This window comes from Rana temporaria, chromosome 1, assembly GCF_905171775.1.
Source record: "Rana temporaria chromosome 1, aRanTem1.1, whole genome shotgun sequence".
NCBI lineage: Eukaryota > Metazoa > Chordata > Amphibia > Anura > Ranidae > Rana > Rana temporaria.
The window spans coordinates 539,791,110-539,935,288 of NC_053489.1; the positions used below are offsets into that span (position 1 = coordinate 539,791,110).

Below are 144,179 nucleotides of genomic sequence, written 5' to 3' on the forward strand. Positions count from 1 at the left end.
AGAAGGTCTTGTGGTTTACAAAAAGAGAAGAAACAGGTCTCATTGTTTCAGAAAGTGTGCAGATGTCTCCACCTTGAAATTGGCCTATCTTTAGCTTTGAAGAAAGGAAGATTACTGGCATCACAGTCATGTGCAGCAAGACATCAGCTTAATTAAGACATTGGTGTATACAGCACAATGCGTTTCCACCATAACCGCCTTACACGTGACTAGACATTCATGAGTAAGGCTGCCTGACTGACTAGTCATGAGTAATGTTGCTATGGCAGAAATGCGTTGACTGGTTGTGCTGTATACACCAATGTCTTAATAAAGCAGATGTCTTGCTGCAGTTGATCCCGACTCTAGTTATCTTCCTTTGTTCAGTTCTTCAGCAGACAACAATCCGTGCATGAGCACCGACCATTCAGCAGTGGATGTTTAATTAAGGAGGTAGAAGCGATGCTTTTTGTTTCCAATCTATCTATAGATTTACCTGTTTTTGTGATCCATCTAAACATTTATTGCAGCATGTCAGATGACATATATAACATACTGCAATGTAACTTTAGATTGGATCAAGTTTGGATGCTGGCATTTTTGGACTTCTAGTACTGGAGAGAAGTTGCTGCATGAACCACTTGCTACGGTTCAGCCCTAACATGTCATAAAACTTTAACATGTTAGTTTTATTAGAATTTTTTGTTTCAATATTTATAAATCTACAGCTTTTATTAAAATAATATGTGCCAATCCTGCCATGAAAGTCCTTATTTAAGTGCCTCCTGGTATGGGGTGACAATTGTCTCCCAGTTGTGCTTCTACGTTGTCACCCTGTCACGCAAATGTCCCTGATGCTAACTACAAGTGGCCAAGCTGACACACATTGTGCATCATTGTCCCTATCAGGAAGCTGATCTTGAGCAATGGTATGCAGCAGACAATGGAGTGCTGCACATAGACAGGAATTGGAAAAAAGAGGGTGGAGGAGATCAGAAGTGATGAGATGCAAAAAAGGATGAGAAAAAAGGTGAATAGTGCATTAGCAGAATAAATGTTGCCCAGTTAGGGCTAAGATCTACTTTAAAGAAAGCCTGTAAATATGGTCAAATGACCATAAAGTTAAGCCAGCCTATAACAGAAGGAAATTAATACTTTCCTACAACTCATGTAATAAAATTCTACTTTGATTATACACACAAGCTTCTAAGTCATTATAGGATGTAAGGGCAAGCAGGAGGAGATACAGCACCCAAAATGTCCCAAAAGTTGCATGATCATTACCATTCACAAGGTGTTCCTGCCATATTTTCACAAGCAGTAGTTTGTAAAACTTTAAGTGCATATGAGGTTCCTTGGACTATAAACTCTCGCTGGAAGAGCACACATACCTGTTGCCAAAACATTACCCTCTTCATTGTCAGCATTAGGTCACACACCAAAATTAGCATCTTTACTTTATCTTCTGTGTACACCACTCTAGGCACCAGATCAAATGATACATTATTGCAGTGGATTGAGAAGATAGGACTGTGTTTGTTAAATATCAGCACCACTAATTGACTGATACTGTGCCTATTAAAACATTACTATCTCAAGGGCTTCCGCAGTCCTATTGAAGCTCTCAAGCAGATGATGAATGACTAACCTGATAATTCAGCTGATTTCAACAGAACATATTTACTATAGGCCCCCATTGTAGTGAAGAGGGAGCAACATAGTATCAGTTGCATATAAGGGTATTCGACTTGGACTGTTAACGTCCCACCCCTCTAGGTCAAATTAAATAGCCTGCAGAAAGAAATCATTGTCTGACCTTAGCCTATTGTCTGCATTATCAGAGTACAAGTATTTTAAGGAATGTGACAAAGAAAGACAAGTAAAAAAGGAATCAGCATCTATATATAGTGTGATGTTTTTACGAATATAAAAAATAATCAAAATGATCTAAAATGATCTAAAAGTTTAGCATTTATCACGTGAAAAAGGCCAGTCAAGTTACATGAGGAATAGTGTAAAATTACAAACTTGAATGAAAAAAAAAAAAGAAAAAACGTTGTTTAATATGAACGTTTAGTAGAATCTATAGTCTAGAGCGGGGGTCTCCAAAATGTGGCCTGGGGGCCATATGTGGCCCTTTGCCTGCCGTTATCCAGCCCTTGGGGCACACTTCATCCCACTGATATGAAACACTATTCTGCCCTCTGACACCAAAAATGGGGTACAAATTCTCCCACCGACATCAACAATGGGGCACTATTCCTCCCCCTAATACCAAAGAGGCATGGTTTTCTCCCACTGATGCCAGCAAAGTTTTTATATTCCTGCTGACCAGTGCGGGCCTCCCTAAAGTCTGAAGGACAGTAAACTGGCCCTTTGTTTCAGACATTTTGGAGACCCCTGGTCTAGAGTTAAAAGATCAACTTTTTTATTTTTTTTGGGGGGGAAAGGAATATTTTTAAACTGATTATCATTACAAGGCTAAGAACTTTAATTGAAGGAAATCACAGCAGATGTTCTAACCCTTCCCTACTCCATTCAAGATAAAAACAAAATGTTGACTTTAATCTATGGCTATAGCAGAAAAATGCAGGATCTGGGAATTGTGAATATTGAAGAACATTAAAATGAGTATGAGTAATACAGTTCCTTTATCTAGTTAGTTAGCTATTACATGGCCAGTTACGTTTTAAAGTTAAAAGGAATATTGTAAAAAAGAAAAGCATGGAAATTTCCACAGCTTAACTTTTCTTCTGGAATACAAATTTCCTGGCTGTCAACCTGATCCTCCGGCTTCAAAACTTTACGTTACTGACATGGAACAACTTTAGACTTTTCCTAACTTTCCTTTTGAGCATACTGGTCCTGAGTCACTTATTCAGAATGCGTTAAAGCTACAGGTTTGGGACAATTTCCAAGAAAATTAACATTTTCAGGAGAAGGTCAGCAGCCCCATATTTCTTACGTGACAGGTTTAGTTTAATTTAGTAACACTGGGGAGACTCATCAAGCACAGTACTTATATTTGGTAATTACGTCTCTCTTTTCATCTCCTGACCTGCACTGAAACCATGACAATGGGGATCTTTTTGGCTGCTCTCAGCAATACCGTTTTCCTGTTTCAACAATCTTGTTTTTAAATAATAAATAAAGTTTAAATAAGGAAGCAGTTTATTTTTTTTCTGTTAAATAAGACAGCTGTAGGAGACTTGTAATGTCCAATGTAGAGAGCTTAATGTTTATTCCTTCTATGTACCATTGCAAAGATTCTACATTGTTTACCTGCCATCAACATGTTCATCACTTGTGTCCTCTCATGACCTACATCTAAATTGCTTTTTTTTTTATTTCTAGGTCATCTATAACAACCGAGGAAGATGGAAATGGAAAAGTATTATTTATTAAAGGATGCTCTGCGCATATCGGATACACATCTCTGTGGACCAGAATCGCTTGTCACTTGGTTTAAGGAAGATGAGCAGAGACCAAAATTAAGGGATTAAATCATTGGCTTGAGACTGCAATAAGACTTCAAATACCACAGTGACAGCCAGGTGCTGTGCATCCAGCTGCGTCCCAACAGACTAAAGAAAGCAAGCAATCCAATGTATAATATGTATAAAAGACTGAGAAAAGCAAAGTGTCTGATCCCCAGGAGCCTGTTTTTGAAGACAATCCTGCTATGTGTCCCACACCGCAAGGCTGCAGTCTCTGTAGTTGCATGTATCAAACTATCTCTTCATCTCACAGCCGACGTTATTTTATCTTTTAGAGAAGATTGGATATCATACAACAGCTAACTGGACTTTTTATTAGTATGGCTGCCATCAAACTATGCAAACAAGGTGTTACTGAAAAAAACCCTAAGACCTGTGGTCTCATACAAGGGCATCAGCTGTCCATTTTTTAGACCATCACCACATTGCACAGATAAAGCCTAAGTTTGGTAGATTATTTTTTATAATCAGCACAAGGGACGGTACTTACATTGAATGAGAAGTGTCCCTTGCTAGATACTGTCTTAGTTCAACTCTTACGTTCACTACGCTCTCACCCAATACCCCTGCAGTGGTGATTATCCAGCATTGAGGAGGGTTAATACGAGTTGCTGGACCCGTCATGGGCGTTTGAAAAAAAGCTGTACTATAGTTTCCAGTAGACATGTGCATTTGTTTTCATCCGAATACATTTTGGTCCAAATTTCGGGTATTTTCGTTATCGTTTTAACAAACGAAAACGAATGTGCAGAATCCAAAAGATCCGACATAAAAAATGCTTTATTTTAGTTTTCGTTGCTACAACAGTTCGATATAGATAGAAGATTCGGCATGACGCTGAAATAGCAATCTGTGTCTATCGAACCTGTGGTCGAATGTGCCTAACCTTAACTTTATTAGTCCAAGATTATTTTACCTAGAAAGAAAAGATTTGACGTTATAGAAACAGTGTTGGGGTAGACCATTCGACATGAACGACGAAGATTCGACAAAGTAGCAAAAAACATACAAATGTCGAATCTGTCATTGAAGGATTATGGTGTCTGTCGAAAGTTCTAAGAAGATTCGACAAGCAGCTAAACTGTAACACGCCGCAATCGTACATTTCCGGTCAAATTCTCGGCCCATAGGCTATAGAAGAATTTGAATGTTGGTTGACCAGTAATAATAATTTATAAATATAATTATTATTAGTGTCATACAACATTAGAATTTTTCTATAGCTTGTAGGGGGAACATTGACCGAAAATGGACGATTGCGCCGTCGTACAGTTTAGCTGCTCCGTCGAATCTTCTTAGAACATTCGACAGACACCATAAGCCTTCAATGACAGGATCGACCTTAATTCATTTGGATTTTTGGACGAATGCATTTTTTAATGAAACAAAATAAATAAAAACGAATTTCGGGAGTAACTAAATAAATATATTTTTCGTACGAAAACGAAAATTAGTAAACAAAATATTTCAGTGTGCACATGTCTAGTTTCCAGCAATGAAAAGCGCTCTTTGAATGAAAGGTCTCTCTAGAGCGCTTTTTGTTGCTGGAAGCTATATCGTTCCTTGTGTCGATTTAAAAAAATAAAAATAAACTTAGGCTTTATTATCTTGGAAATACTATGTGACATTTTTACTTTTTAGCTTTTTCATCAGATTTAAAGTAAATATGTAATGATACAAATATGGGATACATTGCTGGCTATTTATTGGCTACTAGCTACCTGGCTGTTATGCTTACCTTTTGGTTTTACTATGTTGACTCTATGACCCAAAGAAAGCACAGAATCAATTAAATAAGTCCCACCAATATGCTTGATCTTGTCAATGGTCAATTAATCAATTAGTAATGATGCCACAGGAATAAGCATGAGGGACAGTGAAATAACTTAATAAAAAGTTGACATCTGCAGCTCCCATATTTCTATCATTGCAATCCTTTTTTGCTTCCCAACGATGTTATCAGGATCACAGAAAGGGCTTACTAAAACTACATTGGACTGACCCTCATGTAACAGTTAAAGAAAGAGTTATTAATATTTAAAAGTATTTTGACATTTTGGGGTTAATTTACTTAAACTGAAGAGTGCAAAAATCTGGTGCAGCTGTGCATAGTAGCCAGTTTCTAACTTCAGCTTGTTCAACTAAGTTTTGACAAAAAAAAAAAAAACTGGAAGCGGTTTGGTTTCTTTGCACAGCTGCACCATTTTTTGAACTCTCCGGTTTGAGTAAATCAGCTCAGTTATGTTATGTATATTGTTGTGAATATTGAATCAGTGTTTAAAATTAGCTGCTAAGTATGTATTTTTTTTTTATATGGTTTATATTTTTTGTATAAGTAAAATATATCTAGCATCTCTACGTTTTTTTTGTATTCTTTCCCATAAAAGTCTATATTGTAAATATAGCAACACTGCACCAATTCCACCATATATCGGTGATGTGCCACCCTAGGTAAAAGCATCAATGGCAGTATACTGTATATTAACTCATCTAAAAAGGGACATAGGTAAGGCCAGGTTGGGGGACATGTTCCCATATAATAGGCCTGAAAAAACTCTTTCCAAAACCTTAGGAGTCAGCACTGCTTATGCAACAGTTGTTCATAAACAAAATAGGACTTAAAGCGGAGGATCACCCAAATAACATTTATACAAGACCAAATTCTTTATACTACCAGCATGTACAGTCGGCACTTTTTTTGTTTTGTTTTTAGGCTGTAATCTATTAGCTAGATTCAGAGAAATGTGCCTATCTATAGGCGGGCGTAGCGTATCTAAGATACACTATGCCGCCGTACGTTAGAGCGGCAGGTCCTGTATTCACAAAGAAGTTGCGCTCTAACTTACGGCGGCGTAGTGTAACTGGGCTGGCGTAAAGCCGCCTAATTCAAAATAGGCTGGTTGGGGGCGTGTTCTATACTAAATACTCGTGACCCCACGTATTTGACGTTTCTAAAGAACGGCGCATGCGCCGTCCGTGGATGTATCCCAGTGCGCATGCTCCAAATTACGCCACAAAGACTCATTGGTTTCGACATGAACGTAAATTACTCCCAGCCCCATTCACGGACGACTTACGCAAACGACGTAAAGCGTGAAAAATTTGATGCGGTTCTGACGTCCATACTTAACATTGGCTGCGCTAAGTTTTTGGTGGTTTATCTTTACGCCTGAAAACGCCTTACGTAAACGGCATATCTTTACTGCGACGGCCGTGCGTACGTTCGTGAATAGGCATATCTCGCTGATTTAAATATTCTAGGCATAAATCAGCGTACACGCCCCCTAGCGGCCAGCGTAAATAGGCAGATAAGCTACGACGGCGTAGGAGGTCGTATCTTGGCAACATTTAAGCGTATCTCAGTTTGAGCATACGCTTAATGTTACGACGGCGCGGATTCAGAGTTACGACGGTGTATCTACTGATCTACTTATCCGCCGGGGGAACATTTTCTGATAGACATCAATCATCTGGGCGAACGCCCAGATTACATTGCGGCTCAGCTTGGAAACGCCTACTCTCGCGGGAGAAGTACCCGGAAGCCGGATTGCAAATATAGATTATAAGGTATGTACAGCCTAAAAAAAAAAAAAAAAAGTGCCGACTGTACATGCTGGTAGTATAAAGAATTTGGTCTTATATAAATGTTATTTGGGTGAACCTCCGCTTTAAACCTCTAACTGTAGATGCCCTTGCCTGTATGCACTAATACAGGTAATACAAGGTCTGATAGGGTTCTTCTACATGCTGACTAATATTGCTCCACTACTAGCTTAAAGTGAAATGAGATCAATTGATGTGTAGTACAGGTTGAAGTGCTCCACTCCATGGCTTGATCATCAGTGGATCCCCCTCAGCTGAATACTACAAAAAGTTGCTGGAGACTGCACAGTAATGCCGCATACAGACGATCGGAAATTCCGACAACAAAACCGTGGATTTTTTTCAGACGGATGTTGGCTCAAACTTGTCTTGCATACACACGGTGGCACAAATGTTGTCGGAAATTCCGAAACGTCAAGAACACGTGACCTTCAAGTCAAACGACTGCACTATTAAAGAGAAGTTCAATACCAGTCGTGTTAGTAGAAGTTTGGTGAGAGACAATTCGCATTTTTCAGCCTCATGCTTTTCAGACCGTAACAGCGTGACAAATGTGCTATCTCCATTATGAACGCTAGTTTTACCAGACTGAGCGCTTCAGTCTCGTACATGATTCAGAGCATGCGTGGAATTTTGTGCGTCGGAATTGTCCACACACGATCGAAATTTACGAGAACGGATTTTGTTGTTGGAAAATTTGAGAACAAGCTTTCAAACTTTTGTTGTCGGAAATTCCGACAGCAAATGTCCGATGGAGCCTACACACGGTCGGAATTTCCGACAAAAAACTCCCATTGAACATTTGTTGTTGGAAATTCCGACTGTGTGTAGGCTTCATCGTCTCCATATGTGTAAAGCATAAAAAATATGGGGGTCTATAGACTCTTCACTCCTTGGACTCCATTTTCCACAACGACTTAACCCACCTTCAAACCACTGATAGCCACAGTTGTGGATATAGGTTGCAACTAAGTGGTACAAGTGGAGAAAGTGCCTCCGGCACATAAGGAGGCGATGCCAAAATATACACATTTTTACAGTAATATTGCATATGACAGAGGTCTTAAATGATCCTAACATTTGTACTTGTGTAAATCATCAAATACAGATGATAACCAAATATATAAAAAGGGTTGCAAGGCAAATCATACTCCTATTCTCAGATGATCTCCAGGTAAGAAGCCAGTGCTCTCTATGTTTCCTCGTTTTGGCCTAGCTGTACCATTCCATTCCCAAAGGTCAACATTGGAGCTGGAGGGTATGTCATCGTTGAATGGTAAAAGTAACTCAATCAGACTTCCAGGAAATGGGGCTTGAGGTTAATGGTGGATCAGAATTGTTGCATGTTTTTGGAACAAGCTTTGGGGGAGCAGAATACTCACAAGTCTGTCTGTCCGAATTTTGGTCCCTTATTTCAAAACCCTTCACCTATTCATTAGGCGGATCTGGGCAGGATACCATAATGATCATCAGACTGTTTTTCACCATGGTAATGAGGGTTTCGCCAGCTCTGATCTGTCTTGGCAGATGGCTAAAACAAAATTTTAATAAGTGCAATACAAAAAAAATGGTCAGGGGCATTTTTAATGTGGTGCATCATAAAGAAAGTCACATGGAGTAATTTTGTGTATGAAGAATTTTACTGAGTGTTCCTATTTAATTATGGTGTATGTAGCGAAAGCTGAGGGCCCTTTGATGTGTTTTTTCACACCTTAACATGCAATGTATAAGGAAGTTTTTTTTCAAAAGAATTGGTTGGCAATGCGTGAAAAAGGTCCAAAAAGCCAGACATGCCCAGTTTTTAACAACACAGTGCATGGCAGTGCGTTACCATGCATGTGGATTGAAACTGCAGTGCCCTTTGTTCAGTGATGACAAACCTTGGCACCCCACATGTTTTGGAACTACATTTACCACGTTGTGCATGTCTACACTGCAGCATGCATGAGCATCATGGGAAATGTAGTTCTAAAACTTCTGGGGTGCCAAGGTTCGCCATCACTGCCCTAGTGTGTTAGGATGGCATTCAACTTGCTAACACATGTAATGTACATCAATGTGCATTGCAGTAACATGAGCTTTAACATGCACATTACCTCAACACGCCACAATGAAAATGTCTGTGCTTGACCCCTAAAGTGTATGTAAACTTCAGTAATTAACTTCTTTAATTTGCGCTCCTTTGGTCTGTTAAATAAACATTTAAAAGCATTTTGTTATATTGGTACAAAAACATACCTGTTGATACTCCCAGAAACCTAGTGAACTGGTAACTTCCAATGCTTTTTGTAATTTTTGCAATACAATAAGTGAGAAAAACTTATATATATGCCAGACAGTAAAATATGTAAATTATATATATTATATAGCTCAATCAATCTGAATACAGTTATTTTTTTAATGCATGCGAGTCATCTACTTGTGTTCATATTTTTAATTGCAAAATGTGTATAGCGAAAGTATGCACTTATATTATAATAAATTATGTATTTTTTTTTGTTTATGGCGGCTCAGCGTTTTTCAGCTTTGTAATTTTTAGATTTAACCAATTTTAAAAAAAGCTTCAGACTGGCTTAAAAACTGAACATTTGATAAGCAATGTTATTTTTAAAACTAGTGAGGCTTGTGGAAAAATAATATAAAAAAAAGGAGACATTTCCGTTGACCAGAAATTAGGCATTTGGAAGACATTTATTTAAAAGATATGTTTATTATGCATTTTTAAACCTGAACTCCAGGCAAATCACAAAGTACACAGTTGGAATACATGTTCTTCCTGCCAAATTTTTTTTTTCTGTTAATCCAGATTTATACAACACTGCCAGACAGCAAAGCCAGGCTAGAGACTTGACTTTTATCTACTGTAGTTGAGTAATATACCCAGGGCTGCTGATAAGGCAGTACAGCCAGCCCTCCTGTATTGGGTCTGGGCCTATTAGTTAAAAAGGAGGGCTTGGGCCCCTGCTAAGCAAGAGGGCCAGCTGTACTGTCTTATTGCAGGCACTAATTCTCTTCTGCCTCCCCCAGCAGCGCTGTTGGCTTCTCCTCCTCTCCATCCCACCAGCTGCACTGCAAGGAGATTGGTTCTAGCACATGCGCCCTCTTTCCGTCTGCTGTCTGGGCCCCCCCATGTGCCCCTTTACCATGCAGAGCTGCCAACTTCCCTCCTCTCCTACTGGCAGCAGGCATACAGGGGGATGTTTCAGCATGGAGAGTGGGAAAAGAGGCTGGTAAATAAGTATTTCACTGGCCCCTTCCTTTCCTTAATGAAAACAGGGAGCGAGCGGTACCAATCACTCCTGCGTCTATCACTAAAGCATAGTTAAGTGTTTACTGTGCTTCAGTTTGTGAAAGAGCAGGAAGCCTCAGTGCGCGTCCTATTCATTCAGCTGTGGCTGAAGAGAAAGGGACTGATAAATATATGTCCTCAGTCACTTTCAGTTGGGCAAAGGGGTTGGGTTGTCAGGTAGGCTGCATGGGGTACAACAGCAGCCCTGAATACACCTAGGTCACCTTATTGTCCAAAGCCTGTGATTTGATAATGAAGGAGAATAAACAGATAAGATCACCACTCACATTCCGGGTCGTCATGGAAACAAGGATTGGTGATAAAACTTCAGTGGAGACACCTCTTTCCCATAATAACTCTTACAGGAGTGATTTTCTTTTCCTAGGAGGTAGATTTCCTCTCACTTCCTGTTGTCTCAGGGACAGAAAGCAAGATTCAATATTTCTAATGAGGATATAGACAGTAGAAGCCAAAGAATGTTATGTTATATCACTTCTACTTTCAACGCTAAACATGCTGTCACTTTCACACCTGCGAATCATGTAGTGTTTCCATATTTTTGTCCAACCCCTGCATATGTGATTGTCAGATTATATTAGATTGCAGTGTGCGTATGATGATCACTCAAATGTTGCAGAGCTTTAGTATAAAGTATAAGTATAAAAAATGTCTGTTGCTCTTGCCAGAAATTGGGTAACTTTGTCATCCCCTCCGATTATAAAATATAGCAAAACAAATGCTATTTTTCTTTTGTAAACTATATCCCCATCAACCACCATGTACCTGAGATAAACAAAGGCAGATATGTTTTTAATTTAAACATGTGACAATCATGCCTGCCTCCATCGATACAATGTAGAAGTGAGTATAGCCATGAAAAGGTGCTCACAGGATCACCAGTTGAAAAGGGGGGGGGGGGGGGATGAATGAAACCACATCGACTGAAGCTTGGTAAGCTGCAATATCGCAATTGCTTGTCTTTGAATGTACAGTGGAACCTTGGATTAGGAGCCTAATCCGTTTCAGGAGAATGCTCCTAATCCAAAGCACTCGCATATCAAAGCGAGTTTCCCATAGAAGTCAATTGAAACGAAAATAATTAGTTCTGCCTTGACTTCTATAGCATGCAATACCACATGTGGCCAGAGGTGGGGGGGCACCAGAGAGCCTCAGAAACACTTGGAAAGGCCCAGGAGGACAGCTTGGCTGAACTCGGGAAGGCTCAGGAAATTTGTATTTCTGATTTTTTCCGAGCATTTACAAATGGCTCTGCTCGGGCGCCCACCCCCCATCAAAAGCAAAACATGGTACTGCACACCGCTGTGACTTGAATCCTGCTCGTTTTACGAGACAACACTCAAAAAAAGAGTGCTTGTATTGCTCGTTAACCGCGTTACTCACAATCCAAGGTTTCACTGTACTTTAATCACTGCAGCCCCGAAAGGATTTGCCCTCCTAATGACCAGGCCATTTTTTGCAATACGGCACTGTGTTACTTTAACTGATAATTGCGCGGTTGTGCAACGATGTACCCAAATAAAAGTTGAGGTCACTTTCTCAAACTCAACTTGTCCAAAACCAAGCTCATAATATTTCCTCCTCCAAACGTCTCTTCCCCCGACTTCTCTGTCAAGAGCAATGGCACAACCATCCACTCATTCTCACATGCCAGAGTGCTAGGCGTTATCCTGGACTCTGAACTCTCCTTTCGGTCCCACATCCAATCCCTTTCCAAAGCTTGCAACATCTCTAAATGACATCCCTTACTAACCAATGAAACCACAAAGCCAGATTTACTCCCTGGTTATCTCTCCCTTAGACTACTGCAACTCCCACCTCATTAGCTTACCCTTATATAGACTATCCTCCCTTCAGTCCATCATGAATGCTGCTGCCAGACTCCTCCACCTTACAAACCGGTTAGCGTCTGCTACCCCATCTTTGCCAATCTCTCCATTGATTGCCACTCACCCAACAAATTTAATTCAAAATACTAACAATAAGTTACAAAAGGCATCCACAACTCTGCCCCCAGCTACATCACAAGCCTAGTCTCAAAATACCAACCTAATCGTCCTCTTTGTTCCTCCCAAGACCTCCTGCTCTCTAGCTCCCTCATCACCTCCTCCCATATTCGCCTCCAGGACTTCTCCTGAGCTTCTCCTATCCTCCTAGAGGGTCACTAAAGGATTTTTTTTTAGCTAAATAGCTTCCTTTACCCTACTGCAGTCCTGGTTTCATGTCCTCATTGTTCGTTTTTGCTCTGATGTTGCTGTAATTATTCTCTGTTCTGGACACTTCCTGGTTGTCTGTTTCCTGATGACCACAGTACTGGGAGATTCTAGTTTCATTTTCCAAACCATCACTGCTCTATGGCTCTGTACATGCACAGAGGCAGGATAATATGCAAAAACGAAACTAAATGCAAAAACGAAAGATGCAAAAACTAAACTACAGGTACATTATATGATTGATTTTTATCTATTTTTAATCAATTTTAAAAGGAATCAGTTAACCATTATGTCTCTATACCCTGTAAACAGTAATTTCAGCAAAAAAATTTTTTCCTTTACAACTCCTTTAAATACCCTATCCCAATCTGTCAGACGATCTCCAAATCCATCTACTTTTAGGCGATCCCTATCCTGCCTCCTTGTAACAACTGTTCTTTTATTTTCTTCATCAGCTCATCCCCCACAGTTATTACCCTTTTGTATCACTTGACCGTCCCTCTTAGATTGTAAGCTCTGATTCTTTCTGTATTGAATTGTATTGTAATTGTATGTCTGTCCGAATGTTGTAAAGGGTTGTGCAACTGTTGGCGCTATATAAATCCTGTATCATAATAATAATAATAATAATAATAATAATAATAATAATGATAATAATAATAATGATGATGTATTTTTCCCCCACAAATAGAGCTTTCTTTTGGTGGTCTTGATCACCTCGCAGTTTTATTTTTTTTCGCTGTAAACATAAGACCCGACAACTTTTAAAAAAATATATATATATGTTTTTTACTTTCTGCTATAATACATATCCCCAAAAAATTAATTGAAACAAATTTCTTCATAAATTTAGGCCAATATGTATTTTGCCTACATATTTTTGTAAAAAAAATCACAATAAGCGTATATTGATTGGTTTGCGAAAAAGTTATAGGCGTTTACAAACTACAGGATAGATTTTTGGAATGTTATTTTATTGTTTTTATCGTTTTTACTGGTAATGGCGGCGATCAGCGTTTTTTAGCAGGACTGCAACATTGCGGCGGACAAAATCTGACCCCGTGACACCAATACAGTGATCAGTAAAAAAAAAATGAACACTGGCAGGGAAAGGGCTACATGTGTTCACGGTTTGTGCTTTCTTACTGTGTGGGGGAAGTACCGACAGGAAGAACACAGATCACGTTTCCTGATTACTAGGAACAGACGATATCCATGTTCTCCCCTGTCAGAAGGGGAGAACTGACAGGCAGATCCCCATTCTGCCTCTGTGGAGCGATCGCTGGCAGAGATCGGCTCCTCCACCATGCAGTGGGCACTATTTATTGCATGAAACAACGTACAGTTATGTTGTTTCACACTATAGAGCCGTACTGCAGAAATATGTATGCGGTTGGCGGACCGTAAGTGGTTAAAGTAGAACTTAAGGCAAAACTTGTTTAGGGGTTTTGGATGGAGTGGAGAGGGATTAGAATGCTTCTCAGCTTGTATTGCCTTATGTGACCCCTTCAAGGAGATTCACCCTCTATATTTGTCTTGTTTATCATTATCACTGAAAGTGAAAGTAAAAGAAAATCTAAATTTGTCCCCAGAAAAGTTAATCTTCCAATATGGACACTAGTTCTGGTCACCAAGGAATTCCCTTAATTTAAGGCGACCAGATTTTTTAAATGGAATCCGAGGACATATTTTTTACTAGTAATGGCGACAATTTTTAGCTGTGATCACTGTATAAATGTCAATAGTCCCCCATAAAAATTCGAAAGGGTCCGATTTGTCCACCGCAATATCGCAGTCCTGATAAAAATTGCTGATCGCCGCCATTACTAGTAAAAAATAAGCATAATAAAAATGCCTAAAATCTATCCCCTATTTTGTAGATGCTATAAGTTTTGCGAAAACCACTCAATATATGCCTATTGTATTTTTTTTTACCAAAAATATGTAAAATACATATCGGCCTAAACTGATGATTTATTTTTTTATTTGGGATATTTACTATACCAAAAAAGTAAAAAATTTATTTTTTTTCAAAATTGTCGCTCTTCTTTTGCTTATAGCGCAAAAAATAAAAACCGCAGAGGTGATCAAATACCACCAAAAGAAAGCTCTATTTGTAGGAAAAAAGGGACATCAATTGTTTGGGTACAGCGTCGCACGACCGCGCAATTGTCAGTTAAAGTGACGCAGTGCCCTATCACAAAAAATGGCCTGGTCAGGAAGAGGGTAAATTCTTCCCGGGGCTGAAGTGTTTAAGGGGTAGAGATGCCATCAAATATTGAAAGCACTTTAGCTACATAGGGCCAGATTCACAGCGGAAATACGCCGGAGTATCTACTGATACTCCGGCGTATTTTCAAATTTGCCACGTCGTATCTTTATTTGTAATTCACAAAAAAGATACGATGGCTTTTGGCTAAGATCCGACAGGCTTACGGCTTTGTACGCCTTCAGATCTTATGGATTCAATACTTCGGCCGCCGCTGGGTGGAGTTTGAGTCGTTTTCCAGCGTCGGGTATGCAAATTAGCTTTTATGGCGATCCACGAAGGTACGCGCATTAGTTACGTCGTCGCTAGTCGGTTTTTCCCGTCGCAAAGTTAGGCCTGCTTTTTCATGGCTTAACTTTAGACGGGCCATGTTAAAGTATGGCTGTCGTTCCCGCGTCGAATTTCAAATTTTTTTTTTTCGCGTAAGAAGTCCAGGTATACGTGAGTACGTCGCCATTCAAAACATTACGTCGGGCGACGTCATTTCGCACAATGCACGTCGGGAAATTTTCACACGGAGCATGCGCAGAACGTTCGGCGCGGGAACGCGACAAATTTAAATGGTACACGCCCCATTTGAATTAGGCGGGCTTGCGCCGGACGGCTTTACGTTACACCGCCGTAAGTTTACACGCAAGTGCTTGGTGAATCGTTACGATACGTTACGCCGCCGCAGTTCTTTATGAATCTGGCCCTTACTTTCTAGATCAGTACCTCAAAGAACTGAAAAACACGACAGACATCTAGAACATTTTCATAACAATAACGGCATAAATAAAAAAATGCTTTCAATTGTACAGTATATATAGCAAACCAAAAGGAAAAATATGAGAACTTCATTGTGATTACATACACTTTAAGACCCATATGAAGTATAAGTAAAATTCACACTCATCGGCACATTTTCTAGGCAATTTATTTATTATGTTTGTACATTTAAGTATTGTATAAAGGATAAACCAAATGTACAAAATGTGCAACTAATGCATTTTATTATTCATCATCTTATTTCAAATAGACAGTTTACTCTGGGATAGAACTCTAGAAGACTATGGATTTGTTTATCCATAGTAGTAAAAGAGAAACACTTCACTAGCAGCAATAAAGTTCTTTTTTCAAAAAGAAAAGAAGTCTGCTACTGCTGTATCTCCCCGACATCAGGTTTAAACATGCAGTTTGTGTAGCCGTCCACACTTGGATTATACATCAAGATGACCGTTAGATAGGTAAAAGGGAGGTTATTAGCAGGCGCGGGAATTTGGAGAGGATAGCCACATTTTGTGGAGGACTAAAAAACAAATCCATGATTGTATACCTTTTTTGAATTCTCATTTGAAACCCAAATGTTTTTGCCAGAATAATCAAAAGATACCCTTAAAACATTACTGGGCCATCTATGGGCGCCTGAAATAATACCGGTGTGGGTGACATCTTACATGTAAATAAAATGGCATATTTGAGTGATACGAGGGAGTTGTTGCCCCGGAGAAAGGGGTTTATGTTATAATTTCAGTGTAGATAAGAAAATGAAGGCTGAAATTTGCAGACTGGCATAGGCAAGAGACAGATTTTAGAAATCTATCCAATTAATTGAAAGCAATAAATACACACGGTGGCTTCAGTTTTTCTATAGAAGATTAAAAAGGTCAACACTTGAATGGTTAGCATGCAGTCAAACACAACGCAACAGAGCAGCACCATTCTTTCTCAGTAGATAAGCCACTATGCAAAGATTTTCCGCACTTGATAAGTCGCTGCCAATAGTGAGATGTAGTCATTTCTTTTTAATCTGCGGTATTTGAATTGAGGCTCAGATTTGTCAAATAGACATAAGGTCTTTTTTTATTTGTAGACTGTAGATTCCTGGCTGTACTCACCACTCTTGATAAGGGGAATGTGGAGTACAGAGATTGAAATACTTGCTGAAGAATAGTCACAAGTGAATTTCTAGCATTCTGGAAATGCTCTTTGATTAATTATTATTGCAGGTCATTCATTCATAAGTAACAAGTGCGCTGCTCATGAATTTTGTGACCAGCCTTAGCATTCCTAATTCACTCAAGGTGGTGCATGCTTGGTATAGCAGTAGTAGATCTGTTAGTCGTAAAAAAAAAAATCTGTATTCATTTATTGAGGAAGATTATCAACCTCAACTAGTCCAACTACACAAAAAACACATATATAAATCTAAAAACCCAATTAAAAGAAACTAGGGAACAATATGCTCACAATTTTATGAATGTAAGTATATAATTATAAAAGTAAATTGGTTACAGCAAACAAACTAAAAGAACTAGAACATAAAACAGTTAATGCTTCTTGGGATAGTTCTATTACAGTTTATACCTGATATAGTCTGGACTAATTAGAATATTCACAAAACCTATATATGCATAGCCCAAATGTTTATTTTATTTTTGTATAGTGTATGGTAGGGTTAACACCAGTTGGTTTACTCTGTCTTTCATTTGGGGAGATTTCCTATTTACTTCCTGTACTGAAGCCTTATTTCAGGTATGTTTTTTTCTTTTTCTTTGGACCATTGCAAGTATGCATATGCCATAACTGCCCATTTCTGTGAATGAAGAGAAAGACTAAGTTGCTGCTACTACAGTGATCTGACGTTTTCTGGGTCCAGTGAAGATCGGCCTTCCTACTACATTGAAAACACATGAGGCCGCCTGCATGGCATGGCTGCCATTTATAGAACGCCTTAAATTTGTATTTTTTAAGGCATTCTCTGATTGGTCAAAGTGGAGATTATAACCTCACCCATCCCACCTCTCCACCTTGTCCAATCAACCAGAAACCATGTCCATGCTTTGAGAAAATGCAAAGCGCCCTCCGAATGACACCTGTGTCAAGCAAGCGATCACCTGTGGTTACTATGCAGCAGGACAGCTGCTCAGCATAAGAACCAGAGACAACAAAGATCCCTGTAGAAGCAGCAGCTAAGGGGATTCTCCGCTTCCACAGAAATCAGCCAGGTAGGAAATATGCAAATTTAATAGGTCTAAGCCTCTTAGATAGTTGTCACAAGTGTCCTTATAAAATTTACCCAGATCTCTTGATCCAGTAAGAGCTTAAAAATGTGGTATTCAGTCACTATAACAACCAAGAGGTGTAACCCTACCCAGTGGAGACTGGTTTGCAACCCATCTCTACTGTATACAAAACAACTTCTGGCTTACATACAATTTAAGGGCCCATTCACATTAGCTGGTGGGACAACACTGCCCAGTGCAGTCCTAGTGCAAGAACAAGGCAATTTGATTTTTCATGTTATCAGTTCACATCAACACGCTGAAAAAAAAAAGGGAGGACATGTTGCACTTTTGCACAGCAAAGCGCATTCTGACACACTGGAACCCATTATAACACACTGCTGTGCATAACCAGAACACTGTAATCTCTGTCAGTGGCAGAAACCAATAGGCTCAGTGGAAACCAGGAACCAGACAAAATATTCTTCCATTCGTTTGCTTCTTAGGAGTCTTTAGGCAGCTGTTTTTGTTTTTGTTTTGGGGGGTCAGTCAAATTGACAGTGTGGCTGGCAGGAGTGGTTGGCAAAAACTAAATTTTAGAAATAATTTTTTTTATTTTATTTTAGGGACAGTGGCTGTAAGCTGTTCATACCCTTGCAGATAAGACAGTCCCTTAGTCATACCCTTGCAGATAAGACAGTCCCTTAGTACCTATTCCCAGCTGAGGGAAGCATGTTCAGCAGAAGATTTGGTCATCCAGCACTATGGACAGACCACAAACTTCTATAACCACATCTAACTTCCCCAGCCTTTGAATACTGCTGCAAATTGGGGCCAGTACTGAAATGAGCCATAAGTACAGAAATAAAAGTTTCCTTTTTCCAGTCACATGTTTGCACTTTACCTATACAGCAAATGCATCTCAATATTCACAGTGTAGAGAGCAGTTTTGTGTGCTCTATAAGTTGAAAATATGTATTTGTTCAGAAAGATGACAATAATACTGTGAAATATTTTTGACACCCACCAATACAAAATTATTTAAGTACATTTACAGAATTACATGCCATTCACATAAGCATGAGATATGTTTACCAGCAAGAAAGTCACTAAACTGTAAAACCCAGAGCAGCAGAAAATAAGTCCATCATTTGTGATCTTGAATATCAACTTCATGAGACTCAGTAGGACACTGAAAAAAAAATCCTCAGTCTGTTTTGATTCATTGCTGTGATGCCTGTGCAATGCGTAGCTCTTCCATCACGGAGAGTAGCAGCCTACAAACATGTTCACTATGACGCTGAAGAGCAACTATTTCTTCACCTTGTTTTTCAATCACTTCTTCTAAATCTGTTTGGTACCTATAAAATATAAAAAAAAAAGCTGCCATGTTAGGACATTGTACATGAAAACACGATGTGTAAATAAAATGAAATATGTCTCATACCGATACACAGCCATTTAATTTGCTAAAAAAAAGTGACCCCAACTACTTTATATGGAATATACCCATAATGAAAGGATCAGTAATTGGCCGAAGGATCAGACACATTAGAATCAACAGCAGAATAATACAAACCAGATTATGAAAGTTGCACAAACATGGACTCTTCACAGCAATGTCTCTGTAGTTCAATCAGGGCAACATTGTTGCTATTGAGTCTTACAGAGACTATGCTATGCAGCTAAGCCGAGAACCACTACTTCAATAAAACAAGAGAACACAGCTACTTGCGCCTATCCTTATAAACATCCTCCCTCTCATTGAAGTTCAGGCTAGCTCTGATAACACAGGTAAACTGCTGAAGGGATCCCAGGGTGGGGGGCACCTGGAACTGCAGTAATATGGTAGCTAGTCCTCCCTAGAGTAGCTGCATTTTCCAGATAAGCTGCCCACCTACTGATTCTGAGAGTGGAGGGGCACTTACCTGGCTGCAGATCACTTGTCAAGCTACCTCTGATTTATGTTAGCCTCTTTGCACTGCTGTGGAAGAGGAGCTGAGGAACTTCTCTTCCTGGGTGTGTCCAGGAAGCAGGGAGCTGTGGGAAAGGGAGTTAAAGGGGGCTGCACCTGCAACGGAGTTAGGTGAGTGAATGGGCGCTACGCTACAATATGTTTCTGGCACAGACAGTAACAAACTAAAAAGGAATCCCCCAAAGTGCAGGCTACTAATCTACTTTTAGACAGTTGTCACCATAACAGTTGCCCTCATTGGGGTTCCTGCTCTGGGACCATACTGGGACACTTGTTAAAAGGGAACCTAACAAAACCAACATACAGAAGATGCCTTTTTTTTTTTTTTTTTTTTTTTTTAAGGTTCAAATTCTTAAGCCTTGTACACAAGACCGGCAGGAAAACTGCTGAAACAAAAAAACAAAGGAGAACCAGCTCTCTTTTCCCCGCCGGAATTCCCAGTGGTTTTTAACCCGGCAGTTTTCCTATGGAGCATACACACGGCCGGGATTCCCAACCAAAGCTCTCATGGCAGTTTTCCTGTCGGGAAACCCGGTCGTGTGTAGGGGGAAAAGGTTACCAAGCAAGTTCTCCGTTTTCCCTTTCGGGTTTCTCGGCAGACTTTTTACCGCCGGGAATCCTGTACGTGTGTACGAGGCTTTAGAATTATCTTTGCTTTGTTCCGATAACTGGTGCAAGTATGCGTGTATCATGTGTCAAGACACCAACCAAAGCACCTGCTTAACCAGGTCAGTGGATCACCAAATAGTATAAAGGAATAAAAAGGACATTGGGCTTGTACCTTCATGCAAGCTTCCATATTATGATCTTGATAGGTTAGTTTTAAAGAAAGCTGAATGACAAGATTCTTCAAGATGAGGATGTGGTATTTAATTTCTCCATTTATTCATTACATCTTATTTAGTTCATAAAGCATTTTATCCTTCACAATCCCTTTATGTGACAAATGAATATGGCAGTAAACCACATTCTTTAGGCAATGCCTTGTAACTACATTCCCCAGATGCTGTGACCATGCTTTCTTTAACAGTGGATACACTTTCCTGTTAAAACATCTAGGTGGTTGGGTGTCTACCTAGATCAGATCAGCCAGTGCTCCCCTGCCTACTGTATACCAAGCTCATCACTTCAAATCTGCAGCCAGTGGCATGATCTGAAGCCTGTACAGGTTTATTCTGAAAAAATAAAACTTCCTTGAATATAAAACATAGCACTGTACCTTTTCGTTTTTTCTAACATGCTGAAATACGATTCTTCCCATGGTGTTGATATATTACTTAATGTATATATTATGTCATGATATTTACTGTTCAGGTCTGCAAGACCAATTAGAATAAACTAATGATCTCTAGAATGGCGTGTAGTAGAAAATTGTGACACTAATGGCCACAAGATATTTATGTTAAGCTTTAATTTTAAACTGGAACACTTGAGAACCTATTTTTCACATGCAAACAACGTATCCAACCAACAGAATTACACCTCTATGGAAAATTGCTTTCTGCAGAAATCTCTCAGAACAACAGTTAAAAATATTTTAACAAGACTGGTTGGTCAACGAAGGCATCTAAAAAAATAGAGAATCAATGGGTTTTAAATTTCAGAAGGAATTGTTCACATAAAACTGTATAACCATGGACAGGAGAAGGAGAGAATTAATCAACTGTATTTTAAAGATAACAAATAGTTTCAGGTTCAGCCATACTATAAACAGTACAGAAGAACATTACTTTGAAATATCATATCTAAAGCAAACATTAGATGCCCAGTGGCCTAATTTGGAAAATCTCTGACAGCAAAAGCAATGATATCTAATGTTGCATATGATTATTACTAGGTCCAAGCCTAGCTAAAGCATTATATACTGTAACAACATCCATGTCTAGTCATATGTTGCTGGATATGGAATCCATTTTTGCAAATCTAGAAGTTAAAAAATGACTGAAGCCAGCCTAGTTGTAAACCATAAAACACAAAAAAAAGTAAACCGTCTTATGCTAGGTACACACGATCTGAAAATCAGCTGGTTCAGCAGGAACCAACTGATATTTCGCTGGTGTGTACAGCTGCCTGTCCCAGAGAAGCGAGTGTCACGACTAGCTTCTATCGAACAGGCATGGTGGAGAACCAGCATTCTATTAATGCTGGCAGCCAATGGCTGTGGGCACTGATCAGTATGTCCCACTGTCAAAATAAAATAGCACAGCGGGGGAGATTGCCGCATCAACATCGCTTGTGTTGGTATTGCAATCTGTCAGTTTTTCAATCAACCTGCTGGGTTGAAAAAGAAAACAACAAACAAAAAAATCCCACAGGAGTGAATGTACTAGGCTTTTGGCTAAGTATTTACATGATATTCATTGCCCAATTTGGCCTATAATGATTGCATGTTGCAGAAGCACACTGTACAGGTATCCCTGGTCAACCAATTATATTCCCAGGTGACTGCTATGGTTTCCTCAAAATAAGGCTGATGACAGGTGTATCTGCAAGTTTGTTAGGGTGAATAAAAATGTAATATACGTACAGAAACATTTTTTTTTTTGCAAGCAAGATTCTACAGAGGTCCAATTTTTGATCCATAATTTCATCACCACAGCAGGTTCAAGCTATAGAAAAGTTTGTGAAGCCGCTTACCTGAATCCAATCCCTGGTAAGGGGTCGGGTGCACAATCATGTTTCCTTTGTTGCTCAATAATATCTGCATCAAGTTTCCTTCTATTAAACTTGCATATATGCACTACAAAAAAGCAGAAAGTCAAAATATTAAAATTACAGTGTATATGCCAGGACCTCAGCACTAGTATATTTTAGAAATGTAATTATTAATGCAAAGAATCTGTTTGCATTAGGAAGGGTTAAAGTATAACTAAGGGCAAAACTTTGCTTTTAAGTTTTGGATAAATTCAAGAGGGATAAGAACACTTGTCCGTTTTTTTTTTTTATGCAGTCTGTGCCCCATTAGAGAGATTCAGCCACTCGATTTGTCCTGTTTACCTATATCGTTAAAAGTTAAAGTAAAAGAAAACCCCAAATTTGAGGTTGTCCCTAGAAAAGGGAATAGGAGATGAACTCTTCCAATGGGGATACTAGTTCTGGTGACCTGGGGATCCCCAGAGAATTCCCCTAATTTGCAGGTATTTCTTCTCACTTCCTGCTTGGCTATAGGACAGAAAGTGAAGGTAAATCTCCATAATGGGACACTTGCTCTATCCAAAATGATAAAAAAAACATTGGGCCAGATCCACGAACGACTTACGCAAACAATGTAAAATTTTTAAAATTTGACGCGGGAACGACGTCCATACTTAACATAGGATACGCCTCATATAGCAGGGGTAACTATACGCCGAAAAAAGCCTTACGGAAACAACGTAAAAAAATGCGCCGGCCGGACGTACGTACGTTCATGGATCGCCGTATCTAGCTAATTTGCATACTCAACGCGGAAATCGACGGAAACGTCACCTAGCGGCCAGCGTAAATATGCACCTTAGATCCGACGGCGTACTAAGACGTACGCCAGTCGGATCTAGCCCAGCTTCAGGCGTATCTTGTTTTGTGGATACAAAACAAAGATACGCCGGAGCAAACTAGAAGTTACGCGGCGTATCAATAGATACGCCAGCGTAAACGCTTCGTGGATCTGACCCATTGCCTATAGTTCTACTTTAAGCTGGCCATACATGGCTCAGTTTTTTTGGTTCAGCTAGAGAGCTGAACAAAAAAAAACTGAACAGATTCCACCATCCACACATTTGAGGTAATGTGGGAACCCTCCCAGCTGTGCAATTGTATTCTGAAAGTTGGACCCCAACGCCAGAACACACTGATCAGCTGCAAGAATATCTGCTCCAGTGTGGTTCCTGTCCTTGAAAACGTACCAGCTGAAGCACTGCATGGCACCTTTTAGCCTGACTGTGAATAGCCCTTTGAACGCTTAGGGGGTACCTGATGTTCATAGGACAATTCTGCAGAGGAGGGCATGGAGGTGGTTGAGGAGGAGGGGGTAGAGCTCACAGGTCTGGCATCACCACCAGCTGTATGGAGACGTGGGGCACAACAAGCTGCAGCACCGAGCCCTGTCCTGCATCCTTTCGAGTTGCAAGTAGTGTTACCCAGTGTGCTGCAACATAATATATCATAGCTGTCCATGCTTGCTGGACCACGTGTTAGCAGTAAGGTGGATTTTACGGCTGACTGCCTTGCCCAACTATGCCAGAACATTCCCTTCCATGTGATGGTAGAGAGATATAATGACCTTACGTGAAAAGTAGTAGCGACTGGGAACCTGCCATTGTAGTACAGAACATTGTGTGAATTCACAGAAGGGGGCAGAATCCACCAGGCTGAAAGGCAGAAGTTGGAGAGCCAACAGCTTTGACAAGCTTGCATTTAGACGCTGGGCATGTGGGTGGCAGGGACAGTATTTTTTTCCCGTTGCAGCAGATGGGGCAGAGAAATTTGACGGCTAAAGTTTACAGCTGGTGGTGTGCTGCTGGCAGATGTGCCGCTAGGATCTGGGACAACCTGCGATATACCATCATCTCTGTCAGTGGAGGCTGCGGAGAGGTAATGCAGGGGCAGATGAAGTGGGTAAGGAGGAGGAGGAGGAGGAGGAGGAGGAGGAGGAGGAGGAGGGACAGATTTGTGCCCCTTTTGAGTGGCTTTTAGGTGCTCTTGCCAAGGGGCTGAGTGGTTGGACGTTAAATACCTTGTTAAGCATGTGGTACCCATATGGCTGGTGTTTTTGCCACGTTTGATGTGCCTGAGACACAGTTTGCAGATAACAGGGCAATCTGCTGCAGATGTGCTCAAATGGCCAAGACAGCTGAACTTTGGGGAGTGGACCGGGAGATAACAGGTGCATAATGTGATAGAATAGGATGGCTGCTCTCCTCTCTCTTTCTTGATGTCGGAATCCTTGGGGTTGTGACCCCTCACATTCAGTTTCTTCCTCTGCTCTATCTGGCACCCAAGTCGCATCAGTAACCTCATCATTAAGGATGATGTCCGGCGTGTTCGCACACCCCATGTGCAGAGCGAGCCAAGAAGTCGGCACTGCGCTGCACTAATCACAGGCAGTGAGACATTGTCCCGATGCGCTGCTGCAGAGATCGGGAAATGTCTCACTGCCTGCGATTAGTGCAGCGCAGTGCGGACTTCCTGGCGTCTTACTCATCATCATCATTACCACTGGAGACAACTTGGCAATACGCTACGGCCGGGGGAACATGAATGTCAATTTGTCTACCAGTGTTCTCCCCTCTCTAGGCTCATGTTCCTGTCATCCTCAACCTCAGAACCAACATCTGAATCCAGTAATGGCTGGGCATCATCAAAGAGCAAGAGGCAGGTTTATCCACTCTGGCAACTACAGGGGACTGTACACTTTTCTCTGCTTGTGTGACAGAAGATGAGGAGGCTGAGGAAGGTTTAGTAAGCCAGTCCACCACCTCCTCTGCATACTGTGGCTGGATAGCACGAGCAAACTCACTAAACAGAGGAAATGATGCTCTGCCTGAGAACGGACCACCACGTCCACCTTTGCCTGTGGACACATTTGTTGCTGGCCCCCTTACAGTGCCAAGGGAACATCTGACTCTCGTTGTCCTCCCAGACATTGGGAGGTGATTATAAGCAAATGTAAAGAAGTGGAAATCTGTACGTAGATGCACTTTAATCAATGTAAAGTGGTGTTTGGTGCACTTTAAATTTAAATACTCACACTACACAGACACACTTCACAGGTACACTATAATATACTGCAATATAATGCGCCAAACGTACAGCGACAAAAAGAACTATATGGAATAAACTTGCAGTAACGCACACAGAAGTAAATGGCGTTAAACTTGCAGTAACGCACACAGAACCGAGGATGAGCTCCGGTGTGTTCGCACACCCCACGTGCAGAGTCCGCCAGGAAGTTGGCACTGCACTGCGCTAATCACAGGCAGTGAGACATTTCCCGATCTCTGCAGCCGGGCATCGGGACAATGTCTCACTGCCTGTGATTAGCGCAGTGCTGAATTCCTGGCGGGGTCTGCACGTGGGGTGTGCGAACACGCCAGAGCTCAACCTTACACAGAACTATATGTTAAACTGGCAGTAATGCACACAGAAGTAATTGGCGTTAAACTGGCAGTAATGCAATTAAATAAGACGGTGTTCAACCATCACTACACTGACACTATCTAAACTGTCCCTACTCTAGCTATACACTAATGTCAAGATTACCGACACTGTCTCACTACACAAACTATCTAAACTGTCCCTACTCTACATTAATGTGTGTATGAATGACACTACAGTGAAACTATCTGAGCTGTCCCTACTCTAGCTGCAAAGTATGCAAAGCTTAATGATGGTCCTCCTCACTAGCACACTAATAGCCCTGTTCTTTCTCTCTCCACGCCAAAATCACGCTGAAAATGGCTGCCATTGAAAGAATACTTTTATACTGTGGGGCGGGAATGAGCCATGATTGGATAAAGTCACAATGACAGCAACCAATCATGACTCTGACAGTGCTCTGTGCCCCGATTGGCTGAAGCTTTTACTGATTCAGCCAATCAGGGCTTGCAATGCACTGTTCAGCGGCGCAATGCATGGAACCCGAACCCGTTTGTTTGCCGTATACAACAAAAGTTCGGCCCAAACTGTTTGCCCATCCCTAAAAAATATTATATATTTGTCAATATGTAATCATATAACATGTATATACTGTTGAAAGCAGACAAACACGTTTGATTTTGGTTTATTAGGATTGCTCATCTAAACCTATAAGGACAACAGTCTTAACACTGCACTGCCCCATGTATGGTACTCATATATGATGTCCCATCAAGTCCTTTCTGTCCTTTGTGAAGACCATACAGCTCTCAACTATTGTTCTTACAGACCACCTGCTTGTTTGGGAACAGAGTATATGACTCAAACCATGCAACTGACAATGACTCTCCCAAAGAAGCAAACGAATATCAAACAGCAGGTTGTAAAGTAATTACACTGGCCAATGTCAGAACAGTTGCTGGTGGTCCTTCCCACCTCCTCTATTGTAAGCTACATTTTAGAGCAGAAGTGTTTGCTTCTTTAAGTGTATCCATGAAACCAATATGAGCAGCAGCCATAAAGTCAACTCACACAGACCACATCCGAAGGAAAAAAGAAAAATACGATTATCTTGCCTAATTAGGAAATGTTTTCTGCCAAGTAAATGTGTGTTCAAGCCAGATGTGATGATTAAAGGCATTGATTTGTTGAAATCACAAAATGTGTAAACCTTCAAAAAACAAAAATGTATGTAATAAAAGGTGAACTTTAAAAATCTGTAGATGAGAACTAAACTTTTTCTTAGTTTTAATATGTGAAAAAATTATGGTTTGGTTTGTCAACCTAATCTTACAAGGAGAAAAAAGCAGAAAACCTCAAGTTGCAGTCAAAAGAGAAAGCATGGCTATAAAATAAAGCATTTATATAGGGACCATGGAAAAAAAAGCAGTGTTGAATCCTTTTTTTTACATATAATGCCAAGTAAGAAAAGCATCTAGTGGTGGTTCTGATGGTAATTTCTGAAAAGTTGTGCTGTCCAGTCATATAGCAGGGCCCTCCTATTCCTTCTGTGTTGAACTGTATTGTAATTATACTGTTCCCCTCTATAGTGTAAAGTGCTGCGTAAACTGTTGGCGATACATAAATCCTAAAGAATAGAATACTCCAGTTTTTTTATCCCAACTAAATCTTCTATAAGGAAAAATGATCAACTTTGCAAATAGTCTGTATTAAATCTCATTCACCTATAGTGGTACTTGCTCATGTCAGCCATTGTACCTTAAGAAAAAACGTAAAAATACTTTTAACCATCTGTTAATGCATACGGCAAATTCTTGTGCTTCTTGTACAACACTTATTGAGTTAAAGTGTATGTCAGGTTAAACATTTTTCAGTTTCAACCCCTTGGCTATCGAAATGGTCACCAGAAAAGTATGGGGAAAGAAAATACCAATACAACGAGCGACAGACCAAATGGTAAAGATTCTAAATAGATTTATTGATCTTCATTTAGGAAAAAAGGGGACCTTTATCTAACAGAGTCCTGGATAGCAGTAAAAACTGGACAAGTTTTCAATCATTTTCCATTCCATCCAAATAAAATAAATAAATAAAAACACACACACACTTTAATATACTGCCCATTATTTTTGAACCACACCACAGCTCTAAAAATTGGATAATTTAAAGTTTCCTCATAACCCCCAACCTCCAACATGAAGTGGTGTTTACTGCTGCAATCTAATTCCTTCTGAAGGACCACATCTGTTCAAACAGTCTATCTAGAGATGTTCAAAGTTGTTGGCAAGAAAAAGAAAAAAATATTCGCTTTGCTCTTGCTAACAAATTCTACCAAAAATCCATGATGGAATCTGAAATCCCTAAAAGTCCTTAAAAGTAAATCTTATACAAAAAGAAATGAAAATTTAGTATCTGCTGGTGGTGTAGCACTAATCGTGCATACGTAAGCTACCAAAAACCTTTAAAAAGAGACTGGCAAACCAGAGGCTCTGCCAAGCAAAGGATCACTTAAATGGAGTTACGCTAATACAAAGAATGGTTTCTACCAAGCGTGAGTTAGCCAGCGTCTGGCATTCTAAGGGTGAACTAGGTCCAAGTGTCACTAAACTTATAAGTGTGATTTTAATAAAACCCACTTTATTAGCAATGAAATCTTACAATATACGGCAGGCATACTTTTTGTGCATTTCTATTTTAGGCTACAAGTGGTTTCAATGAACGCAGCTTGCTCTTTTTAAGCACGCATCACACACATTTTTAATTCAATTTGTCTCAATGGGAAAGCACCTGAAATGCATGGCAAATACAGCACACATATTTCAGATGTATTGGAAATGTGTTCACAATTGCTATTAAAATGTATTGATGATGACCTTGCTAATAAAAAAAATTTTACAAAAAAAAAAAAAGAGCAAGCTTACAAAGATTTCAAACACATTTTTAAATGCAGACAGCTCATGTCTAGTTTAACCAAAACACATTTTGGATTTCACGGGGGGGAAGCTTTTGTCTTCATCAGCTTGCAATGTCTGTGGACACAGGGGCTTACCATGGAAATAATAAAGATATTTGGCAAATACCGAGGCCCATTTATCATGCGGATGTTCGCTGCATTAAGTCCAAATGTAGCTTTTCAATAGATTCCTAAGAGCTTTTGTATTATTCTTTTGCTGTGATAGGAGTAATAGAGTTGTCTGAGGCTGTCCACAGACAAGTGCTCCCCTTTTCCACCTCCCTTAGTCCAAAACAAGCAAATTCTCCCAATGCAGATGTGTATGACGAAAATCCTTTGAAAGAAACTGGCAGTCACCTTCTACATAAAAGAACTATTGCCTTGAGGTACCTTATAACTGGCAGATAACAGACTGATGACCAGGAAGAATACTTTGTCCTCATATAATTCTTAGAATCTAAGCACAGTTTTAAAGATCATTTTATTAAAAGCAAAATAAAATGTTCCTTGGGAACAACTTGTTTGTTAAATTGCCTTGAGTAACCTTGCATCTCAGAGAAACAGAAAAGACACATTGATAAACTAATTAACAGACAAGCCAAAGTATAGAAGCAGAAAAGTATGCACAGGGGACACTCTATGGATATTGCATTGGCATGCAAGCTTATTGGTACCCAGAGACAATAAAGGACAGCAGTTTTCAGCTAGATTAATAGAGAATGGAATTGATTTACTAAAGACAAATAGACTGTTCACTTGTTCCTCTGGACCAAAGTGAATGTGCTGAAATTTCACTTCAAAAAGAATACCCAATCGCAGGGGCGTACCTAGAGCATTTGGCACCCGGGGCGGATCCAATATCTGGCACCCCCCCCCCCCCCCCCGTTAAAATGTAAAAACACCCCACTGTGCCCCCTGCATACCTCTGCATCCTTCAATATCTTTTTGTTACTACTGTGTACCCCTCTCCACAACTGCACCTCTGGACCACTTTACATTGCACAGCACCCCGCACCTCTGGACCACTTTACATTGCACAGCACCCTGCATCACTGGACCCCTTTACATTACACAGCACCCTGCACCTCTGGACCTCTGGACCTCTTTACATTACACAGCCCCCTGCATCACTGGACCCCTTTAAAATTACACAGTACCCTGCATCACTGGACCCCTTTAAAATTACACAGCACCCTGCATCACTGGACCCCTTTACATCTCACAGCCCCCTTCACCTCTGGACCCTTTTACATTACACAGCACCCTGCACCTCTGGGCCCCTTTACATTACACAACACCCTGCACCTCTTTACATTACACAGCCCCTGCACCACTGGACCCCTTTACATCACAAAGCCCCCTGCACCTCTGGACCCCTTTACATTACACAGTACCCTGCATCACTGGACCCCTTTACATCTCATAGCACCCTGCATCTCTGGACCCTTTTACATTGCACAGCTCCCTGCATCACTAGACCCCTTTTACATTACACAGCCGCCTGCACCTCTGCACCCCTTTACATCACATAGCCCCCTGCACCTCTGGACCCTTTTACACTACACAGCCCTCTGCACCCCTTTACATTACACAGCACCCTGCATCACTGCACCCCTTTTACATTACACAGCCACCTGCACCTCTGGACCCCTGCATGTTACACAGACCCCCCTTCAGTGCAGACACCCCCTCAGTGCAGACACTCCCCCCTCAGTGCAACCCCCCCTCAGTGCAAACACCCCCCCCTTAGTACAAACCTCCCCCTCTGTGCAAACCCCCCTTAGTGAAAACCCCCTCAGTGCAAACACCCCCTTAGTACATCCCCCCACCCCTTCAGTGAAATCCCCCCAGGTGCAAACACCCCCCCTCCCCATTCAGTACCTCAGATCATCGCAGGCAGCGCCACGGCACATGGACAGAAGGTCCCCTCGGCCCCTCCCCCTCTGTACACACAGAGAGGAGGGGGCTGTGCCTGTGTGCCGACTGCCGACCACCACTAACAGCCCGTGGCTGTGAGAGGAGGGGATGGATGGTGCTGCGGTGTCACCCCGCAACCCCCCTTCTTTTGTACCGCAGCGCTCGGCGCTCCGATTCCGCGGCGCTCATCGCTGCAGTCGCGGGGGGAGACGCCCCCCCCCCCCCCCCACATGTCAGCTTTTATTTTTTTTAAATCGGGATGGTGTCACCCCTCTAGCGGGTGTCACCCGGGGCGGACCGCACCCCCCGCACCCCCCTAGGAACGCCTCTGCCCAATCGCGTGAAAGGGGGAAAAAACAATTTGTTTGCCCATGATTTGATGATTGAAGTCAGCAGAGATTGACCTCATTCACCAAGCTTTAGGGAAAATTCCCTTTTAAAGTGCAACTTCCCTTACAAACTGAGCAATCTATTTGCCTTTAATAAACCAACTCCAATGCATGCCTGGATAAATTGCCAATGCATGGCTCTCATAGGGAATAGTCTATTTGGCAGGTTCCATACCCACCTCTTACTGTTGTTATTCCCTCAATATTCCTTTGATATCAGGGAGCTTGATCCAATTGCTTTTGGAAAGTTAGGCATAGGATGCTGTTACATGTATCACCATTAATTGTTTTTTTGGCAGCGGTATATGCATTACAGAACATCAGTGTCAAACTTCCGTGAACTGTAGCAGTTAAATATGAAAAATGTAACCCAGCCAATCTGCCCAATCTCCTACTAAGAACAATCTGAGCTGAGTGCCTGCAAGGATTTAAGGCTTAGTTCACACTAAGGCTCGATTCACACCTATGCATGTTGCTTTTGAGCGTTTTTGCAATGCTTTTTGCGGTGCTTGCTGCGTTTGACGTGCGATTTGCGTTTTTTTTTTTTTTTTAGCTAGTAATTTTTATTTTTTTACACTTCCTTTACCAACCAGCTATAAACAGGTTAAAAAAAACGCAAAATGCAAATCGCGGCAAAATCGCGGCACTTGCGTTTTTGATGCAGGTCCATTGAATTCTATTGCATGCAAAACGCTGCTTTTTGCAGGAAAAAAAGTCCCTGACCCTTTCCAAAAACGGAGGCACAAAAAAGCATTGATGTGAACATGTTACATAGGAAACCATGTTAAAAAAATTCCCTGCATTTCTGCAAAATGCATCAAAAAAAGCATTAGTGTGAATGGAGCCTGAGTGAGTCAGAGCAACTTTAGTAGTGCTAATGAAGACAGCTCTCATTGAATTAAATGGGATTTCACATATCAGGCGACTTGGGGGTCTCACAAATTGGATCCAAAGTCACGACAGTGTGAACAGAGCCATCATTCTCACTAGCCACCTATAGTGCATCTGAAAATCTGGACGTGTTTGACGCAAAAAAAAAAAAAAAACACTTTCCTAAAATCTAAACAGCAGCCAAAGATATAAAATATTTTTTTTACAAAAAGGACCCCTTAGCTTTACAAAACGGAATTAGGCCTACATACGAATAGTTGGAATGTTTCCCAAGGGTAAATGTCAATTCCAATGGTTTATTCCAATTATAATTATTGATCTGGTTAACTTCTCCATTTACTTTTATCTTATTTCACAAAAGGTGAACATAATTCTTGTTGGTAGATTTTCACTGGTCTATAAAAAGGAGAACTTGCACTGAAGAAGGACCACTTCCTTATAGTAGAGCAATTTATATTTTGCCACTTTCCTAGCCTGCATCTTTTTACTATTTATTACAGTTCACTTCAATATTGCCACTTCCATGTCAACTTTTATAAACTGGAGGAAAACCAGGCAAGATTTGCAGGTAGAATTGAGCAAACGGGTGGAAAAAAAAAAAAAAAAAGATTCTTAACAGGCCATATGCTATCTTGAATCTACTGTTTAATTCTTAGTATGCTGTATAGCTCAGCACAAAATAGGCTTGATCTGGACTACTTATCTTGAAGCAGATAAAAAAAAACTAGTTTTAAAAGCCCATTTCACTGAAGCACAGCAAGAACTGGGGAGGAAGACTCAACTTCAAACACAATATATAACAAAAGCCAACTACTTAGTAAGAGGTTTGTCCTTTTAAATAGAGAAGGACATGGATCGGCCATGGAAATAAATAAGGGAAGATCACTTCTCCTTTTAAACACCAGGGATGTATGAAAGGTAAAAGTAATGAGCCTTTGATGTCAGGCAGCCCATAGAATTCAAACCATGGCTTTGCCTCAGTTGGTTTTCACTTGCAAAACAACATAATACAACCTTCAAAGTTCAAAAACCAAAACACAATCAGCTAAAAGAGACATCAAAGTAATCCAAAAGGGAATTTAAAACAAACAAATAAACAAAATTGACTGGAACAATGAGGGTCATGAACACAACAAAGATGAGCTACTATTTAAGCTTGATGTAGGAAAAGATCTTAAATTAGTGATCACTTTGCCAGCGGATTCTGCTGTCCAACCTGAAGGTAACAGGATCCTTGGAGAAGTATTTCCCTATATGGTTATGGTCAAATGTCTGTAGGCCTTTCTTTAAAATCTTAGTCAAATCCACTAGAGAAAAAAAAACATGTTGCATTGGCTTGGATTTTCCCAGCTGCATGCTACCATTTTACCCGATAAAAAAAAAAAAATGCAGTCATCTCCATAGTCTAGTATAAATGATATATAAGAGCATTTAACATTCGCATACATTACATGTCACCAGGCCCAGACTGGGACAAAAATAAGCCCAGGCATTTTGGATTGAGCAGCCCATGACAGGTTAACCGGTCCCTGCCGCACTCTCCACCCCAACAGATCCCCTGAGAGAGGGGAGGTGGGAACCCAGCAGAGGTGTGGGGGAGGGGTGAGGTGGGACCAGGAAAGAGCATGGGGGGTTGGAGAGCACAGGGAAGAACCTTGAAAACATGGAGTGGGCAAAAGCACAGAGGAGAGGCAGAGAACACAGGGAGGAAGTGGAGAGCACTGGAGGGAGCGGCAGAGAGCACTGGGGGGAGTGGCAGAGAGCATGGGTGAGGTGAAGAGCATTGGGGGTGGCAGAGAGCATGGGTGAGATGGAGAGCACTGGGGGCAGCATAGAGAATGGGTGGTGTGAAGAGCCAAGGGGGGCAGCAGAAAAAAGCAGCAGTAGGGGGGCAGCTGTGTATAGAACAATCATTCTATCCATCTTCCTCCTGCAGTCCCAGAATGCCTTCTTCACTACCTCTTGCAGGCATTCCAATACTGCAGGAGGAAGATGGAAAGAATGATTCTTCTATAGGCAGCCGCCCCCACTGCTCCTCCTATCCAGGTTACAGGGGGTCTGCACTCAGGTTTTCTGTCATCCCTGGCAGTTCTCGACAGAACACCAGTGTCTGCTCTGGCTCCTCCTCCTTCACAGTCACATCCCCCGGCTCCAACGGCTGATACGGCCGTGAAAAGGCCGAAGGCGTCTCCTCTAGCTCCTCCGCGCAGCGCCGATGGCTAAATGGCCAATCTGGGGCTGCCCTATGGCCAATCCGGGCCTGCCTGCCACCACTTAATGTCCATTGCCATACTAGCTGTATGCTTATGAATAAACTGAAATAATCCATACATGTGATGCCTTACATAAGAAGCCATTTTAGGGGGGGGGGGGTGCACAGCAGACACTGGTTGCCCCTGTGGAAACAATAGCAATTGACTGGGTAAATCCATCTAGGCCAATTGGCTTCTACACCAAACTTGGTGTTTAACATAATACTGGATATTATTACAATCTCGGTGGTCATCTATATGAAATCAGAAATAGCATAAAAAGTGCAATATTTGACAACATAAGGATTTACTAAAGACAAACAGACTGTTCACTTTGCAAAGGAATTTGCCCTAGAATTTAGTGAACAGAGGTGAAGTTCTGCTGTCTTCCAACATCCAATCATGTGCAAGCAAAACATTTAGTTATTTCCTTGCACATGATTGGTTATGTGAACAGCCTTTTTGCCTTTAGCAAATCAACCCCATGACGTAATTCGAAATATACAAAACTCTGAAGTTCTGGAAATAACTGCAGTACCACAAAGCCTAATGCCGCGTACACACGATCATTTTTCGGAATGAAAAAAATGAAGTTTTTCGGCATTTAGAAAAAACGTTTTTTTTTTCCAACTTCATCATTAAAACGATGTTGCCCACACACGATTGTTTTAAAAAAATGCTCTAGCAAAGTGCGGTGACGTACAACGGCACTATAAAAGGGGAAGTTCCATGCGGAGGGCGCCCTTGGGGCTGCTTTAGCCGATTTCCTGTTAGTAAAAGATGATTCGCGCTTTTCTGTCTGTTACAGCGTGATGAATGTGCTTACTCCATTACGAATGGTAGTTTTACCAGAATGAGCGCTCACGTCTCATAACTTGCTTCTGAGCATGCACAGGTTTTTAACGTCGTTTTAGCCCACACACGATCAATTTTTTACAACCCAAAAAACTACATGGTTTAAAACGTTGTTAAAAAATGCAATATGTTCGAAAAAAAACGTTTTTCAGAACCCAAAAAATGATGTGAAGCCCACACACGATAATTTTAAATGATATTTTTTTTAAACGTTGTTTTTAAAAAAAAATGATGCCGAAAAATGATCGTGTGTACGCGGCATAAAAGTTTGTAGATTAAAATGGCTTGTGGTGTTGAAAATGTTATCTAGTTTGGAAACTAGTATCCTATTAGTGTTGGGAAACCAAACTGAGGCTCTCTACCCTTGAGAAATCTGTCACGTAACTAAACAAAGAAAAAAAAAATCACCACAATAATTAAAACTTTTTTACCTCTATTGTCTATGGGCCACTAGATGACTATCATGAAGCTAGAAGGCTCAATACTCACACACACACATACACAAAACGGTCCCAAGGGTAGCCCACAGCACTCTATGCGTGAAATAAATGTCCAGGTGCTCACCCATAAAGAAATCAATATAGATCTAAAACATAAAAACAGTGTTTTTGATCTTCCTCCTCTGCAAGACCCGTGAGTTCCTCTAAACCAGTTCTGGATTTACACTTACCGACCACTTTATTAGGTACACCTATTCAATGCATTTAGGCATCTAGGTGTGGTAAAAGTGACTTTCTGAAGTTCAATCCGAGCATCAGAAAAGGGGAAGAAGGGGGATTTAAGTGACTTTGAACGTTGCATGGTTATGGTCTCCCTCTCCCTTCCTCTTCCCCTCTCTCTCTCCCATCCCCCCCAAAAAAGTGTCGCGAGATAAACGCACACAGACAGGAGCACTTGTTATTAGGACACAGAGGGGTTTATATAAAGCTTTAACAGTTTTGAGAGCAGCAGGAGTGGGGGGGGGGTTTGAATGGCTATTAAACGTAACCATCCTCACCTGTGATCTGTTTTTTTGTAATTAGTGTGCGTGTATAAAAGGTCAATGAGTTTCTGGCAGACCCTTGCATCATTCATCCAGTGCTGCACTGACGTTTCTGGATTCTAAGTCATTGGGAAAGCAAAAGAATTGTCAAAGGATCTGCAGGAGGAGGTAGTTGAACTCTATAAAATATGAAAGGGTTATAAAAAGATATTTAAGGAATTGAGAATGCCAATCAGCAGTGTTAAAACTCCAATCAAGAAGAGCAAAATGAGGGGTTCTGTTGAAACCAAACCACGGTAAGGTAGACCAACTAAAATTTCAGCCACAACTGCCAGGAAAATAGTTTGGGATGCAAAGAAAAACCCATAAATAACTTCAGGCAAAGTACTGAACTCTCTGAAAACATGTGGTGTGGTCGTTTCAAGATGCACAATAAGGAGGCACTTGAAGAAAGGTGGTCTGCATGGTCCAGTCGCCAGAAGAAAGTCATTACTACACAAATTCCACAAAGTATCCCGCTTACAATACGCCAAACAGCACAGAGACAAGCATCAAAACTTCTGGCACAAAGTCATTTGGAGTGACGAGACCAAAATTTTGCTTTTTGGCCACAAGTATAAACGCTACATTTGGAAAGGAGTCAACAAGGCCTATGATGAAAGGTACACCAAGCCTACTGTGAAACATGGAGGTGGATCGCTGATGTTTTGGGGATGTGTGAGCTACAAAAAGGCACAGGAAATTTGGTCAAAATTTATGGCAAGATGAAGGTTCTGGAGTGGCCATCTCAGTCTCCTGACCTCAATATCATTGAACCACTCTGGGGAGATCTCAAAAACGTGCAGTTCATGCAAGGCAGCCCAAGAATTTACAGGAACTGGAGGCTCTTTGCCAACAGTAATGATGGCCAGCTTTACCATCCGAGAAGAGCTTCATCCACAAATACCACAAAATACTTCAAGCTGTCATTGATATTAAAGAGGGCAATACACAGTATTAAGAACTAGGATATGTAAACTTATGATCAGGGTCATTTGTGTATTTTTTGTTGTCATTATGATAAAAAAAAAAAAAAAAAAAAGAAGAGTAAACACAGTTGATTGATAATAAATGGGCAAACATGAGTGAAAGATGAGTTTTTGTGTCATCATTCATATTCTCAGAAAAATGGCCAAGAAATCAAATTCTGACAGGGAATGTAAATGTTATGAGCACAATTGATTTGTTTTTATAATATATATATATATATATATATATATATATATATATATATATATTTTTTTTACACATACATACATACATACACACATACTTCTCATAAAATTAGAATATCAAAAAGTTTAATTTATTTCAGCAATTCAAAAAGTGAAACTTATATTATACAGATTCATTACACACAGAGTGATATATTTCAAGCTTTTGTGTTTTTTTTTTTACTTTTGATGAATATGGCTTACAGCTAGTAAAAACCCCAAATTCTGTATCTCAGAAAATTAAATTATTACATAAGACCAATAAAAAAAAGTATTTTTAATACAGAAATGTTGGCTTAGTGAAAACGATGTAAATGTACAGTATAATATGTACTCAATACTTGGTCGGACTCCTTTTGCTTGAATTACTGCATCAAATCGGCATGGAGGTGATCAGTCTGTGGCACTGCTGAGGTATTATGGATGCCCAGGTTTCTTTTATAATGGCTTTCAGCTCTTCTGCATTGTTGGCTCTGGTGTCTTTCATCTTGCTCTTCACAATACCCCACACATTCTCTATGGGGTTTAGGTCAGGCGAGTTTGCTGGCCATTGGCCAATCAAGCACAGTGACACCATGATCATCAAACCAGGGAATGGTACCTTTGGCAGTGTAGACAGGTGACAAGTCCTGCTGGAAAATGAAGTATCTCCATAAAAGCTTGTCCTCCAAAAACTGGGACCTTGATCTCCAACTGAAATGTAAGATTTTCCACAGTCCGTGATGATTTGTCATCTGCTGGTGTTGGTCCACTGGGTTTTTTTCATGTCCAAAATCAGCACAGCCCTCTACAAGGAAATTCTAGAGCACTTCATGCTTACCTCTGCTGACCAGCTTTATGGAGATGTCAATTTCATTTTCCAGCAGGACTTGGCACCTGTCCACACTGCCAAAAGTATCAATACCTTGTTTAAATGACCATGGATCACCATTCATAATTGGCCAGCAAACTCGCTTACCTAAACCCCCATAGAGAATCTGTGGGGTATTGTCAAGAGGAAGATGAAAGACGCCAGAACCAACCATGCAGACAAGCTGAAGGCCACTATCAAAGCAACCTGGGCTTCCATAAAACCTCAGCAGTGCCACAGGCTGATCACCGCCATGCCGCATTGATGCAGCAATTCAAGGAGTCCCGACCAAGTGCATACCATACTGTACAATTACATCGTTTTTAGTAAGCCAAAATTTCTGTAATAAAAATCCTTTTTTATTGGTCTTATGTAATATAAAACATTTCTGAGAAACAGAATTTGGGGTTTTTACTAGCTGTAAGTCATATTCATCAAAAAGTAAAAAAAATGGAAATTCTTGAAATATATCACTCTGTAATCGCCTTCATGCCATGCCGCATTGATGCAGTAATTCATGCATAAAAAGCGCCAACCAAGTATTGGAGTGCATACTATTCTGTACATAGACATACATTTCAGTAAGCCAACATTTCTGTATTGTATACCCGCTTGGTCATTTTCACCTACAGGTAAGCCTATAATAAGGCTTACCTGTAGGTAAAAGTAGGATTTTAAATAACATACTACCTGTAAAATCCTTTTCTTGGAGTACACCATGGGACACAGAGCCTTAATCATTACACAGTGGGTTTTATGTGTCACCAGAGGTGATTGGACACTGGCACAACCAATGAGAACAAGTTCCCCTCCATATAACCCCTCCCATACAGGAAGTACCTTCGCTTTTGTAGCAAAGCAGTAAGGATTCCATAGAAGGGGGGACCTCTGTGTCCCGTGGTATACTCAAAGAAAAGGATTTTACAGGTAAGGGGTTATTAAAAATCCTACTTTCTTTATCATACACCAAGGGACACAGAGCCTTAATCATTACAAAGTGTGACGTCCCAGAGCAATGCTCAATATGAAGGGTGGGATACACAGATCAATCAGGCCGCTAACGGACAAGAAGCCCTAGACCGCTGCCTGCAGCACACTATGCCCAAAAGCAGAATCCCCATGTCCTCTTACATCTATTTTATAGAATTTGGTAAATGTATGGACTAAAGACCAAGTTGCAGCTTTACAGATCTGAGCCAATGAAGCCTGGTGATGCACTGCTCATGAAGCACTTATTGCCCTGGTCGAGTGCGCCTTAACAGGAAAAGGAGGAACCAAATTTCTTAAACCATAAGCTTGAACAATTACTTGTCAAAGCCACCTAGCAATAGTGTATTTCGATGCTGGCTGGTCCTTCTTGGGACCATCTGGCACAATGAACAAAACATCTGTTTTATGTAATGTATCTGAGCCGTTGCTTTCCACGGTTCAGGAAAAAAAGGAAGGCAAAACAATGTCTTGATTTAAATGAAACGCTGACACCACCTTTAGAAGAAAGGTAGGATGAGGGCATAGAACAATTTTGTCTTTGTGACAAATTTAAAAAGGCTCTTTACAAGAAAGAGCTGCTAACTCCGATACTCTTCTAGCAGAAGAGATAGGAAACAAAAAGGCCAATTTCCTGCTCAAAAGCATCACAAGGAATATGGCGGATAGGTTCAAAAGGTTGCATTTGCAAGACTGATAATACCAAGTTCAAATCCCTGGGACACAAGGGTGACTTGACAGGCGGATTTATCCGCAGTACCCTCTGAATACATGCACCTTCCCGACTCTGTAGTAGATTAGTCTGGAAGCTGGCTTTTTAGCATTAATGAGTGTAGAAAGAACTGGATTCGAGAGTCCTTGTTTCTTAAAAATGTGGGTCTCAGTAGCCAGACCGTCAAATTTAGCTTCTGTAAGGAAGGGTGGAACACTGGACCCTGTGATAGCAGGTCGTGATGTAGTGGAAGCATTCAAGGTCTACCTACCGCCATCTTTATGATCTCTGCATACCAAGACCTCCTTGGCCAATTTGGGGCCACTAGGAGTACTGGTGTTCCCTCCTTCTTGATCCTGCCCAGCAATTTCTGTAAGAGAGGAATCGGGGGGAATGCACAGATCAGTGAAAACTTATTTCAAGGAATTGTCAGAGCATCCGTTCCGTAGGCCAGCGGATCTCTCGTCCTGGACACAAAGTTGTCCAACTTTCTGTTGAGCCTGGAAGCCAGCAGGTCTACATCCAAAGTCCCCCCCATCTCTGGTAAATTGCCTGAAAGACATTGTGGTGGAAAGACCACTCTCCTAGTGACAATTGCTGGCGACTTAGATAGTCCGCTTGCCAGTTTTCTACCCCTGGAATGAAGATTGCGGAAAGACAAGGAACATGTTTTTCTGCCCATATCAAAATCCGATTCACCTCTTTCTGAGCATTCCAGCTCCGGGTGCCTCCTTGGTGACCGATATAAGCTACTGCAGTAGCATTGTCAGATTGAATCCGAATCGGGTGGCCCTGTAACCTGTGTGTCCAGGTTCTGAGGGCTAAGTATACTGCCCGAATTTCCAGTATATCGATGGGCAGGCTCTCCTCGGTTTTGGCCCAGGTAGTCGACACTTCCTTCCAGGTGACTGGGAGAAAGGACCTTCCTTTACGCAAGTTTTTGGTCTTTAACCACCAACTGAAGCTTTGGCGCACCTGTGGAGACAGGTGCATGGGTAAATCCAGAGCTTGGCTTTTCCTGTTCTAGGCAGCCAGAATGCCGCCCTACAGTAGTCTCAATTGAAACTGGGTGTAAGGAACAGCCTTGAAGGAGACCACCATCTTCCCCAATAGCCTCATGCAAAGGCGAATTGATGGTCCCTTCTTCATCCTGACATTTTAAAGATCAATTCTCTTAGGGACTTGATATTTGGCTCTGGCAGGAATACCCTGCTTTGGGCTGTGTCTATGATCATGCCCAAATACACTACCCTTCTTAGGGCTTGTAGAGAGGATTTCTGTGGGTTTATTATCCATCCTAAATGCTCCAGGTATCTTACTGTATTGATCACTGCGTGATCTAATCCCGCCACTGACTTATCCATCACAAGTAGATAGTCTAGATAGGCTGTCACTGTTATGCCCTGTGCTCTCAAGTTTGCCAACAGTGGGGCCAGAACTTTTGTAAATACCCGGGGGGCAGTGGCCAAACCAAAAGGTAGAGCCACAAACTGAAAGTGCCGATGCGCTACCGCGCACCTTAGGAACTTTTGGTGAGTGGGATAAATAGGCACATGTAAACCGGTGTCCTTGATGTCTATAGACGCCAAATACTACCCGCATTGTAGGGTGGCGACCACAGACCGAATGGTTACCATTCGAAAATGGCAAATGTTCACTGGTTTAGATCCTTTAGGTCCAGAATGGGTCTCTTGTCTCCATTTGGCTTTGAAACCACAGAGGTTTGAATAAAACCCTGCACCTTGCTCTTTTAGGGGGACTTCCTAGATTACCCCGAGACAGCAAATAATCAAAACTTCAGAAGAAAGAATTTCTCTTGGATCTTTGCAGACCCGTGAACTTTTGAACAGATAGGGTGGGCTGTCTCGAAATTCCAGCTTGTACCCCAGGGATACAGCAGAAACCACCCATTTGTCCTGGATCTCTGTCTGCCAAGCTGCTGAAAACTGCTGAAGCCGCTGCCCCCCCCCCCACTTGGCCGAGCGGAGGCACCCGTTCATGAGGAAGATTTGGGGCTTTGCTTGTTAGCTCTTTGCCCCCACTACTTCCTGTTCTTCTGGGCCTGGCCCTGGTATTTAGCCTTTGCGGCTGTCTGAGAATGCCGTCACCACTGCCTGGAGTCAGATGTTTAAGGAGCTGGGGGGAGAGAACGCCTAAAACAAGGACGCTTGTCTTTCGTTTTCTCCGGTAATAGAGTAGTCTTGCCGCTTGATATCTTTTGCATATACTTTTCCAAATCATCCCCAAAGAGGCATTCACCATGGAAGGGAAAGCTGGTCAAAAGCTTTTTACATGGGGCTTCCGCTGACCAGTGCTTCGGCCAAAGAATTCTGCGCATGTACACCAGCTGGAGCGTAAGGCGAGATGCTTGTTGAATAGAATCCCTGATGGCATCTACTGTGAAACATAAGGCCCTGGGCAGATTCTCCCAAAATGTTATCTGCTCCAGAGGCAGGTCTTTCAGCTCCTGTTTCACCTGATCCTTTAAGACCTGACACATGCCCACTGCCGCCACGGCAGGTTGGGTCACTGTGCCCACCAGAAGAAAGGAAGACTTCAGGAAAGATTCCAACTTTTTCTCAGATACCTGGGCATTGTCCACCGGACAGGTTAAGCTTTTATTTACTCAAGAAATAGCCGCATCCACTGAAGGCAGACTCCACTCCACTTCTCATCCATGAGATAAAGAACTTTAAACTTCCTAGGAGAAGAAAAAACGATGCTTCCAGTCTGCGTAAATCAGATTCTTCAATAAAAGGAAGAACCGGAAAGGAACATGCAGCCTGTGGGGATTTTAATGAACCCAGGGAGGAGACCGGTGAGTCAGTTAACTCCGAAGATGGTAACTTACAGTAAATGCAGAGCGTATTGTTTCAGTATAATATTGCATTTGCAATTTTAGAACCTGGGAAGCAGAGAAGCAGAAAAAGGTTCTTCTGAAATCCTAGATCCTTCTGACTCCTCATCCTTATCCTCTGATGGTGCTATGTCCTCCTCATCCTCAGACCTTTCTGAAGGGAGACCTGAAGTAACAGAAGGAGCTTTGCTTCACTTGTCCTTTTGCGAGGACTTTGCGATTAACAAAGCGATTCTTCCTTCTAAACTGTTAAGGGCTACTGCCAAAGAGTCCTCAGTGACATAAGCAGGCCCAGACACTATAGGAGAGGCTGTTGCTCCTGATGGAGTCAATGGCTCATCCTGTACAGGTGCGTCATAAATGACCATAGAGGAAAGTACCAAGCAGGCCCAGCTAGAGGCTCTCGCTTTTTGTCTCTTTTAGTCCCTGTATTTTTCCTTTGGGAAGACATATTACCAAGCAACAAAGCCAAGGTACTATAAACTGCATAAACTCCTTCGCTAGTTAAGCCTTTTACATACAGTATGCAACTAAATCACACAATTTCATGCCCAGTTGGTGTCCTTCTCTAGGAGGTGCCCAGATAACCAACCACATTTTACGTGCCATTGTAAGTCACTGTGTCCCAGATCAGGGGAGAGCTGCAGGTTTTAGAGGCTTTTATGTGCTTCTGCCTGCTTGAAATGCCGTGGGATGATGTGTACGTGCACGCTGGCAACCCGCTCCTACCTCCTTGCCCCCATAAAGCGCGCCCCGTGCGACCTAGGGGGGTATGGGGGTCTCCTGAGAGGAATAAGGAACTCCTGCATCATGGCAGTGAGGAAAGGACCTGATCGCTCCATGGCAGAGCTCTGCAGGGGATAGTGTGCTGTCTGAAACCGACCTGACACTGTCTGGAGCTTGGTGAGTAAAACTCAACTCCCTCTAGTGGTGGTAATAGAGAAGACACCCACTCACAAGGAAAAAGTCTTTAAGGTATATACTTAATACGTTTTTCCTGCTTACCTTATCCCCACCACCAGTTTGCTGAAAATCAGACAAAAAAACAATCTTCACGCATCACGGCGGGCATGTGTGCCAACCTTCAGGGATATGGGTTCCTACTTAAAGGATGCCTCTTCCCTGGGCCTTGTAAAAGACTCTGCCAGGACTTTTAGCGTTTGTAAAAAAGCGAACGTGCTGGACCCAAGAGCCCAGTCCTCCAAAGAGAGACATTATAGGCGACACCTCGTGCGCGAGGCCCATATACCATCCAATTGTTGCGTAATAATTTAAGCGTCCTGGATGGACCCGAAGTATAGCTCTTTTGCCTCAGGGGCCTCTATGGCAGAGCTTCCTTCAGCACTATCCTAATCGCGTCCAATCTTAGACACTGGCGAAAAAACTAAAAGGTACTTCCTGTATGGGAGGGGTTATATGGAGGGGGAACTAGTTCTCATTGGTTGCGCCAGTGTCCAATCAACTTTGGTGACCCATACAACCCACTATGTAATGATTAAGGTTCTATGTCCTGTGGTGTACGATAAATGAATATCTTCTAAACCTGCACGGTTTAGGAGATATTTACACTGCATGCAGCCGCTAACGTCAGCATGCATGCACTCTGAAGGTCGTGCCGGAAATTTGGAACGGAGAACTCACGCATGTGTGCGGGAGTGATGTCATTGCGGCTCCGGCCACTCTCAGTGCCGGAGCAAGCGAACCTGAACCCGGAAGAAACGGCGAGGGAACAGCTCCCTCAGCGGTGACCGGGTGCACTGCAGGCTCTTTGTTCTAAGGTAAGGTTTTTTTGTTTGTGGTTTGTTTGCGATTTACTACTGCTTTAAAAATCTTTTTTTTTTTTATTGGGCTTATGGAATATTCAAATTTTCTGAGATACTGAATTTGGAGTTTTCACTAGCTGTAAGCCGTAATCAAAATTAAATGATGATTGAAATACATCACTCTGTGTGTAATGCATCTCTATATAAAATATAGGAGTTTCACTCTTTGAATTGAATTACTGAAATAAATTAACTTTTTGACGATATTAAAATTTTATGAGATGCAGCTGTACACACACACACACACACACACACACACACACACACACACACACACACACACACACACACACACAGTGTCAGTCACAATCCAGGACACAAAAAATATTTTGAAATCTTCAGGGATTAAACCAAAAAGTATTTGGAAGATCACACAAAACATATGTATAATGAAGCATTCACCAGTTGATGCAAACATATTGTTTAGCTGATAAGAGCTGGCTTTCCCTCTCCTTATGTACAAATCGCGAAACGCAAACACAGCTACATAACCCGTAGGCTAGGACAGGACAAAGCTGCTTACTTCCACAACAACACACAGTCAATTTCAGATAAGAAGATTCCAGCACATTTGGATTTCCGATCTAGAATATAAAAGGAAGATTAAGCAATGTTTGTCAAACAGTGAAAAAAAAAATGGTATGCACAAAAGCCACATGGCGGTACTGTGTAATGAATTCACACAGGGAAAGTAAGATGAATACTGCAGCTGCAATGGCTAGATCGATGTAGGCTGAAGACCAAACACTTGCAACTTACAACAGGGCCATTCTAAACTGCCTCAAGTTACACATTTTTTATGGCCCCCTCATTTACTAGTAGATAATCATATAGGAAGAAAAGTACTGGAATTTACTACCCTGCAATAAATTACATGCTAACTCCTTCCAAATTAGTGAAGAATTTTAATATTTATTTATGGTACACAAAAACTTAGGATTGCCTAAATGACAGTTATTTTTCCCCTTTTTTTGTTTTTTTGAAACCGGTCCACCAATTCTCAGAACAGTTTACAATTAGTGTTAGTGGTCCACATGGTAATGGGTTGAATGACAACTTTCAGAAAGACCACACACAAAGCAATTTTTTGTGAGTTTCAACCAGCTTTCCATCTAAAAACCAACAAAGGAATCAAGGCAGCCTAGTACCAGCAGTTTCAATTGTTTCATGACTTGCTGGTAGCAAGTGCCAACATTTCTTTGCAACATTTCCAGCGAAGAACACAAGGCAGGAACTTTTCAATGGTTCGCCTGTAAATAATGAGACCATCAATGATGCTGTGGGTGAAACAGAGAAGCTCTGTATGTGCCAACAACTCATTTGCAGAAAATCTGTAAAACCTCTTTCCTGACAGACACATTGGGATACCATTACCAATCCCTTTCTTAAAGTGGAGGTTCACCCGGAACCAACATTTAACCTTAGATTCCTGCTCATTTTGTCTAGGGGAATCGGCTAGTTGTTTTAAAATCGAAGCTGTACTTACCGTTGTAGAGAGCGATCTTCTCCGCCGCTTCTGGGTATGGGCTGCGGGACTGGGCGTTCCTATTTTGATTGACAGTCTTCCGACAGGCTTCTGACTGGCGCATCCATCGCGTCACGATTTTACGAAAGTAGCCGAACGTCGGTGCGCAGGCACAGTATAGAGCCGCACCGACGTTCGGCTTCTTTCGGCTACTCGTGACGCGATGGATGCGACCGTCGGAAGCCTGTCAGAAGACTGTCAATCAAAGTAGGAACGCCCACTCCCGAAGACCATACCCGGAAGCGGCGGAGAAGATCGCTCTCTACAACGACAAGTACAGCTTCGATTTTAAAACAACTAGCCGATTCCCCTAGACAAAATGAGCATCAATCTAAGGGTAACAATTTTTTATGGGTTAACTCCCGCTTTAAGATTCTGGTTAAACAGTGACCAGTTAGGTTCAGTAAAGTTTAAGCCACTGACCTAAAACAAAATATGCATATCTGTAAACTCAGAAATCCTTATTTACAATGCTTGGGCCAAACTAAGGTGATGAATATTTTCCCATCATACTCTTCCTTTGTTAACCACTTGCTCGCTGGGCACATATACCCCCTTCCTGCCCAGGCGAAATTTCAGCTTTCGGCACTGTCACGCTTTGAATGACAATTGCGCGGTTGTGCGACGTGGCTCTCAAACAAAATTGGTGTCCTTTTTTTCCCACAAATAGAGCTTTCTTTTGGTGGTATTTGATCACCTCTGAGGTTTTTATTTTTTGCGCTATAAACAAAAATAGAGCGACAATTTTGAAAAAAAAAACACTATGGGCCAGATTCACAAAGAGATACGACGGTGTATCTACAGATACACCATCGTATCTCTGACTTACACTGGTCCTATCTATGCGCCTGATTCATAGAATCAGTTACGCATACATAGGGCTTAGATCCGACAGTGTTACAATGTGTTACACTGTCGGATCTTATTTTCGATTTAAAAATGGCGCCGGGGGCGTTCCCGTTGATTTACCTTGAATAATATGTAAATCAGCGAGATACGCAAATTCATGAACGTACGCGGACCCGACGCAGTCTTCTTACGACGTTTCCGTAGCGGCTTTCCCGTCGTATACTTACCCCTGCTTTTATCAGGCACAGCCAATGTTAAGTATAGCCGGCGTTCCCGCGTCGAATTTGAATTTTCTAACGTCGTTTGCGTACGCCGATTCACAAACATGCGCGTCGCAAGTCACGCTCACGTCGAAACCACTGACGTCCTAGTGACGTCAGTAAGAGCAATGCACGCCGGGAAATTCCCCGGACGGCGCATGAGCATTTAAATCGGCGCGGGAACGCGCCTGATTTAAATAGTACACTCCCCCTAGCCGCGGAATTTGAATTCCGCCGGGGGATTTAGGATCCGCTGCCGCAAGTTTGGAGGTAAGTGGTTTGTGAATTAGTCACTTGCCTCTCAAACTTGCGGGAGCGGATCTTAAATCACGTAGATCGAGCGGATCTATAGATCCGCTGATCTACGTGAATCTGGCCCAATATTTTTTAGTTTTTGCTATAATAAATATCCAATAAAAAAAAAAAAAAAAAAAAATCAGTTTAGTCCGATACGTATTCTTCTACGTATTTTTGGTAAAAAAAAAAAAAAAATATCACAATAAAGCGTATAGTGATAGGTTTGCGCAAAAGTTCAGATTTTCCTCCTCTATCAGGTTTGAAAACAATTGGGGGGGAAGGGTATTAGGCAATCTGAGCGGAAGCTGCTCCCCCCCCTCGCTCTAAACCAGGGATCCTCAAACTACGGCCCTCCAGGTGTTGTGGAACTACACATCCCATGAGGCATTGTAAAACTCTGACATTCACAGACATGACTAGGCATGATGGGAATTGTAGTTCCTGAACAACTGGAGGGCCGTAGTTTGAAGACCCATGCTCTAAACAATGGGGAAACCATTCACAAGGTGCAGCTTGCCAATGCACAGTGGGCAACTGCCTGCGGAGCCACAGCTGGCTGCCCACAGTTAACCTGTTGGCGCCAAGGATCAGAGAAGGGTGAAAAAAAAAGGCCCAGGTGCGGACGCCACTGAAACCCCAGACAACATTTTTGAAGAGATGACTGAAGAAGATTGTCTGAAGATGTCAGAGAAGCTAGTAGACCAGACTGTGTGACTGCACAGAGAAGACCAAAAACGCATGTAGGTGAAAATATAATAATTTATTAAGATAAGTGAACAAACACACAACCAATAAACAGTGACCCAAAAATAACTATAGACAATGGCCGTGATTCAGAAAGGACTTAATTACGACGTATCTCCAGATACGCCATCGTAAGTCCAAATGTGCGCCGTCGTATCTAGACGCGTATTCTTGAAACTAGATCCGCCTGAAATTTGCCAAGATACGACCGACATAAGTCTCCTACGCCGTCGTATCTTGGGTGCATATTTACACTGGCCGCAGAGGGCACTTCCGTAGATTTACGCGTCGAATATGCAAATGACCTAGATACGCCGATTGACGAACGTACTTGCGCCCGTCGCATTAAGCTACGCCGTTTACGTAAGGCAAACGTCTGGCGTAAGTTTACCCCTCAAAGCAGGGGTAAGTCATGTTAAGGTATGGATGTCGGAAACGTCGGAACAGCGTCGTATTTTACGTTGTTTGCGTAAGTCGTACGTGAATGGGGCTGGGCGTAGGTTACGTTCACGTCGAAAGCATTGTGCCGACGTATCTTAGGCCCCGTACACACGGGCGGATAATCCGCTGAAAACGGTCCGCCGGACCGTTTTCAGCGGACATGTCCGCCCGGAGATTTCTGTCTGATGGTTGTACACACCATCAGACAGAAATCCGCGCGTAAACAATACGCGGGGCGTGGCCGCGCTGTCGCCGCGACGATGACGCGGCGACGTGGGCGGCCCTGGAAGTTCAAAGCTTCCACGCATGTGTCGAATCAGTACGACGCATGCGAGGGATGGCGGAAGGTCGGACGTGTCCGGTGAGTCTGTACAGACGACCGAACACGTCCGACGGACAGGTTTCCAGCGGATAGATTTCTTAGCATGCCAAGAAATTTTTATCCGCTTGAAAACCGGTCGGCTGGACAAATGTCCGCCGAAAAATGTCCGCTAGGCCGTACACACGACCGGATTTGTCTGCTGAAACTGATCCGTGGATAAATCCCAGCGGACAGATCCGGTCGTGTGTACGGGGCCTTAGGGAGTATTTGCGACGTGATTCTGAGCATGCGCCGTTCGATCGGCCATGCATTTACATGGGGTCACGCTTCATTATAATACAACACGCCCACTGCCTTGCTACTTTGAATTACGCAGGCTTACGCCGGCCCATTTATGTTACGCCGGCGTACATATGGGAGCAAGTGCTTTGTGAATACAGTACTTGCCTCTCTATGTTACGTCGGCGTAGCGCATATGAGATGCGCGACGCCCGCTCAAAGATACGCCAATGTATCTGAATCCCGGCCAATACCGTGTTTCCCCGAAAATAAGACCGGGTCTTATATTAATTTTGGCTACAAAAATCACACTAGGGCTTATTTTCAGGGGATGTCTTATTTATTTACGGTATGTACAATCTACATTTATTCAAATATAGTCATGTCATCATGACAATCTTGGAGTGGTTGTAACCCCAAAAAGAAAAAATATATATCCCGATCCTTTAAAGCATGATAGCCAGCACAGTGACCCGCCGTAGCTCTTCTCCACTCTGAGCACTGCAGAGGAAGGGACCGCTGACGTTGGGGAGGAGAAGATCTCCAGCCGGTCACGTGACCGCCCAGCGGCACTGTAAGTAAGGTATTTTCCAAAACAAAGTTACAAAAAGGAGACACACTGCACATTCTATAATCTTTTTACAAAACGGATTACATGTTTTTACGACGACTTTAACTAGGGTTTATTTTCGGGGTAGGGTTTATATTGCAGCCATCCCCAAAATTGACGCTAGGTCTTATTTTTGGGGTAGGGCTTATTTTCAGGGAAACAGGGTATGTACAAAAATGGGAGATACCAGATTCGCAGTAAAAGCCATACACAAGGGGATATCATCAGGTGAGTAAGGATGGAAAACCAACAGGAACAGGGAGAAGACAAATGGAAAAGCGGCAGAGTAGGGATCCAAAGTAATAAAGGTAACAGGAGGACAGGTATCTGTGGTAATCAGGGGGCAGGAGGGACAGGAACAGGATGGGCTCGGGATAGGGATCAGGTCGGATCGGGTCAGGTAAGATGCAGGCTCAAAGTCAGGATAGCAGGCTCAAGGTCAGGGAGATGGATACCAAGGCGAGCTGTGCTTGCACTCGCCTGGTATAAATGGGAATGTCAGTAATTAGCTTCAAGTCACACCTGAGCGCAGAAAGAGCAGTGCGCTCCACACTGCCAGGATCCATCCGCTGGTGGAGACGAGTACAGCGTCCCAAAGATGATATAACACCAGCAGGGAGAAGTTCTCCAGACAGTTCCAAACTGCCAGGAGACACCTGCTGGTGGACCACAGTACTGCAAGCCAAATAATAATAAATATTACCAGCGGATGGAACCTTTCCTGACAGAAGGTTATCATAGTGGTTGCAGCCTGACAAAAAAAAAATGTTTTTAAAAAAAAATGTTTGTCTTTGGCCATTTGTGATTCTCTGATCCAGGTTTATCAACATCTAATCTCACAAAATAAAAAAGCTATTTAATTCACTTTTAACCACTTGCTTACTGGGCACATATACCCCCTTCCCGTCCAGGCGAAATGTCAGCTTTCAGCACTGTCACGCTTTGAATGACAATTGCGCAGTCGTGCGACATGGCTCCCAAACAATATACTAACTATAAAATATGCACCGATTACTGTATAAATGTGACTGGCAGGGAAGGGGTTAACACTAGGGGGCGATCAAGGGGTTAAATGTGTTCCCTGCTAGGTGATTCTTACTGTGGGGGGAGGGGACTGACTGGGGGAGGTGACCAATGGTTGTCCCTATATCCACGTCCCTGGCTCTGTGACTGCTGATTGCAGGTGCCCGGCGGACATCGCGGCCACCAGGCACGCGCATCAGCACCTGAGTGACGCAGCGGGCACGCACGCCCCCCAGCGGCGGGAGGCCAGAGGCCGTATATTGACGGCCTCCCAACATTGTAGAGCCACCTTGTGGCCGTCAATAGCCGATGGCTGGATAGGAAGTGGTTAATATTCAAAGCAAGCTACCTCATCTATTAATGTCTCTGATTTATTTTGTTGAAAAATCACTTTAAAAAAAGACAGCCTTCTTAGCATTTCTGGCCGTGGCCATCTTGACTAACTGAAGATAATTAATTTTTTTACTTCATGGAATCCATCTGCCCTTAGCACAGGTATACAAACAAGAGGGTGCGCCTAGCTGAGACCATTCTTTCCTTAAGACTCCTGGGTGAATGACATAATTTGCCTAGGCCTAGAAACCAGGAAGTAATTGTAGAAATATAAAAAAATAAAACGTTTAAGGCTTGGTTCACAACTAAACCGGCCACGGATCGCACAGCAACGCTATCCATCCTTGTTCTCCATTAAAGGGACGAATCAGGGCAGGATCTTTAGCTGAATTTGGGCCTGAAACAGGGGGCAAAGATGCACAGCGTTTCTCTGCAGCCGCCCTGGAGACATGTGAACCGGCTCTAGAGAGAGCCAGTCACATTCTCCTGCTATGTGAATTGGATGCGGGGGGAAACCCACATTCCAAATCTCACAGGTGTGAACCCAGCCTAAAACCAGTAAATATGATATATTTTTCCAATTGTGAGGCCCCGTACACACGTCCGAGAAACTCGACGGGCAAAACACATCGTTCCTTGTGAAGCCGCCTGGGATCTCGGCGAGCCAAGTTTCCTCATTCAACATGTTCTCTATTTGGCTCGACGAGTTCCTCGTCGGTTTCCTCGGCCAAAAGTGTACACACGACCGGGTTTCTTGGCAGAATACGGCTCTGATCGAGTTTCTGGCTGAATTCTGCCAAGAAACTCGGTCGTGTGTACGGGGCATGAGAGTGAAGTGCCACTTAAAATTTTAACAAAACTCAATTTTAGGCCAGGTAGGCCATCAAAACCCAATAATATGAACCTATTGGGCCAGATTCTTGTAGGAGCGCGTAACTTTGTGCGGGCGTAACGTATCTGATTTACGTTACGCCTCCGCAACTTAGACGGGCAAATGCAGTATTCTCAAAGCACTTGCTCTGTAAGTTGCGGCGGCGTAGCGTAAATCGGCCGGCGTAAGCCCGCCTAATTCAAATGTGGGACAAGGGGGCGTGTTTTATGTTAATGTTCTGTGACCCGACGTGATTGACGTTTTTCACGAACGGCACATACGCCGTCCGTGGAAATCTCCCAGTGTGCATTGCTCCTAATACGCCGCAAGGACGTATTGGTTTTGACGTGAACGTAAATTCCGTCCAGCCCCATTCACAGACAAGTTACGCAAACGACGTAAAATTTTAAAATTTTCGAAGCGGGAACGACGGCCATACTTAACATTGGTACGCCGCACTTACGCCACCATATAGCAGGGGTAACTTTACGCTGGGAAAAGCCTAGCATAAACGGCGTAACTGTTCTGCGTCGGCCCTGCGTACGTTCGTGAATTCGCGGATGTAGCCGATTTACATATTTCGACGCGTAAATCAGCGTACACGCCCCTAGCGGCCAGCGTAAATATGCAGTTACGATCCGACGGCGTAAGAGACTTACGCCTGTCGGATCTAAGGGAAATCTATGCGTAACTGATTCTAAGAATCAGGCGCATAGATACGACGGCGCAACTCAGAAATACGACGGCGTATCTGGAGATACGCCATCGTATCTCTTTTGAGAATCTGGCCCATAGTATTTAAATATTCACATAAAAGTGTTCGAAGTCTTTCTGGGATTAATAAGGAATCGTATGAGGGCTGCAATAAATACATTTGCTTCTCCTGGTTGCTACTAGTGATGGTAAAATAACCAAAGCCTAGGCTTTTGGTCACATGATTTTTGTGAAAGGAGAGGTTCAGCCAATCTGGACTTCAGACTCTGGGCTCCAATCCTTCTGTTAACAGAGATTACACAACTAAACCCTTAGCATTCTGGTCATGCCAGCAGCACTGAATCAGCATAATCTCCAAGACAGCCAAGTAATTTGAAGCTAGTGACACATGCATTAAATGTTGGCAGATTTATGCTGAAGCCACTGAAATACACTCCATTGGTGACCCTGATGGCAACACAGAGATTGACAAGTGTCACTTTTTCAATCAACTCTTGTTGAAGAAGCCATGTAGAAAACTTCAAGGAGAAGAGAACCTGTATACAATCAAATAAAGGCACTTCTTGGGTATTCCGATAGCCGACAGTACTGACTGTCAGTATACAATAACCCGCAGTGGGAGATCTATTTGCGCTACTAGCATAGATGGAGGAATCGATTAGGGATATGGCCATATACATGTATGGCGAGCTTAAGCAATTGTTATTTCTTTATATACTTCAGATTTGAAGTACAGGACTGCTTTAAGGAATCATTAAAGTGCCAGGGAATCCCTGTGAGACATCTAGTTAGCAGATATGCACATGCATGCAAAAATTCTCAAAACCTACATGCACAATTTCTGTTTAAAGGATGCTTATGCTGTCTTCTGTGCTGACGGATCTTCAGCTGTTCCCTGTGTCCTGCATTTATCCTGTACGATTCCTGTGTTGCTGACCCAGCTTGCTCCTGACTGGATCTTGGATTCTGCTTCTGAGCTGTCGTTCATTCCTGTACCGGCTCCGTTCCCAATGTCAGCTTTGCTCATTATGTGGGATCTCGCTGCCTGCCTGTTGATGACCCTGGCTATCCTTGCGACTATGCTCTGATCGCAGATCCTGGCTTCCTATCCTGCTCAACTGCCCCTTTAACCTAGGCTATACTTCTGAACTTTACTACTGTTCCTGACCAATTGGTTCGCCAGTCTCCTTGGTATTGCATCTCCTGCTGCAAGTTCTCCCATCAACATCTGCAGGCACTCGTGTCCCTCAGTACCCTCTGTTCCACCTTCAGTGCAGGCAGGGCATCATTTCAGTCTCCTATCAGGCAGGGCTGGCCCTACCATGGGACCCGATGGTACCATTGTACCAGGTAGCACTTTCAGGGAGGGCAGCAAATTGCCGCCCGCACGCCATCCCATTCCACCAGCTCCGCTCTCCACTCCACTGTGGGGCTAATTTCCGCCTGACCGCTCCTCCCGTTACGCTCTCCACTCCACTGTGGGGTTAATTGCATGAATAGAGCCATAACAGGTCCTTTTATTATATTCCTATACATGTAAACAACCACAACAGGTCCTCTTTATACTCCTATATACATGTATAGAGCCATGATAGGTCCACTTTAGTTATCATGATATAAAATAATGGATATGGGGGCATTTTAGTGGGCACAATTTGGGGGGGGGGGCAGCATTTCATTCTTGGTACCAGGCAGCACAATGTCTTGGGCCGGCACTGCTATCAGGTATGTAACAAACTACTGTTTCTATATAAGTTAAATACCTGGTAAACTACACAGTGAAAGAAGCAACTTTTCCACTCCACTAAACAGCAGAAGTAATGAAGTACATTTATATGGAGACCTTATGGTTCACGCCACCTGACTGTTTTAGAACGATACTCTTGCTTGGATAGAATTACCCAGAAAACATACAAAAAAAAAAGTCAACTGGTACTAGGCAAACACATGAAAAAAAACATCCCCTTTTCATCTCCTAGATATTAGCCTGACTAAAGTGTTTGATCTAGGCTCTGAAAATATCCTTTGATCTTCCTAATTGCTGAAATGGCTGGAAAAATAATTAGCAAATATTGCAAGAAGGCAGTCATTGAATATGATTGTAGTGAATATTGAACTCTCCTTTACTTTCAAAGAGATAAACAAGCTTTTCCTGCCAATATACAGTATGTGTAAAAAATTATCAATGAGAAAAATATAAAAATGAAATACACCAAATATATGGTCACATGGATAAATGCATACATTCTCATAACTACTACAGGTAAAATGATGTGCAACTACATAGCAACATCTTAGGCTGAACAGTGTTCATCCTGGTACCCGCTACATTGTAAAGGGAATTAGAGGCTACTATGTAGCTGTATGATGCTTAGTCTGGTTGCTGATACATTGTGAAAGGTATTGTTTTCCATGCATACATTTGTGCTTGACAGGTTTCTAGTAACTCCCACAAAAAAAAAAAAAGAGACCGCCTCACATACAAACGTAAGAATTCTCCCTTTAACGCAATGTAAGGACTCCATCTTGCTATGTAAGCAATCTTTCACTATCTTACTTCGAACAAATGAAGGCACACTCAAATCATACAAAATCATTGCTACAAATATAACTAGGCAAGTATTAAATACATACTTTATACATTAAGATTCTTTTGTTTTATAGCAAATATTTACCTTTTGTCTGTGGATATTTGCTCTCCATGTTTAGTACTTTTGGCTATAATCTTATTATTTTTCATTTTTAATAAGAATACAAAATAACATTCAACACTTCTAAAATTGGATACTGAGAACATTTAGAGAAAAAAAAAAAAGACAAAAATCATACCAGAAACACCTCTCCACCTTCCTATATTTTATCAACTCTACGTTGTTTCTATTATATCACTTTAAAGGGGTGGTTCCCCCTAAAACAAATTTCTAACAATACATTCGTAAGACTGCTTACACTGCGGGTAGGCTGGCTTTTGTTTTGTTTTTTTAGTACATTCCTCGATATCGCCGTTTCGTCCCTTGGCGGTGGGCGTTCCCAGTTGATTGAGGTTCCTCCGACAGGCGCATACTGCGCGTCACGACTTTCCGACAGAAGCCGAACGTCTTCGCGCAGGCGCCGTATAGAGTCGGCTCTATACGGCGCCTGCGCAGCGACGTTCGGCTTCTTTCGGAAAGTCGTGACGTCACGTATGTGCCCGTCGGAGGAACGTCAATCAACTAGGAACGCCCACCGCCAAGGGACGAAACGGCGATATCGAGGTATGTACTAAAAAAACAAAACAAAAGCCAGCCTACCCGCAGTGTAAGAAGTCTTACGAATGTATTGTTAGAAATTTGTTTTAGGGGGAACCACCGCTTTAAGATTTAAAGCATCCCATTAGGGGTGTCGGGGAGGTGGAAATGTTCTATACATCTATCCTTTTAGTGGATTCAAATTCGATCTGGTATATGCGATGTATTAATTATTATATTGAGTGGTATTAAGAGGTTTGTGAATTCCTTGATATATGAAAAAACATTTTTTTTTTTTAGCCATATATTATTACTTTAGATAATTTCATTCTTTATCCTTATTTACATGATACTAAGCCTACAGGCTTGCTGGGTGTAGAAGGAGGATAATAGAAGAGGTATATTTGATGTGAATTTATCTTATTAACTGTATTTATATATGTCATTGATATGTATTCCACTATTTTTATTTATTTTTTTAAAAAAAAAATTGTATCTTATTTTATTGAAAATAAACTTAAAACTTGAATGAAAAAAAAAAAAAAAAAAAGATTTAAAGCATAGCATACTATAGGTGTTTTTCATATATCTCACCCCTGTGGAATAGTATGGCCCGGATTCACAAACAGCGGCGCATATTTATGCCGCCGTAGCGTATCTTCTTTACGCTACGCCGACGCAGCACAGAGAGGCAAGCACTGGATTCACAAAGCCAGTGCTACCAAATCTGCGCTGGGTTTCCTAGGCGTAAGCCGGCGTATGTGGAAGTGGGCGTGAGCCATGCAAATGAGGCGTGACCCCATGCAAATGATGGGCTAAGTCTCAGACAGATACGTATAATGAGCGGCGAATGCGCCGTCCCGTGGACGCATCCCAGTGCGCATGCTCAGAATCATGTCTGATCTACTCCCTAAAATACGACGGATCATTGCCTACGGCATGAACGTAACCTACGCCTAGTCATATTCACGTCCTACGTAAACTACGTAAAATACGTCGGCTTGTGTTCCCTGGTGCAGCCATTTGCATGGATGCTGCGTAGTTACACCTCCTTTATGGGGCATAACTTTACGCCAGACGTATGACTTTACACGCACTGCGTCGGACGGACGGACGTTCGTGAATCGGCGTATCTCCCTCATTTGCATATGTGAATAGAAAATCAATGGGTGCGCCAAATACATCCAGCGTAAATATGCGCCCACTCTAAGCCGGTGTAGGCAAGTTACGTCGGTCGGATAAAGCCTATTTTCAGGCGTATCTTAGTTTTGTGGGCACGGCGCACAGATACGACGGCGCATATTTGCAATTACGCGGCGTATCTCGAGATACGTTGGTGCAAGTGCTTTGTGAATCCGGGCCTATATGTCTAAATCCATTGCTTTTTTGTCTACATTTGCATTACTATCGTTTCTATCCATGACCCTACATATATCTTGGGCATAGGATACCCACCCTACCAATCTCTCTACACAAATAACCATATCCTAACTTTAGAAGTCCTACTAGCCAACACATATCCATGCATTCAACTCAACTTCAACACACAAATAAAAACAAAGAATGCTTAGTACTTTTGCACAATTGTGTGCTCACACAGTTTTGGACCTACTGCAAAAGGTCCATAATTCTTATATTATTTATGCATATGTAGCAGGTACTTCTCCAGACTCATCTAATAGGGGACAGCTGTCTGCTGCAGCAGCGTGGGCTTTTTACCCCCCTTTCTCTCTTCACACACAGACACTCAGAACTGCTTGTTTGGAAACTCCCTATTGGAAGAGCCAATCATGAGACAGCAGCAATGGACTGTGGGTTAGGAGATAAAAAGCCAGAGGAACTAGGCCAGAGCCTCTTTTTACCTGCACCTAATCAGGAGAGCATCTGCACTCTATGTGTGTGTGGAATCACAGCCTGCAACTCCAGCCCAGAGGAACAGATTGTTTATGCAGCTCCAGCCCAGAGGAACAATCTGTTCCTCTGTCCTGGAGCTGCATAAACAGACTGTCCATGCTAAAGAAGGACACCCTGCAACAGATCAAGGACTGAATGCCACTGCGACACACCTGCATCTCAGATCGATCGATCACTCAGGGGAGGACCGCTGACTGTGTACAGGATTTGGTGAGGGGGCTTTGCCCAGGAACCTTTAATGCTTTTCATAGAATACCACATCCGAATATTGTCCACAGAGCTCCTACATTGCTGGTGAAGATAATAAAAACGCAAAACTTTGCTTTCAGGACATTGCTGCGGTTGCTCTTAAAGAGGATGCATCACGGGTATTGATATAATTTCACTTGGTGTGTACTAGAGGTATCGTAGGCCGGCCTGGGGTTTCCCTTTAGCCACAGCATCCCACACAAACCACAAGTTGTTGGAGAGTCTATTTAATCTGTACATATTGTTACCTATTGTTTTCATGTTTGCATAGTGTTCCTGATTGTTTTCTTTAAACTGTTTCAACCAAGTCCTGGGTACTAACACAGGTCTTGGCTGACTAATGTTAACCAGAATTTTACTTTTCTTCAAGTAAACTACAAAACAGAACTGAGTTATTCCATTAATCACATTGCTAGGTATGCCAGAGGGGCTGGGACAGTTCATTGGGGTTGAAAGGCAGAGTAACGGACTGGGCAAACAAAAGTAGCTCCCTCTGGGGTTTTTTACACATATGATGCCAAAGATTTTTTATAATTATACAAAGCAATTGGTATAAATAACTGCATCAAGTAAAAAAGATAAACAAGGATTGTTTAACTTTGTTGGAAAAATGTATCCCAAATCCAAAGGTTTGTCCCATGTCCATGAAGTATTTTTCTCTAAATAGTGTACATGTATGTCCTGGGCAGACAAATAATCTGTTTGCTTAGAATCTAGGAGCCAGCTAAAAAAGTTAGGAGCCAGAAAACGCGCCCCCCTGTCCCGACGAGCTTGCACGCAGAAGCGAACGCATACGTGAGTAGCGCCCGCATATGTAAACGGTAATCAAACCACACGTGAGGTATTGCCGCGATCGTTCGAGCGAGAGCAGAAATTCTAGCTCTAGACCTCCTCTGTAACTCAAAACATGCAACCTGTAGATTTTTTTAAACGTTGCCTATGGAAATTTTAAAGGGTAAAAGTTTGTTGCCTTTCCACGAGCGGACGCAATTTTGAAGCGTGACATGTTGGGTATCAATTTACTCGGCGTAACATCATCTTTCACAATAAAAAAAAATTGGGATAACTTTACTGTTGTCTTATTTTTTTATTTTAAAAAAAAAGTGTATTTTTCCCCAAAAAAGTGTGCTTGTAAGACCGCCGCGCAAATACGGCGTAACAGAAAGTATTGCAACGATCACCATTTTATTCTCTAGAGTGTTAGAATAATTATATATATATATATATATATATATATATATATATATATATATATATATATATATATATATATATATATATATATATATATATTATATTGTTTGGGGGGTTCTACTTAGAGGGAAGGAGATGGCAGTGAAAATAATGAAAGATTACACATTAGAAAGCTGTTTAACTTGTAATGCCAATGGCCACCACCAGATGCCGCCAGCTCATAGAAGGTCTCAGCTCACAGAAGGAAGAGCTTGGGACTTCATGAGGCCGCGACTTCATAAGGCCGCAAAGTCGCGGCCTCAATTACCGGCCGCCGCGGGCGCCAGGTCACAATTTCTGGTTGCAATTGCAACCTGGCGCCCGGATTTTGTCGACCCCTTTGTTGACGGAGTATACCAGATTACCAACCAATACAAAAACCAATGGAAATGTTTCCATATATAGCAGTTAAATCTATATTGGGCATGTTCCTTTCATGGAAAAGTAAAATGTCCCAGGAAAATATCATCTAAATTTTCTACATTTGATGCTTCAACCACTGTATTTCAGAAGTGTTTTAGAGGTCTGGCATTGTCTGCAATCTGGAAAAAAATACCTAAACAATTGGCAACTAAGATCTGGTAAAAGAGACAGTGAAACCTTTATACTTAAGAGTGAAGAAAATATCAGATGTAGAACAGAGGGGTTTTATTAAATGGACATTATAGCATTGCACTGGATCTGTCATCATACTGTACGTAGCAGTCTTGCTTTTGGGCCTTTTAAATAAGCCTGAGGGAAACATGCGTGGCAATCTTGCTTTGGGGCTTTTTAAAAAAGCCTGAGGGACACATACTTGGCAAGTAATAGAAGAAATCTATATCTCTACAGATAACACGCCTAAGAGGGCCAAAAACGACATCAAAGAGAACCTGCAGTCAGAAGGGAGGAAACACTTTTCATTCCTGGGATGGTCAAGAATGCTGAGGCCTACTGGAAGAGATAAAGCCTCCGGAACAGAAGCCACAAAGTTGGAATGTGTCTAAATTAAAATAATAGGGTATCACTTATATACTGGCCAGCTCTACCAAGAGTATCTATACTTTGGGAGATTCTTTAAATTGTGTAATGCCATCTTAGTAAAAGTACAAATGACTTGGACGGCCTTTTAAAGGCCCCTGATGGATATACATTCCACCAGCATTCTTGCATGGCACGCTCCTGGATATTTTGAGTTCTGAGCAAACACAGACACTTTAATGATCTACTTTCAATTGTTAACACTTCCTATCCCCCTCCCCCACCAACTCTTCGAACACAAAAAGGCAATCTCAATAGCATAAAAAGGGCAGATGTTACAAAGCAAGTTCACAATTGTAACAATCTACAAACATCATCTGGGCTAAGGGCACATTGCATCCGCATCCTGTAGTATTGCATTGGCTTCAGAAGGAAAATGTAGTCTGGTTTTTGTGGTGTTGCATAAGAGATGGTACAAAGTTTACTGCATCACAGTAAACTGATATCACAATTTTCAAATGATTTAGTGCGATGGGCCATGTCTACAAAATTTATTTAGCACACTTTTCTACGTTTCAACAAGTGCTACCTGGCACGCAAAGCAGACAGAAGTATTACGATCATTCAAAAGACTCAATACATTCAGGCATTTGGCAAAGCACTGGCTGCATGCAGTTCATCTTTGTTATTCCCAAAAGCTCCCCCACTAAGTAAATGGTCAGAGACCTCCATAGCATGGGAATGATGCATGAGGTGCTGGATTAGGGTGACCATGTGTCCCGGATTGGCCGGGACAGTCCCGCATTTTGCAGGTCTGTCCCGGGCACCTTCATTCCAGGACAATACAGTGTCCCGGAATGAAACTGACACAGCCACCCCCCAAGCCAAACGAATGCTCCCAAAAAAGGCTGCCACATCACGGCTTTACTCACTGACAGTACTTGTCCCGGCCGGGAATGCCTGGAGGAGCACAGTCCCCGCCCCCTGCTTGTGATTGGAGAAATCATAAATCCCGCCTCTTGTGTTCAATCACTGTGCTGTGATTCGGGATTTTTTGGGAAGGGGGGTGTCCCTGAATGGTTGTTTGGAAATGTGGTCACCCTATGCTGGATGCACTTCTGATAAAATGTCAGGTTACTGATGCTATGTAGATTTGCGAAATATGGTTGTTGGTATGTGTGTGAGCCTGCCCTTGGACTAAAAGAACAGTAGAATGCTTAACAAACATGCAAGCTTGCCTCTATGAGAACAGAAGGGAGGAAGCGGTAGAAAGATGGAGATACAGCATGTCATCTTAGGCACTAGCTTATATTACTGTAGATCAGGGGTGCCCAACCTTTTGAAGCGTGAGGGCCACTTAAGCGACTTGGTAACAGGTGAGCGGAGCGGGTGGATGGCAGGTCCGTGTCTGCTCTGTATATGCAGAGCGGACACAGCCCACTACTCCTTTTTTTTTTTTTTTTGCGGATTGAAGGAAGGACACAAGTCGGTTTACATCTGCCACTCCGTAGAGGTGAATGAAGGGTCTAATTGGGTCGGACTGACTGTGTGAAAGGGGCCCAAGGCTGCTTTCACACAGATGCTCTGAAGTCTATGGCTCAGTGCAGGTACCCACAGGTAAACTGCTCTGCACCTGCTTATCAGTTTGAAAGCAGCCCAGTAACCACTGCAGAACAGATATTCCCATATATACACTGTGATTTTAGTAATAAAACTGACCTTTAATTTGTTTTCTATTCTATTCCATCCCAGGAAAGGAGGTGGCGGGCCACATCAGAGAGCTCCGCGGGCCACATGTGGCCCCTGGGCCACTGGTTGGGCACCCCTGCTGTAGATGAATAACAGCAATCTGCCCTAGTCTGCATGAATAAGCTATGCAGGTGGGAAGAGGAGTCAAAACCAGGCACCTGTGGCATCAATTTATCAATTATCAGTTGCCAGCGTATTATAGAATTAGCTTTTGTGCTCTCAAGCAGGGCCACCAGTACACCTGCAAGGGGCCCGGATGGCATCTCCCCCTTTTATTTTTTCAATTTTTTTTTTGCAGTGGCAGCCCCCCCCCCCCCCCCCCCCTGCTTCTCGATTTGCGGCGGCCCTCCATTATCAAATTCACAGCGCCCCCCCGCTTCTCAACTTGCGCCACCCCCCCCGCTTCTCAACTTGCGACATTCCCCCCGCTTCTGAATTTGCGGCGGTAGCACCCCCCAGTTCTATGCTCCAGGGGGGCAATGCCTGAAGCTGTGTAAGGGGCCCCAAAATTCCTGATGGCAGCCCTGCTCTCAAGCAATGTTTTTCTACAATCCACCATGCCAACCAATCATATTCTAAAAAAGTTAAAAAAATAAAAAAAAGGGGGGGGGGGGAGTTCTCGGTACCCTGTTGGTAGATACCAACATATGAAATAATCATCTAAAACCAAATGGATGAAAAAATCCACTACATACATTGTGCATGGTTGTGTCGTGTAGCTATAAATAAGATGAGAAGCATTCCTAGGCCTCCCGTGTTCTCACCTGTATACATTAGCAGGAATATCACAGTCAGGATCAGCTCCAGGATCAGCACACTCCAGATAAGGTAGAGATAGAGGTTGTTGTCATTCAAGAAATCCTTGGAAGAGATAATCAGGAGGACAGCCGCATTGCCTAACAGAAAAGAACAAAGATAAACAGGAGAAGACTGTACAATTAATGCTTCTGGGGAAAATACTGTACATAGAGACAAACAGCAGAACAACTTATTTCAAAAAGAAATTGCATCTCCCAATTCACAGCTATGCAATGTGCCAGCATTACTATGCATTTTGACTTCCGGGGGTCCCAATTGAAAACATGTCTATTTAGCGAGTGTCTACTATGAATGTCACGTTAAAATACATTTTCGAAGAGACTTTCACATTTTACTTTCCCGGCATCCCAGATTTTCTTAGGCCCCATGTACACTGCTGCTGCTAAAAACGGACGTTCAGAGACAGTTGGACGCTTTTTTTCAACTGCCCCTGAACTTAATGTTATCTTATGTGTACATGTACACAGGGTTGTTTATAGTCGTTTCTATGCAGTTGCGTTTAGAGGCTTTCTTTGGAAAGCAAAAAAGCAAAAAGAAATTACAGTAAATCCTTGGTTTATGAGCATCATTTGTTCCAGAAACATGCTTGTAATCCAAAGCACTTGTATATCAAAGCATTTTTCTTTTTACAGGGCATAAGAGAGAAGAGAGGCACCTCTAAGTGTAGCAATACGACACATAAGAGTAAAGACACCCATAGAGGGTGCGAATCTTGGCAGGTTCAGCAGGAATAAGCCAAGATTCGACCCATTTATGGGCAGGCTCAATGTACCAAAGTTAAATGTCCGATCAACTTGGGTACAACCAGCCTGCCAGCTTCCCCCGCCAAGAGAGCATAATGGCCGTGGTTGCAGGAAAGAAATTTGAAAGGTAAGCCATACATTGTGTTCTGTTCTGCCAACAGAACACAATGATAACATGCAAAAAATCCTACAGAATGACTGTACTGAAATCGATTAATGAATAGACTTCAGTACAACCAGTCTGCCCATAGACTAATCAAATTTAGGCTGGTCCTGCTGAACCGGCTGAGATTCCACCAATGGCAGGATTAAAGGGTCACTAAAGGAAAACATTTTTTTAGCTAAATAGCTTCCTTTACCTTACTGCATTCCTGGTTTCATGTCCTCATTGTTCGTTTTTGCTTTGATGTTGCTGTAATTTCTCTCTGTTCTGGACACTTTCTGGTTGTCTGTTTCCTGATCACCACAGTACTGGGAGATTTCTCACTGTGGTGACTAATCAAGGAGGTGTGTCTAAAACCCCTCAGCACCAATCCAGTTTCGTTTTGCAAAACCTTCACTGCCCTCTCTAGCTCTGTACATCAGAGAACCAGGAAACAACAGCAAAAACGAAACTAAACTGTGGGTACATTATATGATTGGTTTTATCTATTTGTAATCATTTTTAAAAGGAATCAGTTAACTATTATGTCTCTATACCCTGTAAACAGTAATTTCAGCAAAAAAATATTTTTTCCTTTAGTGACCCTTTAGTAAGTCACAACAATAGACAATCACAGTCTGCTTAAACAAATAACACACAAAGAATTAAATGTTACCATGTTTTTATTGAACACACCATGTAAACATTCACAGTGCAGGTGGAAAAAGTATGTGAACCCCTAGACTAATGACATCTCCAAGAGCTAATTAGAGTGAGGTGTCAGCCAACTGGAGTCCAATCAATGAGATGGGAGGTGTTGGTTACAGCTGCCCTGCCCTATAAAAAACACACACCAGTTCTGGGTTTGCTTTTCACAAGAAGCATTGCCTGATGTGAATGATGCCTCGCACAAAAGAGCTCTCAGAAGACCTACGATTAAGAATTGTTTACTTGCATGAAGCTGGAAAGGGTTATAAAAGTATCTCCAAAAGCCTTGCTGTTCATCAGTCCACGGTAAGACAAATTGTCTATAAATGGAGAAAGTTCAGCACTGCTGCTACTCTCCCTATGAGTGGCTGTCCTGTAAGGGTGACTGCAAGAGCACAGCACAGACTGCTCAATAAGGTGAAGAAGAATCCTAGAGTGTCAGCTAAAGACTTACAAAAGTCTCTGGTATATGCCAACATCCCTGTTAGCTAATGTATGATACGTAAAACACTAAACAAGAATGGATTTCATGGGAGGATACCACAGAGGAAGCCACCACTGTCCAAGAAAAAAAACATTGCTGCACGTTTACAGTTTGCACAAGAGCACCTGGATGTTCCACAGCAGTACTGGCAAAATATTCTGTGGACAGATGAAACCAAAGTTGAGTTGTTTTGGAAGAAACACTCAACACTATTAGCTGGATTCAGTAAGAGTTAGGCCGGCGTATCAGTAGATACGCCGACCTAACTCGGAATTTGCGCTGTCCTAAGTTTAAGTGTATTCTCAAACAGAGATACACTTAAACCTATCTAAGATACGACGGCTTGCGCCGTCCTATCTTAGGGTGCAATATTTAGGCTGGCCGCTAGGTGGCGCTCCCATTGCGTTCGGCGTAGAATATGTAAATCACTAGATACGCCTATTCACGAACGTTTGTCGGCCCGTCGCACTAAAGATACGCCGTTTGCTTAAGAGATGGGCCGCCTAAAGATAAACTTGCCCCCTAGGTGGCGTAGCCAATGTTAAGTATGGCCGTGGTTCCCGCGTCGAAATTTGAAAATTTTACGTTGTTTGTGTAAGTCGTCCGTGAAAAGCCTGGACGTAATTTACGTCCACGTCGAAACCAATAATGCCTGTACTTAGCCGCAATGCACACTGGTATATGTACAGGGACGGCGCATGCGCCGCTCTTAAAAAACGTCAATCACGTCAGGTCACACTTCATATACATAAAACACGCCCCCCACATCCTCATTTGAACTAGGCACGCTTACGCCGGCCCCATTTACACTACACCGCCGTAACTTTGCAGGCAAGTACTTTGTGAATACAGTACTTGCCTTGCAAACTTACGGTGGCGTAGTGTAAATGCCATACGCTACGCCGCCGCAAGTATGCGCCCGCCATCCTGAATCCAGCTATATGTGTGGAAAAAAAGAGACACAGCACACCAACATCAAAACATCATCCCAACTGTGAAGTATGGTGGTGGAGGCATCATGGTTTGGGGCTGCTTTGCTGCATCAGGGCCTAAACGGATTGCCATCAAAGGAAAAATGAATTCCCAAGTTTATCAAGACATTTTGCAGAAGAACTTAAGGCCATCTGTCCACCAGCTGAAGCTCAACAGAAGATGGGTGTTGCAACAGGACAACAACTCAAAGCATAGACGTAAATCAACAACAGAATGGCTTAAACAGAAGAAAATATGCCTTCTGGAGAGTCCTGACCTCAATCCGATTGAGATGCTGTGGCATGACCTCAAGAAAACGATACACACCAGACATCCCAAGAATATTGCTGAACTGAAAAAGTTCTGTAAAGAGGAATGGTCAAGAATTACTCCTGACCGTTGTGCACGTCTGATCTGCAACTACAGGAAACGTTTGGTTGAAGTTATGCTGCCAAAAGGAGGTTCAACCAGTTATTAAATCCATGGGTGCACATACTTTTTCCACCTGCACTGTGAATGTTTACATGGTGTGTTCAATAAAAACATGGTAACATTTAATTCTTTGTGTGTTATTAGTTTAAGCAGACTGTGAGTGTCTATTGTTGTGACTTGGATGAAGATCAGATCACATTTTATGACCAATTTGTGCAGAAATCCATATCATTTATTGCAACTGTATGTATCGAAGTTCAGGCAGTCCCTATTTATTCGGCCAAATTTAATCCATGTATGGCCGGCTTAAAGGCAGTCATTCAATGCTTGAATTTTGCTAAATTCATGCTTGCATGTCTGTAATTGCCCTGTCGGCACCACTTGTTTAACAGACTTTTGCTAAAGGAGGTCTATTGGAAAATTGTTGGCCAAACAGTGCCTGTATCCAATCCAAGTCTTATTATCAGAGAGAGGACAGATTTTGCTGGAGGTGTGGCGGTGCGCTGGGATGGCGCAACAGTGCTGCTGGAAAGCCCCACGTACTTGATCCGGCAACTGGAATGTTTCCTGTAGGCAGGCATTCTTCCTGGACTGACCCCACTTGCCAGGGACTTTTCCCTGCAGTATTTGCTTTCCCTAACAAGCAGGGTCTCTGTCCCTGACCCACAACTTACTCCTGGCATGCCTGAACAATGCAGACACCTTGTTATGTAAAGTTCCCACACCAGGGTGGTTGCCAAAAGGTCACCGGAAGTTGCAGAGTTCAATCAGACCGCTGATACCTTTGAGACACTGATGTAGTCCATGATGGGACATTTTCCTTATTATACTCCACTCTATCTGTATAATGGCACAGTGCCACCTACTGGACAGAGGTAAATTGCACCTGCCTACATTTAGCCCGGGTTCACACTTAAATCAACACAGACAACACATGTGTTTCGCACCCGCACTGTGGTGCCGATCCCATGCAAGTTCAGCCATACAGTTGTATGGATGGATTCGCAGGAACATAGGGACTTTTTTCTCCACACTGCATGGGTGTTCTTACAAGTGCGATCTGATTCCTGTGTGAGTTCACAGTTTGCACTGTTATCTGTGAACCGATCTGGGGGTGTCAATAACATTGTATTGACACCCGCAGCGTTTCACAGAAGGCAGTGCGAACTGCTTGCGGGAGAGATGAGATGCGGGAACTGGCGCTGTAATCACGCTGGTTCCCACATTGCATATGTGTGACCCTACGCTAAGGCTGAGCAAAAGAAATCTATACATGTATGGCCAACTTAATCAGAAGAGAAGCAAGCTTGTGTGTATTGAGCCAAATGGGTAGCACTCAGAAGTAAGCCGTTTTAGATCTCTCCATAAAAGGAGGAGGACCTGTCACACACCATTCATATTACAAGGGATGTTTACATTCATTGTAATAGGAATAAAAGTGAGAAAAATTTCAAGACAAAGTGTAAAAAAAAAAATGAAAGTAAAATAAACAATATTTTTATTTTTTTAAAGCGCACCCGTCCCCGCATTTTTGCGCACAGAATCGAAGGCATACGCAAGTCTCACCCACATATGTAAACATCGTTCAAATCACACATGTGAGGCATTTCCGCAATGCGTTAGAGCAAGAGCAACAATTCTAGCCCAAGGCCTTCTCTGTAACTCTAAACTGGTAACCTATAAAAAAAGCATTGCCTATGGAGATTTTTAAGTACCAAAGTTTGGCGCCATTCCATGAGTGTGCGCAATTTTAAAGCGTGACATGCTAGGTATCTATTTACTCGGCATAACATCATATTACACATTAAACAAAAAAACTGGGCTAACTTTACCGTTTTTTTTTTAATTCATTAAAAAGTTTTTTGTTTTTTTTTGTTTCTTGAAAGCGTGTTTTAAAAATTTACAAAATTCCTGCGCAAATACCATGTGAAGTAAAACATTGCAATGACCTTCATTTTATTCCCTAGAGTCTCTGTTAAAAAAACACATATAGGCCCGGATTCACAAAGCACTTGCGTCGACGTATCTCCAGATACGCCGCGTAAGTGCAAATATGCGCCGTCTTATCTGTGCGCCGTACCCACAAACTAAGATACGCCTAAAAACATGCTAAATCCCGCCGACGTAACTTGCCTATGCCGGCGTAGGGTGGGCGCACATTTACGCTGGCCGCATGGTGGCGCTGCCATTGATTAGCCATTCAAATATGCAAATGAGGAAAATACAGCGATTCACGAACCTGCGCCCGCCCAACGCAGGCTACAAGAGGTGCGCGTAAGTTGTACGTCCGGCGTAAAGTTAAGCCCCATAAAGGAGGTGTAACTCAGCAGCAGACATGTAAAGGTCTGCATCAGGGAACAGAAGCCGGCGGTTTTTACGTAGTTTACGTTGGACGTGTGTCTGGATGGGCGTAGATTACGTTCATGGCGTAGGCAGTGATCCGGCGTATCTTAGGTAGTTGTTCCGACGTGGTTAGGAGAATGCGCACGGGGATGCGTCCACGACACGACGCATGCGCAGTTCGTTCAATGTACTTGTCTGGCTCTCAAACCATCATTTGCATGGGGTCACACCTCATTTGCATGGGTTTGCATGGCTCACACCCACTTCCACCTACGCCGATTTGCGCCTTCGAAACCCAGCGCAGTTTAGGCAGCATTGGCTTTGTGAATTCCATGCTTGCCTCTCTGCGCTGCGTCGGCGTAGCGTACACGAGATACGCTACAGCGGCATAAATGTGCGCCGCTGTCTGTGAATCCGGGCCATAGAATGTTTGGAGGTTCAAAATAACGGTCTAGCAAAAAAAATGATTTAATATGTCCTGGTGACATATCACTGGGATTGGAAGAGAGGCGATATCTCCCCAACAGGACCAAATGGAAGTAAAAACTGTCAAATTTGAATCATTCTTCAAACTGGGATTTTTTTTTAAATCTGCCTGGAAATATATCAGAATTCAATACATATGCAAGTTATGCAGAGAATGTAATTTTAGGTGTGTGTGTTGAGAATCGAGGAATACGTTATTACAAGGGTAGGCTCTGGTATGCCCACTACTGTGGTCCTCTGTACCAATAGACTGCTGTTGGCTAAGCAAAAGAAAGTGTTGGACAGCCCATGTGTGGTCAGTATTTGGATTCGACATTGGGATCCAGATGTCCCATACACTCTTTTTTCCTAATTAAACGGTTCCAACTGTGCGGAGGTAGCCTGCATCCTCCACATATTTGCATTGGCTGGCTTGTACGGAACATCACTTCTCTCTGCCATAATAACAAGGAATTGTTATGCTAATATATGGATCAGTAAAAAACAAAAGGAGACATTTTAGGACTGCAGATGAGATTGTTTTTCTAGGTTTTACATTTGTTAAGCTGAAAATGCAAGGAAAAAAATATACATGGAGAAGTGTTACGTTGGTACACACTGGACACTCTTATGGTAATCAGACCACTTAATTGAAAAAAGGACTTCTGTATACCGACAAGGATAGTGGACATCTGGAAACACAGAAGAGCCCAATTTTGGGGTTAGGGGGGTAGTGATTACATACAGTGGGTCTACGCTTACCAATATCTTGCAAAGGGTTTATATTTTTTGGTTCTTTAGGCTTACATTGTGCATGCGCATTGGAAAACGACATTATTGTTGCAAGGAAGGTTTCTATAACATAATGCAGCTTTCCAATGCGCATTCACAATGTAAGCCATGACTCTACAAGTGTAGCACTGTAGCATGTGAACACTTTCTGCCTCATGGCTAGGAAAAAGAAGATCATTTTCATCGGCTTATATTTTGCCTTCACTAGTTCCTCTCGCATTGTCCTACGTAATAATAAAACAAACGCAAAAGGCGCTGGCATATACAAAGAAAGCTGCTGGCAGAAACAGTCAGACACACTAAACAAAATTCTGCCGTACTAAAAATAATACAAACCACATTTTTGCTGCAGCTCCCCCCAGAGCCCCTCTTAATATCCTGCGCCCGACCCGTTCTAGCGATGGGCATGAGCACAGCGGCCTCAGCCGCTGTCTCGCTCATCATTGGACAGATTGATAGCAGCTGCTGTCAATCAAATCCAGTGACACAAGAACGGGCCCCCCAGTCTCACTGTGAATGGACGCACAGGTGCCCCCAGGGAAAGTGGCTCGCTGAGGGGGCACCCGATGGAAAGAAGGAACGTCGACAGGGCACCCCAGAAGAGGAGGATCAGGGCTGCTCTGCTTATTTTGGCGCAAGATACCATAAATACACTGCTCTGTGCAAAACCCTTGCACAGAGCAGCCAAATAAAAACATGTTTGTTATTTTTATGGGGGGAGGGGGGGGTCGAACCTTTACAACCCCTTTAATAAACTGAAAAACTTAAAGAGGAGTGTCGGAAAGCTTCTATATTCACCACGTGGGCCATCCCCAGTAGTTTGATGGACTCTTAACTGAATCTATGGACTCTATTATGGAGTCAGATAGGTGTAACACTACCCCAGAAGGAGCTGCTGGTTTAGATTTTGGGAAATGCACGTTACCTCTAAGGCCCCGTACACACGACCGAACATGTCTGCTGAAACTGGTCCGCGGACCAGCTTCAGCAGACATGTTCGGTCGTGTGTAGGCCCGAGCGGACAGGATTCCAGCGTACATTTGCCCGCCGGGCCTTTTTCCAGCGGGCAAATATTTCTGAACATGTTTTAAAACATGCCCGCTGGAATCCTGCCCGTCGGACATGTTCGGTCGTCTGTACAGACCTACCGTACATGTCCGAGCGGCCACCATCCCTCGCATGCGTCGAATGACTTTGACGCATGCGTGGAAGCATTGAACTGGCAGGGCCGCGCACATCGTCGCGGCGACGGCGCGGCCGCGTATCGAGTACACGCGGATTTCTGTATGATAGTGTGTACAGCCATCATACAGAAATCCCCGGGCAGACATGTACGCTGAAAACGGTCCGGCGGACCGTTTTTCATCGTACATGTTTGCCCGTCTGTACAAGGCCTTAGTTCGTTGTCCAGGGGAGGATGTCTGTAGTAATTGGAATATCCACACAAGATGTAAAACCTTCAACTGTAGGCTTTATTTTCACTGCGTAAAACTTGCGAGAGAAGTAGAGAGTATAGAGAGAAGGGGGAAGGTTCAGGTACGCGGTACAGAATGCACAACAGCATTCAAGGCTACAATATTCACCACTTTTTTTCGTTTTTTTTTATTCTGCACTGACTGTCTTTGAACTTGCCCCAGCCCGTGTTCAAATCCAATCTGGGGACAAAACCGGGGACAGACTTGGTTCGGGGACAGTGTCCTCAATCCAGGGACTGTCCCCGGAAACCGGGGATGTCTGGTCACCCTAAATTTACAAGCTTGAGCTAAGGGAAGTTGGAGGAGAGCACTAACTGCTGGGGGAGATGGGATTAGGTAAGTGAAATGGTTGTTTCGGGGCTCCTAGAATTAAACAAGCATTTAACCCTTGCAGAAAGGGGGCAACACACCTGCAAAGGAGCATGTTTCCTTTCCTAGGAGCTAGGCTTTAAAAAATAAAATCAAAAAAGAGAAACAAAAAAAAAGTTATACAAATACAAGGAGAGAAGTGAAATCCCAATGTTTGGACTTGCCTGAAAACAAAAAGGTGAAACCCTGGAGGTATCACCATCTCCTACTAGGAAGATTGCACCAGTTTGGATTCTGGGACCTCACTGACAGATAAGAAGAGTAATATAACAAAACTTCTCATTCAAAAGTAGTAGATACATGGGTAACATTCCAGGGCATCAGACATGCAACTGTAAAGAAAAACATTCCTGGCAATGAAAGCACCCACATACGCTCAGAGTCATAATAAGAAAGCAGGATCAATTACAGGCCGGCTCTGGATTTCCTCCACAGCCTCATTTTCTGCATGACACTCTTTCCACACAGAAATCTAGGTAATAAAACAAAAAGACGGAGCCACTAAATTAGCAAGAAGGAAAATTTTCCAGAACCTGATTCTGAAAGATTGCACCGCTCATTGTAAGTGAAATTTACACTTTTTTTTATTTTCCTGTAGAAGCAATTCATCATTCATAAGAAAAAATAAATAAATTATTGCAACTGCAGAGGAAAAGTAAGGCGTGGATATTACGGCATTCTAAAATCACCGTACTCTTTGAACAAGATGCAGTCACCCATCCAGAACAAAACTTTTCCCTGTTCATTATACTGTTTTTTTTTATGTTAAATTGGACATTAGATTTAGTCTGTGTCCTGGATTCATCTACGCTGCTTGATATAAAGTGCACCTGCCACAAGGAAACTTTGTAGCACGCTATTACGGGCTTTTCTTTTTGAGGATCTAGTTTTCTGCAATGTTTATTTAGATACATTTTTAATAGAGAAGTGCGATGTAAATCTTATTAGTAACCCTAAAATTTTTACCTTGGATTGTATTTATAATTTTTCATTGTATATCGTCAGCTCCAAGAAGACTGGGGCTGGGTGAAGATGGATGCGTCCTCCCACGCGGACAACGCTGGCTTCTTTTGCAGGTAATGCAATGCGATGCATACTAGCACATTATGCCTTTTTCTTCCTCTTTAATGCTCCTAAACCAGGGGTGTCCAAACTTTTTTCAAAGAGGGCCAGATTTGATGAAGTGAACATGCGTGAGGGCCGAATATTTTGCCTGACATTCTTTGAACCATTAAAATTCGGTCCAAGTGTGTTCGTCCAAGCACTAATACAATGCCCAACAAGAATTCTCTTGCCTTTGTGGCTGTGTGTGGTGAAGAGATGAGCTTGAGGCGTGCTATTTGGATATACTGTATATATTTCTTTTGTGGCCCCAAGGAATCCCAGAGCGCTGCTTAGGACTAAGGATGAGCTTGGGCGTGTTATTTGGATATGCCGTATTTATCGGCGTATAACACGCATGGGCTTACCATTGCCATGAATGCAGTCTTACCATTGCAACCAATGCAGCCTCACATGTGCCATTAATGCAGCATTACCATTGACATCAGTGCAGCCTGATCGATTCCAATCTGCAGCCTCGGAGGGCAGAGGGAGGGGGCGGGACGAGTTGCCGACAGATTACAAACAGGAGAATCTCTTGTTTACTCTGTTGCCTCTTCAAAACAAAGTCCCACCTCCTATGATAGACAGAACAGTTGTCCAATGGCATCCCAGGAGACGGGACTTCCAATACAGACGCTGCCGAGTAAACAGGAGATTCTCTTCGTGTAATCTGATGGCGCTCGTCCTGCCCCCTCCAAGCCAGAGCCCATAAATACAGTATATATCTTTTGTCGCCCTGGGGGCCACAAACAATATATATATCCAAATCCCCAGGGGGGCCATATTAAATCAATAGGGGGCCGCATTTGGCCCGCGGGCCGGACTTTGGACATGCCTGTCCTAAACCACTTGAGTTCTGGAAGATTGTGCTACGTTAACTGGTAATTGTGCAGTAATACAACACTGTACCCAAATGAAATTTATATATTTTTTTCACACAAAACTTTGCTTTTTGGTGTTATTTGATCACCACGGGTTTTTTTTATTTTTTGCCAAATAAAAAATAAATAAAAAAAAAAGAAGACGGAAAAAAAATAAAAAAAATAATGTCTGTTTACTTTCAGCTATACAGTAGAACATAAAAAAATTATATAAAAAATTATATAAATAATTATATATATATATATATATATATATATATATATATATATATATATATATATATATATATATATATATATATATATATATATATATATATATATATATATATATATATATATTATATATATATATATCTTCATAAAATTTGAGCCAAAATTAATTCATCTACGGGTCTTTGATTAATAAAAATCCCAATATTTTTTGGCCGATTGGTTTCCATGAAAGTTACAGAGCCTGCAAACTATGGTATATAGTCTGATTTTTGATTGACAGCCTTCCGACCGTCGCATACAGCGCGTCACGAGTTGCCGAAAGAAGCCGAACGTCGGTGCGGCTCTATACGGCGCCTGCGCACCGATGTTCGGCAACTCGTGACGCGCTGTATGCGACGGTCGGAAGGCTGTCAATCAAATAGGAACGCCCAGTCCCGCAGTCCATACCCGGAAGCGGCAGAGAACATCTCTCTCCAAAACGGTAAGTACTGCATTGATTTAAAAAAAAAAAAAAAAAAACACCCGATTGTGCTTTCCGTAATTAGCCTCAATCTAATGTTAAAAATTTGTTTTTCGGGTGAACCCCCGCTTTAATGTAGGCTAAAGTTTTATAGCAAAAAAAACTTGCCACCCCACACACATTTTCAAGTCCTGCACCATAAAGGCTCACTTCTCAGTGCTGCTGGGAAGTGTACAATAATGGCTACTAGCTGCCATAGGCAAACAAATGATTTTCTGACCTTGCTTACCTTAAGTACCTTTTACATTTTAAATAGGGTAGATACATTTGCACCAAATATAGATGTGTACAATGTTATTTTTGGAGAGACGTGAAGAAATAAAACAAATGTGTAACTAGAAATCATATGGGGCACCTGACGTGCACAAAGGCACCTGTTCAGTATTAAAAAATATGTTTTGGCATTAGTTGGGGTCTAAACCCTCCCCTACAGCACACCATTAGCAAGCCAGCGATTCCTGCCAGGGATGCCAGACCTTGTGGATTCTCTAAAGCAGGGGTGGGCAATTATTTTTTCGATGGGGCCACACGAGAAACTAAAAATATTTTGGAGGGCCGGGCCAAAAGGCTAAACTCAATACTGCATAAAATCAATTGTATTTCTTTATAAAAAGCAGTAAATATCATTGTTGGACAACTGGTACAAGTACTTGTTATAGACATGGCACAGGAGGGGGACAGAGGCTGGGGACATGGCACAGGAGGGGGACAGAGGCTGGGGACATGGCACAGGAGGGGGACAGAGGCTGGGGACATGACACAGGAGGGGGACAGAGGCTGGGGACATGACACAGGAGGGGGACAGAGGCTGGGGACATGACACAGGAGGGGACAGAGGCTGGGGACATGACACAGGAGGGGGACAGAGGCTGGGGACATGACACAGGAGGGGGACAGAGGCTGGGGACATGACACAGGAGGGGGACAGAGGCTGGGGACATGGCACAGAGGCTGCAAATAAATTATCATATCACTTCTTCACATCATCAGTATGCTGTGTCTTCCTCCTGTGCCCCTTTCACCTCTCCATAGATCTGACCTGTGGAGAGGTGAAAGGGGCACAGGAGGAGGACACAGCATACTGATGATGTCTAGGTAGGATAGCACTTCACACTCTGCTGCTGGACTGAGGAGGACTCACCAGACAAGGCCAGGGCAGTGGCACTGAGGGCATGCAGCAGGCGTCGCGAGGAGTCCTACTCCAACGAAGAGAGGAGACCAGGGTCCACTCCAGGTCCGGGCACCAGCATGGCGGCTGGCCGACTGCTACAGTCAGTCAGTCGGGCGGGCAGAGCAGGCAGGCAGGCGCACTGGTCGGTCTCCGTCTGCCTTCACTCAGTCCACTCCGTCACAGTGGGGGTGCGTCTGCATTGTGTCCACTACATCTGCTGCTGTGTGCTATCCCGCCGGTGCCGCTCTCCACAGAGTCCACACATTCTACGATGTTCCTCAGTTTCCCCGCGCTGCTCTTTTGAATAGGCTGGCAGCAGTGTTGTTAGCGCGAAAATGCGCTTTGATAATTGGCTGCGCGGCGGGTGGTGGTGGGCTGGACGGTCAGAGAGGGCGAGGCTATGCATAATGTAGGAGGACTAGACGCTGCCTGCGCTGCGGCTCACATTCGGATCTTTTTACGGGCACATTTCCCTTATTACGGACTTTTACGAACAGGGAAAAAGTGCCTTTTATTTACGTACTGTCCGTAATTCTACGGACGGTTGGCAACACTGCCCGGGGGCCGGATTAAAAGGTCCGCCGGGCCGTATACGGCCCGCGGGCCGTAGTTTGCCCAGGTCTGCTCTAAAGAAACACAATGCTCTCCAAAAAGGAGATAGAAATCTCTGGGTGTCACCAAAGCAGGAAGTGAAGGGGAACTTGCAATAGGGACACAGAAAGCACTAAAAATCTAACAAAGGACCTAACCCTTCTGCACTCTATCCAAAAAGAAGAAGTTTCATATTATTACACTACCAACTGCCACTGACACGAGTCAGTTTTATATCTTGAAAAAACACTATGAGCTGAGATATTCAACCTATGGACTGCAGTATTCCCTCACTGCCATTGCATTGCTGAAGTTTCAGAAAATCTTCCAGGGTTCTAGTGATAAAAGCTTTGTTACCCAGGACCTGCAAAAATGCGGCCACTCCTCTTATGGCTGATAGTACATAAGATTTTACTATTCGGATCAATAACTTTAAATTATAAACTTTGTTTTTTTTCTTACTCCTTTTACATGCCATCAGAGCTCTGTAAGGATATGAATATATATATAAATGATTGCATTATACCCCAAACAGTCTGCATTAATATGAATACAATGCATTATTTCAATAAGAACTACCAACAACCTGGTAAGAAAACCTCATCAACATGGGATGGCAAGACATGAACTGCTCACACTGTGTACCTGCAGTGCCCCCTTGTGGTAATGTTTGAATGTTATCACCGCAAAACACCAAATCTTATTCCATCTCTACTGTTACACATTTTACTTGTATAGAAAAAAAAGGATCACAAGCAAAAAAGGTCTAAACATTGAAATAATTTTATAAAAAATAAAAATGTGACAAAAACGAATATGCAAAGGCTTTAAGTAGCACTAAATGCTCTACGTTTTTAAAATAAATGCATTCCAACAAAATAAACACAATCTTCAGTGCTTTTTCTGTGTGTTTTATGTGTGCAGCAACACTACAGTCTTTACTGGTCGCTGGATCCCGGTCTCGCAACCTCACTTTCCTGAACTTTGGAGGTAGGTGCAAGTTACCTTTATTTTTACTCCTACCTCAATTTTAGAGCCAGAAAGAAGAGAACAGCAGTGAAGGGTATTTCTACTCTCCCCTTCTGGAGAGGTTCTCTATCTAGCAGGCCTCAGAGTAGAATATGGAGATAAAAAAAGAACCTGGAAGCCGAACAGGAATAACTGAACTATGCGAGTACTTACACCCCTCCTACCACATGTTTGGCCGGCACTAAAGTTCCATTATTTGAGAATAACTTTACCAGTAATATAGACTGTTCTGCTTCATTGAAACAAGTACTGTATTTATTGGCGGAGAACACTCACTTTTTTACCCTGAAAATAGAGGGTAAACTGTGCCTGCGTGTTATACGCAAGGGGGCTATGGAAAGTTTTTTTCATGAAACTTCCCTCTTAAAGTTAGGGTGCGTGTTATACGCCGATAAATACGGTAAATGAGTTTATTGCAACAAAGAGCCTTTGTGTGATGACCTAACAGAGCTGGGGTCTCCAAACTTTTAAAACAAAGGAAGGTTCATAAAGACATGGATGAGAGAGTTTGGGGTGGAGAAACTTGACTGGCATGCACAGAGTCCTGACCTCAACCCCATGAATTACAGGAGCAGACTGCGAGCCAGGCATTCTCGTCCACATAAGTGCCTGACCCCACAAATGCGCTTCTGGAAGAATAGTCAAACATTCCCATAGACACACTCTTAAACCTTGTAGACAGCCTTCCCAGCTTTTCCCACAGTTGGAGCAGTTGAAGCAGCAAAGGGAGGGTCAACTCAATATTGAACTCTACAGACTAAGACTGGGATGCCATTAAAGTTCATGTGCGTGCATGGGGGTCCGCTCCATAGGGCAAAGGGGGGCAATTGACCCCCCTGGAAAATCGAGAAGGTGTTGAAGAGTCTCGCGGCTGGGGGCTGTCTGAGCAGTCCCGGGCCGGATGTCACACAGACACAGCGAGCAGAGTGAAGCCGCCACCCCCTCCAGTGTTTATGTGTACACAGGTGGAGGGAACCTGCTGTGCCCATGCCGTGCTGATGGCTGATCTGAGGTACTGAATGGGATGAGGGGGGGTCCATCTGTGCTGAGGGGGGGGGTTTGTGCTGAATGGGGGGGTTTGTGCAGAATGGGGGGGTCTGTGCTGAGGGGGGGTCCATCTGTGCTGAAGGGGGGTCTGTACATTCTCTAGGCTATATTTATATGGGCATGGAGTGAAGCTGAATTATCTCAAGAGCAATTTCACACTGCCAGCTGGCCGCGTTATCGGTAAAGCGCCGCTTTACCATTGTTTTAGCTGCGCTATTTGGCCGCTAGTAGGGTGCTTTTAACCCCTGCTAGCGTTTGAAGAAAGGGTTAAATGCGACTGTATCGCCACTGCGGAAGCGCCCCCCCCTGAAAAAATTTCAGCGGACGCCCATGTATGCATGTAAAGGCATATGCCCCAATACTTTTGGTAATATAGTGTATGTGAATCAGCTCCATAGAGAAGGCTGTCGGTTCACATGTCATGCGAATCAGATGCGGGTTCAAAAACGCATATATGTGAACGGAACGCTAAGACCTAAGTCAACCTTGCACGCCCTGCTACCTACTATTTCTTTTTGGCATTCTAATTGAAACATCTGCTGTAATAAAGATATTTTGGTACAATACCTGTAGAGTTTATCGTTAGTGGAATTATCGTTAGAGTGTTTGTGGATCGGTATAGTTCAAGATATCCCCGGCCCTTCGCTTTCATGTGATGGTACTGGAGAAATCGCTCAAAGACCAGGTGCAGCAACCATAGTGTGACTTTACAGATGATGACAATTGTATTCAGTTCAAAGGGTTTTGTGTATTGCATGCATTTATCATCTTCACCGTGAAGCAAGCAAAAATAACCAGAGACAAGAGTCAAAGTTACGAAGGCAACCTGTGGGAAGCAGAAGAAATCAGGATGTTAAATAACAAACATAATATTTCTCTCCTAAAACAGACATCCAGAACAAGCTGCCTGAAAGTTGAAGTACAAGGTGCAGAAACTTTTATTGGTTAAATTTTTCCCAATTTTGAACAGCTCAGCTGAAGGATGCGGAGAGTGTACACATTGCGCTAATCATCTCTTTGAATTCAGTCACATGTGTATGAACGTTAGAGGCTCACATCACCTATACCAGTAAAAGGACTTTTTATAGCAGAGAGAATATCTACATGTCCCTGGACACCACAGTATTACTCCACACCACGCCCCATTCATAAAATGCAGGCAACAAGCATTTAACCACTTCCATACAGGGCACTTATACACCTTCCCGCCCAGACCAATTTTTAGCTTTCAGCGCTGTTGCATTTTGAATGACAATTGCGCGGTCATGCTACACTGTACCCAAACTAAATTTTTATCATTTTGTACCCACAAATAGAGATTTCTTTTGGTGGTATTTGATCACCTCTGGGATATTTATTTTCTGCAACAAAAAATAAAAAAATTACCGAAAATTTAGAAAAAAAAATGTTTTTTTTGTTTCCGTTATAAAACATTGTAAATAAGTAAATTTTCTCCTTCACTGATGGGCACTGATGGTACTGCACTGACGGGCACTGATAAGGCGGCACTGATGGGCACCGATGAGGTGGCACTAATGTGGTGGCATTGATGGGCACTAATATGCGGCACTGATGAGCAGCACGGATAGGCGGCATGGATGGGCTTGGATAGGCGGCACGGATGGGCACGGATAGGCGGCACGGATAGGCAGCACGGACGGGCACGGATAGGCGGCACGGACGGGCATGGATAGGCGGCACGGACGGGCATGGATAGGCGGCATGGATGGGCACGGATAGGCGGCACGGATGGGCACTGATAGGCGGCACGGATGGGCATAGATGGGCAGTATTGTATGTATTGTACTAATGGATGCCAATCAGTGCCAAACAATGCCTGCCAATCAGTGATGCCCATTGTGGGCACTGATTGGCATCCATTGCGGCACTGATTGGCATCCATTTTTTGTGTCCTCCTCATCCCTGGTGGTCTAGGGTGGCATCCTTTTTATTTATTTATTTTTTTATCCCTGGTGGTCTATATGGCCATCCCTGGTGGTCCAGTGGGCATCCCTAGTGGTGAACAACCTTCATACTCAGCAAGATGTAATAGGAGCGTAGCATGAGGGTCCCGAGGTTGGTGGAAAACACAGCAGCTACCAAAAATATGTAGTATCCCTTATTTTTACCATCTCCCGAAGGTACATAAGTCAAGAAAAACAAAGCAGCCTTCACATCTAAGAATTGGTAAAATGTTAAATAATAAAATGTTAGCTTTTGGGTTTAAATAATGTTTTAAAGCTGAACTGAACCTAAAAAAAATGTATTTCCACTTTTGCAGTCCAATTGGAGAAAATCCCAGAGCCAGGGGAATTGGTTCCTGATCATAAAATCACAAAACCCTAAATGTGAGATCCAAAGTAAACAGCCCCTCTCCAGACAGAACCCTCTATCTACTATATGGAAAGTTTGCTGTCTGCCCCATAACAGTTTTACTACTTTGCTACTCATGGCTAGTGTTTGGTTGAAGCCATTTATTATCAATCAACTGTGTTTACTCTTTTTAAAATCATAATCACAACAGAAACTTCCCAAATGACCCTGATCAAAAGTTTACACACCCTGGTGATTTTTGGCCTGATAACATGCACGCAAGTTGACACAAAGGGGTTTGAATGGCTATTAAAAAGGTAACCATCCTCACCTGTGATCTGTTTGCTTGCAATTAGTGTGCGTGTATAAAAGGTAAATGAGTTTCTGGACTCCTGACATACCCCTGCATCTTTCATCCAGTGCTGCACTGACGTTTCTGGATTCTGAGTCATGGAGAAAGCAAAAGAAGTGTCAAAGGATCTGCGGGAAAAGGTAGTTGAACTGTATAAAATAGGAAAGTGATATAAAAAAATATCCAAGAAATTGAGAATGCCAATCAGCAGTGTTCAAACTAATCAAGAAGTGCAAAATTAGGGGTTTGGTTGAAACAAACCATGGTCAGGTAGACCAACTAAAATTTCAGCCACAACTGCCAGGAAAATTGTTGGGGATGCAAAGAAAAACCCACAAATAACTTCAGGTGAAATACAGGACTCTCTGAAAGTGTGTGGTGTGGCTGTTTCAAGATGCACAATAAGGAGGCAGAAGAAAGTCATTACTACGCAAATACCACAAAGTACAATATGCCAAACAGCACAGAGACAAGACTCAAACCTTCTGGCACAAAATCATTTGGAGTGATGAGACCAAAATTGAGTTTTTTGGTCACAACCATAAACGCTACATTTAGAGAGGAGTCAACAAGGCTTATGATGAAAGGTACATCATTCCTACTGTGAAACACGGAGGTGGATCGCTGATGTTTTGGGGATGTGTGAGCTACAAAAGGTACAGGATGATTTCAGTATGTTATCAAAAAAATACTGGGGGAACATTTGCATTCATCAGCCAGGAAGCTGCACATGGGACATACTTGGAAATTCCAACATGACAATTATCCAAAGCACAAGGCCAAGTCGAACTGTCATTGGCTACAGCAGAATAAAGTGAAAGTTCTGGAGTGGCCATCTCAGTCTCCTGACCCCAATATCATTGAGTCCCTCTGGGGAGATCTCAAATGTGCAGTTCATGCAAGACGGCTCAAGAATTTACAGGAACTGGAGGCTCTTTGCCAAGAGGAATGGGCAGCTTTACCATCTGAGAAGATAAGGAGCCTCATCCACAAATACCACCAAAGACTTCAAGCTGTCATTAATGTTAAAGGGGGCAATACACAGTATTCCGAACTGGGGTATGTAAACTTTTGATCAGGGTCACTTGGGTAGTTTCTGTTATGATTGTGATTTAAAAAGAGTAAAGAACACAGTTGATTGATAATAAATGGCTTCAGCCAAACACAAACCATGAGTGAAAAAGTTTGTGTTATCATTCATATTCTCAGGAAAATGGGCAAGAAATCCAATTCTGCCAGGGTATGTAAACTTTTGAGCACAAATTATATATTTTTTTATTTTTATTTTTTTATTATACACACACACACGCTCTTCTGGGTAAGGGGCATGCATGTGTGATGCCGGCGCCATGCTCCCACTGCGATTATACACAGCGCGAGCCGATCAGGGATTTATTTTTTATCAAAAATATGTAGCAGAATACATATTTGACACAAATTTTATTAGACATGTTTTATAGTAAGAAAAAAAAAAAGGGTTTTATTTATTTTTTTAAAAATGTACGTCTTTTCGTTTATAGCGCAAATAAATAAAAAATGCACAGAGCTGATCAAATACCACCAAAAATAAAGCTTTATTTGTGGGGAAAAACAAAAAAGACAGTGCTGTATTACAAAAAAATGGCCTGGTCATAAAGGGGGGTTGTGTTTATTAAAAGTCAGCAGGTACAAAAAGTGTAGCTGCTGACCAGGTGCGGACTGACCCATCAGCCCGCGAGGCCCAGGGCCATTAGGGGGCCCCACGAGAGGCTTTGCAACACATGCAGTCTAGCATGGAAAGCAGCGGTAATGAGCTCTCACAGCGTGCTGCTCCCCGCTGGTCACTCCTTCCCTCTCATCCACCCCAGTTGCTTGTACATGACATCACCTGGGGAGGATGAGAAGATAGGAGGTGCCAACGGAGAGCAGCATGCTCTTATTACAGACATCGGGTAAGGCTATGCACTTTTTTTTATTACACAGGAGTCTAGAGACAGGCAGCCAGTACAGATGTAGGGGCCCTCGCCCCAACAGGACCGCAGGAGGTCAAATGAGACTCTCCTGGTAGCTCTGTCCTGATTAATTTGTGGTGAATTCCATAGCAAGTTCCAGTAACTGGCTGGTCTGAAGGGGGAGCGCTAGCGTGGGTACCCAGGACACCTTCCCTGCATCTCTTGCCTGGGCTTCCATAATCCACAATCGCCATGCACAGCACACAGAGGCATGATGGGGGGGGGGGGGCGGAGAGGATTTGTGCTGGGGGGGTATTTCAAGCCCTCACCCAAAGCACTGCCCAACACAAATCCTCTTAAACCCCCACCCCCAAATAAAAGATGCCATCTGCCACAAAGGACCTGTGTCCCCCCCCCCCCCCCCCCCACGGTGCCCCACAGCATCCCTCTCTGTTGTCCCCCTTCCCCCGCATTCAACACTAGCATGCTGCAACTGCATGCATTGCACACAGTTGCAAGGTGTGTTGCAAGGTGTGGCCAATGGGTGAATTTGGTGCGATGGCCAGTGGGCAGGCCCTGGGGAATGTTGGTGTAAGGGGCCCCAAAATATCTGCTGGCTGCCCTGAGACACACAGTGCTGAGTCTAAAGAATCCCAGTGCTGGGACACTGCAGCAGCATTGTACGCTGCTGTGTGCCCTGTGTTCTGCTTTGTGGCATGCCATGTATCCTACTGTGTGCCCCATGCCGTGTGATGTGTCCCATGCTCTGCACCGCCTGATGTGTCCTGTGCCCCATGCCCTGTGATATGCTCTGCTGTATACCCCGATGTGCCCTGTGGTGTGCCCCACTATGTGGCCCATGTCATGCTGTGTACTGCCTAATGTGCCCCATGCCCTGTGATGTGCCCCATGCTCTACTGTGTACCCCGTAAGGTGCGTTACCGTGTGCCCTGGCATGTGCACTACTGTGTGCCCCATGATGTGACCTACTATGTGCCCCACTGTGTACCTCCTGGTGTGCCCTACTGTGTGACCCATGCCCTGTGTTGTGCCCGGCTGTGTGTCCCACTGTGCGCCCCATGCCCAGCTGTGTGCCATGTGATGTGCATTACTGTGTGCGTCATGATTTGCCCTGCGCCTTACCGTCTGCCCAGTGATGAGCCCATAACATGCCCTGCTTTGCCGATCCCCTGTAATGTGCACTGGTGTGCGCCCCATAATGTGCCCTGCTGCTCCCCATTTAGTGTCCCCTCCTGACCCCCTGTGCTCTGACCTGCTGACCCCTATACTTTGCCATGCTTCCGCCCAGTTCTGCCCTGCTGCCCCGTGTACTGTGGAATTTTATTTTATACATTTTGTAAAATATTGCACTTTAATGTAAGTTTCTTTTTCTTAACTTATTATTTATGTTGAACAATGTGTTGAGAAATTCTGTTACAAAACGCATGTAATGTGGACACTGCAATATATAGGTGGGGCTTTGTGCAGGTGTGGCTTGAAAGCGGCGGGGGCACAGGGGGGCCCCCCCCCATGATCTTCTATTGCCCAGGGGCCACATTAGTTGCCCCTGCTGCTGACTTAATAAACATACTCACCTGTCCCACAGTCCAGCGATAATAATAATAATAATAATAATAATAATAAATTATATATAAAAACACACACACACACACACACACACACATATATAAATACCCATTTTTTGCAGGTAAAAAAAAAAAAAAAAAAGAAGGATGTTGGGACTTGTAGTTCATTCATACACAGAGCTCTGTGTATGAATGACGTAGCCATGCTGTTTTCAAAAAGTGACAACTAGTATGGGGAACTTATCCCCATACTGCTGCCACAGGGTATATGAGCATAATGTTTAATAATAATGTTTACACTTATATAGCGCCAATTACAGCGATGCCGCTGTGTCTAAGCGCTGAATCAGGCAGTGGCTGCAGCAGTGGGAACATGTTCCATCCTAAAAATGGGTAACATGTTCCCAAAGGTGAACTTATCCTTTAATGTTTTTTGTAGTCTGAATAAAAGTTAAATCTTGATAATGAAGAGATTTGATGTGGTCTATCTCCCCCTAAGGTAGCCTTTCCCAACCTTTTTAACAAGGAGGAATCTTTGAAATAACTTCAGTTTCAGGGAACCTTTGGTAATTACTACTATGGGCCAGATTCACGTAGATCAGCGGATCTATAGATCCGCTCGATCTACGTGATTTAAGATCCGCTCCCGCAAGTTTGAGAGGAAAGTGGCTAATTCACAAACCACTTGCCTCCAAACTTGCGGCGGCGGATCCTAAATCCCCCGGCGGAATTCAAATTCCGCGGCTAGGGGGAGTGTACTATTTAAATCAGGCGCGTTCCCGCGCCGATTTAAATGCGCATGCGCCGTCCGGGGAATTTCCCGGCGTGCATTGCTCCCACTGACGTCACTAGGACGTCAGCGGTTTCGACGTGAGCGTGACTTGCGACGCGCGTGTTTGTGAATCGGCGTACGCAAACGACGTTAGAAAATTTAAATTCGACGCGGCAACGCCGGCTATACTTAACATTGGCTGCGCCTGATAAAAGCAGGGGTAAGTATACGACGGGAAAGCCGCTACGGAAACGTCGTAAGAAGACTGCGTCGGGTCCGCGTACGTTCGTGACTTTGCGTATCTCGCTGATTTACATATTATTCAGTGTAAATCAGCGGGAACGCCCCCGGCGCCATTTTTAAATGGAAAAAAAGATCCGACAGTGTAACACAGTGTAACACTGTCAGATCTTAGCCCTATCTATGCGTATCTGATTCTATGAATCAGGCGCATAGATAGGACCAGTGTAAGTCAGAGATACGATGGTGTATCTGTAGATACACCGTCGTATCTCTTTGTGAATCTGGCCCTATATTTATAGGTCTACCACTCACATTACATTGTTGCGATGGTGACTGGGAAGAATCCCCCCTTACAGATAGAGAAAAAGATCCTTGGCATCAGTGGTGGTTTATTTGAGAGGTAGGAATTGTTCATTGCCCAAGGAACCTCTAGCAAGCCTTAAAAGAACCCTAGGGTTCCATGTAACCATCGTTGACAAATGCTGCCCTAGGAGAATATGTAATGAAAATAAAAATGTATCTTTTGAAGTTTTAACCCCAACAACAAGAAATATATACTTTTTATATTTTCTTTGATCAGAGAACCAAAAGATATGTACTGTAAAATAAAAGCATCTTACTATGCAATATAGCATTTAAAAGGTTTGTAGTCATTGAAGATCACTTTGTGGATGGGGGAACCCTTCCCTCTGAGTTGTTGTATTCTGAGAGCCGGCAACGTGGATGGAGCGGGAAGAATCCAACATGGCGGTTGTACAGAAGTTGATCTGTAGATCAACTTCTGTACAAACTCCCTTGCCCATATTTAATCAAATTTGGCCAGTCCCTGCTGAACCAGACACATTTTGACCCATGTATAGCAGACTTAACACTAGCAATATTTTGAACTTTTTTTGTGGCAATTTCTTACCTGCTCTTTAACAAACATATACCTCATAGATTTCAAATGGATGCAATATCATAGGCAACCACTAGGTGTCCTGGTGGGTTGCCGACAATATAAAGAAGTGATAATAAGAATAAAATATAGTGATAGTTAAACAGATGAGTGTCACCAGGTTTCTCCAGTGTGCGATAATAACTTTAGTGACTTATATAATACAGTTTGCAAAAAAAATATTAATATTGTGTCCAAGATTCAATAATGTCATGGGTGGGAAATGTCCAATATGTTCCCATCAGGCAATGTCCAAAGATACATATGATTCCATATATCGACTAGGATCTTCCTCCACCAACAAAGGTCACTCACGGAATTTACTTGACCCCATTAAGGGAGTCATATACAGTGGATTGATGCAGACAAACCCTTGATGTGCGTCCCCATGATTCAGCAAAGGAACCTCCAATGGCAGATAAGATCAAACCGTCACCAGTTCTCCAGGCATCAGTAAAAGAAGGAGCTGGTGACGGTTTGATCTTATCTGCCATTGGAGGTTCCTTTGCTGAATCGTGGGGACGCACATCAAGGGTTTGTCTGCATCAATCTGGGGGTCATGTAAATTCCGTGAGTAGTTTGACCGGTGTTGGTGGAGGAAGATCCTGGTCACTATATTGGTGGATATATGTAATCATATCTATCTTTGGACATTTCTCGCTCGCTCGCTCTCATTTTGCAGGCATGGATTGCGGTGTAGGCAGAAAAGGTTAAATGCTAGCTGTCCTTGGTGGACTACTGATCCCGGCCAGTCGTCTTCAGGCCCTGCCAGTCTTCCTGGCTGCAGCTGACCGACTACACTGCCCATCGCATCACAGTCTCTTCCGCTTGCTCTACAGCCATCTCAGACTGCACACTATAAGTCCGCTCCAGCATGCCTCCCAGCTCTTTCCACTTCCGAGCTCCAGGCCCAAGGTCACCCACCCCCCACACTGGGGAGCTTCCTCAAAGGCCATGACAGCTAGCGCTTCATCTCCAAGTTCGTCCGCCCGACAACTCCTCCCCATCTGGGCTGATCCTGTGTATATCAAGGGGGCCTTCACCCTGCCAATCTAACTTGGGGATTGGTCAGGGCTCCCTGAGACACCTCAGACAGCTCCACCTCTCTTCCCCTCCCTCCTTCCAGACACCTCTAGAAACAAAAGGAAGGTAACCGAAAGATGCCATCTGAGATACCCTGCCCACTCTGAGCCACTCACTGCCCACACAAATCAAAACAAACAGGCCTAGCTTACAGCCTGATTAAATTTGCCGTTACTGACAAAAATCCTACTACTAACACCTACCTAAAGTAGAGGATTGTACACATAAAATTGCACTAATTTGCAATCTATGAGGTATACGTTTGTTAAAGAGGGTGCGTGGTCCACTTAAATTTTCTCTTTCACAATTACGTTTCTCAACTTCACAATGGAAAGCCCCCAATATCACAATTATTAATATACACACACACACACACACACACACACACACACACACACACACATTAGCTCAGGTAAGGGAATAGTTAGCGTATTCCCACATTTTACATTATAAATTTCTTACCTGCACCAGTAGCAGAACAATGCTCACGCAGACAGTGCGGATTGGGATAAATATACGTCGGATGTCAGCCTCGAGTTTCTGATTGGGTAAAAGAGGGGCATCTAGGAGGCAATCAAGGTCTGCACTCTGTGTAAGCTCTCCAGAACTCTGCAAAAGAACAAGCACATATCTATATTATTATACATAGTATTTATTACAGGTACAGTATATATGTATTGACAATTAACACAGCACTTTACAGCTTGTACATTATTTATATCAGCCCTGCCCCCAAGAAACTTACATTGCAAGGTCTTCTAGAGATACACATGTAGGGTAAAGCCAGGGTGTAGTTTACTGGCAGGCTTTGCACAAGGAGAGGCTTTATAAGTTTAGGGGGATATAGATCCCAGTTCAACGGGAGTTCAGGAGAGGTCTTGGGGACTAAAAGGACTATGCAGTGGACCAGTGTCTCCCTATATGCCCCTCTTGGGGGGAATGCATTAGTAATTTCCCCATGGAAAGTGGAGCAAGATATTTGCAACACCAGAATGGGGGATACTTATTCCACCATTAGAAGAACGTACCCAATGACTGTTTCTCCGTTTAAGTAAACAGTTTGAGCATCAAGAGCATGGTGTAGACATTACTTTTTACCTATCTAAGTGGGCATGTCTCCTGGAATGAAACCGGTTGTGAGGCTTTGAGGGAGTACAGATGCCGATTGCAGGAATTGTTAAAGGAATATGTATGAGGCCAGGCCAGCTAAAGTAAAGGAGAACCCCCCCATTCTGGTAAAGGTTGGAAGTGCCACTCAAACTTACGGCAGGAGGATAGAGGGGGCCCTGGCGCTTTAGTAACCCACCAAGCCAAGAAAACCGAGGCAGGAAGGATTTACCTTGTTTTCCTGAAAAGAAGGCCTACCCCACAAATAAGACCTACTGTAATTCGTGGAGGGCTGAAATATAAGCCCTAGTTTAAGGTGGTTGTGGGATCCTGGAGTGCACTGTATTGCAGTATTGTATGGTGTGGACTGTGTTGCGCGTTTCTGTGATCTATTTGTGCCAGGTACAATGACCTCTTGCTGCTCGCCTCTTCTCTTCTGCCAGCGGGGGGATCTCGGGCCCCCTCCCTCTGCAGTGCTCGGAGGGGGGAGGAGTGCTCCAGTGGGCCATGGGAGCGGCGCTGTAAGAGGGTGTTTGGGGCGGGAGGAGTGCAGAGACATGCACATTTTTTATTGTGCATTATGGAGTTTTACAACCACTTTTACTTAGTTCCACCAGCCACTGGGAATTCCTGACAGGCAGGAAGGGAGATGGGGAGAAAAGATAGCACAAGACAAGTTCTACCCCGAAAATAAGCCCTACTGAGTCTTTTGTTGCCAAAATTAATATAAGACCCGGGCTTATTTTTGGGGAAACACGGCAAGTGTGGCTCCATGCTTCCCTAGGACACAGCAGAGCTCCAACTGCAGCTTACTTAGATATGCAGAATGACCTTTGTGATATAACACACATGTGGGAGGGTGCCGTGTGGTGCAGCGGTAGTAACTCACACACAGTCCAGTAGTAATAGAAAGAACTTGTATTGCAGTAACAATATAACAGTTCACAAACGCCCTGCAGAAGGCAGCCCCACCGGGAACACTCACAGGTGATTTGCAGAGTGTAGCAGTGCAGATCTCAGCCAAACTGACAGTGTCTGACTTTAGGGGTGGTCCGAGCCCAAGCAGGGAGGTTTACAGGAGAAGTGGATGATCAGTTGTTTTTTTCCCTAGTCTTAAATAAAAACTTTGCCTGACCCAAGATGGCTGCTAAAGTCACATGGGTTGTCAGCGTCTAACCAGATCCTTACCCCAGTGATCCAGGAAACCATAAAGGAATCATGTTCCTCTCGACTTCCTCTCCCGTCTGCACTGCTGCTTCGTTTGAGCGCCACCAGCAGTGGAGAAAACAGACTGCACCTGCCTACACTCATTCCAAGGTAAATACAGATACGAGCCAATTAATCTGCCAACATGCATAGCTCCCAACTGTTCCTGATTTCAAGAGACTGTCCCCTATTCGGAACAATGTCACTCTTTCCTCCTCATTTTGGTCCTATCTATATAGTTGTATATAAAAATGCATTTTTTTTTTTTTTATCTTTCAAAAAGTGTTCCCAGTGCTAAACCTTACATCCATTTTCTAAATTGCTGCATTTGTAAATTTCCAATAATAAAGGAATAGTAGTGGTTAAAAATGCACTTTAACTAATCATTTTTTTGTATAATTCCTCTTTAAGGGGGGGTGTGGCGGGGGTCCCATGACTGCATACTTTTGCCAATAGGCGTCCCTCGTTCCCATCTCAAAAAGTTGGAAGTTATGAGCAGGTCTTTGAAATGTGGGGAGGAAACAGAAGAACCAAGCGGAAACCCATACAAACACAGGGAGAACATGCAAACTCCATGCAGTTAAGAGTTCCGATTGGGATTCTACCCAATAACCCCAGTACTGTAAGTCAGGAGTGCCAACCACTAAGTCAGTGTATTGAGATTATTCAGCCAATTTAATAAGGCCCCGCTCACACGGGGCAATTAACTGCACGCCCCATGCAGGGCCATCTTTTACCAGCACAGGGATTAACAGACCACCTCAGTCACTTTGGGAGATGAAACCTTGAAATGCAATAAAGAATAAAACATAGCTAGTTGGTTAGGACTTAACTTGATTATATCTTCTCCAATTCCTCACAGTAATCTGAGGAACACTTGTTTTAGCTCAAAATGCTTGTTTTCTTTCACATACAGTTAACCTGACGTATCAAAAAGTCACATCTAAGATGATTCTTCTGGGGGCCAGTCATAAGACTGGGGGTTTAAGGTCCTGTTGACACTAATGCGATTTCTCCTGCATCTGCCGTCACGCTGCTATGCACAACAGTAGAAATCACATTATTCACACTGTAATGGAAATCGTTTGTATGGGCCAGCTTGGCCCAAACTAACCATTTAAACTGAATCTAAAAAGGCACAACCCTACTTGTAAATGCTTAGTGGAGGGCCGCTCCAAGCGCCCACGATATGGCTCTCCATACTTGCCAACTGTCCCAAATTTCCCGGGACATTCCCAGGATTTAAAATCCTTTTTCCCGATTTTATCGGAAAATCATTTTTTTCCTAGTTTTTCGCTCCCGCTAGAGGTCCCCGCCATTTTTAAGACGACCAGAAGAACACGGGTGGCTACAACAGAAATTAAGCTGCGGCGCCACCCAACCCCCGTCCGTCTGTGACCTGTTATGGAAAGGGGCGGGGTGGGCGGCACCACAGCTTAATTTCTATTGTAGCCACGTGGCTGTCTCCACCCCTATTTTGTTCCCCCTCGGGGAACTCTTAAAGGTGGCGGAGACACCGTTATACCCGATTTAAGGAGGGACTCCACTGGAGGAACGCCTGATGCAAGGAGGGACTCAGCTGGGGGCACCAGAGGGCATGCGACTTGCTCAGGGATCCCACTGATCCTATATATATATATATATATATATATATATATATATATATATATATATATATATATATATATATATATATATATATATATATATATCACACACATACATATACATACACACATATACATACACACACACACACACATACACATATACATACACACATACATACTCTCTCCCTTTTCTGTCCACAAACACATGCCCCCCCCCCCAAATTATAATAAGACTCCGCCCACAGCCATAAATATGTCCCTATAATTTTTTTTACAATGTTGTCAACTATGGCTCGTGTGGACCCACTTCAAAGCAGGGTGCAGGAGTCGATGCTTAATCTGATACAGTAGGAATATATATACACACAAGGAGAAGGATGCACACCTCAAAACCGCTCAAGGTGCGAGAGAGATGAAAGGCGTCCTGGGGGGCGTGGCTTTGGGGATTTGCCAAGGTTGAGGCAGCCTTTTAACACTCTAGCACCTTTGAAGGTTTTGAGGAGTGTGGCGTTCTTGTATATTCCTGAGCTCTCACTGGTGCAAACAACTACCTGATCAAACTAACGCTGCATTCACACCTTCACGTTTCCAGGACGCATGCAGAAATGCAGTTTTGCATGCATTTTAAAAAAATGCATTGCACTTGTGGTGCCATTAATTGTTCTTGGCACCCAAAATGTGGTCAACAGACATGCGTTTTGCTGCGCATTTTAACACACGACAAACGTGCAGAAAAAACATTGACGCTCCATGCATGAAAGGTTCCAGAGTTTCTTTGGAGTATTTGTCGCCCATAGGGCAGCTCATTCAAGTGAATGGGCTGCCCTTTTCACAACACACAACGTCCCGAAAGCCATGCCTAAAAGAAGCAAAGTTCATGATTCACTTGGAATTTATATTAAAGATAAGCAAGCCCAGCACTCATGAGCATACACTAAAAAACAAACAAAAAATGTAAGTATAAATCAAAAGCTAATCTTTTTTTTCCTGTTTTGACAATGTGAGAAATGTTTTTTTTTTTTTAGTTTGTTTTTGTTCTTTTGTCCTATGTGTCCCATTCAAGAGAGTTCCCTTCATTTCCCTACTTGTAAGCACATCAGGAAGCAAGAGGGAAATCTACAAAGGGAGAGAAAATTTCACCATCTGAAATTTCCCATACATTCCGAATCTGGTGGTGACATCAAAATTTTAGATTTCCCTCACAATTAGCCCCAGCAACAGTGCTCACCAAGACGAATAGAGAGACAGCGAATTTACACAGCAGGGATAGCAAAAGAAAAAAATATTAATAATAATGCTCTCTTCTGACATTTAAAAACAATTCTGAAGAACAAGGATAATTAGGTGGTCTACATTCTTACCACTAGAGGGCGGCACTACACCATTTGTATACATATAAAAAAAAGGGAAACTGTCACTGCAGACTAGCAGAGATTTCCATGCAGGTAATTTTTTGGATGTCAATGACATGAAGATCTTATAGTAAGCCATTTGTAAGACACAGAAAATTAACTCCTTCACACCATAGGCATTGGGCTACGCTAGGCGGCCACACCCAACACACAGGGGGTTATTTACGAAAGGCAAATCCACTTTGCACTACAAGTGCACTTGGAAGTGCAGTCGCTGTAGATCTGAGGGGGACATGCAAGGAAAATAAAAAACAGCATTTTTGCTTGCATGGTTGGATGATAAAGTCAGCAGAGCTTCCCTACATTTCAGAGCTTCCCCTCAGATTTACAGCGACAACACTTCCAAGTGCACTCGTAGTGCAAAGTGGATTTGCCTTTAGTAAATCAACCCCACAGACAAGGCAATTTGCCTTATTTCCTATTGGTTCAGGTCAAATCCCTGTGCTGCAGTGGTGTGCACTGGAAAAATAAAAGTAGAACATGTTGGCCCGGGTGTTGCGGGGTTGTATCTATGCGACTGATTCATAGAATCAGTTACGCATAGATTTCCCTAAGATCCGACCGGCGTAAGTGTCTTACACCGTCGTATCTCAGGCTGCATATTTACGCTGGCCACTAGGTGGCGCTTCCGTAGATTTACGCAAGAAATATGGGCCCCAGGGAGGTCAGGATTGGAATTGGGTCTTGTAATGACCTGGGGGGAGTGGTGGCGGGGAAACTCATGCTATTTTTTTCAATGATTTTTATCCATATTGCAGGGACCAAACATTACATTAAAGCAGCAAGCACTTTTTTCTGAGAGTAATCTCATGTTGTGCAGGGACATTTCTAAACACGTGCCACTACTATAGACACCCAGCAGGTACGATATTTAAAGGAATTTTTGATTTTATTTTTTTTCCACTTTAAGCATCATTAAAATCGCTGCTCCAGAAAAAAACTAGTGTTTTTAAAACTTTTTTTCCCATTGATACATGTTCCCTGGGGCAAGACCCGGGTTCTCAAAGACGTTTTCCAACAATAACTTGAATATTGGGCTTTAAAATGAGCACTTTTGAATTCGAACGTTCGAGTCCCATAGACTTCAATGGGGTTCCAAATGTTCGCGCCAACGATCGGTCCGTTCGAAAGTTCTGGTGCGAACCGAACGTGGGTATGTTCGGCTCATCCCTAATGCTGAGATAGCCCCAAACCTCAAAGACTCAGAGGAATGTTGATACTTACCCATATTTGGGGTCGATCACCCTAAGAAGCCAGGACAGATTAGAGTGGTGTTCGATTCCAGCACCAAGCATGAGGGTGTCTATTACCCTGACCTGAACAACAGACTATTAGGAGTACTTCTCCGCTTTCGCAAAGATTCAGTCGCATTCATGGCAGACATACAACAAAAGTCCTATTGCTTTCTTGTTAAAGAACACCAAAACTTTCTGAGGTTTCTCTGGTTCGGGGACAACAACCCCTCTGGAGACATCACAGAATACCGCATGAGGGTGCACATATTTGGCAACAGTCCTTCCCCTGCAGTTGCTATATATGGCCTCAGACACTCTGCTAGAGTGGGAGAGTCAGATGTCAGACAATTTGTGGACAAGGATTTCTATGTAGACGATTGCTTGAAATCACAACCCACAAATGAAGCCGCAATCAGTCTCCTCAAAAGAACTCAAGCAATGCTTGCTTGTTCCAATTTAAGGCTGCATTCACACCTAGGCGTTTTCACGCCAGACGCCCGCCGCTATTACAGCCTGCAATACGGTGGAGGGGTGATTTTACATTGTCGGCTATGGAGATGGTTCACATCTCCACCCCGAACGCCTGAAGCTCAAAACAAGTCCCGGACCCTTTTTTTTGGGCGGCTTCGGCGTTCGGGCATAGCCGACAATGTTAAAATCACCACTCCAGCAAAAAACAAGGCTAAAAACAAATCAAATCGCGGGACAAAACGCCTATTTTATGTCGCCGCAAATCACCTACGCAAAGGTGTGAATGCAGCCTTAGACTCCACAAGATTGCTTCCAACAGTAGAGAAGTTTTAGAAGCCTTTCCTGTCCAAGATCATTCTAACAAATTAAAAGGACTTAGATCCAGGCACAGACTCACTTCCCATGCAACGCAGCCTTGGTTTGCTTTGGGACTTAAGATCTGACACCTTTACTTTTCAAGTAAACACAGAAGAAAAACCCTTTACCCGTAGAGGTATCCTGTGTCTACCATAAACAGCCTGTATGATCTTTTAGGCTTCTCAGCACGTCACCATCGAGGGTAAGGCACTACTTAGAGACTTAACCTGTGAGTCATTAGATTGGGACCACCCTCTCCCCGCCGACAGGAAAAACCTATGTCTAGAGTGGAAGGACTCACTAACAGCTCTATCCAACCTTAATATTCCACGCCCGTATGCTGACGTTCAGATGCAAAGACTTTGTGTGTTTTCAGATGCTTCTGTTAAAGCAATTGCTGCTAGCTTACCTGAAAACCATAGACACCAATGGACAATGCCACATAGGGTTTGTAATGGGGAAAGCAAAACTTGCACCACTTCCTGAACACACCATACCCAGGCTGGAACTTTGTGCTGCAGTATTGGCTACAGAGCTAGCTGAACTAATTGCAACAGAGACAAACCTAGAAATTCGAAAAGCAGAGTCAATGGACACTTTAAAATTCATTAATGCTCTTAGATGTTTCATTGCAATCAGAGGCCCAGTGAAACTCATTCGCTCTGACAGAGGGTCTAACTTTGTAGGAGCAGTAAAAGAACTTCAAATTCCTTCTAACTTGGATGTTCTCAGAGTAGAAAGATACTTGAGTGAACAAGACTACATGTGAATCTTCAACCCACCTCACTCTTCTCACATGGGAAGTGTTTGGGAGAGAATAATAGGTATAGCCCGCAGTATTCTTGACTCCATCTTCCTACGAATGTTTAGTGACATTTATGGCAGAGGTTACAGCTATCATTAACGCCAGACCTTTGACATCAATTTCAAGTTACTCTGAAGATCCAGTGGTCCTCACACCTGCCATGTTACTCCTGCAAAAGACTAGTTTGGTCCAGCTGGAGAGTTTTGCGAGAAGGACCTTTACAAACGTCAATGGAGACAAGTACAAACCCCTGCCAATACCTTCTGGAGTCGGTGGAGGGAACAATATCTAACTACTCTACAAGTAAGGAGAAAGTGGCACACTGAAAAACCTAACCTTAAACCTGGTGATGTTGTGCTCATGAAAGATTGCCAGACACTACAGAATATGTGGCCTTTAGGTCTGGTCACCAAAGTACTGCCAAGCAAGGATAACCGTGTCCGTAAGGTCGAGGTCAAGATCTTCCTACAGAATGAGGCTAAAAGTATTTTTAAGACCAGTGACCGAACTTGTTCTGTTGCTTTCTACGGAGGACTCGGTTAGTGACGTCACTTGATGTCAGGCGGGGAGTGTTCTGTCCACCAGACTTATATTCTGATTATCTGTGTTGTGAAAATAACTTGTAAAGTTTGTAATTTACATAAGACAATCATATGTGGAGTGCGGGCTCCATCTAGTGTTCTTTTTTGGTATTGATCAGTTCATTTAATTACTGTGTGTGTAGTTAGGGAGTTGTTACTAAGCAGGGAATTCTGGGTAGAATCTTCACAGGAAGTGAACAGCCACCATGCTCTGAGAAGACACTGCAGGGAGCAGGACATGTCTTGCTCAATCTATCGCCATCACCCCTTAGAGAACTTAAAAAGTATGTTTTTACTATCACATCTTGCATTGTATATTGTTGTTTCTGCTATGTATGCAATAGAGTACTTATTTCTGTTATTTTGTAGTTTCATCTAGCTTGTTCTGACAAACTGAGATCAAAGAAATATGGTATCTAAATTTTATGGGGTAAGAAGGTTTAGCTGAATGTCCTCGAGACAGAATAATATTGGCTATAAGTTACTTTGGTAATTTATTGCATTTGTTTGCACCAAAATGAATGTTAGTGTATTGGTTACTGAAAATAGGCTTGTAAACCCTCATGGTTTTTCATAAAAAAACCTTCTGTAGTGCTGAACGCCGTCTTCCTCTGGCCGGGAACGAGCATACCAACTCTAGTTAGTGTCTCATGTCGTGTCGTGTCCTGATTGCAGAGATCGATAGCAGCGGGAGCCAATGACTGTGCTGCTGTCAATCAAACCAATGACATGGGGGGCGAGGCTGAATCTTGCTTTGTGTGCGAATACACGCAACAGCAGGAGTCGGGATCGTGCCCACCAAGGAGAGCGCTTCTCCGTGACCACCCGATGCTGGGAGAAGCTACCAGCGCCGCCGGGGGACCCCAGAAGAGGTAGATCAGACCACATACTGCACAGTGGGGGCAAGTATACCATGTTTGTTATTAAAAAAAACACACACACACACACACACACACAAAGGGTTTACAACCCCTTTAAACTGTTTCGCTATCTTGTGACATGGAGATTTGGAATAACCACCATTTTATTCTCCAGCATCTGTGCTTTCAGAAAATATATACTGTTTGAGGGTTTTAATTACTCTTCAGATCTAAAACGATTTGCAAAGTTGCAAATGCAAAATGGCTCTGGCAGTGAAAGGTTAAATGGCCTTTGGTCCACTTAAACTATCTGCACTGCATGCATCTACCCTATTTATAATGTACCTTTCTTGCTGCTTCTTGAATTTTTACCCAGTAGTCATTAGATCACCAGTCATTTGAGGGTCAGCTCTGACATGAGGAAGTAAAGCCCTACCTCTACCCAGAGGGTCATCTCCATACCGAGACACCGTGCAGAAAAAGGAAAAAGAAATAAGCTACAGGAAGTCTACAAACAATACTGGCGACTAGAAGAGAGGAGTTCAGGCACATTCTAATTGGGATCCAAACCCACAAGGAACCACACTGCAATACAGGCGATAGCTTCCTGGCAGGTTTGCACACGTGGGTTGGATCCTAGTCCAAAATGCCCAAGCGCATCATTAGTCTTTGATCCTCTACCTGTCTTTTTTTCTAGGAACTTCCAAAGTTGAGGTCCTCTTTAAGAACAAAGTATAGCCACTCCACCCCTGGATCCCCTGGGCCCCAATAATTCTACCACTGCTTTACTTACTTTAGTTACTAAGTGAACAGACTAAAATTATGAATTATCTCAGACCTGAGGAGAGCTTTGCATAATCTTGTTACAACTGCCCAATCCAGGACTGACCGCTTAAACTAGTTTTCAAGAACGAGCAATTAGTGATAAAGTGCCTAAGCTGGAAATATGCCAGGCTGCAAACATCAGATTTTTTTCCATATTAAAATGCTGTTAGCTGTTTAACTATACATAGCATTGTATATATAATTCACTTAAGAATCACATTTTTGTATACCTAATCATTTAAACCATCAGATACTGATTAACCACTTAAGACCCGGACCATTATGTAGATTAAGGACCTTGCCCCTTTTTGCGATTCGGCACTGCATCGATTTAAGTGACAATTGCGACATGGCTCCCGAACAAAATTGGTGTCCTTTTTTTTCCCACAAATAGAGCTTTCTTTTGGTGGTATTTGATCACCTCTGCGGTTTTTATTTTTTGCGCTATAAACAAAAATAGAGCGACAATTTTGAAAAAAATTCAATATGTTTTACTTTTTGCTATAATAAATATCCCCCAAAAATAAAATTTAGTTTAGGCCGATACGTATTCTTCTACCTATTTTTGGTAAATAAAAAAAAAAAAAAAAAAAATCGCAATAAGCGTTTATCGATTGGTTTGCGCAAAATTTATAGCGTTTACAAAATAGGGGATAGTTTTATTGCATTTTTATTAATAATAATTTTTTTACTACTAATGGCGGCGATCAGCTATTTTTTTCATGACTGTGACATTATGGCGGACACATCGGACAATTTTGACACATTTTTGTCACAGCAAAAAATGCTATAAAAATGCATTGGGGTAGATTCAGAGAGCAATTACGCCTGCGTATCAATAGATACGCAGGCGTATTTGCTAAGTAGCGCCGGCGTATCTACTTTCTGTATTCAGAAAGCTAGATACGTCGACTGTAGTCTAAGATACGACTGGCATAAGTCTCTTATGCCGTCGTATCTTAGGGTGCATTCTGCCGCTGGCCGCTAGGTGGCGCACCCGTAGTTGTCAGCGTAGAGTATGCAAATTGCATACTTACGCCGATTCACAAACGTATGTGCGGCCGGCGCTCGTTTTTTACGTCGTTTTCGCCATAAGGCTGCTCCTGCTATTAGGAGGCGCAGCCAATGTTAAGTATGGACGTCGTTCCCGCGTTGCGATTTAAAAATTTTACGTTGTTTGCGTAAGTCGTCCGTGAATGGCGCTGGACGCCATTTACGTTCACGTCGATACCAATGACGTCCTTGCGACGTCAATTACCGCAATGCACGTCGGGAAATTTTAGGGACGGCGCATTCGCAGTACGTTCGGCGCGGGAACGCGCCTAATTTAAATGTTGTTACAACGGTCATAGATTGAAGCGATTATCGTGTTTTGCCGATGGTGTTGGACTTCTGCTGTATTGTCTTTCAAGGCCTGATTTTATACTCCACTTGTGAGTACAATGATTTATTTTTAACAATTTTAATAAAACTCATATCAGTATCACACTAGGTCGGTGCGCCCTCCGCTCTCTCTTTTTTCTTTCATAACCATAGAAGGTCAGTGACAGCAGGCAGCATTTCCAGCTGGTTTGTTGACACTCCGCTGCCTGCCGGTGGCTGTCATTTGGCTGAAAAAGCAGAGGGGGGAATTATTTTTCCACAGCACTGAATGTACATTGACGGAGGACGTGATTGACGTTGGATTTGCATCAGGGTCCATTATTAACAAAAAATGGCGACTTTTTCAACAGTGTGTAGCGCCTGGCTACTTTCATAGCAGGTGCTCTTGTAAATTTAGAAGGGGGTCAGAGAGTTAATTGACTCTGACCAGGTTTATTTGGCTAAATTTAAGGCCTCTGTTCCAGCTCTGGTTGTACCTGCCTGGGGACTTCAGGTACCCCCGGGCGGTAGGTGGCAGCAGTAGAATCAGGGTCGTGTGGATATTTCTCCCCAGCAGCCAATCAGGAGGGCTGATCGCCTCGCTGTGCATGCTGGGGAGGGGTATTTAGGTGGCAGACGCCATTGGTTCGGCGTTGTCGCCACCCTGCTGCCTTCTACCTGGGCGGTCGTCCCACAACTCCTGTGTGTGGCCCTCCTGGCCGGGGTGCGTGTGTGTGTGTCTGTGTGTGTTGCAGTCTTCCTGGCTCCGGGACCACATTGGTCCGGAGCCCTGATCTGCCTCGTGGACTCGGTAGGCAGACTGAGTCTACAATTGGCAAGTGGTCCTGTGCTGTGCGTCCAAAATGGAGGAAGCGATCGATGGAGAACCTGTCTGGGGAACACCGAGCATGAGGCTGGCATTACAGGAGAGGCCTATCTGCTCATCGAAGGACACTTTATATCTGAGAGGCTGGACAATGGTCGCCTATCAGTTTCCTGACGTAACTAAAGCTGTTAGAAGGAGATCTGGGTTCTGAATCCAGCTGAGAAGGATTTTGGACCGAGATTATCTCCACCTTTGGGAGGGTCTGTGGCAGAGACTCCAACCTAAAGTTTCCGAGTGACACTCTGGCTGCTAGGCTGGTGAGAGAGGCCTATCCAGGTGCACTATACCCACTCTGGCTAGAGTGGCGAAGAAGTTTGTCTTTGGGAGCAGGACTATTTCCAGTACCAGTTAACCCTGAATCTGCCATTTCCATTTCTTCTATCCCTTCACCTATTTCTACTTTCATAGTTTTTACCCGGCTGGGTAATAAAAGCACAGAAAAGACACCTGTTGTGTGGACATTGACTTTATTATAGCTCTCATCCAGTACCCTAGACGGCGAGGATACAGAGGTAACGTGGCACCCAAATCAAACCAGTAGCTCCTTCGGGGGTAGTGCTACAAGTGTAATTTATGGGGGCTTGTGGTCTGATATGGTTTAAGGGGGCGGGCAATGCTTGTAAGCAACAGGCTTGACTCGCAATAGTACAAAAATGAACGCAAATGTTTACATACAAATAGTAAAAAAAAAAAAAAATATCGGGGTTACTTACCAGTAACATCCCTTTTCCAGGAGTCTTTCAGGACAGCCACCGTAGAGAGACACAGGCTCCCCTCTTAGGAAACACCGCCTTCCAATTACAGATTTAAACCTCATCCTCCCTCCAGCTCCTCAGTTTTTCCAGAGTACCTCCGGCCAGTTGGGGAGACACAAGAACACGTCATAACAACCAACACTTCATCTTACCTGACGGCCTCGTATGATGAGTTTTCAGAGTTATCCACGAAAAAATGGTGGGTACCAGTGCTGTCCTGAAAGACTCCTGGAAGGGATGTTACCGGTAAGTAACCCCGATTTTCCCTGTTCGTCTTTCAGGACAGCCACCGTAGAGAGAATAAGCGAGCACATTAACTTAGGGCGGAACTACTGCTTGTAGTACTTTACGCCCAAAGGCCTGATCTTTGGCTGAAAGCAGGTCCAGTCTGTAGTGTTTCACGAACGTGGAGAAACTGGACCACATTGCAGCCTTGCAAATCTGCTCCGGGGAAGCACCAGCCCACTCTGCTTGAGAAGCCGCCACTGCCCTGGTGGAGTGTGCCCTGATACCCTCTTGATACATAGGCCTGAATAATAGCTGATCTTAACCACCTGGCCATTGTGTGTTTAGAGGCTCTAGACCCCTCCCTGGACCCCGAAAATAAAACAAAAAAGGAGTCAGACTTTCTGAACTGGCTTGTGCTACTTAAGTACTGAAGGACGCACCTCCTAACGTCCAAGTTATGAAAGCTGCGTTCCTGTTCCCTCACAGGATTCGAGCAGAATGTAGGCAAAGTAATTTCTTGGCTTCTATGAAAATTAGAAGATACCTTTGGCAAGAAGGCCCGATCTGTTTTGAAGACCACACAATCTGAAAAAAAATGAAAAAATGGTGCCCTAATAGAAAGGGCTTCGAGTTCACTCACTCTTCTAGCTGTGGTGATCGCGACTAGGAACACAGTCTTGAGTGCGATCACCTTTAATGTACAGGATTTTTTCAGAAGTGAATCCATCCTTCTGTCCATGGGGTCTGAAAGCACCCCCATGTCTTCAAACGCCAGGTCAGTGTGTCTGGACACCTGCGAGAAAGCAGCATCCAGTTTTGGACGCTAAGGCCCCGTACACACGGTCGGACAAAACCGATGAGAATGGTCTGACGGACCGTTTTCATCGGTTTACCGCTCAAGTGGCCGTACGGCCTTATGTGTGTACACACCATCGGTTCAAAATCCGATCGGGTCAGAACGCGGTGACGTAAAACACACGACGTGCTGAATAAAACGAAGTTCAATGCTTCCAAGCATGCGTCGACTTGATCCTGAGCATGCGCGGGTTTTGAACCAATGCTTTTCTGTACTAACCATCGGTTTGGTCCGATGGGGCAGCGGTCCATCGGTTCGGTTTCGAAGCATGTTTTAAAATTTTGGACCGAAGGAAAACAGACCGATAGCCTATACACACGGTCGGTTTGGTCCGATGAAAATGAACTTCGGTTCATTCTCATCGCTTTTGTCCGACCGTGTGTACGGGGCCTTATTCCAAACCAGAGCTTCCTCCTCTGAAAAGGAAAACCTTTGTTTCAATGCGTTTGAAAAGAAAGGTTTTCTCTCCGGATCTTGCCATTCCTTTTTGATGGCACTGATCAAGACCTCATGGACCGGGAAAACTTTTCTCTTTTGTTCCCCCAGGCCCGTGTACATCCGATCATGGAGCGACAGTGACTTCTTCTCTTCTGGTATCCCCAAAGTAGTGTGGATTGCTCCTGGGAGATCCTCCACCTCTTCAAAAGAAAGCTTGTAGCCAAAGATTCTGGAGGACTCCCCCTCCGTCCCTTTTCCCTCCGACTCCCCCTGGGAGCTAGAAGCGGCACTGTCTGGCTCTTCCTCAGCGTCCTCTCTGAAGTCCCCTGGCTTCTCCCCGCTCACGGAGGGAACTACCACAGGACTAGGTGGAACAACCTGTTGCGCTGGTGAAGGGCTGCTCTGAGGCAATTTAAAACTAGCAAAAAGATCTTTAAAAGATTGAAAGGTGCTAGAAAGCTCTTTCATGGATGTTGCTAGATCAGAACCCTGCTCTGCATTCCTCTCTCCAATTAGCCCCTCACTGCACCGTTTGCAAAGCGCTTTGTTCCAGTTTTCCCCCAAGGAAATCCTACAAGAGGGACATTTCTTCTTGGAACTGTGGGACGATTTCTCTGTGGCTTTCTGTAGAAAAACACAGACAAGAGCAGAGGGTAGCCATGAGTGAGAGCCCACCAGCGCTGTAACAGACAACCACCAGGAGTGCCCCCCCAGGACCAACCACCACCAGTGTCCCAGATACACATCCCTAACCCCCCGACCACTAGGAGAAAGATCACCAGTGAAGCTGTCAAAAAAATAGTAAGGGAACACCACCCTAGGGTTCCCCTTACCTTAGAGTGGCTGGTGCTGTTGTCATCCAGAGGTGCGCGCGAAGTCTCCACTTCCGACATCTCCCCTGAGGATTTGTGGTCACAACGCCAAATAGTGCCGTCTCTACGGCTGCAAGTGAAGGCCGCACCAGCCCAGCGTTTGGTCCTATTTCATCTGCCGCGTCTGGGACCGAGAGACGCGTATCCGGCGGAAGTGCCCGCCCCTCCCGGAACTGAAGTCACTCGTCGTCCGGTCCGGCCCCAGCTTCTTGGCCGACTGTTTACACAGGGAGTCCCGACACGCCAACTGAGATCATCTCTCTATGTAATTTGCTGGACTCAACTGGGAAGAGATTGCTGTACTAACATGTACCTTGTTAACCACTTCCGGACCAGCTCACGCCAATATACGTTGGCACTTTGAGACCTGCCATAATCCTGGTATCCTCTTCTTTAGTGAGCGATCCGGTTTCCAATTATAGTGGTCTCTGCGGCCCCTCCCGCCGCGCTCCGGTCCCCTCTGCCGTTTACTAGAGCCGCCGGTAGCAGCGGAGGTGATCGGATTCTGCTCCTCCTCTTAAAAGGGCCATTTTTTTTAAATTACAAAAATTATATATTTTTTTTTATTGCATTTTAGTGCAAATATGAGATCTGAAGTCTTTTTGATCTCAGATCTCATATATAAGAGGTCCTGTCATGCTTTTTTTCTATTACAAGGAATGTTTACATTCCTTGTAATAGGAATAAAAGTGTTTTTTTTTTTTTTCCTTTTTAAAGAACAGTGCAAAAAAAAACAAGAAAACATTTTTTTTTCCTTAAACATGCCCCATCCCTCTAAGCTTGCGAACGCATACGTGAGTAGTGCCCACATATGAAAACAGTGTTGAAACCACACGTGAGGTATCGCCGTGATCATTAGAGCCAGAGCAATAATTCTTGCCCTAGACCTCCTCTGTAATGCAAACTGTAGAATTTTTTAAATGTCGCCTATGGAGATTTTTAAGGGTAAAAGTTTGTCGCCAATCCACGAGCGGGCGCAATTTTGAAGTGTGACATGTTGGGTATCCATTTACTCGGCATAACATTATCTTTCACAATTTTTAAAATAATTGGGCCAACTTTACTGTTGTCTTATTTTTTAATTCAAAAAAGTAAATTTTTTCCCCAGAAAAGTGCACTTGTAAGACCGCTGCGCAAATACGGTATGACAGAAAGTATTGTAACGACCGCCATTTTATTCTCTAGGGTGTTAGAAAAAAATGTATAATGTTTGGGGGTTTTGAAGTAATTTTCTAGGAAAAAAAATAATAATTTTAACTTGTAAACAACAAATCTCAGAAAGAGGCTCGGTCCTTATGTGGTTAATACAGCGGCTCTGAGCTGACAGTTTTTCTTTGTTCGATTGATAAAGAAAAACAAAAAACTAAAAATGTAAACCGCTGGTGGTAAAAAAATAAATAAAAATCCTGCAAGGCAATGTCACAATATGCATCACATACTAGCACATTATAAAAAAACTTACCTTAGAACGAAGCATTCCAGCGCCGCAATGTCAGTGCTGAGGCGACTGACATCTTCACCCAGTCTTTCTTCCGGGTTAGTGGCCCCCGACTTCATAAGTAACCAGGGGCACGATCGTGACACTCACGCGCATGCGCGCAGGAGGCGCCGTTTCCGGTACGGCCTCCGAAGTTCCTGCACTCTAAGCTGGGCCTTCAGAACTTGTGCGCCGCTGATGCCGGTGTAAGTTTAGGAGCAGAGCCGGCCCTACCATGGGACCCAATGGGACCCATGGTACCAGGCGGCATATTGGAGGGAGCGGCAATCCGGCCGGCAGAATTTGAAAGTCTCACTCACAGTCACTAACATACGAGCACCGCGGAGAGCCGTGCTGACCGCGGCGACTGGCGCCTAGCAACCAGAGAGACCCAGTGAGTGATTACATCAGGAGGAGCAGAGGAGGAGCCGAGGAGGTTGCGACCGCCCCAGCATTCACAGCGCGCCACTCCTCCGCGCCAAATTGCTCCGCACGAGTTGACTGCACCTGCTCCGTGATTGGATGATCCATCCTGATCCTTCTCGAGTCCTGACTGTGCTGCCTGTGGACGTGGACCGGACGACGCCGACCAGACTGTCTGACTGACAGTGTGAGCCAGCGGCCAGCCTCTAAGACAGTGAGTGACAGTGGGGCCTGGGCAGGGCAGCTCTTACTTATTGCTCATGGAATCCATGAGCAATAAGAGCTGCCCTGCCCAGGCCCCAGCACATGCCACATTGCCACACAGCTGAGCTACTGAACTGTAAGTTTAGTTACCTTTTCTTTAGGAATCAGTCATGATGCACAGTACCATCCATGACATGGATGGTACTGTGCATCATGACTGACTCCTAAAGAAAAGGTAACTAAACTTACAGTTCAGTAGCTGTGGCATGTGCTGGGCCGGGGCCTGGGCAGCTGTGCACTGCCTGTCTGTCTGTAAACTAGTATTCATTTGTTTGTCCAGTGGCCGGCGACTGGTGCTCAAAATGTTTTTTTTGGGGGGGGCGCAAACGAAAAAAAAAAAAAAAGATTGCAGCCTCACTGTGCTCATCATATGCAGCCACTGGGCCCATCAATTGTCACCACTGTGCCATGCCATCAAACGCAGCCACTGTGCCATCAAACGCAGCCACTGTGCCATCAATTGTCACCACTGTGCCATCAATTGTCACCACTGTGCCATGCCATCAAACGCAGCCACTGTGCCATCAATTGTCACCACTGTGCCATGCCATCAAACGCAGCCACTGTGCCATCAATTGTCACCACTGTGCCATCAATTGTCACCACTGTGCCATACCATTAAACGCAGCCACTGTGCCATCAATTGTCACCACTGTGCCATACCATTAAACGCAGCCACTGTGCCATCAATTGTCACCACTGTGCCATGCCAAACGCAGCCACTGTGCCATCAATTGTCACCACTGTGCCATAAATTGTCACCACTGTGCCATACCATTAAATGCAACCACTGTGTCATCAATTGTCACCACTGTGCCATACCATTAAACGCAGCCACTGTGCCATCAAACACAGCCACTGTGCCATCAATTGTCACCACTGTGCCATCAATTGTCACCACTGTGCTATACCATTAAACGCAACCACTGTGCCATCAATTGTCACCACTGTGCCATACCATTAAACGCAGACATGGTGCCATCAATTGTCACCACTGTGCCATGCCATCAAAACGCAGCCACTGTGCCATGCCAAACGCAGCCACTATGCCATCAATTGACACCACTGGGCCAATTGTTGCCACTGTGCCCTTTAATTGTCGCCACTGCGCCCATTGTTGACACTGTGCCAAGTGTGGGGGGGGGGGGGGCAGCATTTCATTCTTGGTCCCAGGCATCACCATGTCTTGGGCCGGCACTGTTTAGGAGATATTCACAGTACCTACAGATAAGCCTTATTTTAGGCTTACCTGTAGATACAAGTAATAAAAGTTTACAACCACTTTAACATTTGACCACACTGTGCACAGTATGAATCATAAAACCTGGGAGACTTTTTTTATACCTCTTGAAAACTCCTTGTGCATGTTTAAAATTTGAACTGCACTGGGTGAAATAAAACTGCTCTCCCTAACCAATGTCACATTTTTATTGATGTTGATAAGACAGGAAGTAGGTTTGTCACCTAACTGGTATTTCACAGTAATGTTTATTATGAGACCTTGTACATATGGGCTTCATCTTGCCTGTAAGCAGTGTTTGCAAGCTTTTACAAAACTTTCAGCCAGGTTTAGGTTAGGGTCACACCTATGCATTTTGTTGTGCTGTTTCAGTCTTGCAGAAAAGCACTACAGCCCATTTAACTTGATTTCCTATGAGTCACATTCACATCTGTGCGTTTTCTACCAATGTGTTTTTTGGAAGGAGTCAGGGACTTTTTGGCCCTGTAGCAGGTTGCGTTTTTGGTGTCAAAGATTCCAATGGAAACACGTCAAACATGCAGCACTTGCGTTTTTTATGCGTTTCTGCTGTGTTATTGCTAGTTTTTCACGCATGACAACAGACCCCTCCCAAAAATGCAAAATGCATTAGAAACGCAGGTTAAAAAAAAAAAAAAATGATTTGGGCAGCCGAGCCCGTTGTAGTGCCTCCGCCCTAGGATGACCATATTTTCAAACTACCATTCAGTGACACCCTCCCTTCCCAAAAATCAGCTTATGCTGTAACGAATCACAGCACAGTGGCCCAGATTCAAAAAGCAATTGCGTCTGCGTAACCATAGTTACGCAGCGCAATTGCTTACTTGCGCCGGTGTTTCGAATGCTCCTGATTCAGGAACCTCGTTACGCCGACTGCAGCCTAAGATATGACTAGCATAAGGCTCTTATGCCAGTCATATCGTAGGCTGCATTCTTACGATGGCCGCTAGGGGGCGTTCCCGTAGTGGTCAGCGTATAGTATGCAAATTGCATACTAACGCCGATTCACAACCCTACGCGAGCCCTGCGTATGCAGTTTACGTTGTTTGCGTACGTCGGTTTTTGCGTAAGGCTGGCCCTGCTAATAGCAGGGGCAGCCAATGCTACGTATACCCGTCGTTCCCGCGTCGCGTTTTTGAAAAATTACGTTGTTTGCGTAAGTGAATCGTGAATGGCGCTGGACGCCATTCACGTTCACTTTGAATGAAAAGGACGTCCTTGCGACGTCATTTACCGCATTGCACGTCGGGAAAGTTTCCCGACGGAGCATGCGCACTACGCTCGGCGCGGGAACGCGCCTAATTTAAATGATCCACGCCCCCTACGGGATCATTTAAATTACGCGCCCTTCCGCCGGGCATTTTTCAGGAGCGCTCCGTGAATCAAGCGTAGCGCAGGAAATTTACGGAGGCGCAGTGTTAAAACGGTACACTGCGCCTCCGTAAGAAATGGGCAAGTCGTACCTGAATCTGGGCCAGTGATTGGACACAAGAGGCAGGATTTACGATTTCTCCAATCACAAGCAGAGGGCAGGATTGTGCTTCTCCAGGCATTCCCGGCCAGGACAAGTACTGTCAGTGAGTAAAGCGGTGATGTGGTGCCCTTTTTTGGGGGCATCAGATTGACCCGGGGGTAGCTGTGTCAGTTTCATTCCGGGACACTGTATTTTCCTGAAATGAATGTGCCCGGGACAGACCTGCAAAATGCGAGACTGTCCCGGGCAATCCGGAACACGTGGTCACCCTACTCCGCCCAGGCAGCCTAAGTGTGGTGTACAAGAGCTGAATGGCTGTGTGCTGCTGTACTCGCGTTCAGTGTGGTGCTCTTATAAATACGAGTACAGCAGAAGGGCATATGTAGAAAATAGAATGCGACATACATGACTACAACAGCACACAACTATTCATGTCTATGGCAGATTGTATGCTCTCTTGGCATAGGAAATAATGACAGTCATTATGTGCAAAAGCCCTAAAGCTGCTCGATCCATTCTACACTCAAGTAAAGGTGGCAACCCTTTCTTGGGTCCTGGGTTTACATTGTGCCCTGAGGAGCCGAGGACATCTTCAAACTTTTTCAGGATGGTGCAGGACTGGAGATTAATTAAAGTCTGTCCATTCACTGATCTCACTTGTGTAGTATGAACCTGGAATCGCTATTTTTTTAGCACTTCTGGGTCCACAGCTGTTAAAAACCTAGCTATAGAGCTAGGTAAACAAGCAGGTCAGGGACTATATGTTAGGGCAAGGGAGATATTAGGGGTCCAATAATGCCCCTGATGTCGGCAAAGAGAACCTGCACTTTGCCATTTCATAGGGGGCTTATAATTTTGTTTTAGAGCTGCACGATTCTGGATAAAATGAGAATTACAATTTTTTTTTTGCTTAGAATAAAGTTCACGATTCTCATGGCGTAACATCATCTTTCACATTATACAAAAAAAAAAAATTGGGCTCACTTTACTGTATATTTTTTCCCAAAAAATTCTGTTTGAAAGGCCACTGCACAAATACTGTGCGACATAAAATATTGCAAGAAACGAAAATATATATATGTTTGCAAAAAATAAATACTGATTATAACCTGTAAGCAACAAGTGTCAGAAAAAGGCTTATAGCTAGATTCAGAGAGAGTTAGGCCGGTGTATCAGTAGATACGCTGACCTAACTCAGAATCTGCGCCGTCCTAAGTTTAAGTGTATTCTCAAACTGAGATACACTTAAACCTAGCTAAGATACGACAGCCTGCGCCGTCGAATCTTAGGGTGCAATATTTAGGCTGGCCGATAGGTGGCACTTCCGTTGAGTTCGGCGTAGAATATGTAAATGACTAGATACGCCTAATCACGAACGTACGTGCGCCCGTCGGAGTAAAGATACGCCGTTTACGTAAGGCGTTTTCAGGCGTAAAGTTATTCCACCAAATAGCTGGACTAGTCAATGTTAAGTATGGCCGTCGTTCCCCCGTCAAAATTTTAAAATTTTACGTCGTTTGCGTAAGTCGTCCGTGAATAGGGCGTTCACGACGAAACCAATACATGCTTGCGGCGTACTTTGACGCAATGCACACTGGGATATGTACACGGATGGCGCATGCCGTTCGTAAAAAGCGTCAATCACGTCAGGTCACCCTCCCCCATTAACATAAACACGCCCCCTCAGCCTAATTTGAATTAGGCGCGCTTACGCGGCCCCATTTACGCTACGCCGCAAGTTAGGAGGCAAGTACTTTGTGAATACAGTACTTGCCTCTCTGACTTAAGGCGGCGTAGCGTACGCTACGCCGCCTTAAAGTTGCGACAATCTACCTGAATCCAGCTATTAGTCTTTAAAGCGGAGTTCCACCCACTTTTACAAGGTGGTCTTAAACTAAAGATCACCCCTCGTTTTTGGATATCTATTTTTTTTATTTCTTTTTTAACTTACCTTTTTAGAAAGAATAAATTGACTTCCGTCCTAGCCCAGCCGTGTTGCAGTACGTCACGTCCTCTTTTGCAGCAAGCCCCCATTCTTCTCCCCCAGCCTTCTAGGTCTTGTGTGTCCCAGAAGACGAGCTGGCCATTCACAAAGCGCCGCGCGACTCGTGCATGCGCAGTATGAAACCGGCTGTGAACCCTGAAGGCTCCACTGCCGGTTTCCCTTAGTTGGAATGGCGGCGCCTGCACCCGAGCCAGTGTATGAATCGGCCTGGGGGAGACATCGCAGGCTCCCTGGACAGGCAAGTGTCCTTATTAAAAGACAGCAGCTACAGTACTTGTAATTTTGCAGCTGAAACACAGCTTTAAGCTGTTAAACTGCCCTCATTTACAGACCAATGTTCATTTCATTGATCTAAAAGAACTAAATGTTACAATGTTTCTCTTCTCCATCTCTCAGCGCTAACCAATGTTAATAAACATTTGCCAGCTTTTTTTACAGCTCTAGTTTACATCGAATTGTGGAAATGCCTGAATAAAATCATGGGGGGGGGGGGATTGGGTAGAATCGAGATCATGATTTTTTTAATGACTAATCGTGCAGCTCTATTTTTTTTTTTATTGATTAATGCATTGATCATTAACCCAGAGATCCTCAAACTACGGCCCTCCAGCTGTTGCGGAACTACACATCCCATGAGGCATTGTAAACCTCTGACATTCACAGACATGACTAGGCATGATAGGAATTGTAGTTTCTGTACAACTGGAGGGCTGTAGTTTGAAGATCCCTGTTTTAACCACTTGCTGACCAGCTGCCATTATACAGTGCTAAGTCGGCACGTTCCAGCAAATCGCCACACCCGTCGGCTCCTTTAACAGTCATAGCAGGCACCATAGCAGGGTCCCGATGTCTGCCCATGATCACGGGCAGAAGAGCCAGAACGGGCATGTGTGTGTGTGTGTGTGAACACACAGATCCCTGTTCTGTCAGGAGAGGGGAGACAGAGCTGATCTAGCGATTAGGAACGGCAATATGTCTCCTCCTTCCTGAGAGAACACATGTAACCCCTTGATCGCCCCCTAGTGTTAACCCCTTCCCCACCAGTGACATTTAGACCCCTTCCAAACGGGGACGGATCCATCAGAGACGTCCGCCAGCTCAGCGGGAGACCTCTCTGTAGATCTCCGCTAAGCCGGCGGATGACAGGTCCCTCTCTGCTCACTGAGTGGGGAGGGGCTTGTCAAGCCCCGCTGCTTGTCTATGGAGAGATCGGACGAAAACGGACAGCATGTCCGTTTTCATCAGATCTCACCCGATCCGATCCGCTAGGATTGATGGAGACGTATCACCTTTCCGTCTGATTTTAGCGGATCTAATCAGATGTCAACAGACATGGTCAACGCTGACATCCGATGCTCCATAGACAAGCATGGAGCTCCCGTTCAGGTCCGCCGAATAAACTGACAGGCGGACCTGAACGCGTGAAAGGGGCCTTACACAGTAATCAGTGCATTTTTATAGCACCGATTGCTGTATAAATATGTCAATGGTCCCAAAAATGTTTCAAAATGTCCGATCTGTCCGCCGCAATGTCGCAGTCCCGCTAAAAAATGCAGATCGCCGCCATTACTAGTAAAAAATATTATTATTAAAAATGCCATAAATCTATTGCCCATTTTGTAGACGCCATAACTTTTGCGCAAACCAATCAATATACGCTTATTGCAATTTTTTTCACCACAAATATGTAGATGAATACATATTGGCCTAAACTGATAGACATTTTTAGGGGGATATTTATTATAGCAAAAAAATATATAATATATAATATATATATATATATATATATATATATATATATATATATATATATATATATATATATATATATATATATATATATATATATATATATATATATATATATATTTATTTTTTCAAAATTGTCGCTCTTCTAATAGGAAATCAAAATACTGCAAACTGGGGCAGAATTTTTTTTTTTCCCCCCCAAACATTTTTCATTGGTCTCAATGTTAGATTGATTACTATGTAAAGTAAAAATAAATTTCACCAATGGACACCCAAACTTCAATAAAAATCTAACAAGGTTCTGAGCCTTCCCCTCTCTATCCAACACGTGAAAGGAACGTCTTGGCTGGGTTGGACTTTGGCAGGGTGAGGAGTTACACTGCAGGAGTAGAACCAAGTGACAAGACCTCTCCCTTCTCATTATCTCAGTTAGCATTTAGGATTACTAAGAAGAATGTGATGGCGATGAATTGGGGAGGAGACGTCAGTAAACAAAGAACACTTCGAATACACTATAGTAGATAACTAGATCTGCTTGGTTTCGGCACCCTGCCTAGTGTTGTTCTTAAAATAACAAGACCTGGTAAACTGGGAAGGTGGATAATGAAGTGGCCATAGTACCTCTACATTTGAAAATTAAGGGCCAGATCCACAAAAGGGATACGCCGGCGTATCTACTGATACGCCGTCGTATCCCTGTTTCCATCTATGCGACTGATTCACAGAATCAGTTACGCATAGATATTCCTAAGATCTGGCAGGTGTAATGGTTTTACACTGTCGGATCTTAGGATGCAGTACCTCGGCCGCCGCTGGGGGCATTTCTCGTCGAAATTCCGCGTCGGGTATGCAAATTAGCACTTACGGAGATCCACAAAGCGGTTTCCCTTCGTGAAGTCTCCGTAAGTTGTTAGTTTGCAAACGCAAAATTAGGGCTACTTTTACAAAGTGGAAAGTTAGTACACCATGTAAAAGTATACCCTTCTTTCCCGCGACGCTGTCAAATTTTTTTTTTTATTTTTTTTTTTCCCGCCGCATCTCTTTTTTTCCCGACGCAACTTTTTTTACCCGGCGCGATTCACAAAACTCGGCGTAACGTAATTTTGCGTAACGTAATTTTGCGCAAAGCGCGTCGGGAGCATGCGCAGTACGTCCGGCGCGGGAGCGCGCCTAATTTAAATGGGACTCGCCCCATTAGATTGGGCACGCCTTGCGCCGGACAGATTTAAGTTACACAGCCGAAAATTTCTAGGTAAGTGCTTTGTGGATCGGGCACTTAGGTAGAAATTTTGCGGCAGTGTAACTTAAATAGCAACATTTAAGTTAAGCCTGCTGGCTGTGGATCTGGCCCTAAGTCTGTGTTTCATCAGATTCGGCGACCTGTCAGAATTTGTAAGGGAAGTGACGTTTTGTCGCCACCACCTTGCTACACCCTGCACAAGGATAAGGATACAGTGAGAAGGTAGCAAGCGGACATATTGCTACACCCACCCAAATCTGGCATTTCACACTTATTTTAATCACAAAACTGAGCTTATGTAGTGACATTTAGGGCCAGATCCACAAAGAAGTTACGTCGGCGTATTTATTGATACACCGCGTAACTTCTAGGATGCCCCGTCGTATCTTTGTTTTGTATCCACAAGAATGGGGGCTAGATCCGACTGACGTACGTCTTAGTACGCCGTCGGATCTTGGGTGCATATTTACGCTGGCCGCTAGGTGGCGCTTCCGTTGATTTCCGCGTAGAGTATGCAAATTAGCTAGATACGCCGATTCTCAGAACGTACGTCCGGCCGGCGCATTTTTTTTACGCCGTTTACGTAAGGCTTTTTTCGGCGTAATGTTACCCCTGGGTCTATGAGTCGTACGCAATGTTAAGTATGGACGTCGGGCCAGCGTCTAATTTTCCGTCGTGTACGTCGTTTGCGTAAAACGTTCGCGAATAGGGCTTTGCGTAAATTACGTTCACGTCGAAAGCATTGACTTTTTGCGATGTGATTTCGAGCATGCGCACTGGGATACCCCCACGGACGGCGCATGCGCCGTTAAAAAAAAACGTAATTTACGTGGGGTCAAGTTGAATCAACATAAAACACTCCCACATCTTTGTCATTTCCGCGCCCTTACGCCGACACATTTACGCTACGCCGCCGTAACTTTAGACTCAAGTGCTTTGTGAATACAGCACTTGCCTCTCAAAGTAGTGGCGGCTATGCGGAAACTACGATACGCTACGCCTGCTTAAAATTACGCCGATCTATGTGGATCTGGCCCTTAGTGTTTTTAAATCCGTCTGACTGTTTTGTAGTTAAAATTGAAAAAGTAGCGACAAGCCTGCTGATCTCACAGAACAACGCCGATTTTACAATTCAACATCAAAACAATTGGATTTCCAAATACTTTATTTTTAACTATATAATCTGTTTAGTGGTAAAAATAAGTGAAATGCCAGACACTGGTGGGTGTATCAAGATGTCCGCTTGCCACCTTCTCACTGTGGACGAGTGCAGGGTGTAGCAAGATGGTGGCAATGGAATGTCAATTCTGTTTCAAAATCTGATGGGTCGCCTGATCTGACAAAACACCGGCCATAAAGGAACTGAAATTCCGCAGGGACTGGGCAAATTTTGATCTGCGTATAGGCAGGGAGGTTGTACAGAAATCAATCTACCAATCAAAGTCTATACAACCAATCTGTGGTTGAATCTTCCATGGTGCTGCATTCTATAACATGTAACGCTAATCAGTGTATTTTGATGGCGGGGGAAGTCCTTCAGCTGTCGCTCCTCTGCGAGAAGGATTCTCCAATCCACGTCAGGTGTTATCCTTCTTCAACCCACTGCTAAAAAAATAAATACAAAAATCTATGACCTATCTATGGGCGGCCTTAAGCCAGCCATAAATGGATCAGCTGGTTCAGCAAGCACCAGCCAAAATTTCATCCATCTATGGGCAGGCTGGTTGTACTGAAGTCGACACATCAATCGACTTTAGTACAATCACCCTGTCAGATTTCTTGCCTTCAGAACACAATAGCACTGTGGGAGGGATTGAGTGATTTTCTTTCCTGCAACAAAAAAAAATCACATCTATGGCTCGCCCTAATATATATATATATATATATATATATATATATATATATATATATATATATATATATATATATATACACACATATATACATATACACACACACACACAATTTTTTTTTTTTTTTTAACTATATATTTTTTTTTTTTATTATTATTTATTTTTTTCCAACTGGTGACCCTGTAAAGGCTGTTTTACCCTCCCCAACCTTTGCAAACCAAAACCATATTTAATGAATTGGTATAGTTGGAGAGTCTTGAATTGGCTTCTTTTTAACTCAATTAGCTAGATTCAGAGAGAGTTAGGTCAGTAGATACGCCGACCTAACTCAGAATCTGCGCCGTCCTAAGTTTAAGTGTATTCTCAAACGGAGATACACTTAAACCTAGCTAAGATACGACAGCCTGCGCCGTCGTATCTTAGGGTGCAATATTTAGGCTGGCCGCTAGGTGGCGCTTCCGTTGTGTTTGGCCTAGAATATGTAAATGACTAGATACGCCTATTCACGAACGTACGTGCGCCCGTCGCAGTAAAGATACGACATTTACGTAAGGCGTTTTCAGGCGTAAAGTTATTCCATCAAATAGCTGGACTAGTCAATGTTAAGTATGGCCGTCGTTCCCGCGTCAAAATTTGAAAATTTTACGTCGTTTGCGTAAGTCGTCCGTGAATGGGGCTGGACGTAATTTACATTCAAGTCAAAACCAATACGTCCTTGCGGCGTACTTTGGCGCAATGCACACTGGGATATGTACACGGACGGCGCATGCACCGTTCGTAAAAAAACGTCAATCATGTCAGGTCACCCTCCATTAACATAAAACACGCCCCCTCAGCCTAATTTGAATTAGGCCCGCTTATGCCGGCCACATTTACGCTACGCCGCCGTAAGTTAGGAGGCAAGTACTTTGTGAATACAGTACTTGCCTCTCTGACTTAAGGCGGCGTTGCGTAAATACGATACGCCGCCTTAAAGTTGCGGCAAGATACCTGAATCCAGCTAAATGTTTGTATCCCTGTTGGACATCAATGGGAAAGGAAGGGAGGGGTTAAATTATCCCTAATGGGAAGACAAATAAAAAAACACTTAGCTAAAGTTGCACTTTAAATGGGTGATCTCAACTAGTATTGCCCAGATTAACATTAGTCACATACATCAGACTGCCAACCTGGTATAAATTTTGTGCCAGACGGCAAGTTTATGATGCATAAGTATATCAATAATACATTCTGTTGCTACAAAAATCAAGTAAACACATTCGAACAGAGGCTTTCTATGGGCTTTATTTTCACCACAATGTCGTGAACACTTGTGTTGTGATTGTCTGCATTTTATCACAAAACACAACTGTAGCCCACGTTCACATTGGGCCGATCTGACATATCAAATCGCAGCCCATTGCCAGCAATAGCACCTTCCAAATCGGTGTGATGCCGACTTTGCGGCGTATCACCAATTCCCAAAAGTCGTTTCTGCGCTATTTTTGGCGACTTCGGGGGTAATATCAATAGCAATCTTTGCATGAACCCGCACTGATTTCTGTCAAATTGTCCCCAAAGTAGGACTAAAACGGCGGTTTGAAATCGTGCGCGTTAAGCTGAACTTGCGCGATTTTAAACCCGCCCTCAGCGTGTACGTGGGCCAACTAAAATTAAGGATATAACAATAAAATTGTTAGTATTTTGCTCCTTTTAGTGACATGTCCCTTCACAATCGTGACATGAAAACACACATCAATACGCATAATAAAACGCAACCCAAAGCGCCTGAGAATGCATATCGATGCACATGTGTCTTTGAAGCTTTGCATTTTTATGTGCAGAATGGTGTGAAGGGACTTTTAAAGCAATGGATCACAAATGTGAATTAATAAACCTGAACCTTTATTCGTTACATTGTAGCTGCATGCAATTCAGCCTTCTCTGCTTATACACAGCCATCATGTGACAAGCACAGTCATGTGATCACAACAATAGCCTCTGGTACAGACAGACACTATTTCCTAGGCATGCACACTACAAGCTGTGTCCAGCATTAACACACATCTCCATAAATTATCAATTAGAGCTGAATCTGCACTGCCCAGAGGATCATAGCAACAAAAAGTAAACTGTACATAAGCTTCCGTATACATAATAAACAGATTACAGCCTACGTGCCGTACAGCACTCATAGAAGAGAAGCTCTGCAGGCAGTATTAGGCAAAGCATGGGACTAAACACAGCACCGTCATGTCTCACTCCACAACCTCCATTACCTACATCAAGCAACTGCCTGCGGCTCGTCTCCATCCTTGTGCTGGGCTCACAATGACTCTCATTAGGCTGGCTGAGGGTTACAAGTAGTTGTAACCCTCCCCTTCCTTGTAATGTGTGTATTTCCTGTCCCCTACCAGCTCTTCCTTCACAGCAGATCAGCAGACACTGACAGGCTGTGGAGGAAAGCTAGATGAAGTCCTTTCAGTTCATGAAGCCATTGTGTAACACCCTGAGCTCTGCTGAAACTCCCACAAGAGCTTGTTAGTAGAACTGCATTTTAGATAAAGAAGGAATGTCCCTTTTAGAGAGCAATAGCAACCCAGCTAACGGATGTGCAACTGCAAACTAGCTCATACACCATATTCCTTGATCTGCATTGTTTTCAACGTGACCTGTTCACAACATACATTATTATTATAATACAGGATTTATATAGCGCCAGCAGTTTGCGCAGCGCTTTACAACATCGGGGAATACAGTACAATTACAATGCAGGAGGAATCAAAGGGCTCTGCTCGTTAGAGCTTACAATCTAGAAGGGAGGATGAAGTGGAACAAAGGGTACTAGCTTTGGGGGATGATCTGATGGACAAGATGAAAATACAGTTGTTAGGTGTGGGTAGTAGATAAACGCTAATAGAGTAGGAGATAAACGAACAGATTGGGGAAAGGAGTTCCATAGGCTTGGAGAGGCTCTGAAAAAGTCCTGGAGGTGAGCGTTGGAGGAGGTGATGAGGCGTGGGAGGAGGTGATGAGAGAGCTAGAGAGCAGGAGGTCTTGCGACATGTGCAGTGAATTGCGTTGCATAAAAATACTGCATATGGTGCAAAAAGCTGAATATGTTTTAATTTTCTGACACTTTAATAAAGTAAAAAAGAAAACCAGTTGTAGCAGCACATTGTACACAACGTACACCAGTGTGCACATGGACTAGCATGCATGCATGAATGAACCCTTAAATAGGAGCTCCAGTGACATGTGCTGTGCTTTGTGAATGGGCCAGCTGCAGGGAAAGGAGGGGGGCAAACTTCACTAGGTACTAACTCCCCCCTCCCTCCCAAAAGGTGCCAAATGTGGCAGCGGGGGGGGGGGGCAGACAAGCAGAGCTTCCCCTTTAGGGTGGAGCTCCGCTTTAAAGAGGAGGTAGACAAACAGAGCTTCCCTTTTGGGTGGAGCTCCCCTTTAAAGTGGAACTGAAGTACTGCTTTCAAAAACTGCGAGCAGACAGACTTGTTATTGCAGAGGAGTCGTGCAATGCCTCTTCTGCAATAAAATAAACCTACCTACCTGCCTGCGCAGCTTAGTTTACATCTGTGTGGTGGGGTGACGTCATTCAGTGCCGGCCAATGAAAATGGCCGCAGCTAAGCACATTGAAGTAGCTGGGTAGAAAATGTTGGCGCCAGTGAAGAGAGTTGAAAGATAAGTTAATATTGCAGAGTATGCATATATGCCTAAATTACTGCACCGAAACGTAATTATTATTATTAATTTTTTTTCAGAGTGGTTTATACAATTACCTATATGCAGCTGTGCGCATTGTCACATGATAACATTGCACATGTGTTCAGATTTGTTAATCCACTCAGTGGCGTCACTAGGGTTGGTGTCACCAGGTGCGAAAAAAAATTGTGTCACCAACTATAGTCCCCCCCCCACATTACAGAACCCCCTCCCTCAGTACAGACCCCCACACTAAGTACAGACCCCCCTCCATCAATATAGACACCCCTCCCTCAGTATAAACCTCCCCCTCAATACAGACACCCCCACCTCAGTGCAGACAACCCATCAGTACAGACACCCCCACCTCAGTGCAGATACCCCATCAGTACAGACAACCCCACCTCAGTGCAGACCCCCCATCAGTACAGACACCCCCACCTCAGTGCAGACCCCCCATCAGTACAGACACCCCCACCTCAGTGCAGACCCCCCAACTTGTTTGGTTCAGTGATATTAGAACAATGCATTGTGGGCCTTGAAGTACAGGAAGATAAAGACTCCATTGCCTTGGGTGTTTAACAGACTACGATGCCCACAGTGCTACCCAAAGTGCATTGCATCATGCACAGCCTTCTGGGAGAAGCTACTTAAAGGAAGGGGAGGCTTGCATCTAGCCTCTTGGGACGGCAACTTCTAGCAAGCCTGTGCTGAGGCCTGCTTCAAGGGCGCCTAGGCCTAAGAAGCCTGGGCCTACAGTCGCCAGCACGGATCACCTATCCTGAGGGGGATCCTTGACGCAGTGTTCAGTCTACATTCCACGGCAACCAGCGTCGCCTGTCCACCAGCACTTTGCAACGGCTGTGCGGAGGACCAGAGACTGCCAGTTGCGGAGAGGCCAAGAACCGGGGCACTACAGATGGAGCGTACCAGAGCGGCGAGGCCTCATTGGGTGAGAAGGGCACCTGCTCCACGATATATAATAACTGTATCGCAGGAAGGTGGAACTAATAGATTCACTATTGTTGTTTGGATGTTAACACACCACGTGCAGGGATACATTGCATGCGGCAGTGACTTTGCATTAAAGGAATTGGCACCTGTGTCGCCAATATGCAATATTTACTTTGAATGTTCGTTTTTCATTTTTCTTCATACCTGTTGGATTACAAATTGTTAACGTGCACCAACTAAAGCTAGCGAAGACTTCAGTTAACCGGAAGGAACGATTACAGGATTCAGTCTGATTAACTGAGCTAACACAGTAGGACACGTGTCTGAGAATTACCCGCTAGGGGGAGCCAAAGAGCATATAGACTCATATACACAGTATAATTTATTCTATACTCATTTGTACAGTATTGTTGTTCCTGAGAGCTGGGTGAGGCCTAGTGGAGAGGTACTCCAGTCCTGGTGATACTGCATTGGGGAGATCCCTCTAGGGTGACCACATTTCCAAACTGCCATTCAGGGACACACCCCGTCTTTCACCTTCCCCAAAAAAAGATGAGGGGGGGGGGGGTGGCGGGGGTAAATGTAGTCTCGGGGTTGATGGGGAATTTGCCGGGTGAATGTGCCACTTGCCACCATATGCAGTTGCGCTCGCCACCCATAGCCTGCCATCAGATGCAGTGCTGCTGTCACTCCCCCTCTGCATGAGCCACGTGCGTAGAAGGAAAGGAGTGACATCACTATCTGGAGAGTGAAAATCACACCAGTCCCTGCTGCTTGCCGCTGGGTGCTGGAGAAGGTGCAGAGGTGGGTGGGGACAGCATCGCTGCACTAGGCACAAGCCTTGGTCCCGGTCTCACTGTCTGAGAGTAAATTGTCACTGGTTGCAAGATGCCAGGCAGAACCAGTTCCGGAAATGTAGTTATTAGTTAGTAGGGGGTGGCTGTGTCCTCTATTTCATTCCGGGACATTGTATTGTCCCAGAATGAGGGTGCCCGGGAACCGGGACAGACATGTCAATTGCGGGACAGTCCCGGGCAATCCGGGACACGTGGGCACCCTAGATCCCTCCACTGTGTTCTTACACAGGTCTGACTTTGGTTTATTTTTATTAAACTTGTTCCTTAATCTTTTGCCATTGACTCTTACAGGGCCCTGTAAGAAATCAACTGTCGTTTGTTTAACTCTGTTTTATTCTTTATCTACCAAGTAATCACTTCTTGGTTGAACTGCATTTTGTGTGGAGCCTTATCTATTGCCACTTGGACCGGTGGTCAGTACAAGGTAATAACATTTAACTGTATCTTTATTACTGTATGATATCATTGTGGTTCCCAACACCCAGTGGGTTCCACAATCGTTTTGTTGTCCAGCGCTTTTAAGCGCATTGTGGATCATACAGTTTCCAGTATTGTTTTGCTGCCCATATACAGTGACTTGACCACCTCTGGCCACTTACAACCCTCATCAGTATAGACTGGCTGGGTTTGTGTGTATGTGGAGCCTTGCTTTGCTTGGGGCCTAGTTGTTTACCAAGAAGCAGGGCAACATGTGTTATTAACCACTTAACCCCCGGACCATATTGCTGGTCAAAGACCAGAGCACTTTTTGCGATTCGGCACTGCGTCACTTTAACTGACAATTGTGCGGTCGTGCAACGTGGCTCCCAAACAAAATATTCCCCACAAATAGAGCTTTCTTTTGGTGGTATTTGATCACCTCTGCAGTTTTTAGTTTTTGCGCTATAAACAAAAATAGAGCGACAATTTTGAAAACAATTAATATTTTTTACTTTTTGTTATAATAAATATCCCCAAAAATATATATTAAAAAAATTATGTTTTTCCTCAGTTTAGGCCGATACGTATTCTTCTACATATTTTTCGTAAAAAAAAATTGCAATAAGCGTTTATTGATTGGTTTGCGCAATAGTTATAGCGTTTACAAAATAGGGGGTATTTTTATGTCATTTTTATTAATATTTATTTTTTACTAGTAATGGCGGCGATCAGCGATTTTTTTTTTTTTTTCCGGTACTGCGACATTATGGCGGACACTTTTGACAAATTTTTGGGACTATTGGCATTTTTATAGCGATCAGTGCTATAAAAATGCATTGGATTACTATAAAAATGCCACTGCATTAAACCGCCATAAAACGACGGCGGCTGGTCGGCAACCAGTTAAAGACATTTAGATGATAGTCATGCTGCAGTGAGTGAAATCGTTTCATACCCCCTTACTATTTTAGGGGGTAATCACCAGTATCCTTGAAAGGTGCTAACACCTGTAACTGGATTTAGGGATTCCTTTTTCTATAGGGTTGTCCTCAAAGGTTGTCATCTTATATCAAATTCAGTCTGTGCACAAGTAATGGAGCAATCTGCTTACAGAAGCTCTATTTGCGCTCCGGCACTTTTTTTTGGCAGAGTCTAGTGTAGTGCCCTGCTCCTGTTCAGAGCCGGATTAACAAGGGGGCTGATGGAGCTGCAGCTCCAGGCCCCTTTCTCAAGATAGGCCCATTTGCCCAAAAAAAAAAAAAAAAAATTCAGAAAAAAAAAAGATCGACTTTGGGGGGTTGTAGCTCGACAAACCAGAGGTCACAGAAACCCCACATTTGGGGGGTAGGCATGGGAAGACCTACCCCACAACTGGTCAAAATATGGGACGGCTATCATTTATGGTTCCGAAGATATGGGCCTGCTTGCACAGCCTGTCAGAAGCTACATTCAGAGCGGCCAATATAAATACAAGCTGACACACTGCAGCAGACTGATAGGATCACAGGCCCATATTCTCGTAGATCGGCGCATATTTAGTGAGGCGGAGCGGATCTCCGATGCGCACCGCCGGCTTAACTTGGCGAGAGCCGAACCATATTCCCGAACCACCTGCGTCCTACGCTGCGCTCGCGTAACTTAAATGTGTTGGCGTAAGTAGGCGCAAGTGACGGTAGGAGGGATGTGGGCGTGAAGCATTATAATGATCCGTGACCCCATGCAAATGATGTCCAGACCGAACGGCGGACGTGCCCCGCCTTCTGCGCATGCGCACAATGACAATAGGCGTAAATCCATGCTGAGTTGGGCCGGCCCAGTGTATAAAAGCTTCAAGCATCCGCCCAGCTAGTGCAAAGTGACTCCCTTGGATTTCATTATTGGAGTTTACACTTTGCTGCTGCTATGCCAGGGCCAAGGAAAGACCGCCGCAAAAAAAACTACAGCCCTGCTGAGAGGGAAGTTATTGTTGCAGCAATGGAGCGCTTTGATGCCAGGCTCCATGGTTCTGAGAGTGGCAACACTAGCAAAGTAAAAAAGGACGAAATTTTACGAAAAGTGACGGCACAGGTCAATGCCCTTGGCCATGAGGTGAGGACCCCCCAGGACATCATTAAAAAAATGAATGACCTGCGGGGGGTGGTCAGAAATAAAATGGCCACCATTGCCAAACATGCCAGGGGCACTGGAGGTGGGCCACCCTGTCCGATCCGGCTGACAGAGGAGGAGGAAGTTATAGCCAGATGCCTGCGGAGGGAGCAGGTGGAGGGCCTGGAGGGCCATGACTCCAGTGAGCCGCCCATGAGGACAGGTAAGTGTGTTTTATCTTCTATCTGGTGTGTAGCATGTTTGGGGGGGGACATGTGACAAGTGTGTGGGTCCACCAACATGTGAATTTTTTGTGTCATCCACAGATGTGCAGGAGGGAGCTGGGCCGTCTTCTGCTGGCAGTGTCCGTCCAACACCGTCCCCCCAGCAGCCTGCTTCTGTGGCTGACCCCCTGGGAAGCCTACAGGCTTTGTTGGAGGGGAGTGGGCAGTCCTCCGCACAGGAGGTGGTTGAGGAGGATATTGCCCATGAGGAGTTGGTGGGCAATGAAGAGGAGGTGGTCCAGAGTGAGCAGGATGTCATTTTATTTCTTGAGGACTCCAGCCCCTCAGGGTCTTCCATCACCCTCTCCAGCCCCTCCCATCCCATGCCCCTCACCACCAGCCCCTCACGGCCCTCCCCTATTCAAGGGCCCCAGGCACTCCTGTCCCCAGGAAGGCCACCCATAAGACCAGGGGTGTGGCAGGAGTCCTGCAGGAAAAGCTGGCCAGGCAGCAGGACCAGCAGAGCCGCCATATGGGGGACATTTTGGAGGAGTTGAGGCGGCTCAATAATAGCCTGTCCTCCCCTGGAGCAGTGCCCGATGCTCTGCAGGATGTGGCAGGCCCAGACTGCATGCCAGGAGGCCCTGCTCACACGTATAGCAGTGGCTCTAGAGGGCAGCCAGCCAGCCAGGGAGGCACCTGGGGATGCTCCTCCACCTGATGCCCCACCCCCCCCAAATGAGGCTCCCCCAGGCAAGTGAGGGCCAGGAACCTGGGCACCAGGCGCAGTCCGCGCTGGGGCCAGTGATTTTTTTATGGCTTCTTTATGCTCTAAGTAAGAGCTTTTTTATTTTATTTTATTTATGCTCTAAGTAAGAGCTTTTTTATTTTATTTTATTTATGCTCTAAGTAAGAGCTTTTTTATTTTATTTTATTTTATTTATGCTCTAAGTAAGAGCTTTTTTATTTTATTTTATTTATGCTCTAAGTTAGAGCTTTTTTTTTGGTGTGCTGCACAAAGTAGTGCATAGCACAGTGTGAATGCTGTGTGAATGTGGGGGGGGGGGGTGACACTCCTGCCAGTAAGGGGTGTCACCCTCGGTCGCTGGGGATAAGTTCTCCCCAGGTCCGTGTGAAAGGTGTATGAATGGACAGCAACATCATTGGAGCCTTGACGCAGCGTCGCTGCTCCTTAGTACCGTGCGGTGTACTTCAGTCTAATCCAATGGGATGTGCATGTGGGGTGTGTGTGCTAGGGACCACAGTGGTGTACATGCGTGCATTCTCATTGTTCAATGTTTTATGTGTATTTTTAACGTTCAAAAATTCGTTCCACTAGACATCTCCTGATTGCTGATCCCTCAGAAGACGGGGTACCCTCGGTTAGGGGGGTAATGTCTGGTTGGGGGGTCAGGTCATCACGTAGCTCAATCTCTATGCCCTTTCTCACTGCAAAGTTGTGCAGCACGCAACATGCAGCGATGATCTGGCACACGAAGTTTGGGGAATACAGCAGGGTACCCCCAGTCTTATCCAGGCATCGGAAACGGGACTTCAGGATGCCAAATGTGCGCTCCACCACTGCACGGGTGCGTATGTGTGCAGCATTGTAGTTTTCCTCTCCTGGGGTTTGTGGGTTCCGGAATGGGGTCATCATGTGAGGTCCCAGGGCATATGCAGAGTCACCTGAAAGGGAAAAGACAGGAGGATGTTAGTCATGCATGTGCCCTTCGTGATGTCTGCATCATGGGGGGGGACAGTCATACCTGGCACCCATGTCACTCACCAACCAGCCAGCTGTCCCCATACACGTTCGCTTCAAATTGTCTTGGGATGTCGCTTTGACGGTAGATGAAGCTGTCATGGCTGGATCCTGGGTGTTTGGCACGGACGTGCCATATGAGGCCTTGGGCATCCACGATCACCTGGACATTGATGGAATGCCAGTGCTTCCTATTCACATAAATGTGCTGTGTCTCATGGGGGGGGCTGTATTGCCACATGGGTGCAATCAATGGCCCCGATGGTGCGTGGGAATCCTGCAATTTGGCAGAACTCACGCATTACCTTCAGCCGCTGGTCCTCCTGGGTGGGTCTGATGATGTGGTGGGACATGCGTCTTAGGATTGCGGGGACAACCTGGTGCACACATCTGCTCATGCTGGTTTGTGATATCCCAACCACGTCTCCACTTGTTCTTTGAAAAGAACCAGTGGCCAGGAAATGCAATGTTGCCAGGACCTTCACCAGTGGCTGCACTGCATGTGAGCGTTGTGTTGGGCTGTTAATGTCATCCTGCAGGGCTCTGGTAATTTCCAGGATGGCATGAGGGGTGAATCTGAAACGGCGATACACATCCACATCAGCCATGCCAAAGAGGCTAATGCGCTGTGGGTATACCCTCTCACATGCCCTCCTACGTGCCCTCCTCCTATGTGCCTCGGCCTCTTCCTCTTCCTCTGCCTCTGCACACACTAGTAGTGCTAAGACCTCGCCTGCCCCTGGCATGTTGGCATACGAATGTGTTGTCCTAAGTGTGGTTGCTCAGCTCGTCCGGGATGGTGCTGCTGCATTTGCTTTCAAGCTGACTTACTCAGGTCTGGAGCAAAGTTAACCGAGCTTTATGAGGAGTAACTTTCAGCCAGCCATTCGTCTTACGCGCACAGCGCGTAGCCTACGCCGATCGCGCGTAGGTTCGGGAATCTGCTTATGTACATCATTTGCATATTTGAATACTAATTCTATGGCCGCGTAGGATGCCTTCAGCGGAAATATGCGCCTACGCCGCGTACACTTAAACGAGTTAGGACGGACGAGAGCAGCCTTGTTTCTGGCGGATCTGGTTCTGTGACTGCGGCGCATAGATAGTACGGCGCATCTTTACCCTTACGCCGCCCATCTCTATATACGCCGGCGGAACTTGTTTGAGAATATGGGCCACAGTGCTTATAATAATTATATGTATATTACTCATGGTAATTAACCCCTTGCCACCCAGGCCAATTCTGACACTTCTCTACTACATGTAAAAATCATCATTTGTTTTTTGCTAGAAAATTACTCTATGGTGGTCTTTGCACTTTTTATGTTGCACGGTGTAGAGTTGCACGATTCTGGCTAAAATGAGAATTGCAATTTTTTTGCTTAGAAGATAGATCACGATTCTCTCACGATTCTTGCAGGGTAACATCATCTTTCACATTAAAACAAAAAAAAAATGGGCTAACTTTACTGTTTTGTTTTTATGGTTTTTATTATTCATTGAAGTGGGCAAATGCAGTGTGACATAAAATATTGCAGCAATAGCCATTGTATTCCCTAGAGTCCCTGCTAAAATATATATAATGTTTGGCGGTTCCAAGTAACTTTCTAGCAAATAATATTGCTTTTTAACTTAAAGTGGTTAAATTTAGTTACAATGTTAGTTAGTTACAATGTTTCATTTTGTTTACAAACTTCGCAAACTGCCCAGATTTTTTCTTTACACACAGATGTGTATCCCTTTGATCTAAGAAGGAAGTGTTAGTTACAATGGGGTAGATTCAGTAAGATATGCGCATTTTTTACGTAGGCGCAGGGCACCGTTTTTGCCCCGCGCCCCCGCAAATTTTCTGCGCTACCCTCGATTCATGGAGCAGTAGCTCCATAAATTGCGAGGGCGCTCCGGCAAAATGCCCGGCGTAAGCGCGCGCAATTTAAATGATCCCGTAGGGGGCGGGAATCATTTAAATTAGGCGCGTTCCCGCGCCGAGCGTAGTGCGCATGCTCCGTCAGGAAACTTTCCCGACGTGCATTGCGGTAAATGACGTCGCAAGTACGTCATTTGCTTCAAAGTGAACGTGAATAGTGTCCAGCGCCATTCACGATTCACTTACGCAAACTACGTAAATTTCAAATTTCGCGACGCGGGAACGACGGGTATACTTTAGCATTGCTGCCCCTGCTATAGAAGGCCAGCCTTACGCAAAAAAACGCCGTACGCAAACGACGTAAACTGCGTACGCAGGGCTCGCGTAACGTTGTGAATCAGCGTTAGTATGCAATTTGCATACTATATGCTGACCACTACGGGAACGCCCCCTAGCGGCCATCGCAAGAATGCAGCCTAAGATATGCGGGCATAAGAGCCTTATGCCACGCATATCTTAGGCTGCAGTCGGCGTAACAAGCTTTCTGAATACAGAACACTCGTTACGCCCGGGCAAGTAAGCAATTGCGCTGCGTAACTATGGTTACGCAGGCGCAATTGCGCTCTGAATCCGGGCCAATGTTTCCTGTTAAAAACTTGGCAGATTGCCCAGATATTTTCTTTTGATAGCTGAAAGTCTCTCCACTTGTTATATGAAAGAATCAGCAAACTCTGCATTGGAGATCGTCAGGGGGGTTGAATCGAGATCACGATTTTTTTAACGATTAATTGTGCAGCTCTAGCACGGTATTTGCGCAGCAATTCTTCAAACATGTTTTTTTTTTAAAAACCTTTTTTTGTATTCATTAAAAAAAACACTAGTTAGTTAAGTAAGCACAATTTTTTTTGGTGTCCTAAGCGATGCTTTAAATTTTTTTTAGGTTACATGTTTAGAGTTAGAGGAGGTCTAGTACTAGAATTATTGTTCTTGCTCTAACGATCGTGGCATATGTAACCTGTGTGTATCTGTCTCTGATACTACCAGTGCCTACCCAGCCACTGACTAGTATCTCTCCCCAGCCTGTCCCCACACACCCTCTCACCTGCTGACCTGTGGATGGGGGAATCACTCCTGCAGTGTTATTGTGTTCTGCCAGTGAGTACAATGATCAGTGTTGCTAACTATAGCTGGCAGCACTGATTGTTTTGGGAAAAACCTAACAGGCTGGTTATACTCAAGTCGATTAATAGATTGACTTGTGTAAAACCAGCTAGCCCATACATAGATCGGCTATGGCTGGTCTCTGCATAATTGGCGTAATTTCAATCACTTTATGACCCGCTTAACCACTACGCAGTCCCTAAATATCCTTCCACTTCTGTACATAGTGCCCACTGTCATACTCTCCACACTTCTCTCCTATACATAGTGCCCACTGTCATACTCTACACACTCATCTCCTGTACATAGTGCCCACTGTCATACCCTCCACACTCCTCTCCTATACAGAGCGCCCACTGCCATACCCTTCACACTCCTCTCCTGTACATAGTGCCTGCTGTCATACACTTCTCTCCTGTACATAGTGCCCACTGTCGCACCCTCCACACTCCTCTCCTGTACATACTGCTCACTGTCATACCCTCCACACTCCTCTCCTGTACATACTGCTCACTGTCATACCCTCCACACTCCTCTCCTATACATAGTGCCCATTGTCATACCTTCCACACTCCTCTCCTATACATAGCGTTCACTGTCATACCCTCCACACTCCTCTCCTATACATAGTGCCCACTGTCATACCCTCCACACTCCTCTCCTATACATAGTGTTCACTGTTATACCCTCCACACTCCTCTCCTATACATAGTGCCCACTATCATACCATCTACATTCCTCTCCTGTACATACTGCCCACTGTCATACCCTCCACACTCCTCTCCTGTACATACTGCCCCATCATACCCTCCACACTTCTCTCTGGTACGTACTACCCTCTGTCATACCCCCACACTCTTCCTGTACATACAGGGAGTGCAGAATTATTAAGCAAATGAGTATTTTGACCACATCATCCTCTTTATGCATGTTGTCTTACTCCAAGCTGTATAGGCTCGAAAGTCTACTACCAATTAAGCATATTAGGTGATGTACATCTCTGTAATGAGAAGGGGTGTGGTCTAATGACATCAACACCCTATATCAGGTGTGCATAATTATTAGGCAACTTCCTTTCCTTTGGCAAAATGGGTCAAAAGAAGGACTTGACAGGCTCAGAAAAGTCAAAAATAGTGAGATATCTTGCAGAGGGATGCAGCACTCTTAAAATTGCAAAGCTTCTGAAGCGTGATCATTGAACAATCAAGCGTTTCATTCAAAATAGTCAACAGGGTCGCAAGAAGCGTGTGGAAAAACATAGGCGCAAAATAACTGCCCATGAACTGAGAAAAGTCAAGCGTGCAGCTGCCAAGATGCCACTTGCCACCAGTTTGGCCATATTTCAGAGCTGCAACATCACTGGGGTGCCCAAAAGCACAAGGTGTGCAATACTCAGAGACATGGCCAAGGTAAGAAAGGCTGAAAAACGACGACCACTGAACAAGACACACAAGCTGAAACGTCAAGACTGGGCCAAGAAATATCTCAAGACTGATTTTTCTAAGGTTTTATGGACTGATGAAATGAGAGTGAGTCTTGATGGGCCAGATGGATGGGCCCGTGGCTGGATTGGTAAAGGGCAGAGAGCTCCAGTCCGACTCAGACGCCAGCAAGGTGGAGGTGGAGTACTGGTTTGGGCTGGTATCATCAAAGATGAGCTTGTGGGGCCTTTTCGGGTTGAGGATGGAGTCAAGCTCAACTCCCAGTCCTACTGCCAGATTATGGAAGAGACCTTCTTCAAGCAGTGGTACAGGAAGAAGTCTGCATCCTTCAAGAAAAACATGATTTTCATGCAGGACAATGCTCCATCACACGCGTCCAAGTACTCCACAGCGTGGCTGGCAAGAAAGGGTATAAAAGATGAAAAACTAATGACATGGCCTCCTTGTTCACCTGATCTGAACCCCATTGAGAACCTGTGGTCCATCATCAAATGTGAGATTTACAAGGAGGGAAAACAGTACACCTCTCTGAACAGTGTCTGGGAGGCTGTGGTTGCTGCTGCACGCAATGTTGATGGTGAACAGATCAAAACACTGACAGAATCCATGGATGTCAGGCTTTTGAGTGTCCTTGCAAAGAAAGGTGGCTATATTGGTCACTGATTTGTTTTTGTTTTGTTTTTGAATGTCAGAAATGTATATTTGTGAATGTTGAGATGTTATATTGGTTTCACTGGTAAAAATAAATAATTGAAATGGGTATATATATATTTTTTGTTAAGTTGCCTAATAATTATGCACAGTAATAGTCACCTGCACACACAGATATCCCCCTAAAATAGCTAAAACTAAAAACAAACTAAAAACTACTTCCAAAAATATTCAGCTTTGATATTAATGAGTTTTTTGGGTTCATTGAGAACATGGTTGTTGTTCAATAATAAAATTAATCCTCAAAAATACAACTTGCCTAATAATTCTGCACTCCCTGTACTGCCCATTGTCATACCCTTCACACTCCTCTTCTGTACATAGTGCCTTTTGCCTTACCCTTTGCACTCCTCTCCTGTACATAGTGCCCACGGTTAGACCCTCCACATTCCTCTCCCTCACCTGCACATACTTCCCACTTATATACCGTCCATACTCCTCCCCTATGTCGCTTACCCACAAAAAACAGTTCTTTAAAATTATACTGAATACCCTCAATGTTACCAACTCTAGAATAGACACACTTTTGTTAGTTCAACTAAAGGAAATCTCAGTTCTCATATTTGTTCTGCCCCATTATTAGCACTCCTTTAATTTTGTGATTACTTCTATGATGTATAGAGGAACATCGGGGATCTCAGCTACTCTAAATATAGCACTTATATAAAAAAGTGTCCCTGAAAATATTTTTTAAATGTTGGCAACTGTGCACTTAGGCACTGCCCAAGGGCCACCGTCCACCGGGTCAGTAGGGGGCCCCATGAGAGGCTCCTGGGATCCTGTGATAATAAAGCGGTAGTAAAATTTCCTGACATTACTACTTTTTAGAGGCCCTGGGGTAGGTTATGCCACAACGTACAAGTATGCACAGCATATTAGCACATTAGTGTACACTTAAATTTTCAGACTGAGCCCTCCAGTGCTGCGCTGTGATGAATCAGGCGGGGTTCTGTGCCATTGGTCACTTGCCTTGGCCGGGCTGCGTTCATGGATTCCCACACATTTATTTATTATTTATAAAAGGCCCCACCAAAATCCTCAGCACCAGGCCCATGATGTTCTTAATCTGGCCCTGCTCCTGTTGAGTAGGTGCTATTTGTAAATTTAGATATCTGAGCTGTAGTTTGGGCAGAATTGTATGCCAAATTATGGGTCTCTGTTTCAGCTCGGCTGTATTGCACATCTTCCACCTGACTGTGGATGTCGCTTTCACCAGGGGTCAAGGATGGAACTGCAATGGGCTGGGTGTATTGGGTGCCTCTTGCCCAGAAGCAGCTCAGTGGCATGGTCCCCGCTGCTGTGCATACTGGGGAGGGGTACTTAAGGGACATTTACCATTCTGTCGGGGTCTTCTGATCCTGACCTGGGGGCACTTCTGGCCTCAGGGATGTGTTGGCAACCTTTTGGTCTTGGGGCCTGCTGGCCCGAGGCTTCATTACTGCGAGTAGGCCCAGGAGTTTCTGGGGGCCTACTGGTCCAGGGGTGGTCCCATGCTGTCTTGCCTGCGGGAAGAAGCCGAACGATTGGGGATCCAATTGGAGGACGCATCCTGGCCAACTTACCTCACTGTCCTGCCGGCTTGGCTGAACGATCCTGGCACTGTGGGCTGTGTAATTTCTTTGAACTTTGCAGAGTGTGAGGGTGGTTACCTGGTCCTGTGGCAGAGGATGGTGTAACGATTCAATGGCACTCATCAAGTCTGTGGCAGAGACTTTTGAATGAGCTTCGCACTGGCTGCTAGGTCAGTGAGAGAGGCCTATCCAGTGGTTGCTGCATCCGGTGTGGAAATGTTCTTTTTGTCCTCTGGATCTAAGATCATACCTGTGATCCGCAAAGCAAGTTAACTGAATCCTCCCTACCCCTTTCACTCCCTTAATTGAACTTGTTTAATAAAATGCTTGAAGAAAAAGTGTTGGTGCGGACATTTGTAACTCTTCAAGACGGACCCCTAGGACAAGAATAGTGAACGTAAGGTAACGACAGGCCCAAATCTAAACCAGCAGCTCCTTCGGGGGTAGTGCTACACTACGTTGTGTGCGGAGCATGCTGGGGAGAGGTATTTCTGTGGCGGAGGCCATTGCTCTGGGTTCTTCGCGGGTTCCTGGTTCCAGGTGCGGCACCCATCTTTAGGGTGTGCGCACATCACAGGCCCCGGCGATATGGCCTACCAGGCCGGGGCGCGCGTGCTACGCGGAGTTCCTGACTCTGGGCCCTCATGGCCCGGAGCAACTGATGCTGCAAAGGGACCCCAGTGATTGACTGGGTTCCCCATCCCTCATCAGAAAGATACCAAGTGAGTTGTGCTGTTCGATGGGGAGTCAGTCTGAGGTGAACCCGGAGGCAGGTGATCCAACAGGGCTTAGACGAACCATTGGGGATCTGGGTGGCCGGACACTGACAGGTTGTATGCTGCAAACTGTCAGTCGGTGACTCAAGGATACAAGGTCTACCTGAGGGAGATTTAGACTGATCATTGACGGGGAGGATTCGCTCTACTATTCACGCTCTTGATACACCGGGCCTGTGGCAGGGGTCCCTTACCAATCCTAAAGTCCAATAGAGCCGGGTCTGTGGCAGAGACCCGTTCCTCCCCGAAAAGCTATAAATGACACTCTGGCTGCCAGGCCTGTGAGAGAGGTCTGTCCAGGGGCACTTTACCCACTCCGGCTGGAGTGACGACGTGACAAGTGAAATTATTGGAGGCAGGACTGCTTCTTCTATCCATGGCCTGAATCTGTGAAGTTTATTCTCTTTTCACCAACCTAACCTGTCTACCTCAAGTTGACTGTTGGACCAGAAATAAAGCATTGAAAACGTCAACCAACAGTCTGGACATTCCGTTACTGCTCTCACCACTATCATACCCCGGACACATCACAGAGGTTACTTAAATATGCCGGTCCCAAAATCTAACCAGCGGCTCCTTCGGGGGTAGCGCTACATTTTAAAAAAACATTTTTTTTCTCAGTAATTACTACCACTTTAAAGAGTAGGTCCAGCCCCCCCACAAAAAAAATAAAAAGTCAGAAGCTACAAATACTGTAGCTGCTGCCGACTTTTAATATCAAGACACATACCGGTCCTGGAATCCAGAGACGTCGGCAACACAGCCAATGTTTCCATAGGCTCTCGGGTGCTGCCGCCGCCGCCATTGCCTGTAAGGGAAACCAACAGTGAAGCATTGCGGCTTCACAGCCGGTTCACTAATGCGCATACGTGAAGCACACTGCGCTTTGTGAATGGCCCGGCAGCAGGGCAAGAAGAAGGGGGGCTGAACCTCCGGGTGATCTCACCATATCTCAGCGAGGCCAAATCACCCAAAAGTGGGACCAGGTACCTCCCCCCGAAAGGGACCAAATGTGGCACCGGAGCAAGTCATGGTATATGCGTAAAATGGGTTAACTTCTGACATATGCAGTACCCAGTTTACACACTTACCTTTGTCCATACATTTGCCAAATTGGGATCCCAATGTGCAGAACCCAAATCTTCACTGACCACCAGTATATCTGTTGTTTCTGGTACTGGGGATGTTTCCTCTGATTTACTAACTATGACTGCCAGTAGGAAGTTTTCTAGCACCTATAATGTGTCAAGCCAAGCTTGTTAGGGTACACTAGATTGGCAAGGACCAAGGTGTCTAATCTTCGGGAGACTAATAATACCTCCAGTGTGTTCTTCTATTGTAATTGAATGTATATGCCTTCCAGTCTCAGTTCCTAGGTGTGCTGGCAGAAAAGATTTGTCTATCAGTGACATATTCATCCCCAGGTCACATTCCATGGGTTTATGTTAGGGTTGTCCCGATACCACTTTTTTAGGACTGAGGACAAGTACCGATACTTTTTTTCAAGTACTCGCCGATACCGAATACCGATACATTTTTTTAAATGTGTCCCCAAATGCAGCCATGTCCCCCCCATATATGCAGCCATGTCCCCCCACAGATGCAGCCATGTCCCCCCACAGATGCAGCCATGTCCCCCCCATATATGCAGCCATGTCCCCCCCCATATATGCAGCCATGTCCCCCCCCCATATATGCAGCCATGTCCCCCCCCCATATGCAGCCATGTCCCCCCCATATGCAGCCATGTCCCCCCCATATCCAGCCATGTCCCCCCCATATATGCAGCCATGTCCCCCTTACCGTACATGCTGCCGCACTGTGCCGCCGCTTGGTTAATACGGGCGGGGAACATTACAGCTTTCATTTGAATAGCTGTAGTCTTTCGCGCGGCGCTGCGTCTAGACACTCCCCCTTGCTCGGAATTGGACAGTTCACCCGAGCAAGGGGGAGTGTCTATACGCGGCGCGGCGGGAAACACTACAGCTATTCAAATGAAAGCTGTAATGTTCCCCGCCCGTATTAACCAAGCGGGGATGCGGCAGGATGCGGCGGCGGGATGCGTCGGCGGGGGGGGGGTATTCTATTTCGGTATCGGGGGTATTTGCGGGAGTATCGGTATCGGGACAACCCTAGTTTATGTAATATGGGGCAGTTTGCAGGCACATGTCTCAGCTCTTGGTACTGCCAGCATGCTCTTTCATTTAAGGAAGGGACTCCTTTTGTGCCATGATACAGTTCATATTGGCACCCATGGGTGTCTCACTCCAACATTTTTTTTAAGCCTGTTTGGCTTTTGGATAAAAAGGAAAAGTTCTACCCTTGGTTGATGTTTTCCTGTCTCCAGGAATTACTGGCTTTGAGGGCAAATTCTGAAGATAGTCCTCGTTTGCCATATGTGGCTCATCAAGGTACACCAGCTCATCCACATTGTTGGGGTCTGTATGCTAAATGCATGGCTGTTTCATGACTGGCAAGGTTCTGATATGACAGACCACTCATTCCACTGTCTGAGCAGGGTTGAGCACCTTTGGTGGAAACCACTTGTTTGTAAGGTGGAAGAAATCATGCATCTGAAATCTAATGCCGCGTACACACGCTCGGAATTTCCGACAAAAAATGTTCGATCGTGTGTAGGCCCCATCGGACATTTTCTGTCGGAATTTCCAACAACAAAAATTTGAGAGCTGGTTCTCCAATTTTCGACAACAAAATCCATTCTAGTAAATTCTGAGTGTGTGTAGACAATTCCAACGCACAAAATTCCACGCAATCTCTGAATCAAGTACGAGACGGAAGCGCTCGGTCTGGTAAAACTCGCGTTCGTAATGGAGATAGCACAATCGTCACGCTGTAAGGGACTGAAAATCACAAAGCTGAAAAACGTAAATTGTCTCTCACCAAACTTCTACTAACACAAGATTATCAGAGGGTGGCGCACTTGCTATGGAAATTCCGTTTTATTGTGCCGTTGAACGTGCTGTACGTGACCGCATTCTTGACGTTCACAATTTCCAACAACATTTGTGGGACTGTGTGTATACAAGACAAGTTTGAGACAAAATCCGGCTGAAATATATCCACAATTTTGTTGTCTGAATGTCCGATTGTATGTATGCGGAATTACAGGTTTTACAGGGTCATATTTACATATGAACATACGCTGGGTTCGGATGGACATAGTAACCTCAAGTCCGACTAGGATTTCAACACTGAGTTTAGGATACTTTTTGGCACCTTGAAGTTGTCAAAGTAGAAAATCCAACAATTTTTCCTGCACTATTATTCAGCAAGGCAGTGAAGAGAAGCAATTTCAATGCAAGAGAGTTTTGTAAGCAAGAAGATGAGAAACCTGGGCGATGCATGTACACTGTTCACAATCCTTTTATTTTTTGAGTGAATTTAAATTAAATAATGTGTTAACGCAAGGCATGGCATGAATAGACTCTAAGGGGTTAACTTTTTCTCATATCTACCCTGGGCAGCGATTTTCTTGCTTGCATACAACAATCTAAGCACCAGCAGGTTAATCAAGCAGTTTATCCTTTACACACACACACACACACACACGCCGCCTCTGCATGTTCACATGTTTACAGCATCAACTTGTCAAGAAAAGAAAATGTCTGTATCGGTGCCACACCCAGGCAGAAATGCAACAGATTGTACAATATGGTAGCTGCCTACAGAAGAGAACAAAGATCTTCAAAGTGGTTCTAAAGGCTGAGGCTTTTTTACCTTCATGCATTCTATGCATGGAGGTAAAAAATCTTCTGTGTGCAGCAGCCCCCCCCCCCCTTAATGCTTTCCTGAGCTCCCTCTTGATCCAGCGATGTGCACGAGAGCATGGACTCTTGGGGACTCTCCCTCCTCATTGGCTGAGACAGCAGCAGGAGCCTGACAGCCAATGAGGAGAGAGAGGGGGCAGGGCCAAGCTGCAGCTCTCTGTCTGAATGCGTGGGTGCCCCCATTGCAGGCTGCTTGCTTTGGGGGTACTCAACAGGATGGAGGTGCCAGATGCGCCGGAGGGGGGACCCGAGAAGAGGAGGATCGGGGCTGCACTGTGCAAAACCACTTGTATGTTTTTTGTTTTTTAATATCCCTATAGATTCTGATGAGAGCATTCAAAGGTTCAGCATAATGATTTTTAATTATTTTTAAAATAAAAGAAAATATCGACAACATTTTTTTTTTTACAAAACAGAAGTAACATTAAGGCCTCTTTCACACGAGAGATCCAATTGGGTCCAGCTGTCTGTTTTTCAGCCTCCTCAGTGGAGTGCCAGATGTAAACACACGTTAGTTTACACTCGGCTACGTCCGGGTGCGATCCGGCATGAAAAAACAAAACAAAGAGGATCAGTTCCTCTCCAGCTTTCCGGATCGGAGGGCAGCCGAGTGTAATTGGTCAGCCGGTCCATTTACATCCAGTTGCCCATAAAGCAGAGCGTGCTGTGTCCATGTCCGCTGATGCTCTGCATTAAAGCTGAATGGGCACAGACCTGTCATCTGCCCACTCTGCTCAGCAGGGGATCAGCTGACAGATTCCTGTTGAGCAAAAACCGAGCCGGCCTGTGTGAAAGGGGCCTAAAAGAAAAAGGATTAAATGTGGATAATACTTAAGCATGGCTTGCCTGGTCTTTGGTTCCATGTAGAGTCCATTTTGCTCCAAAAAACGGTATCCTTAGCAGTTTCGATGTCAATCGTGAGCTGCAGCTGGTCACTGAAGTGGGTATTTACAGAATTAACACAACTAGTCAAAGGGTCTAAAGGGTATATTCTGACAGCCAGAGTGGGCAGCTGTTAGAATACAATAGCCATAGCCGGAGGGAGATTAGTCCATCAGTTCTGTATTGTGTGGAACAATCTAATGTAGCACCCTGATGTTTAGGCAAGGTTGCTCCTTAAATTTATCTGCCAAGTGATAGTTGCCTTGGCAAATTGCTAGGAGGTCAATTGATTTCACCCTAATTCTGGAATTGCTGCACTTCTCTCTTCTGTCGCTAGGTGGCATTGCAAGGTAAGATTAGGAATGAATAAGGTGTCTCAGCCCATGGGCAGGTATTTTTTGGGTCCCTTGGCGTGCTGGGAGAACCTCTTTATTTGGGTGGAGTCAGGTGATCTGGGTTCTGTGCCACCTGGACAGCTGTCTGGGTGGACATGTGTCTTATTGCCTCAGCTGCTAGGCCAGAGACCTGAGGGCCTATCCCGGGGACATCTGGCTTCTAGGCTATCTGAGGGCCTATCCAGAAGCAAGAGAGCAGCGTAGGGTTGGGATTGCGGCTTGAAGTCCAACCAGAAGTAACGCTTCTGCCGGCCAGAGAACCTGTCGTGGCTGGAGGTAGAGGGGAAGCTGTGGCCACTAAGGGACCATCCATCTTATTACCAGGGACCACTGAGAGAAGCTGAAGCAAGTACCTGAGCAGTATTCTCACCAACCGGGGACGATGAAGAATTGGGAAACTTCAGCAGAGGTCAAGCCAGGGACCGAGGCCAGTAGTGTGAAGCTTGAAGAGTGTCTGTGAGTGCCAAGCTAGGGATCCAGCAGGGACGCTTGAGGAAGATACTCAGTGAGAAGATTGAAAGAGCTCTTCAGATCCATTGGCAGTGGATCAGCGGGTCTAAGTGATAGACTGGGAGCTCAGTTGTGTGAAGGTCTAAAAAGGAGATTATGGAAGAAGTGAAAGAGTTCATTACAACTTTGTTAGAAACTCTTCAAGATTGTTGCCATAGTAGACAGCATTTCTACACATGCAGAGGTGGTGTCCGGCTGGGTGCCTTTCCATGCACGGCTCTTTACCTATAGAAGTCTCAGAGACTGCTAATTAACATTGCAATTAGAGTTGAGCGGACACCTGGATGTTTGGGTTCGACGGGTTCGACCGCACTTCGGAAAAAAGTCCAGGTTCGGGACCCGAACTTGACCCCGAACCTGAACCCCATTGAAGTCAATGGGGACCCCAGACTTTTGGCTACTAAAATTACATAGTTACATAGTTACATAGTTAGTCAGGTTGAAAAAAGACACAAGTCCATCCAGTTCAACCACAAAAAAAAAATAAACAAATAAACAAACAAAATAAAAAACACAATACAATCCCATACACCCAACTCCATACCCACAGTTGATCCAGAGGAAGGCAAAAAACCCCAGCAGAGCATGATCCAATTTTGCTACAGCAGGGGAAAAAATTCCTTCCTGATCCCCCGAGAGGCAATCGGATTTACCCTGGATCAACTTTACCTACAAATCTTAGTACTCAGTTATTTTATGTACATTTAGGAAAGAATCCAGGCCTTTCTTAAAGCAATCTACTGAGCTGGCCAGAACCACCTCTGGAGGAAGTCTGTTCCACATTTTCACAGCTCTTACTGTGAAAAAACCTTTCCGTATTTGGAGGTGAAATCTCTTTTCCTCTAGACGTAAAGAGTGCCCCCTTGTCCTCAGTGTTGACCGTAAAGTGAATAACTCAACACCAAGTACACTGTATGGACCTCTTATATATTTGTACATGTTGATCATATCCCCCCTAATTCTCCTCTTCTCAAGAGTGAATAGATTTAGTTCTTCTAATCTTTCCTCATAGCTGCCCTCCATGCCTCTTATCAGTTTGGTAGCTCTTCTCTGCACTTTCTCCAGTTCTCCGATATCCTTTTTGAGAACTGGTGCCCAAAACTGAACTGCATATTCCAGATGCGGTCTTACTAATGATTTGTACAGGGGCAAAATTATATCTCTGTCTCTGGAGTCCATACCTCTCTTAATACAAGAAAGGACTTTGCTCGCTTTGGAAACCGCAGCTTGGCATTGCATGCCATTATTGAGCTTTTGATCAACTAAAACCCCCAGATCCTTCTCCACTACAGATCCCCCCAGTTGTACTCCCCCTAGTATGTATGATGCATGCATATTCTTAGCCCCCAAGTGCATAACTTTACATTTATCAACATTAAACCTCATCTGCCACTCAGTCGCCCAATTAGACAGAGCATTGAGGTCGGCTTGTAAATTGGAGACATCCTGCAAGGACGTTATTCCACTGCATAGCTTGGTGTCATCTGCAAAGACAGAAATGTTACTTTTGATCCCAGACCCAATATCATTTATAAATATATTGAAAAGTAAGGGTCCCAGCACTGAACCTTGGGGTACACCACTGATAACATTGGACCATTCAGAGTAAGAATCATTAACCACGACTCTCTGAATTCTGTCTTTCAGTCAATTTTCTATCCATTTACAAACTGATATATCCAATCCTGTAGACCTTACCTTACACATGAGCCGTGTGTGCGGAACTGTATCGAACGCTTTTGCAAAATCCAAATATATCACGTCCACAGCCACGCCTCTGTCCAGGGTTTTACTTACCTCTTCATAAAAGGAAATCAGGTTTGTCTGACAACTTCTGTCTTTCATGAATCCATGTTGTCTGCTGCTTAAATAGTTTTTTTTCCTGCAAGAACTCATCCATGTGGTCTTTTATTAAACGTTCCAGTATCTTCCCAACTATAGAAGTTAGACTAACAGGTCTATAGTTACTTGGTAAAGACTTTGTTCCCTTTTTAAATATAGGCACCACATTGGCTCTACGCCAATCCAGTGGTACTATTCCTGTCATTAATGAGTCCCTAAATATTAGATACAGTGGCTTTGAAATGACAGAGCTCAACTCACCTAGGATCCGTGGGTGGATGCCATCTGGTCCAGGTGCTTTATCCACCTTTATTCTGTCTAAATATTTCTGGACCATATCACTTTTGAGCCATTGTGGATTTGGGGCTGTGTCACTCCCACCCCCATTTTGGACATGAGCTCCCCCATGCTCCATTGTATACACAGAGCTGAAGAAAGCATTTAATAAATTTGCCTTCTCTTTGTCCCCAGTCACCCACTCTAGATTATTTTGTAAGGGGCCTACATGCTCAGACTTCACCTTTTTACTATTAATATATTTAAAGAATTTTTTGGGGTTTGTCCTACTATCTTTTGCAATCTGTCGTTCAAAATGTCTCTAAAAAACTAATGGAAAGGGCTAGAGGGCTGCAAATGGCAGCAAAATGTCGGTAAGAGCATGGCAAGTACTCTGCAAATAAATGTGGATTGGGGAATAACTTAAAATAAAATTTAAAAAATAATAATCTTGGATGTTTTTTGAATAGCACAATAGAAGAAAAGTATATAAAGGGTGTATCTCACAGTAACATATGCAGTGCTGGTGTAATATGCAGAGTATCTCACAGGAACATATGCAGTGCTGGTGAAATATGCAGAGTATCTCACAGGAACATATGCAGTGCTGCTGCAATATGCAGAGTATCTCACAGGAACATATGCAGTGCTGCTGCAATATGCAGAGTATCTCACAGGAACATATGCAGTGCTGGTGTAATATGCAGAGTATCTCACAGGAACATATGCAGTGCTGCTGAAATTTGATTTGTGAAGCAGGACTGACTCCTATATATTTCTCTCCCTATAAGCACAATCAGTAACCTTTGCCTAAATTATCTAATGCAGAGTATCTCACAGGAACATATGCAGTGCTGGTGTAATATGATTTCTGAAGCAGAACTGACTCCTATATATTTCTCTCCCTATGAGAACAATCAGGAACCTTTCCCTAAAGTATCTAATGCAGAGTATCTCACAGGAACATATGCAGCACTGGTGTAATATGATTTTTGTAGCAGGACAGTCTGATTCATAATTCTCTCCCTCAGATCAGATCAGCAGCAGCCTTTCCCTACTCTATCTAAAGCAGGGTGACGAGCTGTGCTATGTCCCTCTAGCTTATATAGAGTCTGGGTCACATGCTGCACTGGCCACTCACAGCCATGCCATTAGTAGGCATGGCTGTGATGGCTTCTAGGTCAAAGGAGTAAAACAAATGGTGATTGGCTGCTCTGCAGCGCGCCATTACATTGCCGAACACCGGACCCGAATCCGAACTTACAGCAAATTGTCCGGGTACCAAAAACCCAAAAGTCTGGTACGAACCCGAACTTTACAGTTCGGGTTCGCTCAACCCAAATTGCAATTACTAAAGGGTGTCCTGGCCCTAACCCTCTCTCCCACAATTCTGTTAAGTGGTTGTAAACCCTTTACAACCACTTTATGCTACAGGTAAGCCTATATTAAGGCGAGGACCGCTGCGGGGGGTTCGATCTAAGGTAAGTAATTCATAATGCGCTAGTATGCTATGCATACTAGTTTATTATGCCTTTATCTTGCAGGTTTTTTTTTTCTCGGGTTTACAACCACTTTAAGAGAAAATACATCTCTTTGCATTCAAGAAGTGTCTGGCACCCATTAATCTATCTTACATTGCACCCACCATGCCTCGTAACCCACTCTACACAGAAGGATGTCAGCTGTCCCTAACTCTGAGGCCTCGTACACACAAACGTTTTCCTCGACAGAATCCATCAATAAACTTGGTGGCAGAGCTTTTTTGCAGAGGAAAACGGTTGTGTGTATGTTTGTCATCGAGAAAACTGTTGAGGAACTCGACGAGAAAAAAAGAGAACAAGTTCTCTTTTTCCTCGACGGGAGTCTCAATTTCCTCGTCGTGTTCCTCGTCGGGCTGGTTTTCGACAAGAAACACGTTTGTGTGTATGCTTAGAAACCCGCACATGCTCAGAATAAAGTATGAGATGGGAGCATGCCTTCAGTAAAAGTAGCGTTTGTAATGGAGATGGCACATTTGTCACACTGTAACAGACTAAAAAGCGCAAATTGTCTCCTACCAAACTTTTACTTAACACGCAGTAACATGAGATTAGCAAAAGCAGCCCCAAGGGTTGTGCCAGTGGAATCGAACTTCCCCTGCCGTCGTACGTGTTGTACGTCACCGAGTTTGAGAACGAGGAGATTTGGTCTTGACAGTGTGTACGCAAAGAAAGCTTGTCAAGTTTCTCCACAAGCCTGACAAGGAACTCGCTGAGGAAAACAATGTTTCATTTACGACGAGTTCCTCGGGCGTGTGTACGAGGTCTGAGATCACATTAGGCCTGGAGAGTCTCAGGACTTGGCTACACTAACTATGTACGGCCATCTTTACAGTTGTATATAGCATCTAGGCAGTTTTACAACAGGTTTACATCCTTTTATGACCGGGCCTGTTAGGAGTCTTTTGCAGACCCTGCTAGAGGTTTTAAGACCAGTTTTAATTCCATCTATCTTTTTCTGTCATGTGTCTTAAAAAACAGAGGGCCAGATCCACGAAAGAATTACGCCGGCGTATCTCTTAATACGCCGCATAATTTCAAATTTTGCGCGTCGTATCTTTGTTTTGTATCTACAAAACAAGATACAACAGCATCTCGGATCGATCCGACAGGCGTACGTCTTAGGCCTTGTACACACGGTCGGACGGTCCGATGAAAACGGTCCGCCGGACCCTTTTCATCTTACATGTCCGCTGCCGGATTTTGGTCTGATGTGTGTACACACCATCAGACCAAAATCCCCGCAGACAGCGAACGCGGTGACGTGGCCGCGACAATGACGCGGCGACGTGCACGAACCTGGAAGGTCAATGCTTCCACGCATGCATCGAATCACTTCGACGCATGCGAGGGATTTCGGCCGAGCGGACATGTCCGATGAGTTGTACTAACCATCAGACATGTCCGACGGACATGGTTCCAGCGGACATGTTGCTTAGCATGCTAAGAAACATTTGTCCGCTGGAAACCTGTCCGCTAGGCCGGGAATCCGGTCCGGTCGGCCGTACAGACGACCGAACATGTCCGCGGAAACTGGTCCGCGGACCAGTTTCAGCAGACATGTTCGGTCCTGTGTACGAGGCCTTAGTACGCCATCGGATCTTGGATGCAATTTTTCGGCGGCCGCTAGGTGGCGTTTCCGTCGAATTCCGCGTCGAGTATGCAAATTAGCTAGTTACGGCGATCCACGAACCTACGTCCGGCCGGCGCATTTTTTTACGTAGTTTGCGTTCGGCTTTTTCCGGCGTATAGTTAAACCTGCTATTATGAGGTGTACTCAATGTTAAGTATGACCGTCATTCCCGCCTCGCATTTTGAATTTTTTACGTCGTTTGCGTAAGTCGTTCGCGAATAGGGATTTGCGTAGAATGACGTCACCGTCTTAAACATTGGCTTGTTCCGGTTTCATTTCGAGCATGCGCACTGGGATACCCCCACAGATGGCGCATGCGCAGTTTAAAAAAAACGTTGTTTACGTCGGGTCACGACGTATTTACATAAAACACGCCACCATCACAGAGATTTGAATGCCGCGCCATTACGCCGCCAAAGATACACTACGCCGC

The 144,179-nt window shown here is 44.0% G+C and overlaps 1 protein-coding gene across 1 annotated transcript; it reads right to left on the bottom strand.

Moving 5' to 3' along the window:
- Positions 1-15,766: 15,766 nt before the first annotated feature.
- TMEM192 (transmembrane protein 192) lies at positions 15,767-117,772 on the bottom strand. The gene is made up of 6 exons (XM_040332777.1): positions 117,615-117,772; positions 88,206-88,352; positions 79,094-79,352; positions 62,988-63,119; positions 22,465-22,567; positions 15,767-19,213 (listed from the first exon to the last, which is right to left on the bottom strand). Exons 1-6 carry the CDS (start codon positions 117,642-117,644, stop codon positions 19,075-19,077), a joined length of 810 nt encoding a protein of 269 aa, XP_040188711.1. The 5' UTR covers positions 117,645-117,772; the 3' UTR covers positions 15,767-19,074.
- Positions 117,773-144,179: the final 26,407 nt, after the last annotated feature.

Coding starts and splice junctions, on each gene's coding strand:
- TMEM192 (XM_040332777.1), bottom strand. CDS start 117,644: ATGGAGACGAGCCGCAGGCAGTTGCTTGAT. Junction 63,120..79,093: donor ACTAACGATAAACTCTACAG/GTATTGTACCAA, acceptor CTTTTCTGTTAG/GCAATGCGGCTGTCCTCCTG. Junction 22,568..62,987: donor ATTCCTGCTAATGTATACAG/GTGAGAACACGG, acceptor GCTTTTTTGTAG/TGCATATATGCAAGTTTAAT.